Here is a 143,662-nt window from a genome sequence, read left to right as displayed (position 1 = left end):
TGTTCATTTTAGTTCTTCAATTATATTTTCGGAAAAATTTTAAAAATGGATTTTTTCATACATAATAAATTCCGTTCTGGAGAAATAATGCAAAGTGTACGTACAAAAATTTTGGCTCAATTGCACGGCATCTTTTATAAATAGTTCTATATATATGCTAATATTCTTCTAAAAAAAAAAATTATCATTACCTGTTTTTTATATTTTTCAGCATTCATTTTCAACTCTGATGATGACATATTTATTAATAGTAGTAAGATGTTAATTGCAAATTAGATAACCACAGCAATTTTATATATAATATTTCATTTAAATAATTTTTAAAATGAACAGAAATTTGAACACTAATAGAAATTTCGTACCATCATAGTTGATAAATTAATATGGACCGAATGTACGGCAGATTATGATCAAAATTAATACTGCACGATTATTTTTTAAATCTATAATAAACCGAAGCCATTATTACAGTTAAATATTTTCTCACGTGTAAATTAATCTTATCAGTACAAATGTTCGTAATCCTACATGATGTATGATATTAACATACGAACTGGACGTTAACGCTTTCACGTGCTGCATAACTCCTAAACTCATGTACGTTAAGGACGCCTTGTAAAATATAGCTACTTATGGCAATGCTACTATAATGTCTTCAAAAGCATAAAATTCACCTAAACAAAATTTTTTATTCAAATTGAAAAGATAATTGCAGCAAAAGGAGTTTCAAAGTGAACTCTTTTTGTTTTTATTTACTGATACTTTGATAATCTACATTACACGTGATTATTAGATTAAAACCAATAAGGAAAACTTCGTCATGATTTATGTAACGTGTGCGCAGATCAATAGCAACTTAATTCTTGCATTTATCGGTAAGACGAATACCAGTGGTGTAGGGTCGACCACTTGTGTGGTGTATGGTGATATTTAGCAGTGTGTAACAGTGTGTAAAATAAGGGGTGTGAACCATACACAGGTGATTAATAGCATTTCGGCCCACTCAAAATCACGTGTTTGGCCCGTCGTGTTATTTATCACCTGTGTAAACTGTCACATAGGGGACCATACACTACACATCTCCTTGGCCCTACACCACTCATCTCCGTAGCACTCTGCATTTATGTACGTAAAATTATTTTAACGCAGTACAGTGTAATGTAGACTGACTAATAAAAAAGCCATCTTTATTAAATAATTCATCTCATATGAATATATTTTTAAAGTTTCGAACGCAGTCAATGCAGGTTTCCCTTCGTTAAAATTTCCATTTTATCGTGATTCATAAAATGATTTTGCCGATCGAACATTCTTTATTTACATTAGCCACGTAATACTCAGCAAATTTTGCATTATTAATCATGTATATTATCACAATAAAAATTTTATCCATTATTTCTGTAAAAACTCCGTAAAATACGGATTCAGTCACAGAAAAGGTAAATAATACGTGATATAATAATATAAGGTTATTAATTCCGGAATTCCATAAATATGAGTCTTTTATGGAATAAAGACGGAATATAAAAAACGGATAGATTTTTTTACGAGTATATTTTACAGTACACTTATTTTCTTTAAACGTGCTCGGCAACAAAAATTTCCCTTTCCCGTGACTTAGGAAATTTTCTAAATAGAAGATCGGCAACTTACATAGTTTCAAACGCCTCAAAACTTGGCGAATCTACTATAATATTTTAGTTCTTTCGATAAGAGACTAGACAAAGACCTTTTGATATTTTTTTTTTATTTCTCAGTGCACAAATAATTCTTATTTTAGGTAATAATAAGCTGAAATCAATTATATATACTGTAGACCTTACACTTTTATCCTTATTCAGGCACATATTTTCAAAAGGAAAAAAAAATTGGTAATTTATAAATATTTTTTACTGATGGGTCAAAGTAAAAAAAATTTTTAGATTCTTATAGAATGAAATTTTAAAAATTGACACAAATTTACGGTAAACTAAATCAACACTGACTAGAATCTAAAAATTTTTTTTTTACATGCCAAATCTTTATTATAGATCGAACAAGTCCAAATAATAATCTGACATTTGCTTTTACAATATGAATCAGTACCATTCAATAAATTCCCTCTTACCAACACGCATATTTCTAGTTAAAATATCGCCAACCGTTTTTTAAGTGTTTTAATATAAGAAAACGTTTCGCAAAATTTCTTATATTATTATTGATGAAAAACGTTGTATAAAATATTGCTTGAGTTATCCTATGATCTAATAATTAGAAACTAATAATTAATATCCTTAAAAATGTGATATATCACGTGACCAATAATATGTAACATCTGGTGTAGAAATGGATGTAGCCGTGTAGAAATTCAATGATCATCCCTGGTAATGAGGATCCAGGGTAAATGTTCAATAATCCAGGATAGTTGGTCAAAAATCAGAAATATGTACACTCCCCGGTAAAAAGTCTCCGACCACCCTAAAATCAATAATGCCAGGGTTTTTTAATAAAAAATTTTTCATTTATATTAAACTTTATAGTGAAAAACCCTAATTTGAAGTGTTTATTTGCTTAATTGTTAGTAAAATTTCGTAGAAATATTTAATTTTCATGGTGGTAAAAAATTTGACTTTTTAACCAGGACAGATACAACAAAACTGACGCCAGAACTTGATTCTTTGACATAAAAATAGCTTATGGGCCAAAAATCAGGACGATTGGATCAGCAGTTAAGAAATCCACATCTGAAAATCATCAAAAATCGGTAAAAATGATGATTTACATATGAAATTCGTAAAAATTCATGGGTTTTAGAGGTGGATTTCTTAACAACTGCTGATCCAATCGTCCTGATTTTTGGCCCATAAGCTATTTTTATGTCAAAGAATCAAGTTCTGGCGTCAGTTTTGTTGTATCTGTCCTGGTTAAAAAGTCAAATTTTTTACCACCATGAAAATTAAATATTTCTACGAAATTTTACTAACAATTAAGCAAATAAACACTTCAAATTAGGGTTTTTCACTATAAAGTTTAATATAAATGAAAAATTTTTTATTAAAAAACCCTGGCATTATTGATTTTAGGGTGGTCGGAGACTTTTTACCGGGGAGTGTACATTCCCTACATGGATCTACGTATAATTTTGGGTATCAGGACATTTCGCCGAAGCCGTTTCGCCGTATGAACATTTCACCGAAGCAATTTCGTCGTATGGGCGTTTGCCGAAATATTATTTATTACATTTGTTTATTTTATTGTTTTTATACTAAATACGTGAAGAATCTTTTCTAGAAAAATTTTTGAATTAGCTAATTTTTATTATTTATTTAATTTGTCTTGTTGCTTATAATATATTGATCATTTTTTACTGAATAAATGTTTTCAGGAAAATAAAGTTATTTATTTATTGCTTAACAATTATATCAATTACTTGAACGTTAAAGTGATAATATTATAGAAGAAAAGACATTTGAAAATAAAAAAGAATTTTTTGTTTAAACGTTTGTTTAATTTTTATTTTTATTGCAAAGATAGGTGACGTGGAAAAAGAATGTAAAATAGAAACTAAAAAATGAAAAATATTGAAGTATTCAATCAAGAATCGAAGATATTATTCAACATCTAAGTTTATTTTATACATTTATCATTTGTAAATCAGAATGGGTTTTACCACAAATTCCTGACAACCATAATATCGACAGTCTACAATTCCAACATCAAAATCCTGATAAACTCAAATCCCGGTTGAAACAAAATCCCGATAGTCAAATTCTGACAGTTAAAATTCTTGATGGTCAAAATCCCAAAATTTTTTTTTTTAAAAAAAAAAATTATATAAATTTTATAAATTTCTAATTAAACAAATAATTTTAAAAATACGCGGCGCAGTATCGGGTCTTAATTTATCCAATATATAATTTGAATCATTTAATTAGTATTAACGAAAATATTTGTAAATTTTATCAATACCAATACAAATTGTTTACAAATTTTATTAATATTAATGCAATTTAACTAACGTTACTATATTATTAATGAAATTAAAAGGAAAAATTTTTTTATTTTAACTAAAAGGACTATGTACAGTATATCTCAAACTCATTCCAGTCAGGATTTTAGTTGTCGATCATCAGGATTCTGTGATCCCACACAATTTCATTTGAAATTAATTTAAAATGAAACTTATGGCATTGTTATCCCCTGTTTTTTTTGTGGGTTTTTGCTTTGTTGCACGTATTCTTCACAATAGGCCTTCTTCCTAGTATGTATCCACCTAGGGATTGGAATCGATTCCCATTATTAGAATCGATTCTAAAATCGATTAATCGCGATTAATCGTTTCGCAAATACCGATTTTTTTTTATACTATTTATAATAGGTGTGTTTAAACACATATCACGTGATTACAAAAAATTACAGTGATCGACGAACAAAGTTCCTTTTTTGGAAATTTGTACAACCTTGTGCGATGGAAACTTGAATTTTATTGGGAGATAAAATTTCCTTTTTAGGAAGTTTGTGTTTCGTCACGTGATTCGCGGGCGGAATTATGAATTTGGCCAAAATTAACTATTATGAACAAATAATAATTTACGGTCAAATTAACGAAACTGCGCCACAATAAGTAGATTCGATTTTTATTCGAGATTCGATTTAAAATCGATTCTTATCGATTTTCGATAGTTTCGATTTTAATCGAATCTTTTCCGATCCCTATATCCACCAGATTATTTTAGCGATAGTAGTTTAGTAGTATGTTTTCAATTTTGATCTTGTATGTAATATTCTACTTAAATTCGCGTCATGTTAGGTTCCTAACTGATACCCATTAATAAAAATAAAAATAAAAATTGTCCTCTGTTTTTTATTTCCATTTTTTTAATACAAGCCCCTGAAATATATTAATTTAGTTGTATTCCCAAATTTCTACACTCCCATATCCTTTTTTAAATTCTGGCGGCTGAAATTTCATCATTACTTCTTAAACTTATGTTATAAATAAAGCACAGCCGCTTTTTTATCTAAGGAAATAACGACCGAAGATGTCTAAAAGTTTTTTTTTAAAAAAAAACGAAATTAGTTAAGATATCCAACGTAGTAATACATAATTATTATTTTAGTATGATTTTCTTCCCAGCATCATGATTAACATGGTTGGTAGAGTAATGATGATAATCGATTCTAAGATTCTAGATTTGCAAATTAATAAAATTAATATGAAGAAAAATGAAGATGAAACAAAGTAAATCTTTTGGTTGTTGTTTTTTTCTCATAAAAGAAGTAACTGATTTAATCCGAAAAAAAAATAAATAAAAAACATTTATTTTAATAAAAATCTAACTACAAGAAAATTTAAGTAATCATGAGCCGAATTTTTATTTTGACATTCGTTTTATTTGCTACACTTTTTGCGGTCAATGCAGCACCACTTGCACTTGAAAAAAGAGATATTCAAATTCAACCATGTCCCGGTTTGCCACCAGATGTAGTGGGACTCGATGTAACAGTGACACCTGATCCTGTCGTTCCTGGAACAGAAGAAACGTTTGACATTAAAGGAACAATGAAAAAAGACATTGTCACTGGAGATTTTCTTAGTATTGCATTCATCGATAATGTCGTGAAACAACCCATAGGAGATCCCCTTGTTGTGGATATTTGTTCATTACCTGGAGCCACTTGTCCGACTAAAGCCGGAACTGCATTTTCTACAACGCAGAAATACACTGCACCAAAAGAATTGCCTACGTCATACGCTATTAAAATTGGAATTGGACATCATGTACAACCACCTAATGTTGAACTAATAGCCTGTGAAATTGCTCTTGTTCGTAGTTAATAGACCTGCAGATTTTGAAGTTTGGGATTTTTTATAAGTGCTAACTTGATGTACTTACTTTGCTAATATCACTAATTTTTTCTTAATATATTGTACAATACTTGAAACATTGCCTTGTACAAGGTATTTTGTATCTGAAAATATATAGTACGACACTTCTGACAATATGTGATTTAATATTAATTTTTTTTTTTTAACTAATTTTAAAATATGTAATTATAATACATTTTTCGATGAATCTTGTAATTTTTTATAATATTTTCACAATTTTTTATTTACATATATATTGTACAAAATATTGCACAATGAATTTCATAATTAACTAGTATTTATAAAATAAATTTTGCAATTAGTAAAAAAATTTGTATTACAATTAATATATACTATTAATAGTATGTAATATGTAATATCGGTAATAGTGTATAATGTGATAATTTTTTATATATAATTATATCAAAAAACCTTCCCCATATAGGTCAAAGAGAAGGGCTTTTCGTAAAGTCCTGATTTTCTTTCTAATAAATTAAATTTAGGTAAATGTATTTTTAAATGTTCATGCATCTGATCCTTTATATTAATGGTTAGTATATTTAAAAATCATTAAATTAAGAAAATGATCAAGACAAAAATATTGAATGCCCTTATTGTGGTGAAACTTTACCAAATCTATTACCATCAAAAGTTTCAGAGTATTTAAATGATATCTCAACGGGAACAAGTAAGTATTACAATATTTTAAATAAAATCCCTTTAATAAAATGATTAACTTAATTTATATAACAGAATCGGCTCGTACTATAGTTGAACAATATGAGTTTTGTCTAGTTCATAAGGTGAAGGAACAATCATTCCCTGTGGGATTGAAAAAGGATATCCATTATATATATAGATTTTGCAAAGTTATCTAATCGAATTACAGAATTGAAGTCAGATTTGCTAAAAATTATAAAAGGTCAACGTCATAGTGAATTTCGTGTAGATGCAGTTAAAAGAATTCAAGAAATAGGTAAATCAAAAGTGGGTCATCCATTACTATATCAAATCAATTATTTTGAATCTTTTCAAGTAAGTCTAAAATTATCATTTTTTCGTTTAATATTATTAATTTAATTTTAATAAATTTTATTCACAATTTTTAGCCTGGATATTATGGGCCTAAAGGTTTAGAAGTTACTTAAAGACTTTGATTGAAATGTTTGTTCAACCTAAAATATTTACCGAAAACCTTTGTGCCCCATAATTCTCATCACAGTATTTAGTCCAAGTTTTGGTACCTGAAACTGCGATTAGGCTTATTGCAGAGGATCTTGGAGGTATTCCTTTGGATATGGCAAAAAATGTTATGAACGATAGTGTTGAATTTGGATTTTATGTTCATAAAGATAGTAATACGTAATTTTACTTTAATATATTGTAATTATGTTTAATCGATGCATTATATTTTACCAAAATATATTTTCTTTATTTCAAATACATCAAGTAAATAATTAATATAAAAAAATACTCAAGAAAAAATAAAACACTTTTTGGAACCAACTCACAGCCCAAGAGGAGAGAATAAGTTAATTAAAAGTGTTATATCCCAAAAATTTACAACAGCACTAAGAAATTTAACGTATGTAAATAAATAGTATAATCCACAAATTCCTTTAATATTTATTTAAAATACCTCTTGAATATAAAAGAAAAATGTTCCATTAAGAATAAGCAGTATTCGTCTTCTTTTATTGTAAATATAGAGGCTCAAACAAATGTGCTTGTTAGTCATTGCTCTCAAAAAAAAAAAAACTTCGTCTTCTTTTATTGTAAATATAAAGGTTCAACAAATGTGCTTGTTAGTTATTGCTCTCAAAGAAAAAACTAAAAAAAATTCTACTCTCCTCTCGTTAACTTTTAAAAGAGTTCTGAAGAAACTAAAGAAATACCGTATCATTTTAAATTGGCATCTTTATGTTATAGCATCCTAAGTATAAATATAATAATATTTTATTTCGTCGGTAAGAAAAGTGTACAGTATTATACGTGATAAAAAAATGTTTATTTAAAAAAATAAGGTACAATTTTGGTAATTAATTTTTTACTAAAAAAAGAAGGAGGTCTAGCTTGCTTTATCTGAACCCCCGGGGTCTAGGATAATGATCCTGAACCGGGGTGTAGGTTAAGACGTTAACGCTTTCACGTGCTGCATAACTTCTAAACTCACGTACGTTTAAGGACGCCTCGTAAAATATAAAGACTTGAATTTATTGCTACTATAATGTCTTCAAAAGCATAAAATTCACCTAAACAAAATTTTTTATTCACTCTTTTTGTTGATCATATTTTTAGATATTTACCGACACTTTGGTAATCTATCATTACACGTGATTAGATTAAAATCAATAAGGAAAACGTTCGTGAGAGAATTTCTTGTGATTTGTGTAACGTGTGCGCAGATCAATAGCAACTTAATTCTTGCATTTATGTACCGTGAGCGTTATTGTAATCATATTATTTTATTGTTCCATAAATTCTATTCTTTTAACGCAGTATAGTATAATGCTGGCTGACTAATAAAAAAGCCATCTTTATTAAATAATTCATATGAATATGATTTTAAAGTTTCGAACGCAGTCAATGCAGGTTTCGCTTTGTTAAAATTTCCATTTTTATCGTGATTCATGAAATGATTTTGCCGATCGAACATTCTTTATTTACATTAGCCAGTTAGCCACAGAATATTCGGTAAATTTTGTTGCCGATTACGTAGACTTTAGTACTTTCTCAGCATTATTAATCATGTATATTATCACTATAAAAATTATTATCCGTTATTTCTGTAAAAACTCCGTAACTACGGATCCAGCCACAGAAAAGGTAAATAATTCGATAAATTCTATGATATAGGGTAATTAATTCCGGAAATATGAGCCTTTTATGGAAAAAAGATGGGAATATAAAAAATGGATAGATTTTTTTACACAATATAATAAGATACTGCGAAAGTACACTTATTTTCTTTAAACGTGCTCGGCAACAAAATTTTCCGTTTCTCGTGACTTAGAAAATTTTCTAAATAGAAGTTCGGCAACTTACGTGTTCAAACGCCTCAAAACTTGGAAAACTTATAAATTAAACCAGATCATCTATTCGAAATTACTAGAATATTTTAGTTCTTTCTACAGGAGACTAGACAAAGTACTTTTGAAATTTTTTTTTTTTATTTCTCAGTACACAAATAATTCTTATTTTAGGTAATGATAAGCTGAAATTAATTATATATAGACCTTACACTTTTATCCTTATTCAGGCACATATTTTCAAAAGGAAAAAAAAATTGGTAATTTATAAATATTTTACAAATGGGTCAAAGTACAAAAAAATTTTTAGATTCTTATAAAAAGAAATTTTAAAAATTGACACAAACTAACTAATTTCGTTATTAAAATATTTTTTTTTATAATAAACTAAAATCAACACTGAATAGAATCTAAAAATTTTTTTTTACATACCAAATCTTTATTATAAATCGAACAAGTCCAAATAATAATCTGACATTTACTTTTACAATATGAATCAGTACCATTCGATAAATTCCCTCTTACCAACGAACGGACCTGCATATTCTCGACGACGACGATGTCTCAAGATCGAGAGAATGTAATTTCCGATGTATCCCGTGATTCTTCCGAAATCAATGGACAATCTAGTACTACTACACAGCATCAACAATCTTTGCAACTCATAAAACTGAATTTTTTTCATAATCCACTAAATGATAACAATATTTATCACATTACATGTGATAGGATTCAAGCAAATTCATCGGACGCTCGTGATTATGATCACGCATTCTTTTACTCGTGTTTAACTGATTCGACAGCAAGTTTTCATATTAAATGCAGATTATTAACATATTCTCAGATTGTTGATTTATTGAATAAAGAAACATGTGAAGTTGAAATTTTAAATAATTCATCACGTAATGAGTCATCATTATTATCTTTACATCAAAAATTAAATCTTGAAACAAGTTTAAATCAAAAACTTGATTTATACTTTTTACAATGTCATCTTCTTGAAAATTATGGTTTTTGTTCAATAGTTGTTGATAATCAAAATAATAATAATTCGTCAACTTAAATATCTTTTAATCCTTTAAAATGTTTTTAACGTATTATTTATTAGAATAATTAGTATTATTATTGGACAATTTTCTAAAAAAAAAGGCACAACTAACAACATAAACAAATGTAATTAACAAATGTAATTATACAATAGCATCCCCTATCATCACTATATGATTTCATAAAATTATTTTTCGCATCTATTATTAGAAATCAAAAAATTTTATTATTATCATAACCTATCAATTTTATAGAGAAGTATGCAATAAACATTTCCAAATATCCATTATATCACTTCTAAATAGAGAACAACTTTCACTATGAAAACTTTACTGTGATTCCTAGTTTCGAAATAAATTTTTAATAAACAGGTATCCTCGTTTTGTTCATTAGATTTTCTTTTTTACAATAAAAATGACTGCATAAAGTCTCATCATAAGATTTAAAAATAATTTGCTATTTATTAATATACTTTTAATATATCATTAATTATTATGAATTACATTGATGACGGTATTAACTCTTGCACTATTTCGAAACTGGAATCTATAAAAAAGATACTAAAAGTGATTCAAGTGATTGTCTGGATAATTAATTTAACATCATGGTTTCATGAGGACCCAGAAATATATATATAGGGGTCAGGTGGCGAAAACGCCACATAATACTGCGCCCGTGACTTAGACGCATCGTAATAATTTTTGAAATTTGCGGGTGACAATTTTGAAGAAATTCATTGAATGTCGATACAATTTTTGGAATTTTACATGGATTAGGTAAAAAATAACGGGTGTGAATTTCACGGGAAAAAAATTCAAAAGGATTATTCGGTAAATTTTTTTACTATGAGCTGTACGCAGAGACTTTTTATATGAGTAGTACGCATAATTGACACCTGATATTGAAAATCCTACAAATAAAATTTCAGACATTAATTCTATATTATTTATAAAACCAAATACTAATGTGAAAAAATAGAATTTACCATTTTTTAATCATATAAGTACGTACAGTAAATATATTATATATATAAGATTAGCCAAATTTAGGCCAAAAATACGCAAACTAATTTTTTACATATAAAAATTTTGATGCAATCTTGATGACCTAACTATAGATGAAAAATTCTAAAATTTGTACACAAATCAAAACTTTACTCCGTCTAATTTCACTATGATGGCGACGCATCTGTGTACCTACCCCTGTATATATATTTCTGGGTCTATTTGCGTTAACAAAACCCTTAAAATGGAAATAAAATAATAATTAATTTTTTCGATGAATTTTTATTGATTTAATTTATAGAAGGCAGCTTACAAATATCCAATTTTTATTTGTAGTAATATTCTAATAAGTAAAATCTCGTAAGTTAAAAAAATTCATAAAAAGAAATTAAACCGCTTGAAGCTATTTATATTACTATCAGATACTATAATTTTATAAAAGTAAAATCAAAAAAAAGATAATTTATATTAATCCATAATTTAACTATGATTTGGTTAAATTGCAGCTTAAATTAATTACACCATGAGTTGCGCCTCGTTAATTGTCTCATAATATACTACTAACGATAGATACTGTAATTACGTTGATAATCTTAGCGGTAATTAATAATTATACGAGAATAAAAAAGTAAAAAAGATGAAATCACTCATTTGATATATCAATTAACTTATACCAATGTAGTATTTTACATTTCGTAAGCTACTGTATATATGATCAAGTATGCAAATTTACTAAATTAATTCAAATGTTGAAAATATTAATTGGTTCAATAACTTTACAATTTTACAATAAAAGTTTTAGAGACATGTCGAATTGTCGTGTGTGGTATGCTATTAATAGTAGCAATATATGTTAGATTATAGATTTTATTTGTCAAAATTTATAAATTATACAACGTACTATTATCATTAGTTTCCATTTCAACATCCTTGGCTTCAAGTAATTGAGTGAGTTGCTTGGAATAATCAAGTTGTTTACTGGTAAGCATATTCTGTGATTTTTTTAGAGAAAATGGTTTTGTAGCCAATTCTGCTAATCGTGCTTTCCATCTGTCCTCCCGTTCTCGGCTAAACTCTTTTTCAATTTCTTGCTTCATTGCCACCCGGGAATGACTAAGTTCATGTATAATATCACACCATATTGCAATTTTCTCACCCAACTCATAAACTGATGGACGATTGGTAGGAATAGGATCCCAGCAACGTTTCATCAAAGCAGCATATGGTTCAGGTGTATATTCTGGAATTGGTGGACGTTCTCCTTTGCAAATATCCAGTGCTAAATGCAAGTCATAATCTCTATCAATAAAAGGTGCTTCGCCACTGATCAATTCCGACATCAGCATTCCAAATCCATAAATGTCTGCTGCTTTGGTAAACTCTCCACCACGTAAAACTTCTGGAGCGACAAATGGTAAAACGCCATATAATGTCTTATCTACTGAATTTTGATTTGCAGGACAACACAAGCCAAAATCTGAAATCACTGAATAAATACGACCACCGTAAGTACTATTCAAAATGTTACCACTGTGGAAATCTCTATGGTGATAATTTTTACTATGAACAGCGCACAATCCATTACTGATTCCAATAAGTATAAAAACAATCAACTTCCAATTCAGGATACTGTGACTTTTTTTAACCAGTTCCCTAATATTGCCATCATTTTGGAATTCAATAACAATAGCAAATTCTCCATTTTGAGGATCACGAGTTACACCATAAATTAAATTACAATACCCGTAATTTAACTCCAAATTATTTCTGACCTGCAATATAATACTAGATTATGTGAATATTCATTTTATTCATAAAATAACTATTTAAATTGTATACCTCATTCAAAAATTCTGAGCTAATACTAGTCGCATTTCGGAATTTTTTTATTGCCACTTTCTTGTTGCAATTCCGATACACTTTAGATTTGTTGATATTCGAATAAGGTTCTTCTTCAATTGGATCACCTTTCCAAATAGCTTTATATACACTTCCAAACCCACCATGAGCAACAAATTCAATATTTTTAAGATTTGAATATTCAATCCACTTAATTAATTTATATCGATAATTTGCATTGGGCTGTGAATTTTGAATCAATTTATCAATTTTATTGAAATGTGCAAAGTTGCATGGCTTACAATAGTAGTAAAATTTATTACCACATTCTGGGCATCTAGAACTTGTACAACTATTTTCTATATCATCTTTCATATTTTCCATATTGTCTTCTATGTTTTCCATTTTGTCAATTTTTTTTTCCTGAAAATGTTTTTTAAATCAGTGAAGTAACGTTATCATTCCTTACTAGAAACTGTTATACGAATTAAAGAGAAAATTATAATTCTTATTTATTGAAACTGCTGAAGAATTGTTTGTAAAAATAATAATTTGACCGAATTAAATTGTGAAAACAAAATTAAAGAGATAACGAACAGTAACTAGTATAAATATTTTTTAATATGAAGACAGGAAAAACGAAGGAGTAACAAACAAATAGTAAATATAAACATATTTTTTTTATGTATAACCAATCAGTCAATCCAAAAAGTTCACGTTTCTGCATATCTTGTATATCAACAGGAGTGTTACAACATACTTTGGACCTCCAGACGAAATCCGCGGATTGTCAGATTTCGGCAATATTTCTGAAACCAATGAAATAATTTTAATGACTATTAATAGTGTTTGATAGGAATTTCCGATACACAAAAGTTTTATAACAAAAAAAAATCATCGACGATTATTGCTCTAAATATAATATTTAAATCAATGTAAACATTTGATGAAATTTTCTGAATTTCTCTAAAAAAAATTCTCCTAATCGACATAAATTACTAGGCGACACAAAGTAATAATATTAGTTCTCATATCCGGATCAGTATTTGCTACAGTTGTTTTCATAAGTTGCAGGACACTCGGGATTATTGTCTCTTGACGAAAGTAACTCAGTAGAGGTTACTTTAAAATTAGTGATCCGAATCTAACGATCCTTATTCTGAGTTTTATCGAATATTGCCGAATGTCCCGAGTGTCTCTAAGCATATGATTTTGCGTCCTCGCAACTTATGAAAACAGCTGTAAAAAAAAAATTTTTTTGTATATTATTTAATACTATACTGGTAAGAATTTTTTAAAATTAAAATTTTCATATGAATTTTAAATTTTTTGAAAAAAAAAAAATTAAAACCTGAAAATCAAAAAAATTAAGTATCATTACATGCTTTTTGAATTTTTTTTTTTAGATACTTGTAAAAAATAAAATACGAAATAAAATAGATTTATTATAAGCAAATTACATTTTATTTATTTTATTTTAAAAAAGTTTTTTTACCAAATTAAAGTTTAACAATAAAAATTTAATAATGTTAAAATTTTAAATACTTAAACCGACGAAAATATTGTTAAAAGCAAAAAAAGTATCAATCCTAAATGCATGAAGTAATAGGCGCAAAATATGTATCGGCTATAACTTGGAGTATAATCGGCCGATGATCCTGAAAACGGGGTTTGCCTGTCACGCCTCTATATTTCGAATCTTCTGTACGTTCAATTAAACTAAAAGTTTAATAGGACCAAATAAACGCCACTCTAAACTAGTGGTATATAAATGTTTATTTAAATATTTGGTAATTACTGTACATTAATACTATTTGAATTGTATTATTCCGAATTGAGAGATTACGCGGAATAAAAAAAACACATGAATATGCGGAATATGTCCGGTAATGTGGAATATCATGATTTTCACGGCGCAGCCGTGAAAATCATTGATGCCCGTGAAATAACTATTACATATCACAATATCACAGTTCATCTACTTCGTGGCAAATAATTTCAATAATTTCTATTATTAATTTCGAATTAGAATAGGATAGAAATTTTTTAATAACACATTCTAGAAATTCTATTTTCATAAAATAAGGAAATTAAAATGTTTGTTTATTTTTTTTTTTTCAGACACGGACAATTTATTAGTGGTACACTCCGATCATTTTTTTTATGTAACCGGGAAATTAATCTATTTTAAATTCTACTTGAAACTGATAAAAAATTTCTTCAAAAGAATTAGAATTAGAAGAACAATGATTATATGGTAACATTCTACCTTTTTTTTCTAAATTTATATTCTAGGATTGAAATGAACCGTACAGTACCAGTCCATGCGTTACTTCTAATCGGAAATTTAATAATGCATGCTCTTGCAGTATGAGGAATACAATAGCGAAAAACAGTAAAGATCGACATAAAGTGGCTTCATCAGTTTTTTTCTTTAATTTCCTAAAGAATTCTTAGGCCGACTTCTATTATTATTTTTTTTATTTAAACTCCGAAATTGGAATGGAATGGAAGTCCTAATATACAATATACTGACTAGATTGTACTTTGTGGATTTTCGTAGATTCCGTTCTCTTTAAAAAATTTTTTTTTCTTTTTCGTATATATACTTTATACAAGTTGTTCGTTTTTTTTTCTTTTTCGTATATATATACTTTATACAACAAGTTGTTCGTTTCTACTTCCAAAGTCTTAACTTATGAAATAAAGAATATACGTGTCAGAAATATCAATTAGATTAAATATACGAAAGACTTATATATATCCAGAATTCATACTCACATAAAAATCAACACGATCATTTTCAATTTAACAAAAAGAGAAAATGAGCAAATCTTGCTTAATAAAAATTATAATAATCTCTCTCGCGATATTTTTTGGCGTATTCTTTGGTGTTAATTATCCTGAAATTAAAAGATCTAAATATACTCCTACAATATGTCAAAGTCAATCTTCTAAAACTATCACTAAATATTGTTGCGATATAGACTGCACTTGTGAAAAAGCCCCATCAGGACTTCCAAAATGTGAAACATTAATACCTCAAACATTATCATTATCACCAATCGGATGTAGCCAGAATAGTAGTCTTTGTCCAAAATCGGGATCTGATGCACTTTGTTACGTAGCTTACGACGAATGTTATAATCACAAATGTCTTTATTGCAAGTATGTCAAACAACAAAAATGTCAAATGAATTGTGATACATGCTACGATATTATATTAAATGTAATGTATAATGTTGGTCAGCAAAATAAAAATTCAACATATACACAAAATTTCAAATCAATAGATGATGCAAATAAGTTTCTCAATGATCATGGACCAAATAACATTTTTTGGTGCTTTTATAATCCATCATCAATAACTGAGATCATTCTTAATCGATACTTTACTGGTTGGAGATGGGTCGTATTTGCGTTATCAGCATTACCGTTATTCGTTTGTTTGGTAACACTTACAAACCTTGCATTGTACAATTATATTAAGAATGACACGCGGAGATTTTCAGTAGTTTTTTTCATTTGGATTGGTATAATTATACCACTTGTAATTTTATTAAATGTTTGGAAATATGGTTTGGTCTCTAAGGGAAATTTAAAAGTCTTGATGGTTTTCATACTTATCCTCGTAGTGATCGGTACACTTCCAATTATGATAAAGTTTCTAATCGCTTGTGAATTTACACGACAACAAATAATTAGTCTAAGTTTCATAGGACTAATCATACCATTGATTGTATACGTACCAATCATTTTATATGTACCATCATCAAAAAAACCTCTTGTTTACATTTTGAATATTCAACTTTTACTAGTTATTCTAACAATAATTAGTAAACGAATAGGTTTAAAGGATTCAATTATAAAAAACATAATGTACTTGTAAAAAAAAAAAGAACGAAAGATTCAATATGATTTTTTAAGATTTTTATATAAGAACTTTTACGGGAATATAAGTTTTAAATTTTTTAAATTATTTTTTTCATTCAATCTTATAAATATCGCTTTAAATTGACATTATGCCTAAGGTTTATATTAAGATTACTAAATAATATCAATAAAGAATATTTTCAAATTTATACCGATAAGTAAGTAAATAGGAACTAACTTTGTATATTGCCACCATTTATGAAATTATTAATCTAAATTTAGTGTTAAATCATAGCTAAGGAAATTTTCAAATAATTTAGACAATCTAATATAACTATATTTAAACATGATATACATTATACGTCCTTCTAACTTTTTTTCTGGACTTTTGATCATGGGCGCTAATCATTTATGATTCATTATTATATTGTTATAAGATTAGTCTTACTATTCGCAGACATAATAAATACTTATTAGAGAATAAAATTAAATGTGTGTTACAGCGTCACATCTGTAAGATGAATAAATAAATTCTATAAATAGAAAAGTTCAATATAACTTATTTTTAGCCCAAGAATATTTTCCCACACAATACGGTTAATACTAACCACAAAATATTATGAGTTATAAATTCCAGGTTACTTTAGTAAAAAACCTGAATAACCGGTAACCGGTACCCATGTGGCTTGGATTTATGGTTGATTGATTGATAAACATTATAAAAACCTGTTAAACCTAATTCGGATCAAAATTAAATATTTGGCCTGAATTACCGAATTTTATATTATTAATTTTGGGAATTATTACAAATTTATGACCGGTTAATTAACCTGATAATTTTTTTTAATCGTAATCATATGGTTATCGCTTGATCGATTGACAAAGAATTAAGAATACCAGAACAAAATATAAATATCCGAGAAAAGAATAACAGGTTTTATATAAAATTCATCTAATTGAACTACCAGTTATGTAGTTATGTGATGGCGTCATTTGTCATCAGAAGTAATTTGAATTAACTTTATTTAACAGATAAGAAGAAAGTGGGGTTACTAAAAAGTGGGTTACTAGCGGGGTAAAAAACTTGTAAAAGTTCATAAATCAATAATTTAATGTTTACATTTTTTTTAATAGTACGAATAAATATACTTTAGAGGTTTATTGTGTAATAAAATAATAAAATAATACCCTTTTGTGTGATCAAATATGGTAATGCATAACGTGACAAGAATAACCAATCAAAAAATTATTAGATGAAATATTGATTTTTTTATTTTTTTTTTATTTATTATTTTTTTTAGGTTTAAAAATGAAAAGATTCTAACCTTAAAATATTGTCATTTTCAAATAAATAAAATTATTAATCAAAATCAAACTTGCATTTTTTTTGGTTTAGACTAATATAGTAAAAATAGAAGAAGAGATGTGGCTTAAAAGATTTTGATCAAATTAAAAGCGTTTTTATACTTATGACTTCTCCTATTTTAAAAATTTTATATCTTAAATGACGTAAAAGTACATGCAAAAATATCAAAAATATCAAAAATCATGTTAAAAATCTGGCAAAAAAATTTAATCATATGATAACATGATCGAACTTTCGAAGAGACTAAAATCTGATCGTCCAAAAAAAATCGAATAAATTATAAATCAAGAATAAATTATACAAGAAATAACAAGTTACAAAAAAATTATCCTATTAAAATCTAGATTTCTTAATAAAAACTTTTTCGGAAGGTTTTTAACTTGGCGTTGATTGCATTCTTAATTGAGAATTTTGGAATTATTTATCAGTAAAGAAGCCACGAGCCCACGACACCTTACATTTTATATAAATATGTTTGATTTTTTTAAAAAATTATTTTTTCTTTTTTTTTTTCTTATAAGAAATTCAAATTCCTATTTTACATTCCCTTTTTACATTTAAAATGTAATAATTTCGATAATTATGAATATTTCTGCTCTAATAAAGCATTTTTATTAATACTTCTTTCAATTAAGATAAATTAAGATACATTATGTTTTATGATTTATTTTGAACATACGATAATCATTTGATCGATGACTCCAAAAATTCTATTTCAAAAATTCCCAAAGTTTTGATAACAAATAACGTTCCTTATTAAATACAACCTTTCCTTTTTGGAGTAGTGCTTACCTTAAAGATTTACATATTTATTCCACAATGTCACTCTTGATAAATTCGAAATGGTTAAATATGTTGTATGGAGAATTCAAAGTCTCTATTCGGCTCTTTGGATGAAGAACCTAAGTTGGACATTGGATAATGTCACGTGTGAATGGACTCATGTCGGGCCAATGAACATTGTTTTAAAACTCCTTGATAATTCACCAAAACATTTCAAGCTCTTATTTATATCGTTAGAACGTACGGAACGTAATGATCTGTATATAAATTTTCCATCTTATCTTAAAAAATTTTATTAGTAGAATAGCTTTCATTTGCTGTATCACAAAAACACAAACAAAAATAACCTGATGGTTCGTTCTACCGTATGTTGATCTCATCTCATTTACAAAGATTTCCCGCTAATTCCCGCAAAGACATCACCATAGTGGATTCTTATGGACTTGTTCAAAAATTTTCAGACGAAAGCTCTGCTGTCAAAGATAAGCATATTCGTCCGAAAATACCTTCCAAAGAATATAGTGCCGCCAAAAGTCAAAGACGATCGAATAACAAAATACGAGGAGCGGCTTAAAGTTGTCAGCAGATCGCTTACATCATTCATTATCTCGTTACCGCTAATCGGAAATAGGCGAGACGGGTAAGAATTTTTTTTCCTAAATCATCATGAATAATATGTATACTATGTATGGTTTAATAATGATTTCTTCAACTTCAGGCGTAAATTGTTCAACCATAAAACGTCCTAACAAAAACATGTCGAAGGAATTAAATGTGGTAATTTGAAATACTTTGTGAATCATCAAGACGTTTCAAAGCAGTACGCATTGGCTACCTCGAGTCCATTCATGTGCGTCTTAATCCCAGATCCAACTAGGTCCTTCCATCCAAAGAGCTGAATAGATATCATCGAATCCACCATTTCAACATATTTAAATTTCAAGTGGAATAATCATGCCTGGTGGCGTTTACTTACTCTTAAATTTAAGAAATATACATTAAACTTTTTTAACATATGTTTGTAACGCGTGATTAATTCCGCGTCAATCTCCTCATTTAATTAGATTTCAACTATGATAAGAAGAAATAGAATATTTTTTATATTCTGGAAAAAAAAGACTTATAGTATTTTGTTCAGTATTTGTATCTTTATTTATTTCTATAAAATCTACAATATATAGCTTCACTTTAAGACTTATAAATCTATATGTACTTTGTAATATTTAAGAATCATATTATTTATTGTTCGACAATTTTACTTCTTATACCACTACATAAATAAGTGTCAATGTAAATAAAAAATAGTAATTCATACAAAAAAGGCAAAACTAAAATTTATAAATAATAAATATTATTTTCCAAACACATTTTTTTAGCTGTAGGATGATCATTATTAGCTGCTATTTTTAAATATTCAGCGCCTTGTACTTTATCTTGTTCAATATCATTACCACCATTCCAATAAGCTTTTCCAATAATATACATAGCAGCAGAATTTCCTTGATTAGCTGCCAACTTTAAATATTTAAGAGCTTCATGAGAATCTATAGCAACACCTTCACCTTTCCATAAACACATTCCATATCTTAATTGAGCCGAAGGATTTCCTTTATCAGCAGTTTCTTTAAATATATTTATAGCGATTCTAATTCTTTCTTCTTTACTAATACGTTGTAATTCAGGAATTTCTTCATGATAATAATAATATCCGTACCAATATTTTGCTTCAATATCAGTTTCTGAATGATAAGAAAAACTTTGCCACGCCAATCGTTTATTCCCATTTGGAGATTTATGTTCCCGAACTGCTTCTTCGACTGAAGGAATCGTAACAGCAGTAGGTGTAGGAGATAAAGGAGGCATAGAATTTTGACTTGAATATTTTTTATGTAATCTGTAAAGTTCAATACAAATATCCGATATCTTAATACGCCATTCTGGTTCATACTCCGTAGCTAGAAAAAAAGAAGAAATTTAATATTTAACGTTAAGAAAATAAAAAATGTGAATATTCTACTTTACCTCTTGATACTACTGATTTCCATTCAAAAGGCACATCACTTGAAAATGGTAACACATAATTTTCCTTGACACGTTTTCTAATACTAACGATTAATTCTGAGCTAATATCAGAATGAGGTTTTTTTAATTCAGCGATTTCCCACAATAATGCTCCAACACTATAAAGAAATCGAATTTAGTTATTTTACATTTAAAAAAAAGTTTTTACGTAAAAAAAATAAAAAATTTTACGTAAAAAAAACAAAGCAATTTTTTTTACCTGTAAATTTCACATTTAGGATCGTAAGGAACTTTCTTTTTTTTATTATCATTATTATTATTTTCGTTATTATCTAATAATAATTTTTCTGGAGCCATATATCTTATATTTTCCAAATTATGAGTAATATTTCTTGTGATATCGGAAAATTTTTTACTTAAACCAAAATTTGCTATTTTAACTTTACGAAGTTCATTAACTAGAATATTTGCTGATTGAATATCGTGATGAAGAATCTAATTCCAACGAAAAAAGATTAATTTTTGTTTTTCTTAAAAAATAAAAATTTCTTGTTTCTTTTAATGAAATTAATATCAACTTACTTTACATCCATGAAGATAAGCGACGCCACGACAAATATCCAAAGCAAATTTGATTTTAATCTCTAAATTAATACTATCTCTATAATTCGTATAATATTCATGTAAATTACCATATTCCATCCATTCAGTAACTAAATAATATTTTTTATCTTCTTTTGCCACACCATAAAATCTAATAATATGATCAGAATTTTTTAATTCTTTAAGAATATTAACTTGTCTTCTAATTTCAATTTGAGTTTGTTCATTACTAAATTTTCCTGAAGGTGAAGAACTATTTGAAAATTCTTTAAAACAAAATTCATCACAATTATCAAGTGAAGTACGTTTTCCAATTCTTTTTGATGGATAAACATTAGTTTTACGATATTGAGTACCATCAAGTAAAGGTTCACTTTCTTCTACTTCAGATGAATCTAATAATTTTCTTTGTTTATTTTGATTTTGAAATTCTTTATTTCTTTCAACAACTAAATCCATTCCATCAAAATAATTTTGTTGAGTTTGTTTATCATCAGAAACTCCATATACACAAAATAATAAATCTTTAATTTGTTTCATATCATATTTCATTGTTGCAAATTCATTTCTTGCTCTTAAAGCAAAAGAAAAATTTAAACTATTCATATAACCTTCAAATTCTTGTTCAAGTCTAGTACAATTCTCTTCTATACTATTTGCATATAAAAATTTTTTAAGTTTATTAAATTGACTAACATCTGCTATAAATTTTTTAATTTTTTTCATACAATCAATAAATCCTTTAAATAAACTTAAATTTTCTTGTTTTGAAAAAAAATCTGAATATTCAGTTTTTCTAATAACTAAATCTTGTACTTCCGCCATAGCAAAATTACATCTTTTTAATAAAAAACCACATAATTCTTTATTATGTTCAGCTTTTTCATATAATGCAATAATTTCTTTTCCTATATCAAGAAATGAATTAATAAATGGTGCAAAAGTTGCAAAATTTTTTGCAACACTAGAAGTTCCTTCTATTACTGTACGTGCTACATTTAATACTTGAACTTTATCAATTTCTAATCTATTTAAATCATTTGATAATTCATTTTCTTCTTGTGATGTTTTATAACTTAAAGAATTTCTTTCTTGTGAATAATATTGAGGATTTGCTAAAATATCATTATAATAAGAATTCGAATTATTATCTATAATCATTGTTGAATCTTCATCATTAATTTCAATACGAGGATTCTTTGATTCTCTTTCTTTTAATTCATCATCATTGGTTTGTCTTTTTTTACCTTTATTAAAATTAATATTAATCATATTTTTTATCTCTTTTTTTTTTTTTAGAAAAAAAAAGTTTTTTTTTTGGGGAAGCAAAAATGAAGTGAATAAAAAGTTATAAAACAAAAAAAAAGAAAAGAAAAAGAATTTTTTGGTTTTTTTTTTAAAAAAATTCTCGGAGTTTTAAAAATGCAATGCATTACATATTTACATTCATGTATTTCTTAATATGGATAAGTGTTTTTTTTTCTCTGCGTCTAATCTAGAAAAAATGATATTCCTGTATCCTCAAAAAGGAAAATGATCTAACGGATGGAACATTCTAGTATACATAATAACATTTCCGTATAGAAAATTAAATTTTCATTATGTTATTAAGAATTCTTTCATTCAATATATTCAATATATACAATATATGGTAATTAATTTCGTTTTATATAAGATGAAGATTTTTACTATATATTACAAAGGATAAAAGGAACGAAATTTTTTACAAAGATTCTTTGGATATTATATTATACCACGGGAAAATTTTTACGCATGTACAGTATGTTAAAAAGCACTTTTTTTAATTGGGTCTTCAATAGTCATATCGGACATTATTAAGCACGAAAAAATCTCCGCCTAAAAGGATATACTTAAAAAAGATTTATGATAAGATTTACAATATGTGCAAAATCCAGTTTTCCTTTTTTGAACACAAAAAAAATATTAATAGAAATGCGAAAATCGTGACGTTGATGGTTTTTTCTCTACAAAAATTTTTAAATTTTTTCCATATATTTATTTGTTAAATTTCAAGTGTTAGCATCATCCAACAAGAAAAATGTTCGGAATTAGATTCTTCGTTATACGGTCTTTTATATAACTTGGAAATGGTTAATTCTTTTACGACTCGACTTATTATAAAACATAATGAACATTTTAACATTTTAAACAGGAATTATTATAATTATTATTGATACAAAATAATAACTATGAAATTTAATTCGTTATGATCTCAACTTTTGGATAAAAATCATGATAGCGTATTTCAATATTTACACATAACAAAAAATAATAAAATGTTAAACAGTCAACTAAATTTACATATTATAAAGTTCAGATAGAATGGACATAAACTACATGGTGAATATACTGTATATTAAAACGTTTTGAAAGAGTATACTAATACAATTTCTTCAAGATAATACGTTGAATCTGTAGGAAATTCATAAAACAAAATATTTAAATATTTAATCAATTTAAAATATTTTTGAAAACACAAAATATAAGTAATTCTTACTTCGCGTGTGAATTTTAAATGGTGGTTGTCCCTAAAAATACAATAAAATTATTTTTTTTTACAATCACAGTAAATGGGTTTTTGATTTCATTATTTTCTTTATCGATTCATATCGGCCGATTTGCGTAATTAAGGGTTACGGCATCTAAATACTCAATCAACTATGGTCGTTATTCCGGTTTTCATTTTGTCGTAAAGCTCCTCTTATTATTCCAGTCGTTGAAGATTCCCCATACCGATGTTCTTCCTCAACATCGTAATTAAGCAAAAAATAATCATAATCACTGGCCGGTTGGCGCCAATTCAAGTCCTTTCATATCGATTCCAGTGTTGTTGACCTTACCATCATTCATTAATCTGCGCATAATTTCTGGTTCGATCTTTCGATAACTGTTTGGAGTTGAGCTCCGACTAGAACTTTCCGTCTGTTCTCCATTAATTAATATTAGGATCAAATCTCTTTTAAATAAAAGTGTCAATATTAAAAGAAAATTAATCTCATCAAAGTTTCTGCTACGAATGGATTCAGGTATAGCATTACTGACATAAAATTTGTTTCTTCTAATAGATCTATCCTAGAAAAATAAGAAAAATATAATAAAATTATTCTATTAGAAAAAAATCCATAATATTTAACGAAAAAAAAAATCAATAAGGATGTTTTGAATATTTGTATAATTTTCTCTCAGATTGCTAAAAAAAATTTCCAAAAAATAAAAAAAAGAGATATTGCCTGTATAATTACTATATACGCTTTCAAAAAGTTAACTTACCTATTGATGGAATATCTGCACCATATGATCATGTAACACAAACGTGATATTTATTTATTGTTTCTTGATTCTCGTTTTCTTAAACAAAAAAAAAAAATTTAATTTCTATAAAGTAAATTATAAAAGATAAACTCTACTCTTTACCTGAGACTTCATATTAATTGGTTTACAAAAATCACCGATAACAGTAATTTTAAATGTCTTCCTTTACTTTGCTATAAATTCGTTGGATTCATCTAGTGTACAAACCAACCCCAACTTTTAAAATGATATTTTGTAAAGACAATTTTATTAATTAAATAAGAAAATTTTAAATTTCGAACCTCTCATTCCTAACCATTACTCGATACTCAAATAATCAATTTCGTCAACTTAACGTGATTCTCCAGAATATTACAGCATGTTCATTCAGTGAATCCTTTTTTTAAAAGAAAAAAAATTTAGTACACAAAATAAAAAAATAGTTACGTAATATATGATCTTCAGGTGATAACAGATAAATCAACGGCAAAAAAAAAATAATACCACGAAAAAAGCCTCTCTGACCTCTAACCCGTTTACACTTATTGTAAGGTTAAACGTACAGTATGTCACATACGTATCTTAACATAACTTTTAAAAATAAATTATAGAAAAAATATAAAAAAAAAGAAAGAAAATTTATTTATAAAAAAGGGAAAAAAGCCCCCTTATTTATATTAAAATCGGGCATGTACATCTTGTGGTACAAAAACTTTTTAAAACTTTTTTTAGCTATTTTTTCCTCTTAATACATATATTATTGGAAATGACATTCTTCAATTTATTTGTCATAACGAAAAATAGAAGAAATTGATGAAGTAAGTTATGTACTTTATTTTACTTCGTAACTTTTTTTCATTAACAATGAACGCGTTTTTATATTATTTTTTGGATTTTTTGGCGATCTTGCCAGATTTTCTAATTCTCAATTTTTTTACATTTTTGGCCTTTATGTACCTATTGACTATTGTAACACATATTATAGTATACGTATTTCTGTCTGCTTTAAATTTTACTTAGTATACTAAAAGGGTTTATAATGCTGGTTTTGACTTTTATATGGTGCGATATATCGCAGGTGCGATAAAAATAAAACCCTTATTTTTTTACTATGGAATATTTATAGATTGACGAATTTATTAAATTTAACGGTCATTTAGTCATTTAAAATTTTCTAAGAATATAAAATCTCATTTAATTAATGATAGATTCACGTCATTGAAATTTTATTTCTCAAAAAATCTGTGTGCATGTTTATTAAGCATCTGATCCACCTGATCCTGTGTGTTTCAAGACAACCGGTCCTTGCGGAATAGTTGTTGAAGTTGTGGGTAATATTGGGCGTATTTTTGCTTGCTTTCATTAAGTTTCATAAGTTTACCAATTACTCCCTCATATAAAGTTACTAGGTAACGAATCAGGTTAATATTATATGTAATTTAAACTGTTCGAGGTGAAACTGGTGTAGTGGTATGTTTTTGATAATATTGATAGTTGATTAATTTCTGCGTCATCACGCCATTTGGTTATCTGCTAATTCTTTTACCTTTCATAGCTTTTTTTTTTAAAAGAATGAATTTCCGAATTAATTATCCGAATGAATTCAATTATGTATATTTTTAAAAATTTAAGAAAATGATGATCGATCTCACTATAATAATAAATTAAAGAATGTTACTTCATTAGATGAACTTAATAACCTATTAAAAAAAAATAATACTTTCTTAATTTTTTAAAAATCATGTTAAAAGAAAATTACAATCAAAATGAAATCAAATGATGATTCATTAAAATTTATTAAAGAATTTCGTTCACTCTGTCATAGCTTCTTTATCTAGTTGTAATAAAAATTATCAAATTCTTATTATAACGAATGTGGTTTGTACATACATTGTAAAGTTGAAGATGAAGAAATTGGCTTTGTTGCTAAAACTTTGTGTGTTAACTTTGTGTGATACCAAATAATTTACATAAAACATAATATACTTTAACTCTTCTTGACCGTGCAATGACCTTTTCACATAAAGGTTGGTAGGGTGAACTACAATACTGCATAACAGCCTATAGCTTATACACCCTCCATTATCCTGGATGAGGGTTAGCTTATGTCTGTACAGTACATGTTTGATATCCAAAAGGACCATGACAGCATCCCTTATTGTGCAAGATCTAGGGTACCGACGCTAATAAGGGCAGTATGGAGCATCGTATCCATCGATCCATAACTTATTATTATGATTCTTAGTTGACATTGCAGAGGGAAAATCTAGCAGTTAAAAAAAACATCATTAGTATGGTTGGAGAGAATTCTCAATCAACCACCACGAAAATTTGGATAAAATTTTTTGTGGGGATAATTACATTCGGTAGCATTTCAAAATAGTTTACTCACTATTGCTTTGGAAATGGTCTCGCTTTAGTGATATCCGGCAATCAAGAATCAAAAAGTTGCCTAGTTAATTTGTTAAATACAATTTCGAAAATTTTGAATTAATTTAAAATATAATTAAAAAATTATTAATCTACTTACTCACCTAGTAATAAATATTCTTTCGTTTCAATTCGTTCAATTGTTTCGTGTAAATAAAGCTATTGCGTCAAGTACTGTACATATGATGTTGCGGGTAAGATCGCGGACACTCTTTTTTCTCGTTAAATGCTTTGTAACTCCGTAAATCCGCAATAATAAATATGCATTTACCTAAGTAAATCGATATGTCTGATACCCGAAACTTATATTCGGATACTCATCGGATGGCCTGAGAACACCGACGAACATGATATAACGACTAGAAAAAGAAAAATATCGTTTCAAACATTCACTCAAAAATCTAAAAGAAGTAAAACTTATAACATGAACATGGATATAGATAATATTTCTACCCACCTACTATACTGTCAAATCTATCATAGCCGTAATTGGGACATATTGTTCGCAATATTTATATTAGTAAATTAGTTATAACAAAAATTTACATAGCTTTTTGGCTTTTTAAATAATTTAAGTGGAATAAATAAAACTTTTTGTATAATAAAAAAAAAAAATATTTATATTTACCAAACTTGATCAAATTAGAGATGTTGACAGGTGTTATGCGGAGTAGTCCAATAATCCTCTTGACTCTTAATTTTTTATCAGGATTTTTAATTAAGATTTCGTAATTTCGATAATTTATTGAGCTTTACAAAATAATTTTCGCTTAAATGATATTTTTTTTTCATCTGATAATTTTTGTCATGTTTTACCAATACTCAGTCGCTTGTGTAAAATAAAACCGTTCCAATAAAGAAAAAGGATTCAATAAAGAAACTCGTAACAATATTCAGGAATAGCGGCACTGTGCCATTAGATGGTGTGATAAAAGGGACTCAAAATCTATTTTATAAGAAGACTAGAATTGAGAGATTGGGAAATACCGTAAAATCATCGAAATAAAATTTTGGAAAAAAAAGAAAGAAAAATAATTATTTGCTGTGTCACAAATAAATTTATTTTTTAAAAGGAAAAAACCTGGCTAAACCTATGTATTGTTTGTTTAGAATATACCGTAATAATACTTTTTTTCAGCTGCAATACAGTATATGATGCACAAAAACAAGGTTTTTTGATACAATTGGTTCAGTTTAAAGTTACAATTATATTTTTTTTTCTTAAGTGATACATCCTTATCAATAGATAATTCAAATATGGTTCATAGGAAGAAAGCATCTAAATTAGCCAAATTTCTTTTATTACGCAATTCATTTTATTTCAAACTAGGAATCAATTATTTTTTGTCCAATCATATCTTTATTACTATGGATGATCGTGTATACAAATATCATTTTTCAATTTTTCATGCATTATCGTGCTTATCACATTCAGTTTATTAGCTATGAATTTTGAAACCACCCCCAATAATTGTGAAATGGACGCTTGTAAAATTTAAGGATCACTATTAACGATAAAATACTACTATTGATATAAATGGTTGATCATCCATCCGTTCATCCTATTCGTCTTTACGTTCGTGTTATAAATAAATTAAAAAAGCTGCTTTCAACACTTCATAAATTTAATTTGTAATCGGAATATCAAATAAAGTAAGATTCTTTACATTTCTGTTAGAAATTAAACAAACTTCTTTTCTCAATTTAAGGACCAATCAAATTCATTATAGTATGGATGATCATCTCATCTTTTATTGGTAAAAAATTACAATCGGAATAATCGGAATCCTTCGGATGATTCCTTACTTGAGAAACTTTCTATTTTAATTGTTAATATTATATTCGCATAAATTAGACGATATAACCTGTATATTTGTTTAATCATTATGATAACCGGTTTATTATATTTAGACTAGTCAAAATTATAAATGAATCCATAAAAGATTGTGTAACTTGCAAAAAACCGGAAGAAATATTTCTGATATAATTTGTTCCATCTTATCTTTAATAAAGTTATTTATTAATCTCGATAAATAGATAAGTTATTTTCACATCAAAAATTATCCGAAGGAAAAGAATGTATGAAGAAAAGGTTTTTAATATATTATTCATCGCAGTTTTCAAAATTCTGTGTACGTTATGATTCTGAGTGTTTATAATTACAGGACGATTACAGGACAACATTGTCCGGTAATCGTCCCGTAATCTAATAATTTTTTCATCAGATGATCTATAGGGGGGTAGCACAATTTTGAAAAGCGCAATAATTGTTATTAATTTTGTTATTAAACTCCTTTTTTATAAAATTCATATTATTGCAAATTTAGTTACATTCACTATAATATACTGTAAATGGTATTATCACTTCAATCATATTTTCATATGAAAAGATGAATCATCAATTCATCATCCATATACAGTATTTTCTTTGGTAAACAATGTGTAATATTCAGTTTCAGAAAATTTATACCGAATAATATAAACAAATCTCATATAATAAATTGTTGTATTCTTAAATTTGTTGAGCTTATTTAAACCCGAGATTATGTCTCTTCCAAATGATTATAAATAAGTCTCGAAATATAACTAAAAAAAAACCTTCTTTAAAAAATGTTATCATATTTATTTAATAAATTACTTTCAAACTTTCAAAGTACATAAAATACAATTATTTAAAAACAACATTTAAAGTCACCAAAATGTTTCCCCTAAATAAAATAAAAAAACTAAAATCTTTCCCTTTGATGATAAAATTTTATAAATATAAAAAATCATCAAAGGGATAAAAATATAAAATGATTTAATTTATTGGGCAAACAATTTGCATTCATATCCGGCCGGCCAATTGCGCGTTATGGCCGGTCGGAAAAGAAGAGTTGAGAGCCCCCGCCTACAGAATTCCGGACTCACTTAATGAAAAGTGAGTCCGGACTTTGGGCGGGGGCGAAATAATTTTCTATATGTGGGGATATATATATTTTATATAATTTCAATTTATATTTAAAAATCTTAAATTTAAATTTATTATTTTAAACAATTAATAATTATTAAATTTATCGATTCTTTAGTTTATTTTATATTTTAAAGAGTTAAAATCTATTAAATTTATATTATTTTATTATGTAGTTAAATATATTGTATATTAAATATTTAAATAAAATTCAAATAATAATAATTCTTAATACACAATTATTAACGTAATAAAAAATTTGTTAAACAAATAACCAGTATATTATGGACAAAATATTATATTATAGACTATTAAAATTATCATCTATTTAAAGTAGTTATCAATTTGTCTTTAAAAATAATTATTAACTATTAAAATTATTAATCTATTAAAAATTAAAAATCATTTGTCTTTAAAAATAATTATTAACTATTAAAATTACCATCTAATAAAATTATCATTTTATTATATCCATTAAAATTATCAATGATTTATGAATTGTTTTATTGTATCGATAAATTGTAACGAATAAATGTGATTTAACCAATACTTTGATTCAACATTATTGAACGTACTTTGATTTGTTTCCATATGAGATAATTTGAATCACGAAAAGTGAATATCTATTTTAATCGTTGAATTATTTCATCAGCTAAATGGAGACTTGTAACTTGCGCCTGATTATTTTCTTTTAATTTGTAAATTTATTTTTTGCTCCAACGCTATAATTAAAAAATTGTATTTATACCAGTGATTACTACCGAAATTATGCAGACATCAAGATCATGTGCCTCACTTTCATTTGATCTTCTAGCTACACAGTAATAGACATACAGTAAGAATATAAATTAATTAATTTTGTCATTATTTATTTTTAGGCATCATAGATCTGAATTCAAACATTAAGAAACTTTGTGTGGTTAAACCTCATAGGAATTTATCTAATATCATTTATTACCATCTCAAAATAAAATTTTGTAAAAATGATCTACAAGTATTTAAATATTAGAACAGTTTCGATTCATCAATGATTTTTATTTTGCTTCAGCTTTAATTATTAATGATGTGTAAAAGTATATTGTAAAATTACATAATAATCAATTTCTTTGAAATAGAAAATTAAAATTTCTAGTATATTCCAATATACAATCTCGTGTTAGTAAATTACGAAGTAAATATTACATTATAATGTGCTTACACCTTTTATCTGTTTCACTCCCATCTCCGTGACAAAAAACTTGGCATCCATCACCTAATAAAATTGTGTGACTGTAAAGTGGTTTATTAGTAATGGTGTGTAATCATTGACCGAATGACTCACGCTCTATTTGTTCAGAAATTGACGGTAAATTCAGCCTTACGCCCCTTACCTTGCTATATTGGGCTAAAATCAAATAGAAATATATACCTTCTCTACTATGATGGTCTCGGAAGTTTCGAGATTATTTATTGTATTTATCAGTTCACATTATAAAAATTTTTTAATAATTTAATTATGTGAATACGTGTATGGTACGCAATACACAGTCTACGCAGCATTATTTATATTTGTATTTCACTTTATTTTTTATAATCCAAATGTATCACAATATCATAATTAGCTTAGGATCAAGCCAAAATAATCAATGCAATAACGTAATCATCAATACTCAAACACTTACATATTATCCAATTTATCATATCCACTCTAATATATATTTTTTTTACGATAGTTGAATTTCTTGAATCAACATCTTTATTACCATTAGTCCAATTGATAAAATTTTGTTTAGAAATGCTCATTATTATATGCTTTACATCAAGCAAATCCGGTATTTTATTTCACATAAACTAAAAATACTCTCATCTTAATTAGCCGGATAATTTATATAGAGATCACGTGACAACCGATCGTTTTTTCCGATCTAATTTTTGCTGAACTCGTCAATAATGTAAATAATATTTATAAACAGGTTTATTTTAGATATTTCTTATTATTTATATTTACGAAATGTAATTACAGTCGGTAGTATATTAATTAAGAAAGTATAAATTAATATATCTTTTTTATTTAATATAGAAAATTAAAAAACTAGCTAATTGTTAACAGACATGGTGGTCGGTATAGCAATTAAATTTAAGAACAGGATTGCAATAGATTAATAAATATTCAATTTATGAAATGAATTAATTTCTAAATGCGTAATTTTTAACTTCATCACATAATTGGTTAAGATTTTTCTGGCTGGTTTTAACCTTTGTATAAAATTTAAATGAAAAAAAGTAAATATTTATCTAAAGCAAAATTTGTGTTGGAACCAATAAAAGAACAAGAGAAAATTTTGGGAATATTCTTTAACCCAATGTCCCAGTTTTTTACAAAATTATTATTTTCTTTAAAAAGTGGGTAATTATTAGTAAGCTAACTGCATGCAATAAATTAAAGGTATCAAATAATTTTATATATTACTAGAACTTGAAGAAGACGGAGGTTGAGGTCTATGAACACCTATTGGCTATTTATATTAGTAGTTACTTGAGTAATATTCCATTTGGCTATATGACTAACCAGGTGCATTAAATTGACTAAGATCCAGTGAGAAGAAGATACACGCCATATATCTATTCAACTTCTTCAGCTGGTGAATTTTTGTTAAAAGTTATTGTTTTAATTTTATGTACAGTTAATGAAAATGAGTCCTGAAGTATCTAATGCTACTTAAACTGTATTTTTTTTCTACCTTCTCTTTCACATTAGTTCCCAAATGTGCAATCTCTTTTAGGAAGCGTTTGTACCATACGCTTTGCACTAAGTTATCCCAATCATTACAAATATTATTTATCAAAATTATAATAATATTATCTTTTGATTGAACTCTTGATAAAGCTACATATAATTGGCCATGTGTAAATATAGGATTGCGATATATACTTTCAATTTGACAAAAAAATTCGAAATTATTGCACAAAGTGAAAGTTTTTGAAAAGGGTGGGGAGAATAGGAATTGCGTTCTTGAAGCATGTTGAGTTACTGCACCAATAGAACCATTACATATGCCATCTAACAATGAGTTGCTTAAGTACTACGTAACATGTGCACCTTATTCTTATAACAAACAGATTTAGGAATGAGCTATGAAACCTACATACTAGTATTTATTCGTATCTATTTTAGCAGTCATAAATTGGAATTCCAATATATATAAGTTGTTCTTCATAAGAAAATTAAAATATTCCTGCTGTAAATTTCTTATTCTACATTATGGCATTTTTAAATCATCTATTTGGTGGATAAGTTAATTTCACCATATGAGTTGAATTGGTCTGGTCTTTTGATAAATATTATAGTTTACTTGTATTTGTAAAGTATAACCTAATAGTTTCTAATAGTTGTGCATAGTCCAAGGGGTTTCCAAGAAAATGTATGGTAGATTCCATTACAGGAATATATTCTTTATCAGATGGATACACATATTTACTTGCTAATGTATTGGAGTTTTTTTCCTAAATTTGGATTTCAATTTTTTTTTTTAAAAAAAAAATTAAAATATATAAAAAATGAACATTTATCTTTATCAATAATATAAATTCATAAGCTAATCCAAATGGCATAACCAAGAATTCATAGAGTCCAAATGGCATAATAAAAGCAGTTTTTTCAATATCAGCTGTGTCCAAATGCTTCCCAATTCAGATCTGATGAACTTTCGATTTTTGCGATCAATATTTTTCAATGTACTCTTCAAATCTGTGGCTACTTGCCAATATCCACTAGCTAGTTCTAGGGTAGTGAACCAAGATGCATTGCCGAAAGAATTCTAACATATCATCAATCCTTGGTATTGATAATGATTAAATTAATTGAATTATATGGGTATCTTCCATATGATATAGATATTCTGTATATTCTTTTCTTTGAATAGTATTGTTCATTTTTTCCTTTTGTTATATTTTGAATTATTCTAAATTGTTGATGTTTTTGAATAAACCATGAGTTTCTCTTAGCCGTTTGGTATCATTTAGGAAAGGGATACTTACGTTCTGTCAGACAAAACTCGTTTGAAAGTTCCAACTCTTGAATTTCGAATTCCTTTAGATTTGTATTTATTATAGGAATAATGGGAAGATTAAATTTAAAGTCATAATTGAAGTTAAAATCAGGATCATTGGCATTAAAAAATTAGAATATTTGTATATTTGAAATCTTTCATCATCATCAATCTAAGAAATTGCTGTACCTTTTTGCAAAATAATAAAACAATAATTGTTATCAATTACTTATTATGATAATAACAAAAAAACTCACATAGGAAACATAAAAAAATAAAAGTAAACTGAAAATAAGGGAAAATAAATAAAATATGAAATATGAATGAAATTAGATGAAAGAAATTGATAAATAAAGGGAATAACTTCTATTAGATACAGAAAGCATAATATACTGTATATATAATAGTTGTAATATTTGCAATCATATTTATTGTTTAAATGTAATGGTGTGAATTATAAATGTCTCCACAACCTTTGAAATAATTTTATAAAAATTCAATGCATGAGAAATAGTAATTACTATTAATCTAAATGATAAAAAGGGTAAAAAGACTATTTCATATGGAAATTAAAGATAACCATGATATGAGTTGTAACTGTGTGATAGTTAAAGGATGGCAAATATTGGTATTAGCCTAAATTTTGGCCATATGCATATTTATCTAACCACATGTTTTTTTCATTCAAACAGCTAATTCCAACTGTCTAACATGAATTTGGTAGTCATATAGAATATAGAGTTTTTGAATTGCAGAACAGAATATAGCAAACTTCAATTCTGTTTTGTCACAGTATTATTGAAAGTTATCAGTACTAACTAAAAAATTCTGAAAGTTTATTTTACCAGATTGTTGGTTGCCTTACAAGTTTCATTTCTTGATGAAAGCAAAGATAATCATGATGCAATTTGTAATGATTCAAGATGGCAAGTGTTAGCATTGTGTTTTGAGATTCTGGTTATTGCATGATTATTTTTTTTCCAAAAAAAAAAAAATTTCTTTCCAAATGTAGAATGATGCATTGTCACAATAGGTTAGGTTTTTTTACCAGGTTGTTCACTATTTTATTGTCAAATTTTCCTTGATCATTATCCTCAATTTCATATTTTGATAATTGCAATATTAAACTTGGAAGAACTGCTGTTGAAGATATTGTTAATCGTATGCAGAGATTTCCATTACATGTAAAAAAAATGGTTGTGCGGAACACTGTAACTTTCTATGTGGTGAAATCCAAAAAGGACGGCGTTTTTGAGGGAGTTTTCATTTTTATAAATGCTACGTGATGCTAACCTAATCCTTAGCTCTGACGTGTCATCGCTTTTTTGGTATAATTTGACTTTGTGTTAAATATATAGCCAAAATCCACATAAACTAGTATTTTATTTTTTGGAATTATAATATTTGGTTTTATTTTATACTGTCAGGTAACTTTTGTATTCCATAGCAAATTGTATTTGATTGTTAAAAAGTATAATATGTATAAGATAAATTTTTGTTGTAAGGTAGTAATTATGTCTGTTAGGTAAGTTAGAATTAAAATTTTAATTCTATTCTTGTATAAAATATTTTTTAACTTATTGAGAGACAAAAAAAATTAAAGTATTATAAGTTTTATTGACATAAAAATAAATGTTTCCATCTTTATCAAAGCTGATTTATTTAATAATTATATTGTTTTCATAATTTTATTTAGACATTGTAACAAAGAAGAATTTTAAATTTTTAAAATGAAATGAATGAAATAAACCAGGTTTAAATAACATAAGATAATGTAGTCTATAATATCCTTATTTAAAAAATTTTGTGATGCTTAACTGTATTATAATACATAACAATAATATGATTGGTGCTATTAAATGTTACATAATAATATACTGTATATATATGTCTAATTATGGCTAGGGATGGCAACGGTCGGTTATAGTCGGTTATGGTCGGTTATAATCAGTTATAGAAATTTAAACAGTCGGTTATGGTCGGTTAAAAAATCGGTTAAACGGTCAGTTAAACGGTCGGTTATACCATTTTACTTAAATAATTAGTCAAATGGTCGGTTAAACGGTTAAAAATGGTCGGTCAAATGTTTAAATGGTCGGTCAAATGGTCAGTTAAATGTGGTTAAACGGTCAGTTAAACGGTTATGATTATAACCGTTGCCATCCCTAATTATGGCTAATAAGTTATTCTTGTATAATAAAATTTCATATGATTAGATTAACTGATAATATAATGTTGAGTACTTAAATTATTGACTATTAATAAATATCATTAAATAACAGAATGCATTAAAATCCAAACATGCTTAGTACCAATTTAATGTTTAATAGGAATGAAATTGTATGTAGAAGCAATATTCATTTACAAATAAAAAATTTATATATTGGAAACATGTTTATAAATTTAATAAATTTTAAAATAAGACAAATGAGACAAAGCCATATTTTAAACAAATAAAGTTATGTAGTCTCACTAATTGTGTAAAGAATATTCTTATTTAGAAATTTTTGTGTGAGGCTTATCTGTATAATGCACATTGATAATATGATTGGCTATTAAATATTATATGTATCCAATTATGACTGATAAGATATTCTAGTGTACTTAATGTTTAACAGAGAATTGTAAGAGCTTACAAATAAAAACTTGCTAATTATATATTAAAAGCATTTTGTAACACCAACTAAAATTTAGTTACAAATGTTAGTATAAAGGTTAATTAAATCTATGGATATTAGGTCATTTTCTGTGTATAATTATATATTATTATTTTCTACTTGATTGTTTTAAGTACCAATTTAATGTACTCTATTCTGCACAACCCTTTATTTAACCTTTTAAGGTCCATAAGGTCAATTACCTTTCTGTTCACCATTACTTAATATTCATTGATATTTGCCCTGTAAAAAAAAATCGATCCGTTTTTTATATTCCGTCTTTTTTCCGTAAGAGGCTCATATTTCCGTAATTAATAACCTAATATCCGGAATTTATCGAATTATTTACATTTTCCGTGAATGGATCCGTGAAAGGCTCATTTTTTATGGAGTTTTTACAGAAATAACGGATAAAAATTTTTTATAGAGTTGAAGCAATTTGCAATACAAAGTTAATAACTATTTACACATTCTATTACTGTATTCAAATCAAAAACATTTTAAAATGTTTATATAATATAGTGATAGGCTTATAAAAATAGTATATTGTGCACATACTGTAAGATATTTTTGTTTTTTCTGACAAATCTTCGTCTGATGAAATTAAAAATTTTTATCATTACCATTTATAGCACTAACAGTTCAAACAAATGACAAAAAAATTATTTATTTCATAATAATAATGTCGAAAAGCTTTAACCAATAACAAAGGCTTACATTTATAAAGATAAAAGCTAAATTTAACATCATGTTAGTTGGGTTAAAAAATTTGTCACGTGTCACACCCTTCCATTCTTCCATTCTTCATTTTCACCGCCTACTCTGGGAACTTTTCTTTTTTGCTATAAAAACGCTATTCACAATTGTCACATGGTATAAGGCAATTATATATATAAAAACATTTGTTTAAAATCACTAATTAATAAAATAAATATCCAAACTACTTTAAATTATAAACTATAATCTAATGATCCTTAATAGCAGGTTCATACTCATTATAAATAGCTAATTTTATATTTAATAGCTTTTCCAACATCATTGCCATCATAATGTAATTTTCCAGCATTATACATTGCTACCTTAAAACCATTATCTCGAAATATTTAAGGGCTTCCGGCAAATTCTTTTCAACACCTTTACCATTATAAGCGATATCTTTAATTTTACTTCTGGAAATTCATTTGCTTCATTCCTTTATATAATCCAGTAACAATTTTATCATGTCACTATTTCGTTATGACTATCAACCATTTTATGTTGATTTGCTGCTTTAGCGATTGCCATACATTTGAATGATTCGTAATCTGGTAAATTTTTAATAGCATACTCGTCTTGTTTTTATAATAATTTCTGGATTTGAAATGGGTTCAGACAGTAAAATATTAAAATTTGATGCCGATTTGGAGGTTTTTATTGTGTTATATTGGAAATAGAGACATGTATCTTCTATTTTTTTTTAATTAAAAGCAAAAAGAAAATTTTATGGAGAACGATATTCTCAATTTGACTTTTAAAATATCCACATATATTTTTTTAAAAAAAATTATTTCAAAGTATCAAAAAAAGTAAAATTTATAAATATTAGTATATTACTATGATGCATTATATCATTTTCATATGGACATATGATCTTTGACGTTTACAATATTTCGGTGATATTCTAATATCTTTAATCAATTACATAATTTATCTGACCTTATTTAGTAATTCGATAGTAAAAAATCAACATTTTCGCCTGTTCATTTCCGGTCGGATGCATTTTCGGTCGGATTTTGTTGTACAAAAATTATCCAATAAAATTTTTTTATTTTCGATCGCAAATTGAACTGCTTTAGAATGAAATTTAGTTCGAACTCCTTATATTGATATATATTTTTTTCTTAAATGTCACGTAAACAGAAATTATCTAATTTTGGTTGGTTATTTTTTGGCGTTCGACCAAAAAAACCCCAAAAAAAATTGGGTCAGAAAATGGTTGCGTTGTACAAACTGATCAGCCCAATCAAAATTCTTAAATCTGACCGAAAAATGCGACCGACCGGAAATGAACAGGGCTAATATTTTTATTTCATTGTTAAAAATTGTTAAAATTGTCTTAATCGTTTGGCTTGATAAATTATATAATAATAATCGGTGTATGAAAGAACAAATTATGATCGATGATCGATATAATATTAATCAAGTCACAAGTTCACATCCGTATTCATATAAAGTAGTTAAAAATATTTTTCAACAACTTGATCAATTGATCAAACACTGATTTTGGGTCATTATCTTAAATTTAACAATATTTTACGTTTCTTGTTTAAAATAATTTATTTAATATTTGTTGTACTTACAAACAGTATATATAATACAGAGTTTTCAATTGCCTTTTGATTAAATATAAAATAAAGTTATTTAATTTATCTTCTGATTAGTAAACGCACTTCATTCGCATTATTCATATTTATAAGTAATAAATTGTAATTTACCTATTTTAAATTACAGACAATCCATCAATTACAGACAATCCATAAGTTACAGCTCCACGTGCAACTGTTGCAGTGGGTAGAGTGAGAACTAAAATTTCATTTACTCGATGACCAAATTCTTCTTTAATCCTATTTTGTAAATATTTGTTTTCACTAAATTCTCCAATTAAACACACTGTCGAACGATTTTCTTGAATGTTTGAAATTTGTATATGTATCAAACGGATAATTTTATCAATAACAGGATCAAACATTTTTTTTATGTCATTATATTCAATGTCAATAATCCATTGATTATCTTCCATGATTTTCCTAGTTTCTTCACTGACGTATCTTATTAAATTTGGTGCAGTATCTTCAATATCAACCACATAAGAAAATTCGGGATCACCTCCTGTGAAGGGTTCTTTCGCATGTTGACAAAATTTTTGGACCATATATTGTAATTGACCATTATAGTTTTCTTTTAATTGATCTATGGCACAAGTTCCAAATCTTTCACGTAAAAATCTCATAAACTCTTTATCAATAAATGCACTTCCACAGTACTCTCCAATGCGTGCGGTAACTTCACCTAATCGATCATTTCCAATCAATGTACGAATAGTTATTTCTACAATATTTTTATCACAGTCAACGATCATTATTGTCCCTAAAAATATATTGTAAATGAAAATTAATAAATATTTCCTCTTTGAATAAAGTTACAAATAGTCAAACTTACCTCCCACATTAGGTGATATATTTTTCACCAAATATAATGCTGCGGCTTCAGCTGCAAATATAGAAAAATGAATTAAAATAATTAATGAAGGATATTGTTCTAAAACTCCACTTACATTCTGTAATAAATTGCAACTTTATTGAGTCTCTTTCTTTAACGAGATTTGCGTGAAATACACATTCTTCCATAATAGCCATTTCTTTTGGTGTATATTTTTTTGCAGGGACAGCAATAACTAATAATACATTTTCAAAATAATTAGCTGTAGGCCAGCAGCATTCAATTCTTTCTTTAATGACCTATAAAATTCAAATAATTAGTAAATAATTTAAAGATTAATAATAAAACAATATTATAATTTCGATACATACCTTTCCAATTTCTCTAAGAAAATCGGTAATAGCTTTTTTATAATCAATTGGAAGTATCGTCATTGAATCATCATGTTGGCCCAGACACAATTTAACTGGAGGATTTTCCTTACTATTTTGTCTTCGTTTTGGTTTTTTAGCCAAAGCTGGGGCACCCCAATAAACCACATTATTAAATTCTTCATCATATTGAAGAACTGTATTGGTTTTAAGTCGGATCGTATCCCCAGGCCACATATCATTTGAACATATCTCTTTACTATTAGCAACATGACAATAAGAGAATCCGGAGTATTTTATTCCAAAGTCTAGCCCAACCACGACTTTAATATTGGAATAAGATATTTTTGTATCTTTTTCCAAGCCTAAAATGTAAAAATGAAATTAATGCAACTTTTAATTAATATAAATAAATCTCTAAAACATTCGTTATCACATACCTTTATTACTGTTTATTGTAAAATTATTGTTAATATTATAACTTTCATTTTCTTTAAAAATATTTATATCATTTTCGTCTACTTCCAATATCATTAAATTTTTTTCCAAATTTTCTGAAATTATTTCAAGTCGTTGAATTTCTTCATTTTTTTGATTTTCTAAATTTAGAACATATTGTTGAAGTTTTTCAAATTCCTCAAGCTTTTCTTTTAAATCACAATTTATTCGTAAAATTTTTTTATTTTCTTCAATTAAACTTGAATTTTTACGTAAAACTTCTTGATGTTTTTCGTTTAAATCTGAATACATAAGTTTGATAATTTGAAATCGGTTTTCCAAATTTGAATTAATACGTAAGATTTCTTGTTTTTGATCTTTTAAGTCTGAATTAATTCCTAAGATTTTTTCTTTTTCCTTTCTTAAATTTAAATTAATAAGTAAGATTTCTTGATTTTGATCTTTTAAGTCTGAATTATTACGTAAGATTTCTTGATTTTTTTCTTTTAAATCTGAATTAATAAATAAGATTTCTTGATTTTTTTCTTGTAGAATTTTATATTGTTGTTTAATCTTTTGATGTTCTTCTAATAAATTAACAAATTTATTATTTAACTTATTAAACCCAATTTCAAGTTTTCCAACAACTTCATGATGCTTATCAGGGAGTAAAGTTTTAGAATTTGAGCGTTCATTAGTCATGGTGTCATTTTATTCAATTTAAAAATTTTGAAGTTGAAAATCCAAATTAGACTTTTTTAGCGTGAGCGACAATATTTATACCGAAAGTGGTTGCACAAATTTCCAAAATGTACAGTATAGTATCACATTATTATATTTAAACAAAACAGGTCGCATCACACATCAAAGATTTATTTTACTTATTTATGAAAAGTTAAACTAACAAATAAAAAAAAATAAAAAAAAATTTTAGTAAGTCTATATATATATAAAAAAAAAAAATCAGTCTTGTTGCGGAATCGGAAGACAATGTGGGTATCTTGCGAGTCGTGATCAGCTGTTTAAAGTTTTCTTTTTAGACGAATGTTCGTCTTCAAGAGCAGCTTCCAAGTGCATTAAACGTTTGGTAGTTGTAAAAATCGTTAATCCTGGTCGGAGATGGAAAATTCCATGTTCTTAGAAGTAGTAACCGTAACATTGTCGACGATGACTGAATACCGTAAAGTCCCGAATATAAGTAACCTTTTTTTGCCTATTTCAGCCAAAGTAGCCAAAGTCCTTATAAAAAAAACTATAATATCCCCTTAAAAAAATATTACAAACTGTATCTCCGCCATGGTCCTTTATAATGAAAAATGAATCTGGCCAAAATCATTATCATTCAGGCCAGGGTGTTCATTTTCCGGAGTTGGACTTTACGGTATTTGTATTTATTAGTGATATAATTATACCAGGAGCGTCGAGCGTCCACTTTATAGAGGTGGCCAACACTTGTATGTATAACGCTTTCATTACCAGATTGATATTATGAGTCTAAATAATAAAACCGAAGGTCACTTTTAATATCGGGTGATAAAGGAGGTAATTCCAATTTATATTTCTTTTCGTTTTTCTTAAACCTTCGTATATAATTTTTGAGCGCTTTTTTCTTTCATTTTTCTTCCGAAGAAATAGGTGATCGTAAATGTTGAGTAAATTTATAAGAAAAGGCAAATGTTGAATAACTTTAATGGACTGGTATGTGGGTTTTCAGTACCAGACTTATAGACATCTCCCGATTTTCGAAGTTGCATACGGGTAAGCATGTTCAATTTGTCGAGGTGATCTTACGATGCTTGTCAAACTTGAGTTTAGAGTATTCCTTGTAATAAATTTTATGATCTTGAGGAGTAGACGCAAGGCTGATTTATAAATGATCCAATATAGAACAAGATAAAATTTTTATTTTGGATCATTATACTAATGATTATGATGATAAAAAATAATAAGTGAAAACTTGGGCACGTACATTGCAATAATTAATAAATATTTTGTATAATCTAAAGAAAAAATCATTAACCACTTTTTTTATTTAGACAAATACATAATCAAAGATTTAGGAATAAACTAATAAATTTATTTAAAGGTATTGGCCAGTTTCAACAAAGAAATAATTAAACCAATTTTGAGGGCTTTAAGATATTCAGAATCAATATGTTTAATCAAAAACGATATTCTACATAAATTCATTTTTATTGACATAGTTTATTAGCAGATTATTTTCATCTCAAAATTATCCATTATACTGTATATAAAACCCTTCTTAATCGGTTATTCTTCACACACCTTAATTTCAGTTGAATATTAAGCAATCTATATATAACACTTTTTTTTTTGATCTTATTTTCATATAATTGTTTCGTTAATTTAAAAGTAAATACTTTTTTACTTTTTAGATCACGTTACTTCCGATCACGGCGCGATCCATAAAATCAATATTTTTTTAAAAAATCAAAAATCTTAATAATCAATCGAGTCCTGGGATTACTTGCAATTTTTTTTCTTTGTATAATTTATATAAATAATGAGATGAAATTCTATACTTAGCACTATAAATGAATTTACGATCTTTAATTAAAATAAAAACTAGGAACGGAAGTTTTTACAAGTTTCATTGTTATACATCGCCACGTGCCATACGAACGTGTAATTTTGTTTTATTCAATGTAACTAATATTCTATTTAAAAAATTAGAATAAATTCGAAGTGTATATTCCACATTTTCTCAAGCAGGAATTACATTTTATATTATACCTTTTGTTTTAGTTTTTATCTTACTTTATAGCTAAAATAATTTATTAGTCTATAATATTTTGCGTAGAAATATATAGTCCCTTCGTTACACTTCGGACTAATTACACTTTTAATCACGGCGAACATGAGAACTTTTTCGAGATTAAGTAATTTTGGACCTATAACGGATATCGGCAAGTGAGGTAAAAAAATAAGCAATGCTTTTTTTTCACTACGATTCATTTTTACAAAATCCAGTAAGAATTCGTCACGTAAAAATGCTTACATAAAGTTGACGTAGCCTCCTACGCCTGATCTAGGTAAATAATTAATACTTATTTTCCGTTATTTAGAAAATACAGCAAACATGAATAAGACATTATTGAACCAACAAAAATACCAAAACCTCTTTCAAGTGAAGAAGAAGTTGACTCAGGAAATCGAAAGACTAATGATAATACGGAAGAAAACTCAATTTTATAACTAATTATTTATTTATTGTATTCTGAAAAATCGCGATGATTTAGTTCGCATGATTTTAATTCAGCTTCTTTACGTTTATGAAAATAAAAAGGGTAGTTTTACTAAATTATTTCCCTCGCTAATGCAAGCAGTAAATATTTACACATCGCACAAACATATAATTTATGTCATTTTGATATTTCTACTCAAAATGGGCAAAATAATTAATCCAAACGTTAAAACTACTAAAATGACATTATTGATATTATTATTGACGGAATAATTTGAACCAATATTATGCGATATGAATTCTTTATTACTTGTATTAACAATAAAAAATCATGAATAGTAAACGATATATAAATAAAATATTCCAATCAAATATATCGTAAATTTTACTTCATTATTATTAAGAGATTTATCATTTATAATTTCTTTCTTCTAAAAAGTTTATAAAACGATTGATAGGTCATACGTAGCAATAGCTGAAGAATATTCATGATGATATTATTAAATAAACATAAATTTATTCACGACTAAATTCTATAAGAACTGATTTAAATGTAAACCACGCCGGTTATCTTCACGTTAATCACCACAATTTTTCCGACTTTAACAAAAGAACAAACAAAAGCCAAAATGAAATTAATTTAAGTATGTCAGAAATACAAATTTAGGTTTTATAATACTATAAAGCTATGTTTAAAGCTAAATGCACTCGATTTTAAGTAGAATTCATGGTTAAATAATTTTTTTGCAAAGAAAACCAATAAAATCTATATCGGAAACTTTAAATTACTAATTACTTTCCGAATAAATAAGTATTGTAGAGGACGACTTTATCTAATGATACTATTAATTTCGGGGCGCAGTATTATAATTGATTTGGGTGTTTTGTTTTAAATTTACTGCGGTACGGAATTGACCTTTAAACTACCACTTTAGTGACCTTTGAGGTCTGAAATGATGTTAAAATAGTATGATTAATTTTATTGGGCAATTGATTATATCAAGTTGGGGGAATGATCTGGGACACATGAGGGGAACGCCGGAACGATACATTTAGACTATGTAATCCGGAATAACCTTAGATCAATTAGAAAAATTAATTTTTATAATTTTAGAAGCTTTTGTTACCATATTTTTTTGAATTATTAATCACCCCATTTAGTTCGAAAAAGGAAACTTTTAATTTTATTGGTTATTTCATTTAGGATTTGAAAGTAATTCTAATTAACATAACTTAGGAATTATTTTCTATCTTGAATTTTTCATTTTATTATTAATTTTTATTATTTCATCTTTTGAACTTGGGAAAATATATTTTATCTACTAATAAATAAAATATTCCTATTACACACCTATTGGTGGCAGTGATTTAATAGATCATGCACGTAAAAGTGCGGGTAGGTCCCCACAGTATTATCGTTAATCGTTACGTGCTCTATTTATTTGCTGGCCAGCCAATACTATTACCTTTACGGCTTAGTTGATTATCTAGCATCGGGCAGGTATCAGACTCTATACATCCACGCTAATGCGGCACGAGTTCCATTCATTACATTCATTAGCCAAGGTTTTAGTTTTATACAGGTGATCAGTTTTTCCATTCAAGATTTCAAGATTGGAAGTGACGTAAAACTGAAGATATAGAGTTAAATTTCCCCCCTAAAGATTATTTAAACTTTAATTTATTGGAACGATAAAGCAACTGATGTCGGACGCGTAAAAGGATTTTTATTCTGGTACTTTACCGTTGCAGTATTTTCATAATGATCTAAGCGCAGATAAATTACATGAATTAATCAGGTACTGACGTGTATATATGGGCTAATCCGAAATATAAAGCGTAATCCTAAATTTGAACCAAAGAGGAAACACAAGATGAATGTTTCGTCGGGCGTTATGAATTATGATTAACAACTTATTTTATCAACTATATTTTGCCCGTTGACGAAGTAGAGAAGTAGAGAGTGAATTAGGGATATTTATAGAGATTGTATTGTGGAATATTTTTTAAAGAACTTAGAATAATTATTTTTTTTACGAAAACGTAAACTGTTAAAGTCTGTCGCAAATTTCAACTGTTGAATAACATAATTCAGGAGATCATTCAAAAGGTATTTATGTCTAGAGAGAAAAAGGAATCGTTAACAATTTGATTCACATCAGTCATTTTCGGGACTATACAGTATTAAAGTTATGAAAAGTGTAGTACTGTATAGCAGGTCAGTAGAACCGCAAAGAATTTCACGATTTTCAAAGTTACATTATCACTAATTTGTATATTTTAATGTATTAGTTCGTTATAAAAAAAATAAAATTAATTTTTGATAGCTGATACACGAGAATCACCCGTCAAATTTTAAATTCTAGGTGTTGTAAATAATTTATTTGAAAACAAAAAAAAAAATGTTCTAAATATTTAAAATATATACTAGTTATTATAACTGATGCAATTTTTGATACACATTTCTTTAGCCTTTGGATGATTATTTAAAGCGGCTTTCTTTAAATATTCGGCACCCTGTCTCTTATCTTTTTCTATACCATCACCACCATTCCAATAAGCTTTTCCAATAATATACATGGCAGCAGGATTTCCTTGATTAGCTGCCATCTTTAAATATTTAAAGGCTTCAATAGAATTTATAGCAACACCTTCACCTTTCCATAAACACATTCCATATCTTAATTGAGCTGAAGGATTTCCCTTATCAGCAGTTTCTTTAAATATATCTATAGCGATTCTAATTCTTTCTTCTTTACTAATTCGTTGTAATTCAGGAATTTCCTCATGATAATAATAATATCCTAACCAATATTTTGCTTCAATATCAGTTTCTGAATGATATGAAAAACTTTGCCACGCCAATTGTTTATTTCCTTTCTTGTGTTCATTAATAGCGTCATCAACAGAAAGAATTGTAATCGTGATAGGTGAATTTCTATTATTTTTCGTCGACTTTTTTTCATTCTCTATATATGTTAAAATCTCATCATCAAGAATGTTGGTACTTGCGCCTGAATATTTTTCACTCATCTTATAAAATTCACGACAAATTTCGGAAATATTGATACGCCACTTTGGATCATATTCCATGGCTAAAAAAAAGGAAAGGAATTTAAAAACAGAATTTCAGATGTTAAAAAAGGAGTGATATAAAGTTACCTTTTGTTACGACATGCTCCCATTCAGGTGGTACACTATTTGTAAACGGTAAGCAATATCTTTTCTTTACACGTTCTCTAATATTAATAATTGGTTCTGATTCAAGATCGGAATGAGGTTTTTTTAATTCAGCGATTTCCCATAACAATGCTCCAACGCTAATTTAAAAAAAAGGGCAAATTAAGATTTACAATGAACGATCCTGTGATTTTAAGCTTAAAAAAAAAAAAAACTTTTTATCTTACCTATAAATCTCACATTTAGAATCGTAAGAAATCTTCCTTTTCTTCGTATCTCCATTATTAGTTATTAATAATTTTTCCGGAGCCATATATCTTATGTTTTCTAGATTTTGCAAAATATTTCTTGTAATGTCAGAAAATTTTCTGCTTAGACCAAAATTTGCTATTTTAACTTTATTATGTCCGTTGACTAGAATATTGGCAGATTGAATATCTCGATGAAGAATCTATATTTTTTAAAAAAATTCATAATTAGACAATACTCTTTTATTAAAAATTATTTAAATTTAACTTACTTCGCATTCGTGAAGATATGCGACACCACGACAAATGTCCAGAGCAAATTTAATTTTGGTTTCCAAATTTATACTATCTTTACACTTCGTATAATATTCATGTAAATTCCCATGCTTCATCCATTCAGTGACCAAATAATATTTATTATCATCGTGAGCTACACCATAAAATCTTATAATATGCTCAGAATCTTTCAATAGTTTGAGAATATTAACTTGTCTTCGAATCTCGATTTGAGTTTCTTCCTGCTTAGTTAAAGTAGCGGAAGAATTATTTGAAAATTCTTTAAAACAAACATCATCACTGTTTTTATATGATGTGCGCTTTTCAATTCTTTTTGAAGGAGAAATACTTGTTTTAGAAAATTCATTACCATCAAGTAATGGTTCGTTTTCTTCCAATTTTGATGAATCAATAACCATTCTTTTTCTGCTTTGTTCTTGAAATTCTATATTTTTTTCAGTTACCAGATTCGTTACATCAAAAAAATTTTGTTGAGATTTTCTATCATCAGGAACGCCATAAGATAATAAAATTTCTTTAATTTGTTGAATTTCATTTTTAACTGTTAACAATTCATCTCTTGATTGTATAGTAAAAGAAAAATTTAGATTTTGCATATATCCATCAAATTCTGTTGCAAGATTAGTAAATTTTTCTTCGATACTATTAGTATATAAATATTTTTGTAGTGTTTTTAATTGACTAACTTCCGCAATAAAACTTTTAATTCCTTCCATACAATTAATAAATCCTAAGAATAAAGTTAAATTTTCTTGTTTAGAAAAAAATTCCACATTTTCCGTTTTCCTAAGATCTAAATCTTCTACGGCAGCCATAGCAAATTTACACCTCTTTAAAAGGAAACCACATAATTCTTTATGTTGTTTGGCTTTTTTATATAATTTTATAATTTCATTTCCTACATTAAGAAATGAACTTATAAGTGGTGCAAATTCCGAGAAATTTTTAGCAACACTGGATGCTCCTCCAACTACAGTTAACATTTTATCTGTTATATCTAACGTAGTATTACATACGTTAAACCCCATTTCCACATTATTCAAATTCATTTTCTTTAATTCATTTGATACACTATTATCATCATGATTTGTTATGCAATAAGTTGAATACGACGGTGAATGACAAGATGGTGAAGGCGAAGGTGAAGGCGAAGGTGATAAGGGTACGAGATAGGAACTTGAATAATCTACATCCTCTACATCCATCGTATCTATAGTCGAATCATCAATTTTAATACGAGGATACTTTGATTCTCTTAAATGGTCATCGTCGTCATCATTAGTTGGACTTTTTTTACTTGAAGTAAAGAAATATTTTCTTTTTGACATAATGTTTGTTCAATTGTAATTTGTAATTTATCTAGAAAAAGTTAAAAAAAAAAAATAATAAATAAAACCGGAAATTCGACTATTTATTAAGAATTTTCGGAGTCACTGAAATAACAGATATTCCTATAATTGGTTCTTTGTGATTGATTAATGATTTTTGTAACGTTTTAGAAGTATAGAAAATTTCCAAAATTTCCAGAAGAAAAATAATAAAAAATCTTTCTATCCTTAAAAGGAAATGATTTAATGAGAAGCACGCGGAGAACATATTCTCGAAGTTCCGAATAGAATACTTATATGGAACAATGATGATTTTCCGTTACCGATATGGTAAAACAAACAAAGCGAAAATTTGTTGTAACCTTTTTAATATTATTATTTATACACCCCGTCTTTTTTTTTTTTATTTCATTTTATTTTTTATTTAACAAATTCTATTGTAAAAAAAAAAATCGGAGAAATATATTTAATTTTTAATTCTCGGATTTAACATCCCGTAAAAAAACTAAGGCCACACACGCTTCGCATTTGAAGGTATATTAGACATACAGAATTTGGATAATTTAGGCCATTGCTAATATATTACGATAATTCTGGTCTTTGTGCGGCTTTTTTCACGGCTAGAATTATTTTTCGGCCAGTTTATGGGCATGATAAAAATACAGCGCATACTCAAGTAATTATAAGATTATAAAATGATTTATTCATAATTTAAATGAAAAAAAAAATTGTCCCAAATATATCAATTAGTTTTTAGTTATTAATACCCAATTCATTACACATTTCTTTAGCCTTTGGATGATTATTTGAAGCAGCTTTCTTTAAATATTCAGCACCTTGCTTCTTATCTTTTTCAATACCATTACCACCTTTCCAATAAGCCTTTCCAATAATATACATAGCTGCAGAATTTCCTTGATTAGCTGCCATCTTTAAATATTTAAGAGCTTCAAGAGTATTTATAACAACACCATTACCCTCCCATAAACACATTCCATATCTTAATTGAGCTGAAGGATTTCCTTTGTCAGCTGTTTCTTTAAATATATTTGCAGCGATTCTAATCTTTTCGTCCTTATTAATTTGTTGTAACTCAGGAATTTTCTCTTCATGATAATAATAATATCCTAACCAGTATTTTGCTTCAAGATTGGTGGGCGAATGATATTTGAAACTTTGCCATGCTAATTGTTTATTTCCATTCGTAGATCTATGCACGTTAATTGCTTCATCAACAGAGAGAGTACAAAAGTCATTGGAAGTTGACACTTCAGTGTTATCTTGTAAGGAATCGGAATGTATTTTATTGCTCAAGTTATAAAAATCACGACAAATATCGGTTATACTAATACGCCACATTGAATCATATTCCATGGCTATATATATGATATTAGAAAGATTAAAAACTCGATATTAATACCCTACTAAAAAAAATATTTGCTAAATTTATTGTAACAAACAATTACCTCTAGTTACTATAGTTCTCCATTCTGTAGGTACATCATTTGAAAATGGTAAGCAATACCTTTCACTAACACGCTTTCTAATGTTAACGAGCAAGACTGATTTATCAAGATCATAATGGGGTTTCTTTAATTCGGCAATTTCCCACAATAATGCTCCAACACTAAAATAATAAATACGTGGATTAGTAAAATAATATTCTTAATAATTCTTTTTTGAAAAAAAATTTTACCTTTATTACCTGTAAATTTCACATTTAGAATCGTAAGGAACTTTCTTTTTTTGAGCATCATTATTATTGTTTTCATCATTTTCTACCGCTAATTTTTCCGGAGCCATATATCTTATATTTTCTAAATTTTGCAAAATATTTCTTGTAATGTCGGAAAATTTTCTGCTTAAACCAAAATTTGCTATTTTAACTTTATGATTTCCATCAACTAAGACATTTGCAGACTGAATATCACGATGAAGAATCTATATTTCAAAAGGAAAATTCATAATTAGACCAAAAATATTTTCTTTTTAAAAATTATTTAAATTTAACTTACTTCGCATTCGTGAAGGTATGCGACGCCACGACAAATATCCAAAGCAAATTTAATTTTAGTTTTAAGATCTATATAATCTTTAAAATTCGTATAATATTCATGTAAATTCCCATATTTCATCCATTCAGTGACTAAATAATATTTAGTATCTTCCTGAGCAACACCATAAAAACTTATAATATGTTTAAAATTTTTCAATAATTTGAGAATATTAACTTCTCTTCTAATCTCAATTTGAATTTCTTTATTATTTGATTGATTTGATTGATCAGCTGAAGATGAGGTAGAAGTATTATTTGAAAATTCTTTGAAGCAATATTCCTCACAATTTCCGTATGATATACGTTTTTGAATTCGTTTTGAAGGACAATTTTCTTTAGAGTATTTACTACCGTCAAGTAATGGTTCGTTTTCTTCCACTTCAGATGTATTTTGTTTAACTTGTTTTTGAAAATTTTTGTTTTTCTTCGTTATTGAACATATGTCGTCTAAGACATTTTGTTGAGATTGTTTATCATCAGAAACACCCAAAATATGAGATAATATTTCCTTAATTCCTTTCAAATCAGATTTAACAGTCGCAAAATCGTCAGTAAATTGTACATTGATAGAAAAATTTAAACTACTCATATATCCATTAAATTCTTTTACAAGTTCGTTAAGTTCCTCTTCAATTTTCTTAGCATAAAAATATTTTTTAAGTTTATTTAATTGACTCACATTGGCAACAAATTTTTTGATTTTTTCCATACACTTAATAAATTCTTTAAATAATTTTAAATTTCCTTCTTTTGAAAAAAATCCTTTGCTTTCCGTTTTTCTCATATCTAAATCACGTACTGCTGCCATCGCACCATTACACCTTTTTAAAAGGAAACTACATAATTCTTTGTTATGTTTAGCTTTATCATATAATTTTTTAATTTCATCCCCTAATGCAAGGAATGTACCTATTAATGGTGCAAATTCATCAAAAGTTTGCGCAACATTTATTACTATTCCTATAACTTCTATAGTTGAATTTTTTTTTGTATCAATGTTTAAATCTGATGTTTCATCATAATTTTCATCAATACTATTATCAACGCTCATATTTCTCATCTTATTCGGTAATTCATCATCATTATTAGATTGACGGTTATCATTTTCCATGCTTTAAAAATAATTAAAAATGGTTTATTTAACGTGAATGTGATAATTTAAAGTGGAAAAAGAAAAAAGAAAATTAATTTTCCTAACAAGAAAACGAAAAAATTTCGAAGTTCATTAAATAAAAAAATTTCCCGGAGTCTCTTAACCGAAAGTACTATAAATATAAAAAAAAAAGTTTACGCACATTTATGCATTCTGCATAAAAAGTAAGTCAGTCCATTTTAGGAAAGAGAAACAATCTAACAAAAATTTACCGTTGAAGATAAAAATTCTCCGGTATCTTTCTGTTCGTGTAACATCAAATACTTAGTTTAATTGAGTAGTTAAATTATTTTATTTTCTTCTTTCATTACCCCATAAAAAAAATTATTCCGTGATTTGATCCCTTATTTTTTTTTTTTGTATATTCGGACGATTTGTCGTTATAATTATAAAAAAAGGAAAAACCCGAATTGTAAGACCAGTTATGACATAAAAGAGAAGGAAATGTTTCATTAGAGACGATTTTAGGACAAAGAATACAGCAGAAAACAAAAACAGAACAGATTCTTATCCTAGAAATCATCCGGCAATAATACTTTTTTATATGTCTATGTTGGGAATAATATTAGAATTAGTATTTTATTATTAGTCCCATGCAGAATTAAACTTTCAGAGCCAGAATTACGATAATATTTAATTAATTATGTAGTATTTTTATGTACGGTATATTTATTTACGTTTTTATATTATCTGCTATTTAAAATTTCGACAAATTTAATTAGAATAAATAATAGGGAATTATAATGAAATATTATTATCTTTACAAAATTTGATAGCTAGTTCATAATTATGATAATTAGCTAATCTCATATAATAAATAGCTTTGTCAACATTCTTTTCAACAACAACTTTTCCAATTTCACTAACTCCTTCATAGTACAGTTTTCCAGCATTATACATTGCTACCATATAACCATTTTCAGCAGCTTGTTCAAAATATTTGAGAGCTTTTGATAAATCCTTTTTAACGCCCTTACCATTATATAAACAAATTCCATATCTTAATTTCGCATCAGGAAATTCATTTGCTTCATCATCAGCAACTTCTTTAAATAGTTCAGCAACAATTTTTTCTTTATCCGGAGGACCTTCAACAAGTCCTTTTGAAATATAATACGCTTTATAATATTTTGCCATAATTTGATTACGGGTTGTCGTATTGGAGTTTGCGTACGCTTCGAAACACTTATATGCAGTCTTCACATCTCCGAGGGGTTTGCCTTGTCTATCAACCCTTTTATGTTGTTTTGCTGCTTCAGCGAGTGTCATGTAATTAAATGATTCGAAGTCTGGTAGCTTTGGAACATGCTTTGGTAATACGTTTTTTTTGTCTTGTAAAGGCATGTTTGAAGAGTTTTCAAAAGATTTGAAACAATTACTAAGAATTTCAAACATTGTCGTAATTTTTGGCCTAAATTCTGGGTCGTGATTAACAGCTAAATACAGATAAAAAAAAGAATGATTTATAATTATTTTTTGAGAAATTTAAATTATAAATTTTTATTTCACATACCATCAAGCGCTAGGTTTTTGAATTCATCCGGCATTTTTTGACTATTTTCAGAAAATGGTTCCCGATATTTATCAAGTACAAGTCTAGTTATTTCTACAAAATCATCATGATTTTCATACGGAGTTTTTTCTTCGGAAATTTCCCAAAGTAGAATTCCAAAGCTATAAACTTCACATTTATTATTGTATTTGAATCCTGGGATCCTCTCCAGCATTTCAGGAGCACAGTACCGAATTTGTTCTAAATTATGGTGTTGATTTAGCGTATCTGCGTTATATGAGCGACTTAATTTAAAATTTGTAAGTTTTGCTGTATTTTTTGTATTTTTAAGTGTGATTAATACATTCTCAGCTCTAATATCACGATGCAAAATCTAAAAAAAAAAAATTTCAAAAAAAAATTATTGAATAAGGTAACGACTAACGATCAATAAATTTTAAATTTAATATTTTACCTCTACAGTTCTTAAAAAATTCAATCCACGAGCAATATCGAGGGATACGCGTAATTTTAGCTTAGTATCAAATGAATTTTTATTATTTGTATAAAATTCACGTAAATTTCCATGTTCAGCCCATTCGGTTACTGAATACCATTTATTTCCATCATTAGTAAGACCGTAAAATTTTATTATATTCTGCCAATCGTGAAGTTCTCTAAGAATTGTAACTTGATTTTGCACGCTTCTTTTATCTCTTTCAGATATACTTTTAAATGCATACTCTTCATCCTCATTTTTAACATTAACCCACTTAGTCACATTCCCATCCTTACGTGGTTCCTTGTCAGTTTTTTTGTATTCAGAAAATATTAATTGATTTTCTTGAAAAATTTCATCATTTTTTGATTGATTTACTTTTGAGTTGTTTTCATTTTCCATTTGCTTATCCAAAAATTCTTCCATATCATTGTTCATTTTATTGACTTTTAGAAGCTTTTTCTTATTGTCTTCATTATCAACTCTAATTTCGGCAATTTCAAAATACTAAATTATATTGAATAATTTAATAATGTAATAATGTTAAATTGAACTTGCGAATAATATATAATATCGCTATAAACTTACATTATTTAATTCGTCTTGATCGGCTTTTAATGCTTCAGCTTCTTCTTTGGGATAAATTTTATTTTTAATCGTGGTATTAAATTTTGATGAAACACCTATTATACAATCGTCAAATTCTTTACATAATTCTTTGAAAGTTTTCTCAATATTTTTCGGTTGATTATAATTCGACTTTAACAAAGTTGTCATTTGAGAAATATCTACTACAAATTCTTTAATTTTCTTTATAACATCAACTAAATTTTGTAGAGATTGACGATTGTTTTCATTAAAACATTCTTTATCGTCTCCATGAACTTTAAGATCAAGTATAGCCAAATACATAACGTAAATTCGCTGTTTCAATGCTTTACAAATTCGCTTATTATGTTCAGCTGCTTGTACTATTTCACCGATTTTGTCGAGGAGATCTCTAATTTCAGTAATTAAACCGAATATTTCATGTTTTTTTGCTGCTTCAGCATGTGTCATGTATTTAGATGAAGATGTGTGCGAATCGAAAGATTCGATACAATCGCTAAGAACTATAAATATTGTTGTAAGTTTTGGCCTAGATTCTGGGTTGTGATCAACGGCTAAACAAAAAAAAAAGAATAATTAATATCTTACGTATCTTATGGAAATTTAAATATAATTTTTTGTTCCTCATACCATCAAGTGCTAGGTTTTTGAATTCGTCCGGAATTTGATTATTTTCAGAAAATGGTTCCCGATATTTTTCAAGCACAAGCCTAGTTATTTCTAAAAAATCGTCATGATTTTCATATGAAGTTTTTTCTTCTGAAATTTCCCAAAGTAAAATTCCAAAGCTATAAACTTCACATTTATTATTGTATTTGAAGCCTGGAGTCCTCTGTAATATTTCAGGAGCGCAGTACCGAATCTGTTCTAAATTATGGCTTTGATTCAGCGTATCTGCTTTATATGAACGACTTAATTTAAAATTCGTAAGTTTTGCTGTATTATTATTTGTGATCAATACATTCTCAGCTCTAATATCACGATGTAAAATCTAAAAAAAAAATTTCAAAAAAAAAAATAATTGAAATAACGACTAACATAAATTTAATATTTTACCTCTACAGTTCTTAAAAAATTCAATTCACGAGCAATATCGAGGGATACGCGTAATTTTAGCTTGGTATCAAATGAATTTTTATTATTTGTATAAAATTCACGTAAATTTCCATGTTCAGCCCATTCAGTTACTAAATACCATTTATTTTCATAATTAGTAAGACCGTAAAATTTTATTATATTCCGCCAATTGTGAAGTTCTCTAAGAATTATAACTTGATTTTGTACGCTAATTTTGTTTTCCTCAGATATGCTTTTAAATGCATATTCTTCTTCTTCATTTTTTGCACTAACCCATTTAGTCACAATCCCATCCTTATGTGGTTCCTTATCAGTTTTTTTGTAATCAGAAAATATTAATTGATGTGCTTGAAAAATATCATCAATTTTCGATTGATATTTTTTTTGGTTATATGTATTTTCCATTTTCTTATCCAAAAGTTTTTCCATTGTACTTTTCATTATACTGATTTTATTGATTTTTAAAATCATTTCTTCTTTGTCTTTGTCATCAACTCCAACTATTTGTCCAAAATACTAAAATTATAGAGATAGTTAATTATATGTTATACGCATAATGTAAAATAATGTTAAGCTTACTTTATTTAAATCTTCTTGATCGGCTTTTAAGTTTTGTTCATCTTCTTCGGGACGAATTTTATCCTTGATCGTAGTGGTAAAATTTGTTGCATCTATTTTGATTATACAAACGTCAAAATCTCCGCATAATTCTTTAAGAGCTTTCTCTATATTTTCTGGTAGTATATATTTTAATTTTAACAAAGTTATCATTTGAGAAATATTTTTCATAAATTTTTTAATATTTGTTATAATAGTAATTAAATTTTGCAAATGTAGATAATTATTTCCATTAAAATATTCTTGATTATTTCTTTGAACTTTAAGATCAAATACGGCAAAGTCTACAGCATAAACTCGTTGCATTAATGCATTACAAATTCTTCTATTATATTCAGCTACTTGCGCTATCTCAATGACTTCGTTAAGAATATATCTAATTTCATCAATTAAAGGAAGAAATTTCGTAAACGGAATAGTGAACGGAACAATTATCATCAGTTCTTAATTATTTTATTACGTTGTATAGCAATACAAGAAATTTCGATTAGATTTTTTGAAATTGAATCGTTGGAAATAAAATAATAATAATAATAAATTTATCGTACCTTTTACAAAATTTTCCTTAGTTAAATTGTATCCAATTAAATCGATAGGAACTTCATCCTCTTTTTCGTTATCAATTTTAAAGTTTTTGTAATTTGAAGATATACAAAGTATATCTATTTTATAATCATGACTATTAGAAATTACACTTGAAGCCGAATAAACTTTGTTTAATTCATTAACGTTAATAATTGGTTTAATTATTTCAATTTTAATAGAATTATAAGACCAATTTACTAATTTGATGCCATTATTAGGTTCAAAATTTGACAGATGTGAATTAAAAAAAACAGTGTTTCCTTGAGATAATGAGAAAGGAGTCACTATACGATATTCTAATCGACTAGGTTGTAATGTAATGGAAAAATAATCAACTTGACAATCTCGATTTTTTGGGCTAAATACTGATAAACTCGAAGGTTTTCCAATAATAATCCATAAAATATAACATTCTTTTATATTAGCATTTGTTTCCGATACTTTGTTTATTATTGCAGAAAATCCACTAAAGTCATACAATTCAAATGTAACAAAAAATTCATCTAATTTTTTATGACTTTTTTTTGAAATAATTGACCCAAAAACTTCATAATTTCCATCTTCTAATGTAGGATCTATATTTATTCTCTTTTCGTTCTCAGTGTCAATATCAAAATCTTTTAAATCTGCAAATCCCGTCATAATAATTTTGAAATTATCTTTTGTATTTAAAATATAATCTATTTTTCTCTGTTGTCCTGCTTCAAGGATTTCATATAAAGGGATTACATTGTCAAATTCGATAATTTCTAAATTATTATCTATATTTCGTATCCAGTCAGATAAATCACTTATTTTGACAAAAATTCCTTTTCTTAAGAACGATCTTAAAGATCTAAATGGTGGTGATCCTAAATCAACTTTTTCGAGATTCTCGAAATTCTCGAAATTAAAAGGTAAAGAGGAGTTTGGTAAAGTATTTTTAAGAGATTTTCCCAAGATAATACTTAACGGGAAAAAAAGTCCATATTCATCAAATAAATCTTTTAAAAATATAAGTGGTTTCATATCTTCGATTGCTTGTTCTATAGCTTGTTTAAATTCTTCCGAAGGTTCAATGTCATTCTTATTCAAACAAATCTTATATTTCATTGTATAATCTCCATAATTTGAATTATTATCACAGCGTTTACCGTCATTAGGTATTAAAAATTCTTTTAAATTTGTTGTTGGCTTCATAATGTTCAAACAAGATTCATCAATTGAATATATATCAGGAATATTGACGAGATCAATAGCAATTTTTTTCTTGATATTTGTTAATTCAAAATATTTATTTACTATAAATTCTTTCATCCATTTCATTATACTGACGTATATTGAATCAAAATTTTCTTTAGTCAAATTGTATCCAATTAAACCAAGAGAATATTCAACCTCTTTTTCATTATCAACTTTTGGGTTTTGGTAGTCCGAAGATACGTTAAAAATATCTATTGTGTAATCACCACTATAAGGAATTACATTTGAAACCGAATTAACTTTTTTCGATCCATTAACGTTAATAATTGGTTTAATTATTTCAATTTTGATAGAATTATAAGACCAATTAATTAATTTGATGCCATTTTTAGAACGTGAATTAAAAAAAATAGTATTTCCTTGAGATAATGAGAAAGGAGTCACAATACGATAATCTAATCGATTAGGTTGCAGTGTAATGGAAAAATGATCAACTTGACAATCTCGATTTTTTGGGCTAAACATTAATTTAAAATAACATTCCATATCATAAACTCGTCCTCTAAATAATTCACAAATTTGTTTATTATGTTCAGCTTCTCGTGCTATTTCATCGACTTCATCAAGAATATTTTCGAATTCGTTAATTAAAGCAAGAAATTTCTTATGAGAAACAACTGTAATTAAATTGAAAAATTTTATAATTACAAAATGATTTGGATTTATTGAAAAATAGCAAGGAAAAACAGTATTTATCATACCTTTTGAGAAATTATCTTGAAAATTTTGCAATTCTTCTAGTATTATTTCATTACTTAAACTCATTTTAGATGAAAGTTCATCAGTTGATGTTATAGGATCTATTTCGTTTGATTGCATTTTATCAAAATTTTGAATAATTTGAGATAATTCTCCATGTGATAAATTATCACTTAGTCCAGAAACTGATGATGCCGATGATGCCATAAGTTCTTGTTTATCTGATATTGATAATTGAAAATTTTCCGTCTGACAATTTTCTGTCATTATGTTTGGTTTTTTTATAGTTATTTCTAACCTTTCCATTACTTGATTGATAGTTGGACGATTATCTGGCTCACCATCCCAACATTCTAAATAAAATCAAATTTAAAATGGTTTTGATATAAAGTAATATATAAATTAATCAAAATATAGTATATTGTAATATTGTACTTACCAGTGTAAATTTTAACGTAATCTTCAGGCGTATCGGGCGTAGGTTCTTCTCTCACGCCTTTCAAAATATTTATAATCAAATGACAATCATATTTTTCAGAATAAAAAGGAGGCTGTCCGCTCGATATCTCCCATAATAACACACCAGTACTGTAAACGTCACTTTTTTCATTTAAAGAACACTTTTTTTCTCTAAATTTTACTGGATCAATATAAGGAATACTTCCATATAAATCTGATTGTTTAGACGATGCAGATGATGTACCGATTCTTTCTGACAAACCAAAATCAGTCAGCTTTATAGTATCTCGATGAACTAACACATTGCAAGAGTGCTATTAAATTATAAAAATATATTAAATAATGATCCATTCAAATTGAGTGAAATGAAAAAAAAATTACCAAATCATGATGCACTATTCCTTCATTGTGTAAGCATGATATACCACAGGACAATTGGTATGCCAAATTATATTTATCGTCCCAATTAAGATTTTTAAAGTTTTTCTTCAAATATTCTTTGAGAGTACCACCATTAGCGTATTCCATTACTAGCATATAATTTTTCACTAGACCATTTTGACCATTTTTGTTTTCTAATGAACAAGAAATATAATTTTTTACACTTTTGCTTACCAATAGATAATATATTCGATATTTTAATTATTATACCTGATTCAACTGTAATCCCACAAAATTTAATAATATTATCATGAAAATTTATTTCTTTTTGAAGTTTAAACTAAGCTATAAATTAAATAAGGAATATTATATAAAGAATACATATTATAAATATCGTTAAAATTGTGTTGTATTCTATAATTACCTCGCGAACAATATCTTTTACAGTGGCGCATTTTAATGCTAAACAATTTGAATTTCTCCAATTTGCACGGAACACTTTTCCGGATCTTCCAGATCCGATTTCTTGAATGTCACTGAAATATTTATAATCATAATATTTTAGATGATCTTTATTAACAGCTTCCTTAATCCAATTAATCCATTCATTTGTATTTATTTCGATATTATTAGACATAGTGAAGTAATGGTAAAAAAAAACCCGAAGTCCGAATTTTATTTTTAAATACTTTTGTGACAGTTACACGAGTTACACTTTACACTGCATATGAACACGTTGCTCTTGTACCCAAAAGTCAGAATCTTAAGTTTACCTATATCAAATTGTATTTATTCTTTAGGTTGTTTAAATTCAAGCTTCAGAAGGGAGTTACGGTCCGAATGAATTCGAAGGGGCACATTTTGGTAATTATACACGGATTTTAATTAATAAAGATTAAATTTTTTCTTATATATTATAAGACCTGCAACCCAATGCACAATCTAGTAGTTTAACAATTTGTTTTAATTTTCTCCCTACTTTTATTTTTTGAAGACAATTTTTTTTTTATTATATGATAAGATATCTAAAAAAAAAAATTCTTTTTATTGACTTAATATTCATGGATCGGAGTCTAAAATAAACATCTATTCAATGACGGAGCCTGATCGACACGTTTCTACTGGCCGTCTAGCCTATCTGAGATCAAATTTAGATTTTTTTGTCAATTACTCCACCGGCATAAAAAAAGTATAAAATCCATCGGTGTATAAAAACTTCATATACACTAATGCTCCCTCCGGTCCTCAAGGCATCGGTGAATATTTAGTAATTCATTGATATCCATGGAATAACAAGTATTTATTTGTTGAGGATTATATGGATCTTCAGTACGGTACGATTGTTGATTTCCAAAAATTCCATATAGACTATTTAATATTTAATATATTATAACTGCTTCCTTCAAATCCTTCGGATTATATCCAGTTTCTTTCGATATTCGGATTTAAATCCGAATATCGAATACTGGATCTAACCTTTATGTAAAAGTCGATATTTAAAATATTTATTACCTTCTAAGTTTATATTTCAGATGGACAAATTCGGCTATTTATTTTTAATTATTTGTTAGAACATTCTTTTTAATAATTAGGATTATATTATTACGATCTTTATTATATATTATATACAGGTACGGAATGATTAGCAAATAAATAAATTCGTACTAGTACTGAATAACCTTCTCAAATTTTGATCTTATAATACTATATTTGTAAAGGCTCAATTATAAGGTTATGGACTTTTTATATCTAATACAATGTATACTATATAATATACAAACTAACAATTTACAAATTTGTTAATTATAAATAATAGGAAATTATAATGAAATATTATTATCTTTACAAAATTTGATAGCTAGTCCATAATTATGATAATTAGCTAATCTCATATAATAAATAGCTTTGTCAACATTCTTTTCAACAACAACTTTTCCAATTTCACTAACTCCTTCATAGTACAGTTTTCCAGCATTATACATTGCTACCATATAACCATTTTCAGCAGCTTGTTCAAAATATTTGAGAGCTTCTGATAAATCCTTTTTAACGCCTTTACCATTATATAAACAAATTCCATATCTTAATTTCGCATCAGGAAATTCATTTGCTTCATCATCAGCAACTTCTTTAAATAGGTCAGCAACAATTTTTTCTTTATCCGGAGGACCTTCAACAAATCCTTTTGAAATATAATATGCTTTATAATATTTTGCCATAATTTGATTACGGGTTGTCGTATTGGAGTTTGCATACGCTTCGAAACACTTATATGCAGTCTTCACATCTCCGAGGGGTTTGCCTTGTTTATCAACCCTTTTATGTTGTTTTGCTGCTTCAGCGAGTGTCATGTAATTAAATGATTCGAAGTCTGGTAGCTTTGGAACATGCTTTGGTAATACGTTTTTTTTGTCTTGTAAAGGCATGTGTGAAGAGTTTTCAAAAGATTTGAAACAATTACTAAGAATTTCAAACATTGTCGTAATTTTTGGCCTAAATTCTGGGTCGTGATTAACAGCTAAATACAGATAAAAAAAAAGAATGATGATTTATACATTATTTTTTGAGAAATTTAAATTATAAATTTTTATTTCGCATACCATCAAGCACTAGGTTTTTGAATTCATCCGGCATTTTTTGACTATTTTCAGAAAATGGTTCCCGATATTTATCAAGTACAAGTTTAGTTATTTCTAAAAAATCATTATGATTTTCATACGGAGTTTTTTCTTCGGAAATTTCCCAAAGTAAAATTCCAAAACTATAAACTTCACATTTATTATTGTATTTGAAGCCTTTGGTCCTCTCCAGTATTTCAGGAGCACAATAACGAATCTGTTCTAAATTATGGTGTTGATTTAGCGTATCTGCGTTATATGAGCGACTTAATTTAAAATTTGTAAGTTTTGCTGTATTTTTTGTATTTTTAAGTGTGATTAATACATTCTCAGCTCTAATATCACGATGCAAAATCTAAAAAAAAAAAATTTCAAAAAAAAATTATTGAATAAGGTAACGACTAACGATCAATAAATTTTAAATTTAATATTTTACCTCTACAGTTCTTAAAAAATTCAATCCACGAGCAATATCGAGGGATACGCGTAATTTTAGCTTAGTATCAAATGAATTTTTATTATTTGTATAAAATTCACGTAAATTTCCATGTTCAGCCCATTCGGTTACTAAATACCATTTATTTCCATCATTAGTAAGACCGTAAAATTTTATTATATTCTGCCAATCGTGAAGTTCTCTAAGAATTGTAACTTGATTTTGCACGCTTCTTTTATCTTTTTCAGATATACTTTTAAATGCATACTCTTCATCCTCATTTTTAACATTAACCCACTTAGTTACATTCCCGTCCTTACGTGGTTCCTTGTCCGTTTTTTTGTAATCAGAAAATATTAATTGATTTTCTTGAAAAATTTCATCATTTTTCGATTGATTTATTTTTGAGTTGTTTTCATTTTCCATTTGCTTGTCCAAAAATTCTTCCATATCATTGTTCATTTTATTGACTTTTAGAAGCTTTTTCTTATTGTCCTCATTATCAACTCCAATTTCGGCAATTTCAAAATACTAAATAATTTAATAATGTTAATATTAAACTTGCGAATAATATATAAAATCACTATAGGCTTACGTTATTTAATTCGTCTTGATCGGATTTTAATGCTTCAGCTTCTTCTTCGGGATGAATTTCGTTTTTAATCGTAGTGTTAAATTTTGATAAATCTATGCATATTATACAATTGTCAAATTCTTTACATAATTCTTTGAAAGTTTTCTCAATATTTTTCGGTTGATTATAATTTGACTTTAACAAAGTTGTCATTTGAGAAATATCTGCTACAAATTCTCTAATTTTCTTTATAACATCAACTAAATTTTGTAGATATTGACGATTTTCATTAAAACACTCTTTATCGTCTCCATGAACTTTAAGATCAAGTATAGCTAAATACACAACATAAACTCGCTGTTTCAATGCTTTACAAATTCGCTTATTATGTTCAGCTGCTTGTACTGTTTCACCGATTTTGTCGAGAAGATCTCTAATTTCAGTAATTAAACCGATCATTTCATGTTTTTTTGCTGCTTCAGCATGTGTCATGTATTTAGATGAAGATGTGTGCGAATCGAAAGATTCGAGACAATCGCTAAGAACTATAAACATTGTTGTAAGTTTTGGCCTAGATTCTGGGTTGTGATCAACGGCTAAATAAAAAAATAATTAATTAATATATTATGTAGTATCTTAATGGAAATTTAAATATAATTTTTTGTTCCTCATACCATCAAGTGCTAGGTTTTTGAATTCGTCCGGCATTTGATTATTTTCAGAAAATGATTCCCGATATTTTTCAAGAACAAGCCTAGTTATTTCTAAAAAATCGTCATGATTTTCATATGGAGTTTTTTCTTCTGAAATTTCCCAAAGTAAAATTCCAAAGCTATAAACTTCACATTTATTATTGTATTTGAAGCCTGGAGTCCTCTGTAATATTTCAGGAGCACAGTACCGAATTTGTTCTAAATTATGGCTTTGATTCAGCGTATCTGCTTTATATGAACGACTTAATTTAAAATTCGTAAGTTTTGCTGTATTATTATTTGTGATCAATACATTCTCAGCTCTAATATCACGATGTAAAATCTAAAAAAAAAATTTCAAAAAAAAAATAATTGAAATAACGACTAACATAAATTTAATATTTTACCTCTACAGTTCTTAAAAAATTCAATCCACGAGCAATATCGAGGGATACGCGTAATTTTAGCTTGGTATCAAATGAATTTTTATTATTTGTATAAAATTCACGTAAATTTCCATGTTCAGCCCATTCAGTTACTAAATACCATTTATTTTCATAATTAGTAAGACCGTAAAATTTTATTATATTCTGCCAATTGTGAAGTTCCCTAAGAATTATAACTTGATTTTGTACGCTAATTTTGTTTTCCTCAGATATACTTTTAAATGCATATTCTTCTTCTTCATTTTTTGCACTAACCCATTTAGTCACAATCCCATCCTTACGTGGTTTCTTGTCAGTTTTTTTGTAATCAGAAAATATTAATTGATGTGCTTGAAAAATTTCATCAATTTTCATTTGATATTTTTTTTGGCTATATTCATTATCCATTTGCTTATCCAAAAAACTTTCCATCGTGGTTTTCATTATACTGATTTTATTGATTTTTGAAATCATTTCTTCTTTGTGTTTGTCGTCAACTCCAACTATTTGTCCAAAATACTAAAATTACAGAGATAGTTAATTATGTTATATGCATAATGTAAAAAATAATGTTAAGCTTACTTTATTTAAATCATCTTGATCGGCTTTTAAGTTTTGTTCATCTTCTTCAGGACGAATTTTATCCTTTATCGTAGTGGTAAAATTTGTTGCATCTATTTTGATTATACAAACGTCAAAATCTCCGCATAATTCTTTAAGAGCTTTCTCTATATTTTCTGGTAGTATATATTTTAATTTTAACAAAGTTATCATTTGAGAAATATTTTTCATAAATTTTTTAATATTTGTTATAATAGTAATTAAATTTTGCAAATGTAGATAATTATTTCCATTAAAATATTCTTGATTATTATTTCTTTGAACTTTAAGATCAAACACGGCTAAGTCTACGGCATGAACTCGTTGCTTTAGTGCATTACAAATTCTTTTATTATATTCAGCTGCTTGCGTTATCTCAATGACTTCATTAAGAATGTTTCTAATTTCGTCAATTAAAGGAAGGAATTTCGTAAACGGAATAGTGAATGGAACGATTATCATCAGTTCTTAATTATTTTATTACGTTGTATAGCAATAAAGAAATTTTCGATTAGATTTTTTGAAATGGATCGTTGGAAATAAATTATTAATAATATGAAATTTATCGTACCTTTTACAAAATTTTCTTTAGTTAAATTGTGTCCAATTGAATCGATAGAAATTTCATCCACTTTTTCATTGTCAACCTTTAAGTTTTTATAATTTGAAGATACACTAAAAATATCTATTTTGTAATCATGACTATTAGAAATTATACTCAAAGCCGAATAAGCTGATTCATCAACGTTAATAGTTGGTTTAATCATTTCAATTTTAATAGAATTATAGGACCAATTTATTAATTTGATGCCATTTTTAGGTTCAAAATTTGTAGAATGTGAATTAAAAAAAATAGTGTTTCCTTGAGATAATGAGAAAGGAGTCACAATACGATAATCTGGTTGATTAGGTTGTAATGTAATGGAAAAATGATCAACTTTACAATCTCGATTTTTTGGGCTAAATACTGATAAACTTGAAGGTTTTCCAATAATAATCCATACAATATAACATTCTTTTATATTAGCATTTGTTTCCGATAATTTGTTTATTATCGCAGAAAATCCACTAAAGTCATACAATTCAAATGTAACAAAAAATTCATCTAATTTTGAATGACTTTTTTTTGAAATAATTGACCCAAAAACTTCATAATTTCCATCTTCTAATGTAGGGTCAATATTTATTCTCTTTTCGTTCTCGGTGTCTATATCAAAATCTTTTAAATCAGCTAATCCCGTCATAATAATTTTGAAATTATCTTCCTTATTTAAAATACAATCTATTTTTTTCTGTTGTCCTGCTTCAAGGATTTCATATAAAGGGATTATCTTATCAAATTCAATAATTTCTAAATTATTATCTATATTCTGTATCCAGTCAGGTAAATCGCTTATTTTAACAATATTTCCTTTTTTCGGTAAAAAATAAGAAATATTCAATTTTCCTAGAGATTCAAATGGTGGTGATCCTAAATCAACCCTTTCGATATTTTCGAAATTAAAAGATAAGGAGGAGTTCGGTAGGGTATTTTTAAGGGATTTCCCCAAAATAATACTTAGCGGGAAGAAATGTCCATACTCATCAAATACATCTTTTAAAAATATAAGTGGTTTCATATCTTCAAGTGCTTTTTCTATAGCCTGTTTGAATTCTTCTGAAGGGTTAATATCATCCTTATTCAAACGAATCTTATATTTTTCATATTTCATTATAAAATGTGTATAATCTCCAAAATTTGAATTATTAGATCGAATAGCTCTTTTATTAATTGATAAAGAGTTACTTGAATATATATTAATAGGTATTAAAATTTCTTTTAAATTTGTCGTCAGGTATAGTGTTTTATCATCATAACGTTTACCGTCAGATTCAATAGTTTTATTAGATATATTATTATTTATCAAAAATTCTTCTAAATTTGTTGTTGGCTTCATAATTTTTAAATAAGATTCATCAATTGAATATATGTCAGGAATATTGACGAGATTAATAGAAATTTTTTTGCTATTTTCTAATTCAAAATATTTATTTACTATTAAGCCTTGAAGTAGACGAAACTCTTTGATCCATTTCGTTATATTGACGTATATTGAATCTCCAACCCACTTTTTTAAACTCAATCTTTCTTTAAAATTAACAATTCCAGGTTGTTTTTCGTCTGTTATTAATGTTGTAGTACTGGAACTTAATTCGGAAATAGGGATAAGATCATTATAAGAGATTATATCAGGCATGTCCTTTTGATATAAAACACTTATCCAATTAGCCAATTTATAAGGTGCGTCTAAATCATCTCCATCTAATGTTCTTATTTTTGGGAAAAAATTTAGAGAGGATAAATTATTAAACGGATTTTTTTTGTCGTATTTGGCTGAATCATATGCCACAGTTAAGAAAGATTTAAATATGTCAGCTTGCGTTGAAGTTTCTGGTTTAAAGTCGTCGATAAATATTTTGCCACCCATTAAAACTTTCTTTGCGAATAGATGACCATAGGTTTCATACAATGTTTCTCTATCATTGTCCAAAAAGTTCGAAATTGGTTTTGCGGTATAAGTAATTTCAACGATAGGAAAATTGATGCATATATCTGATGGTTGTAGAGTTTCGTTAAGTTCAATCTCATTATTATTAGAATTAAAACTTAATAAATTTACATTAGAGTCACGGTCATTTATAAAGGTATATACTATGGGTTGTCCTTCATATAAACTTATATTCAATATACCATCTTCAAAAAGTACGGCTCGCTTACTAGGTTCAATTTTATGCCCATTCAAAAACAATCCATGATTCAGCTTAAGATTTTGAATTATTTGTTGAGATACCATTGGGGTTAAAGTATCAACAATCTCTTGAATTGTTGGTCTTTTGTCCGGATCATGATCCCAACACTCTATATAAATTAGGAAACAATTAGTTTTATTTGTTGGTACGTTTTTTGATTCTTAGTACTTTTACGTTTTTTGGTTCATTGGTAATGGTGCATTCATTAGTACCAAATTTATCATAAAAGTCATTACTTACTTGAATAAAGAACAGAATATCCTTCAGGTGTCCCCTCTACTATTTTTTCTCTTAATCCTTTCGCAATTCTCTCGGCCAAAGATAAATCATACTTTATATCAGCAAAAGGCTTTTTGCCACTAGACAATTCCCAAAACAACACCCCAATACTATAAATATCACTTTTTTTCTGCTTTTTTATCTGCTTATTCTCTTCTGATGAATTTAAATACCGTGAATTTTCTCCTATAATACCAAATACTTCTGGATCAAGATAAGGAACAGTTTCAAATGAAATTTGACCGGCATCTTTAATACGTTTACTTAAACTAAAATCCGCCAGTTTAATTGAATTTTGGTGAATAAGTATATTATTTGAATGTAAATCTTTGTGTACGATTCCATTTTCATGTAAGCAATTTATTGCATTTGACAATTGAAGAGCTAATCCGTATTTATCTCCCCAATTTAATGAAAAAAATTTCGCTTCCAAATAATTACGAAGTGTACCTCCTTCTGCATATTCTTTTACCAATAAATATTCTTTATCTAAAAATTTCAAAGTAATCTTAATAATTAAAAAATAATATTAAGAATAATAATAAAATATTATCCGTCTGTTGAATAAGATTGACTATTATATAATGCACGATCCTTAATTAAACCGTGTTCCGTGGTAACTTCAAACATAAAAATTATCTACCTGAATCAGTTTTAGATATTCCGTAAAGTTTTATCATCACATCGTTAAAGTTAACTTCATGATATAATTTTATCTAAAACGGAACAATTATTCTTAGTACAGGCACACTTTGATTCATGTTTCTCTTTTCAGACACGGACACGTACCTCGGAAATAATTTCTTCAACATTGTCCAAATTAAACGACTTCAACACTAAGCATTTGCCATTTTGTTTCCAATTCGCTTTATACACTTTACCAACTAATCCACCACCTATCTCTTTTATTTGATCAAATTCATTATATTTATAATATTTTAAATGGTATTTCTTAACACATTGTTCTAGTGCATCAGTAGTCATGTTGATGAGAAATATAAGATGAAATCTTTTTTTTTGCGTGAAAGGAACAATAATGTTGTATCACCGCTGAACTTGTTATTCCGGAATTAAGCATCTTTCTTGATATTATACCTACATAATTCTGGTCAAAATTAGCATAATTCGGGCTGGAGAGCATTTTTTTCAGGGGGGGTGTTTAATTTAGGATATGAATATAACAATTTATAATTGTGTCCGAATTTATTTATTTATTTATTTATTTATTTATTTATTTTTTTTTTAAAAAAAAATTATATTATTTATTATCAGTCATGGCTTTTGCCTTTAGAAGTTATTTTTCTAAAAAAGTTAGTAATGTTGGAATAACGGTGGTACGTATAGACCAAAAAGCGTCGCAACCATGTAAATTTGTTCATTTTAATCTTTCGGATAACTTATCAAAAGTGCGACTACAACTCGAAAAAAGAGACATGATCGATTCTACATTATCATTTGCAAGAAAGTTTATTGAAAATGGTAATAGTAAATTTGCAGAAATAGAGTTTGAGGACGAAGAGGATATTCTTTTAGATAAAATCGTGCGTCAAAGTGAAGAAAGTGAAGATACTTTCATTTTAAATTTGATGACATGTTCAAAATTTAATTGGAAGATTCTGAACAAATTACATAAATTAGATTATGGACGTACCATGACTTCGGATGGAATTAAGAGAGCAGATAAGAGAGCGTTTGAAATGAAAAATTGTATATTGGAAATTGGTAATAAAGAATGCGAAACAGGAATATTCACATCTGAGTCAAGTGAAGATTTGATGATGGATAAAAATTTATTTTTTAATACTGATATTAATATACGGTATTTCGTGAAGTTGGGAATAGGGGTGTCAATCGGAACGTCAAAAAGTAAAGAATCTTGCGTTGAAACTAACTACTATTATCGTTTTATAAAGTATGGTAAAGCATCATTGAAATTGAAATATGAGCATTTAGAAGCAACGCCGGAATTTATTAAAGTAATTGAAAGTGCCATAAGTTCCGAAGATCCTGCCGAACAATTTAAGCAAATTCTTAAAGATTTCGGTCAATTTATTCCAACCAACGTTATTTTAGGTGGAAGAGTTCATTATGATGATTTTACGAAATCAGTTAAACACACTGTGGGAAAGTCCAACGAATTTAGTAAAAATATAAATATAGGAGATCTGAAAGGAGAATTAGGTAAAGGTTCTACTAATTCAGAAGAAAATTCAAATAATTATAGTCGTAGATATTCAAAAGTAATTGGAGGCGAGCAACCTGATAATATTGAAAATTTAGATATAGGAAATTGGGTTAGTTCATTAAATAAGAGTTATGAAAATTGGGATTGTATAGAATTTCGCGATCCGATTATTATTTTTCAGCTTCTACCTGAAGATTTACGTAAACGAATCATTAAGTCTGTTGGAATGAAAATCCATCATTTACATACTGAAAATCATAATTGTGTTTTAGAAGAGTTCAGAAAGCCGATCCAATTTAATTTGAGTATACCAAATGAAATCTCAAAAATTATTAAAAACAAAGATGTAGATTTTAAAATTTTTGCAACCGTTACGGATATAACGAAATCAAAGAATGACTTTTTTACTTGTCAAGTCCTTTGTCCATCAAATGGAAAACTACCGAGTCTTATAATTCATCGTGTACAAAACTCGTTTAAAATCTTTAAAAGGCGTGAATGCAAATTAAAAATTGGGTGGATGGTAATCGGGTACTATAGAGATTTCAATTTTGATTATAATACTCGACTAGACATCCTGCATTATGATTATGATTCTAATGCACAAGATACAGATAATCTAATCGAATATGATTCAAAAGTCCCAATTTGTTTAGGAATTCCTGTGGTACGTGAATATCCTAATAATGAATCTCTTGTTATCGGATATTATTATAGACAACATGAGAATAATAAAATTAAGGCATGTACTTTCGCTTATTGTTTAAAAGATAAGTGCCTTGTAAAATTGCCTAATTTTACATTTTACACACTTAAAATTACAAATTATCATAACCATGGTGCTTGTAGTACAATTACGCTTAGAAAAAAAGAATATAGTAATTTTAATACTGAATCTCCAAAATTTGTTAGCATATATTCTGCCGAAAAAACTGATTGTGTTTTTTTGAAACAAAGAAATGGGCAAGTTAAAATTAAAAAAATTGGTAACGACAACACAGTAATATTATCGGTTAAGTGTGCAATCTTTGATCCATATCTGGTACATCAGGTATTTGTTATAATATATATATATATTTTTTTTCATAAAAAAATTTTTTATATAATAATATTAATTAAAAGTATATTTTTTTTTTTTAAGGTAGAGACATTATAAGGAATTTAAAATTTCCCAGATTTTTCATTAAAGTTTACTAGTTAGAATAATATAAAAATTTTGACAATTGTAGGATTAGAATAAATTAGTTTTTTAGAAGTAAATTAATCGTTATTATAAAAGAGAATTTTTTCTACAATGTAATTGTAATGTTATTTATTATACTATATATATTAAAATAAATAAAATTTATAACCATTTGGGATCAATGGTTGTTAGATTAATATTAGCATATTAGATTTATACTGTAATACATTAAATCGCCGTAATTATATGGAAAAAAAATATATAATTATCTTTGGCTATATCTAATTGACAATTGGCAGCCGTAGCTAAGCCACCGAAATGGATCAACCGGTTACACATCTGTCAAGCAATATAACAACAGGGTGTGACGCGGGGTGACAAATATTTTGAGATCACGTGGGGAGGGTAGTTGTGGAAAATAAAACCCAAAGGATTGAGTTTTTAACAAAAACACGGTGGTTATCAGAACAATCACGTGATCTTCCAGTTTGACACAAACTTAGGCAGGAGCTGGTTTGTTCTATAGAAAATATCAAAACACGAAGTTGTAATAAAGTCGATATTGACAGTCAGAATTTAATCATAATGGTATGAATTAAAAGATGTGTAGTAAGGTCTACGTTTGGTCCAAATTCTCATTAAATCAAATTGTTTTGTTATTTGACCGAAGATTACAGTATACACTATACAGACATAATTTAAGTTACAATATACTGTATGTATTATAAATTTGAAATTCAAAGCCACAAATTTATAATATTTGACGGCAATAATTTCAAGAACACACTGACATATTATATCTTAATGTAGTTACGTTATTTGTAAGTTTTTATCATACCTTTAATAAAATAAATTCTTAACTCTCCTACTATATGCTACATAGAAAAATTTCATGTCAATTTTTATGTGTTTTCTTGTCAATTTTTGCGTAAAGTCGCAAATCAAAATTATTCATTTTTTTCGTTTGTTTGTTAGTTTGTTTTGTTCAGATTTTTTTTTTTTGATCGTTTGTTCATTACATTATAAAATTTTAAATTGTATTATCTATCTATTTGTTAATATGCACAAATAATTTTATTACTAAATAATTAAATCTCCTTTCTTATACTATATACAATGCTAACATAAATGCATTTCTCTGCATTCGAACCCTTCACGTTTCAACATTTTTTAATATTATCACTATTGTATTCATATTTATTTATATATATTTAGGTAGTATCGGTTCAGAACCGAATCGAACCGAGCGAGTCGTTCCCACCTATAGGTGCCGTCGACGGCTGCGAAGCAAATTACAGCTTATGCCGTATGCCTAATGCCGTAATTTTTTTACGGTTATGGCATTTAACAAATACCGTAACGCCGACGCCGTAATTGCTGTAATTCAAGAATTTCGACAGCACCTACTGTATATCCCTATGCATGAGGGCGAATTAGGTCTCATTACACAAATTCGGCGTAATACTATTTTAATATGAATCTTTGAACAAAAATTTGGCGTAATAAATTTCACCAATACGCCGCCTAAATGCCGAATTATCTAGAATAATTACGTCCCCATGTATACTATATTCTAACACGGTTCGCAACAACTAATTATTTTTGATAAAAACATTACAAACCATTTTTAGATGTGTTTTACAGCTGATTTCAAAAAGGTCGGGACACTTAGCAAATTTTAAAGAACTCAGAAATATTCGGTAAAGCTCAAAATAAGATAAAATTAAACCACCATTCTCGGAATAGTACTCCAAAATTAGCGTATAATTTTTATTTTATATCAAGCTTTACTGAATCTTTAAAATTTGCTAAGTGTCCCAACCTTTTTAAAATCAGCTGTAATATGAAATCATGGTTCGTAAAGGACCCAGAAATATATATGTAGGGGTATGGTGCATAATTGCGTCGCCAGCATAGAGAAATTTTACGGAGTTAGGTATTGATTTGCGTACAACCTGAGGATTTTTTAGCCACGGTCAGACGTATTTTTAGTAATTGTAATTTGGCTGATGAGATAAATAAAAATAACTAATAGTGCAAAAAAATATGTAGCACTTTATTTAGTACAAAAAAATGTGTAATGCGTGCACATTACATTATATAATTATGTGACATATAAAAAGTTATTAAAAATTTTTCTTCGATAAACGTTAAGGATAAACGTGAAGTTTGATCAACAAACAATAGGTAAATCACATGATCGGTGGTTAGGAAATTAATTTGCGTATTTTTTCCAATTATCCAAAGTAAGAGGTAATTTTGCGTACCGAACTTATAGAAAACCCTTGCGTATAGCTATTAGTAAAAAGTTTGAAGGCCACCTTACCTTTTTATATATATTTCGGGGTTCTGTTCGTAACATTTAATCATTTTGATAAAAACGTTTAGTTAGGTTCTTTGACCAACCGATACCTATTTTTGATACTGATCAGTCAAACGATCGGTCAAACGGTCAGCCATAGCGGTCAGTAAGAACGGTCGGTCAAACGGTCAGCCATAGCGGTCAGTAAGAACGGTCGGTCAAAGGTTCTTGACCGGTTAAGACCGACCGATGACTGACCATGACTGACCGTTGCCATCCATAATCATACTATAGCGTGTAACAAACATTTTAATTTCGAATGATTAAAGTTTAAAATTATGAAGTAAACTCAACATAAATCACAAAATTTTATAATACTATATTTGTAAAGGCTCAATTATAAGATTATGGACTTTTTTATGTCTAATACAATGTATACTGTATTTCTTTTATAATATACAAACTTACAATTTACAAATTTGTTCATTATTAGAATAAATAATAGGAAATTATAATGGAATGTTATTATCTTTACAAAATTTGATAGCTGGTTCATAATTATGATAATTAGCTAATTTCATATAATAAGTAGCTTTGTCAACATTCTTTTCAACAACAACTTTTCCAATTCCACTAACTCCTTCATAGTACAGTTTTCCAGCATTATACATTGCTACCATATAACCATGTTCAGCAGCTTGTTCAAAATATTTGAGAGCTTCTGTTAGATTCTTTTCAACGCCTTCACCTTTATATAAGCAAAATCCATATTTTAGTTTCGCATCAGGAAATTCATTTGCTTTATCATCAGCAACTTCTTTAAATAGTTCAGCAACAATTTTTTCTTTATCAGGAGGACCTTCAACATATTTTTTTGAAATATAATACGCTTTATAATATTTTGCCATAATTTGATTACGGGTTGTCGTATTGGAGTTTGCATACGCTTCGAAACACTTATATGCAGTCTTTATATCTCCGACGAGTTTGCCTTGTTTATCAACCCTTTTATGTTGTTTTGCTGCTTCAGCGAGTGTCATGTAATTAAATGATTCGAAGTCTGGTAGTTTTGGAACATGCTTTGGTAATACGTTTTTTTTGTCTTGTAAAGGTATGTGTGAAGAGTTTTCAAAAGATTTGAAACAATTACTAAGAATTTCAAACATTGTCGTAATTTTTGGCCTAAATTCTGGGTCGTGATTAACAGCTAAATACAGATAAAAAAAAAGAACGATTTATACATTATGTATTTTTTGAGAAAATTTAAATTATAAATTTTATTTCACATACCATCAAGCGCTAGGTTTTTGAATTCATCCGGCATTTTTTGACTATTTTCAGAAAATGGTTCCCGATATTTATCAAGTACAAGTTTAGTTATTTCTACAAAATCATTATGATTTTCATATGGAGTTTTTTCTTCGGAAATTTCCCAAAGTAAAATTCCAAAGCTATAAACTTCACATTTATTATTGTATTTGAAGCCTTTGGTCCTCTCCAGTATTTCAGGAGCACAATAACGAATCTGTTCTAAATTATGGTGTTGATTTAGCGTATCTGCATTATATGAGCGACTTAATTTAAAATTTGTAAGTTTTGCTGTATTTTTTGTATTTGTGATTAATACATTCTCAGCCCTAATATCACGATGAAAAATCTAAAAAAAAATTTCAAAAAAAAAAATTATTGATTAAGGTAACGACTAACGACCAATAAAATTTTTAAATCTAATATTTTACCTCTACAGTTCTTAAAAAATTCAATCCACGAGCAATATCGAGGGATACGCGTAATTTTAGCTTGGTATCGAATGAATTTTTATTATTTCTATAAAATTCACGTAAATTTCCATGTTCAGCCCATTCGGTTACTAAATACCATTTATTTCCATCATTAGTAAGACCGTAAAATTTTATTATATTCTGCCAATCGTGAAGTTCTCTAAGAATTGTAACTTGATTTTGCACGCTTCTTTTATCTTTTTCGGATATACTTTTAAATGCATACTCTTCATCCTCATTTTTAACATTAACCCACTTTGTCACATTCCCATCCTTACGTGGTTCTTTGTCAGTTTTTTTATAATCAGAAAATATTAATTGATTTTCTTGAAAAATTTCATCATTTTTCGATTGATGTACTTTTGAGTTGTTTTCATTTTCCATTTGCTTGTCCAAAAATTCTTCCATATCATTGTTCATTTTATTGACTTTTAGAAGCTTTTTCTTATTGTCCTCATTATCAACTCCAATTTCGGCAATTTCAAAATACTAAATAATTTAATAATGTTAATATTAAACTTGCGAATAATATATAAAATCACTATAGGCTTACGTTATTTAATTCGTCTTGATCGGATTTTAATGCTTCAGCTTCTTCTTCGGGATGAATTTCGTTTTTAATCGTAGTGTTAAATTTTGATAAATCTATGCCTATTATACAATTGTCAAATTCTTTACATAATTCTTTGAAAGTTTTCTCAATATTTTTCGGTTGATTATAATTTGACTTTAACAAAGTTGTCATTTGAGAAATATCTGCTACAAATTCTCTAATTTTCTTTATAACATCAACTAAATTTTGTAGATATTGACGATTTTCATTAAAACACTCTTTATCGTCTCCATGAACTTTAAGATCAAGTATAGCTAAATACACAACATAAACTCGCTGTTTCAATGCTTTACAAATTCGCTTATTATGTTCAGCTGCTTGTACTGTTTCACCGATTTTGTCGAGAAGATCTCTAATTTCAGTAATTAAACCGATCATTTCATGTTTTTTTGCTGCTTCAGCATGTGTCATGTATTTAGATGAAGATGTGTGCGAATCGAAAGATTCGAGACAATCGCTAAGAACTATAATCATTGTTGTAAGTTTTGGCCTAGATTCTGGGTTGTGATCAACGGCTAAATAAAAAAATTAATAATTAATACCTTACGTATCTTATGGAAATTTAAATATAATTTTTGTTCCTCATACCATCAAGTGCTAGGTTTTTGAATTCATCCGGCATTTTTTGACTATTTTCAGAAAATGGTTCCCGATATTTATCAAGTACAAGTTTAGTTATTTCTACAAAATCATCCAAATTTTCGTATGGAGTTTTTTCTTCTGAAATTTCCCAAAGTAAAATTCCAAAGCTATAAACTTCACATTTATTATTGTATTTGAAGCCTGAAGTCCTCTGTAATATTTCAGGAGCGCAGTACCGAATTTGTTCTAAATTATTGTCTTGATTCTGCGTATCTGCCTTATATGAGCGACTTAATTTAAAATTCGTTAGTTTTGCTGTATTATTATTTGTGATCAATACATTCTCAGCTCTAATATCACGATGAAAAATCTAAAAAAAAAAAATAATAATAAAAAATCAAATTAAACAATGAAGCGATCAAAAGGACTTAAGACTTTATACTTTACCTCTACAGTCCTTAAAAAATTTAACCCACGAGCAATATCAAGAGAAATACGTAATTTTAGTTTAGGATCAAATGAATTTTTATTATTTGTATAAAATTCACGTAAATTTCCATGTTCAGCCCATTCAGTTACTAAATACCATTTATTTTCATAATTAGTAAGACCGTAAAATTTTATTATATTCTGCCAATTGTGAAGTTCTCTAAGAATTATAACTTGATTTTGTACGCTAATTTTGTTTTCCTCAGATATGCTTTTAAATGCATATTCTTCTTCTTCATTTTTAACACTAACCCATTTAGTCACAATCCCATCCTTACGTGGTTTCTTGTCAGTTTTTTTGTAATCAGAAAATATTATTTGATGTGCTTGAAAAATTTCATCGATTTTTGATTGAGATTTTTTTTGGTTATATTCATTATCCATTTGCTTATCCAAAAGTTTTTCCATTGTACTTTTCATTATACTGATTTTATTGATTTTTGAAATCATTTCTTCTTTGTCTTTGTCGTCAACTCCAACTATTTGTCCAAAATACTAAAATTATAGGGATAGTTAATTATATGTTATACGCATAATGTAAAATAATGTTAACTTACTTTATTTAAATCATCTTGATCGGCTTTTAAGTTTTGTTCATCTTCTTCGGGACGAATTTGATCCTTGATCGTAGTGGTAAAATTTGTTGCATCTATTTTGATTATACAAACGTCAAAATCTCCGCATAATTCTTTAAGAGCTTTCTCTATATTTTCTGGTAGTATATATTTTAATTTTAACAAAGTTATCATTTGAGAAATATTTTTCATAAATTTTTTAATATTTGTTATAATAGTAATTAAATTTTGCAAATGTAGATAATTATTTCCATTAAAATATTCTTGATTATTATTTCTTTGAACTTTAAGATCAAACACGGCTAAGTCTACGGCATGAACTCGTTGCTTTAGTGCATTACAAATTCTTTTATTATATTCAGCTGCTTGTGTTATCTCAATGACTTCATTAAGAATGTTTCTAATTTCGTCAATTAAAGGAAGGAATTTAGTAAACGGAATAGTGAATGGAAAAATTATCATCAGTTCTTAATTATTTTATTATGTATAACAATAAAAAAAAACTTTCGATTAGATTTTTTGAAATGAATCGTTGGAAAAAAAATAATTATAATAATAATAAATCTATCGTACCTTTTACAAATTTCTCTTTGGTTAAATTGTGTCCAATTGACCCAATAGGAATTTCATCCACTTTTTCATTATCAACCTTTAAGTTTTTGTAATCTGAAGATACACTAAAAATGCCTATTTTATAATCATAACTATCAGAAATTACACTTCGAGCCGAATAAACTTTGTTTGATTCATTGACGTTAATAATTGGTTTAATCATTTCAATTCTAATAGAATTATAAGACCAATCTATTAATTTGATGCCTTTATTAGGTTCAAAATTTGTAGAATGTGAATTAAAAAAAATAGTATTTCCTTGAGATAGTGAGAAAGGAGTCACAATACGATAATCTAATAGATTAGGTTGTAATGTAATGGAAAAATAATCAACTTGACAATCCCGATTTTTTGGGCTAAATACTGATAAACTTGAAGGATTTCCAATAATAATCCATATAATATAACATTCTTTTACATTAATATTTGTTTCCGATAATTTGTTTATTATCGCAGAAAATCCGCTATAGTCGTATGATTCAAATGTAACAAAAAATTCATCTAATCTTGAATGACTTTTTTTTGAAATAATTGACCCAAAAACTTCATAATTTTCATCTTCTAACGTAGGATCTATATTTATTCTCTTTTCATTTTCAGTGTCGATATTAAAACCTTTTAAATCAACTAATCCCGTCATAATAATTTTGAAATTATCTTTCGTATTTAAGATATAATCTATTTTTTTCTGTTGTCCTGCTTCAAGGATTTTATATAAAGGGATTACTTTATCAAATTCAATAATTTCTAAATTATCATCCATATTTTGTATCCAGTCAGGTAAATCGCTTATTTTGACAATATTTCCTTTTTTCGGTAAAAAATAAGAAATATTCAATTTTCCTAAGAACGATCTTAAAGGTTCAAATGGTGGTGATCCTAAATCAACCTTTTCGATATTCTCGAAATTAGAAGATAAGGAGGAGTTTGGTAAAGTATTTTTAAGAGATTTCCCCAAGATAATACTTAACGGGAAAAAAAGTCCATACTCATCAAATACATCTTTTAAAAATATAAGTGGTTTCATATCTTCAAGTGCTTGCTCTATAGCTTGTTTAAATTCTTTTGAAGGATTAATGTCATCCTTATTCAATATAATCCTATATTTTTCATATTTCATTATAAAATGTGTATAATCTCCATAATTTGAATTATTAGATCGAATAGCTTTTTTATTAATTGATAAAGAGTTATCTAAAAATATGTTAATAGGTTTAAAGCTTTCTTTCAAATTTGTCGTCAAGTGTATCATTGTTCCATCCTCATGACTTTTACCATCAGATTCGATATTTTTACTAAAGGAGTATATATTATTATTTACAAAAAATTTTTCTAAATTTGTTGTCGGCTTAATAATTTTCAAATAAGATTCATCAATTGAATATATATCAGGAATATTGCCGATATCAATAGAAATTTTCTTGCTATTTTCTAATTCAGAAGAATATTTATTTACTATTAAACCTTGAAGTAGACGAAATTCTTTGATCCATTTCGTTATATTGGCGTATATTGAATCTCCAACCCACTCTTTTAAACTTAATCTTTCTTTAAAATTAGCAATTCCAGGTTGTTTTTCGTCTATTAATGATGTTGTAGTACCAAAACTTAATTTTTTTTCAGTAATAGGGATAAGGTCATTATAAGAAATTATATCAGGCTTATTCATTTGATATAAAGTATTCAACCAATTAGCCAATTTATGAGGTTCGCTTAAGTCCTCTCCATCTGATGTTCTTATTTTTGGGAAAAAATCCAGAGCGGATATATTATTAAACGGATTTTTTTTATCGTATTTGGCTGAATCATATGCTACAGTTAAGAAAGATTTAAACATTTCTTCTTCCGTTGAAGTGGCTCGTTTAAAGCCATCTATAAATATTTTACCACCAGTTAAAACTCTCTTCGCGAATAGATGACCATATGTTTTATACAATGTTCCTTCACCATCATCCATAAAGTTTGAAAATGATTCTGATAATGCAGCGGTATAAGTAATTTCAGCGATAGGAAAATTGATGCATATATCTGATGGTTGTAGAGCTTCGTTAAGTTCAGCCTCATTATCATTAGAATTAAAACTTAATAAATTGTCACAAGAGCTACGGTCATTTATAGAGGTATATACCATGGGTTGTCCTTCGTATAAACTCATATTCAATATACCATCTTCAAAGAGTACGGCTCGCTTACTAGGTTCTATTTTATGCCCATTCAAAAATAATCCATGATTCAGTTTAAGATTTTGAATTATTTGTTGTGATAACATTGGAGTTAAAGTATTAACAATCTCTTCAATTGTTGGTCTTTCGTCCGGATCAGGATTCCAACACTCTATATAAATTAAGAAATAATTAGTTTTATTATTTGGTACGTCCTTTGATTCTTAGTATTTTACGTTTTTTGGTTCATTCTTTGTACCAAATCTATCGTAAAAGTCATTACTTACTTGAATAAAGAACAGAATATCCTTCAGGTGTCCCCTCTACTATTTTTTCTCTTGATCCTTGCGCAATTCTCTCAGCCAAAGACAAATCATATTTTATATCAGCAAAAGGTTTTTTGCCGCTAGACAATTCCCAAAATATCACTCCAATACTATAAATATCACTTTTTTTCAGCTTTTCTATTTGCTTATCCTCTTCTGATGTATTTAAATACCGTGAATTTTCTCCTATAATACCAAATACTTCTGGGCCAATATAAGGAATTGTATCAAATTTATTTAATGAAATTTGACCAGCATCCCTAATACGTCTACTTAACCCAAAGTCCGCCAGTTTAATTGAATTTTGATGGACAAGTATATTATTTGAATGTAAATCTTTATGTGCTATTCCATTTTCATGTAAACAGTTTATTGCACTTGACAATTGAAAGGCTAATCCGTATTTACTTTCCCAATTTAGTGAAAGAAATTTCGCTTCCAAATAATTACGAAGTGTACCTCCTTCTGCATATTCCTTTACTAATAAATATTCTTTATCTAAAAATTTCAAAATCATCTTTTAATATTTTAAAAAATAAAATAAAATAGAATAAAAAAACATTCCGTTTGCAGAACACGCCAGTATGTTATAAGATTGATTTAACTAAATCGTGCTCCGTAGTAACTACAAAAATAAAAATTATCTACCTGAATCGGTTTTAGATATTCCGTAAAATTTTATCATTACATCGTTAATGTTAACTTTATGATATAACTTTATCTAAAAATAGAACAATTATTCTTAATAAGGCACACTTTGATTCATGTTTCTCTCTTCAGATACGTACCTCGTAGATAATTTCTTTAACGTTGTCTAAACTAAACGACTTCAACACTAAACATTTTCCATTTTGTTTCCAGTTCGCTTTATACACTTTACCAGCTAATCCACCGCCTATCTCTTCTATTTTATTAAATTCATCATATTTATAATATCTTAGATTATATTTCTTAACACATTGTTCTAGTGTATCTGTAGTCATGTTGAGTAGAGATATAAGAAAATCTTTTTTTTTTGCGTGAAAGGAACAGATAATTATGTAGTCGTCACCGAACTTGCAATTCCGAAATTAAGCATCTTTTTATATTTATAATTCTGCATAATTCTGGCCAGAAAGCATTTTTTTAGGGGTGTTTAATTCAGGAATGTTATTTATTGGTTTATTTATGGTAACGTAACGTAACAATAGAATCTTGTGCGTCGAATAACCTTTTTTTTTTTTTTTAAAAAAAAATAAAAATAAAAATAAAAATAAAATAAATAAAATAAAATAAAATAAATAAAAATAAACAAACAAAAAATTATTTACTGTCATGTCTTTTGGTTTTGGAGGTATTTTCAATAAAACTGCTAATAATGTAGGGATAACAGTAGAATATATAGACCAAAAAACATTGCAACCACCTCAATTTATTCAATTAAATCTTTCGGAAAACTTATCAAAAATTCGCCAACGACTCGATGATAGGGGTATTATCAATTCTACATTATCGTTTGTAAGGAAGTATGGTAATAGTAGATTTGCAGAAATAGCGTTTGAGGAAGAAGAGAATATTTCTTTAGTTGAAATTGTGCATAAAAGCGAAGACACTCGTATTCTAAGTTTGACGACATGTTCAAAATTTAATTGGAAGGTTCTGAACCAATTACGTAAATTAGATTATGGATGTACCATGGCTCCTGATGGAATTAAGAAAGCTGACAAAAGAGCATTTGAAATGAAAGATTGTATATTTGAAGAAATTGGTAATGAAGAATGCAAAGCGGGAGAATTTAATTCTAGTTCATGTGAGGAAGAAATGATGGATAAAAATTTATTTTTTAATGCTGATATTAATGTAAAATATTTTGTAAAGTTAGGAATAGGAAAATCATTTAAGACATCAAATAATAAAACATCTCAAGTTAAAACCGATTCCTCTTATAGTTTTATAAAGTATGGTAAAGCGTTATTGAAATTGAACTTTGAGCATTTGGAAGCAACACAGGAATTTATTGAAGTAGTTAAAAAAGCCATAAGTTCTGAAGATCCTGCTGAACAATTTAAGCAAATTGTTAAAGATTTCGGTCAATTTATTCCAACCGAAGTTATTTTAGGTGGAAGAATTCATTATGATGATTTTGCGAAATCAGTTAACCTCTCTACAGAAAAATCCGGTAAAATAAGTGGAAAATTAAGTATAGAAGACCTTAAAATAAAAATGGGAAGAACTTCTACTCATTTAAAAGAAAAATCAAATGATTATAGCTATAAATATACGAAAATTATTGGAGGGAAACAACCTGATGATATTAAAAATTTAGATATAGGAAATTGGGTTGGCTCTTTAAATAATTATAGGCGTTGGGATTGTATAGAATTTCGCAATCCGATTAGTATTTTTCAGTTTTTACCCAAAGATTTACATGAACAAATCATTAAGTCTGTTGGAATAACAATACATCACTCAACCATCGAAACATGTGATCTTGTTTTAGAAGAATATAGAAAACCAATACAATTTAAATTGGAGATACCGACTGACATCAAGAAAATTATTAAAAATGAAGACGTTGATTGTAAAATTCTTGCAACTGTTACGGATATAACGAAATCAAAGAATGATTTTTTTACTTGCCAAGTTCTCTGTCTATCTGATGGAAGGCTACCGAGTCTTATTATCCATCGTGTTCAAAACCCATTTAAAATCTTTAAAAAGCGTGAATGTAAATTAAATATTGGGTGGATGGTAATCGGATATTATAGAGATTTCAATTTTGATTTTAGTACTCGATTAAAGGTTCAGAAAAATGATTTTAAGGCACCAGATACAGATAATCTAATTGAATATGATTCAAAAGTCCCAATTTGTTTAGGAACTCCTGTGTTAAGCGAATATCCTAAAAATGAATCTCTTATTATCGGACATTATTATTATGTTCAAGAAGAGAATAATAAAATTAAGGCATGCCCATTCGCTTATTGTTTAAAGGAACGTCTAGTTGTAAATTTGCCTGAATTTACATTTTATACACTTATAATTACAAATTATCATACCATTAGTGCTTGTGATACAATTATTCTTAAAAAGAAGGAATATAATAGTTTTAAATCAGTTTCTCCAAAATTTGTTAGCATATATTCTACCGAAAAAACTAATTGTCTTTTTTTGAAACAAAGACATGGGCAAGTAAAAATTAAGAAAATTGGTAACGATAAAACAAGACCATTGGTTAAGTGTGCAATATTTGATCCATATACAGGTATTTGTTTTAATATTTTTTTTTTAGTTTTCATATAATTGTATTAATGATAAGTTTTTTTTTTTTGAAAAAAGGGAGACATTAGAGTTTAAATTTTCCAGGCAATGAATTAAGATTTACATATTAGTGTAGGATTAGGATAAGTTGGTAAGAATTAATCGTTATTTAAGGGCGTTTAGAGGATAATTTTTTTTTTTTTACGAATTATACCAATCAAGTTTTAATTTACAGTATGTATTTATATGTATTTATTTATTATTATAAATTTAGAATAAATAAAATTTATAACCAATTGGGATCATGGTTATATAGATTATTATTGGCGTACTAGCACAGTAGCACCTGTTGTGTAAATATAGTTGACGTCGGAATTACTTACGTAATAGTGACGGGCGGTAATACATCAAATCACCGTAATACCGTAATTATTTTGATGTCAAATACAAAAATTAAAAAGAATTAAAATTATTTTGGTTACGTCGTAGATAGATAATTTGTTAAATATCTAAATGCCAAATCAATATTCAATTGTAATTCAACTATTCCAACGGTACTATATGTGTTAGTATTATTTAGTTCATATTAATTTGCTTTTCATCATTACCTCTCTAAAAGATTGACGACCCTCTGAAAGCTGAATCAGTTGCCGATTACACGTAATTCTGGCCGGAATTATAAATTTTTTAAATAATTTATTTTGATTAAAAACGTAATGCTGGCCAGAATCACAGGACACATTAATCACGTGCAGTGATGGAGCAGTTGGCGCGGCGTACTTAGCTGTTAGTTTTAAATTTTCGACGCCTGTGCGATATTTCATAATGCGCTCCTATATATATAAAATAAATAAATAACAGTAAGCGCATATGACTTCATAGGTTGCGCACAAAACTTTATGAATAATGTGCGTATGAAAATAGTCTGAATTGCCAACATTGATGCCAATCGGCAAAGCAAGCTCTATGCTTACGAACGGAAAAAACAGTATCGATGTGGCAGTTTATCATAGCATCACTTGCAGACGGTCTAAATTTTCGGTAAGCATGTATATCACCAATCTACTATCATGTTTGGACTTATTGTTTGGTTACATTTATTTTTGTTATTTTATTTGTTTTATATTTGGTTCCACACTTTGTAATTTTGTATATAAAATCTGCAATTTGTTTTCATTTAATTACAATTAATTTATCCAACTATAAATTCTTGTGAAGAATGTTACCAAGGATATAAATGGTGTAATGTATGTAATGCAAAACATATTTTAAAAAATGGACTAGTGGTAATGATAATACAGTATTGATTATCCGGTATCACGTGATTTTTTATAATTGAAAATGATATTCAAATCACGTGATATCAATAAATCACTTATTCGGCGGCTACCTAAAGATATATATCTTAAAAAAATAAATTTTTTAGTATTAAATTTTAATTTATATTAAGTAAATTAATTAAATAAATTCCGTCTATCCCAATTAAATATATTCCCGTCAATCCAATTTATCTTATAAACCTTACCAAATCCGCCTTTTGCAATATATTTAATAGTTATTCGGCACGAAGTGCCGAATAACTGTTATATTGGGTAAATCAAATTTGATTCCCAATATAACAAGCAAAACAAACAATTACATGATTGTTTTAGATTATGCAGATTGTGGAAGTTTACGTAAACATTTAGATACATATTATGATAAATTTAAGTTGGGATAATAAAGTTTATATTTTATGGAATATTTCATATGTCTTAAAGAATTCATGAAAAGAATTTATTGATTTACATAAAAAAGCAAATTAAAGAAGCAGGTAAACAACAATATGACAATATTATAAGTATGAAATATTAAGGTAATTAATAGTATTGCTATATTAAAAATATTTTTATTAAATAGAATCTTTACAAATTGATATTTCTCAATTGAAGAAACAGTAAACGTAATAGAGGTGATGTAGGTAATTATAGCCGATGGAATCTACAGTTGATTAGGGACAACCGGACAAGCAAAGGTCATTAATTTCATTTTATAAAGAATTTGTTTGCTTTTACTATTTCTTTTTATTATTTTTAATAAAATATTATGTATTAGTATATTTCCTATAAAATAATTAAAAAAATAATTTTATGTCGTGATATAAATAAACCCTGCTATTTTTTATATTGGGTGAACTTATTGGTATATATAATAATTACTTTATGTATTTAAACACCCTATTATTTAAGCCCACGCGCAGGAGATAGGCCAAATAAAGTTTTCCCACCTCCTCAGATTGAATAATAAAATTTGCCTAATTATAAATTAGAAATCATAAGTTTTGCTTGTTATTATTTAAACTTCTTTATAATATGGTAAGATTACTACCATAAGAGGAATTTATTAGTCAAAATGCTGTAGATTTAACGCTGTATTATGTAAACCACTTTACCAGTGATGTTTTTAAACTAATGTTAAAGTAAAAGTTTATTTATTCCAATTTTTCCAGGTGTTATTTAGACGAACGATCAGTTTTTTTTTTTGATAATGATAATGAGAGACTGTATTCGGATACGATAAGAGTTCTTTAAAATTGTTTTTATAAGCAACTATTAATTTGATATTTCTTCATGATGCATGATCACAAGAAAATACATTACAATCGTTTAGATAAGTGATATTCTGTGACAGTAAAATCATGTGAAAATTTACTAATTAATAATTACAGATCGTAATTATTATCGTTCTGACTTCACAGTAAGATCATTTAGACTTTTATTGACACAATATTTTACAGATACTGTATATACGGTATATACATAAAAGAAAAAGAGCTTTATATAGAAAGCTACTAGTTAAATATAAGTTTATTTATCAGATTGATCGGTGAGGGCAGAACAATAATAGATTTATTATTTTCTCTACGTACCGCCGCGTACGGTGTCACGTACGGTGTCACGTATCAGGTGATTTTTGCATCGGTACATGTGACCGGAAATTTGCTGCGTCACGTTCGAAAAAATTCCAGGTTCACAGACTGCCGCTATTAGACTATTATATAGTTTAAATTATCCAATAATATATAAATATCATTTCAAATCAGCCTAAGATATTTTATTAAATTTGATATTTCACAAGCCAAGTCGCGATTGAATAATGAGAACTTTTTTCTCATCAGTTTTCCATTGGATTTTAAGTTAGGTAAATTGAGAATTTTTTTTTTTAACATTATGATAATTATTTTACTTAAATACACTTTTTCTTTTATTCTTTGAAGTAATATAGTACTCAGGATAGCATAACTCAATTTAATCTGGAACTTGTTATTTTATTTTTACATTTATTAACGAATAATTTAGAAGAAAAATTGTTTTTCATAAAAAAAGAAAAAATTTTAGAATGGATTTAACGTAATTATTTACTTAAAATTTTATCAAAAAAATTTATTTCAATTACTAAAAAAACATATTTAGTAAAAAGTAAATTTCGGTACCCCCACTTTTTGTTCCTGTTCCTATAATAATCACGTTAAACTTACTAAATTTTGCTGCGCCATTCGTTAAGCCAGTTTATAAAATTTCTCAAGGACGTGACCCCAGTGCTGCAACAGTTTCTAGCAGTTCCTCTGTAGTTGATGAGTAATTGGATGTCCTGATATGTTTTCTGAAAAGTTATAATTATAATTTGCATTGCGACTTCTAAGTGCCATAAATCATTTGTCTAGCAGCATACAATTCAAAAGGACAGTCAATTAATCGTGATTTTATATCTTTGGCGTGTTTCTTCAGTAAGACCCAAGGAGCTATTGTAAGTATCACCTCGATCGCAGTGTAAGGTCATATTTTTCAATTCACCATGTTGATCCTTACGAGTTCTTTACTAATGCGTAGCCCTGAGATTTTGCAAATGTTTGAACATTTTTGAAAAGTTCATCGGGACTTCTATATTCAGCAGGATGTGGTGGAAGTATCTTTCAAGAAATAATATTGAGTGGCGATGCAGTGGTGTTTAATGAAATTTATGAGACTATGTAAATTTTATAGTAATTACAGAAATTTTTTAACACATATATTGGCTAGGGTTTATGTATATTTTTTAACAATTATGGAATTAGATTTGAGCAAGTTTCGGATATTTAAGTAATTTTTTTTTTAGGTTTCAGAGATCACGGAAGTTTGAGCAGGTTTCGGAAGTTTGAGCCATTTGACCTCAAAAGGCGAAATGTTTCTCGCCTGCAACATTAGACGGAAATACATTTAATTAGAATATGATTGGATTGTGGCTCTGAAGAGTTTAAATAATTTAAAAAAAAATGTTACATGGGAATTTATCGGAGATATTACGTTATTACCGTATAGCACTGATTAAAATACCCATGTATAATAAATCAATTTACCCATTTAGAAAATTGAACTATATCCGGGGCGGCTCGGGGGTGTTTGTATCCGGGGTGCTTGTATGGAACATGAACAAATTGCCGAATTCTACCGGAATTTAAAATTTTTTAACCACATATCATACCCGGGTATATTATAATGGGGGTACGCTAAAAAGGGGATCTTTTAGTCAGTACTATACAGTAACTAACTTAATTTGATTAATAAAATTAAAATCAAAAAAAAACGTGTAGACTACATTACATCATACACATTAAAGTCATGAATAACTCAAGATCTAAAAACCAAAATTACATGATTGTTTAGATTATGCAGATTGGGGAAGTTTACGTATTTTATGGAGCATATGGTCTTTAAAAGAATTTATTCATCAAGATTTATTGCTTTTCGGTAATATATTATATTTTATCGAAAATACTTGTATAACTGAAATGCATAATTAATTAGAATATATACATAATGTTTTACCATAATATTGCTCCCGAAATTTTAAGAGGGAGCAAAATTAATAAAATTGTACTAAAGATGATAATTATGTATCATTATCATATAATGATATATGTAAATTTGTTTAGGATTTAGGCTAAGGTTTATTTAATATTGAAGTACTCGATTAATTGTTTATTTAATCAAGGAATGCGTAGACACCTTTGCAAAAACGAATCATATTATATCTCAGCAAAGGTTTTTTTTCAGCCGGAGCCTCTATAATAATTAGAATGTACCATTCTAATTATTCATTGATATTTGAAGCATATTCTGAAAGCAATTTCTCTGACTGTAACATTATCTAAACTAAGACAAAGTATATTCATATCAAGAATTAAAAATTTTATGAATTTGATATTAGATAACGTGATAACATCCAGACATTGGTTTTAATTTTTAGATCGTTAAAAGATTGGTAATGATCTTCATTTATACTATGTATTCTCATATTGTTGAGTGATGATGTACTGACAAGATTTCGGTCAATATTTATTCGATCGACCAATACATTCCACACCTATAACTAATACAATATAATAATTTATATAATACAAAAACTTACAATTTCAAATTTATTAAATTTATTAATTTATTAATAAGTACAATAAAGTAATTAAAACTATAATGGAATGTTATGTTCTTTACAAAATTCGATAGCATATTTATAATCATGATAAATAGCTAATCTCATATAACGAATAGCTTTTTCTTCATTCTTTTCAACACTAACGCCTTCATAATACATTTTTCCAGCATTATATATTGCTACCATATAACCATTTTCAGCAGCTTGTTCAAAATATTTGAGAGCTTCTGGCAGATTCTTTTCAACGCCTTTACCATTATATAAGCAAAATCCATATTTTAGTTTAGCTTCAGGGAATTCATTTGCTTTATCATCAGCAACTTCTTTAAATAATTCAGCAACAATTTTATCTTTATCCGGAGGACCTTCAACAAATCCTTTTGAAATATAATATGCTTTATAATACTTTGCCATAATTTGATTACGAATTGTCGTATTGGAGTTTGCATACGCTTCGAAACACTTATATGCAGTCTTCACATCTCCGAGGAGTATGCCTTGTTTATCCCTTTTATGTTGTTTTGCTGCTTCAGTGAGTGTCATGTAATTAAACGATTCGAAGTCTGGTAATTTTGGAACATGCTTTTGTGATACGTATTTTTTGTCTTGTAAAGGCGTGTGTGAAGGGGTTTCAAAAGATTCAAAACAATTACTAAGAATTTCTAACATTGTCGTAAGCTTTGGTCTAAATTCTGGATCGTGATTAATAGCTAGATAGATATAAAAAAAAAGAATGATTAATAATATATTATGAATTTTTATAAGAAATTTAAATTCAAATTATTTTTATACCATCAAGTGCTAAGTCCTTGAATTTATCCGGCATTTGATTATTTTCAGAAAATGGTTCTCGATATTTATTAAGCACAAGGTTATTTATTTTTATCAAATCATCTAGGTTTTCATATGGAGTTTTTTCCTCTGAAATTTCCCAAAGTAAAATTCCAAAGCTATAAACTTCACATTTATTATTGTATTTGAAGCCTGGGGTCCTCTCCAATATTTCAGGAGCACAATATCGAATCTGTTCTATATTTTGGATTTGATTCATCGTATTTGCCTTATATGAACGGCTTGATTTAAAATTTGTAAGTTTTGCTATGTGATTATGAGTAATCAATACATTCTCAGCCCTAATATCACGATGCAAAATCTAAAAAATAAAATTTCAAAAAAAAATAATTAATTGATAATGAAACGATCAATAAAAATTTATTTATATTTTACCTCTACATTTCTTAAAAAATTTAATCCACGAGCAATATCGAGAGACACGCGTAATTTCAATTTAAGATTAAATAAATCTTTACGGTTTATATAAAATTCACGTAAATTTCCATGTTCGGCCCATTCGGTTACCAAATACCATTTATTTCCATCATTAGTAAGACCGTAAAATTTTATTATATTCTGCCAATCGTGAAGTTCTCTAAGAATTGTAACTTGATTTTGTACGCCACTTTTATCTTTTTCAGATATATTTTTAAATGCATATTCTTCATTTTCATTATTAACATTAACCCACTTAGTCACTTTCAAATAAGTCCCATCCCTACGTGGTTCCTCGTCGGTTTTTATGTAATCAGAGAATACTAGTTGATGTGCTTGGAAAATCTCATCATACTTCAATTGATATGTTTCTAGGTTATTTTCATTTTCCATTTGCTTGTCTAAAAATTCTTCCATGTCGTTGTTCATTTTATTGACTTTTAGAAGCTTTTTCTTATTGTCCTCATTATCAACTCTAATTTCGGCAATTTCAAAATACTAAATAATTTAATAATGTTAGGATTGAACTTGCAAATAATATATAAAATCACTATAGGCTTACGTTATTTAATTCGTCTTGATCGGCCTTTAATGCTTCAGCTTCTTCTTCGGGATGAATTTTGTTTTTAATCGTAGTATTAAATTCTGATGAATTTACACCGATTATACAATTGTCAAAACCTTTACATAATTCTTTGAATATTTTCTCAATATTTTTCGGTTGATTATAATTTGACTTCAATAAAGTTGTCATTTGAGAAATATCTGCTACAAATTCTTCAATTTTCGTAATAACAGCAACTAAATTTTGTAGACATTGATGATTGTTTTCATTAAAATATTCTTTATCATCTCCATGAACTTTAAGATCAAGTATAGCTAAATACACAACATAAACTCGATATTTAAACACTTTACAAATTCGCTTATTATGTTCAGCTGCTTGTGTTATTTTATCAACTTTGTCGAGGAGATCTCTAATTTTAGTAATTAAATCGATCATTTCATGTTTTTTGGGTTTTTTTGCCGATTCATCATGCGTCATATAATTAAATGAAGGTGTATGTGGAGATCTTTCGATAGATTCTAAACAATTACTAAGAATTTCTAACATTGTCGTGAATTTTGGTCTAAATTCTGGGACGTGGTTAACGGCTAAAACAACAAGAAAAAAAGAATGAGCAATGTATTATATATTTTATGGGTAGTTAAAGTGTAAATTATTATTTGCATACCATCAAGTGCTAAATTTTTGAATTCGTCCGGCATTTGATTATTTTCAGAAAATGGTTCCCGATATTTATTAAGCACAAGATTAGTTATTTCTAACAAATCATCCAAATTTTCATATGGAGTTTTTTCCTCTGAAATTTCCCAAAGTAAAATTCCAAAGCTATAAACTTCACATTTATTATTGTATTTGAAGCCTGGGGTCCTCTTCAATATTTCAGGAGCACTATATCGAATCTGTCCTATATTTTGGATTTGATTCATCGTATCTGCCTTATATGAGCGACTTGATTTAAAATTCGTAAGTTTTGCTGTATTATTATGTGTGATCAATACATTCTCAGCTCTAATATCACGATGCAAAATCTAAAAAAAAAATTGAAAAAAACAATTAATTAATTAAATAATGAAACGACCAATAAATTCTTAAACTCCATATTTACCTCTACAGTTCTTAGAAAATTTAACCCACAAGCAATATCAAGAGAAAAACGTAATTTTAATTTAGGGTCAAATGAACCTTTATTGTTTATATAAAATTCGCGTAAATTTCCATGTTCAGCCCATTCAGTTACTAAATACCATTTTTTTCCATCATTAGTAAGACCGTAAAATTTTATTATATTCTGCCAATCGTGAAGTTCTCTAAGAATTGTAACTTGATTTTGTACGCTACTTTTATCTTTTTCAGATATACTTTTGAATGCATACTCTTCATCTTTATTTTTAATACTAACCCATTTAGTCACAGTCCCATCCTTACGTGGTTCCTTGTCAATTTTTATGTAATCAGAGAACATTAATTGATGTGCTTGAAAAATTTCATCAATTTTCGATTGATATTTTTTTTGGTTATATTCATTTTCCATTTGCTTGTCCAAAAGTTTTTCCATCGTACTTTTCATTATACTGATTTTATTGATTTTTAAAATCATTTCTTCTTTGTCTTTGTCATCAACTCCAAATATTTGTCCAAAATACTAAAATCACAGGATAGATTAGTTATAAAATATACGCATAATTTAAAATAATATCAAGCTTACTTTATTTAAATCTTCTTGATCAGCTTTTAAGTGTTGCTCTTCTTCTTCGGGGCGAATTTTATCTTTAATCGTAGTTGTAAAATTTGATGCATCTATTTTGACTATACAAACGTCAAAATCTTCGCATAATTCTTTAAGAGTTTTCTCGATATTTTCTGGTAGATTATATTTAAATTTCAACAAAGTTAACATTTGAGAAATATTTTTCATAAATTCTTTAATATGTGTTATAGTAGTAATTAAATCTTGTAAATATAAGTAATTATTTCCACTAAAATATTCTTGATTATTGTCTCTTTGAACTTTAAGATCAAGCACGGCTAAGTCTACAGCATAAACCCGTTGCTTTAATGCGTTACAAATTCTTTTGTTATATTCAGCTGCTTCCGCAATAATAATGACTTCGTTAAGAATATTTCTAGTTTCGTCAATTAAAGGAAGAAATTTCGCAAATGGGATAGTGAATGGAACAATTATCATCAGTTCTTAATTATTTTATAACGTTGTAATAAAAGATTAGATTTTTAAAATGAATTGTTGAAAAAAAAAATATTAAAGAAAATATATATGTATATATCATACCTTTTTTAAAATTATTTTTAGTTAATTCGAATCCAATTGAATCAAAAGAACATTCCATCTCTTCTTCATTATCAACCTTTAAGTTTCGGTAGTCTGAAGAAACGTTAAAAATATTTATTTTGTAATCATCACTATCAGAAATTACACTTGAAACCGAATTAACCTTTTTCGATTCATTTACGTTAATAATTGGATTAATCATTTCAATTTTAATAGAATTATAAGACCAATCTATTAATCTGATGCCATTTTTAGGTTCAAAATTTGTAGAATATGAATTAATAAATATAGTGTTTCCTTGAGATAATTTGAAAGGAGTTACGACGCGATTGTCTAATTGATAAGGTTGCAATGTAATGGAAAAATAATCAACCTGGCAATCTCGATTTTTTGGGCTAAATACTGATAAATTTGAAGGTTTTCCAATAATAATCCATATAATATAACACTCTTTTATATTAACATTTGTTTCCGATAATTTGTTTATTATTACAGAAAATCCGCTAAAGTCGTATGATTCAAATGTAACAAAAAACTCATCTAACCTTGAACGATTTTTTTTTGAAATAATTGATCCAAAAACTTCATAATTTTCATCTTCTAATGTAGGGTTTATATTTATTCTCTTTTCATTCTCAGCGTCAATATCAAACTCTTTTAAATCAACTAATCCCGTCATAATAACTTTGAAATTATCCTGTGTATTTAAAATATAATCTATTTTTCTCTGTTGTCCTGATTCAAGAATTTCATACAAATGGATTACCTTATCAAATTCAATGATTTCCAAATTATTATTTGTGTTTTGTATCCAGCTAGTTAAATCACTTATTTTAATAATATTCCCATTTTTTGGTAAAAGATACGAAATGTTCAATGTTTCCAAGCACGATATTAAAGATTCGAATGGTGGCGATCCTATATCAACCTTTTCAATATTTTCGAAAGTAAAAGATAAGGAGGAGCTTGGTAAAATATTTTTAAGAGATTTCCCCAAGATAATGTTTAATGGAACAAAATGCCCATACTCATCAAATACATTTTTTAGAAGTATAAGTGGTTTCATATCTTCGAGTGTATTTTCTATAGCTTGTCTAAATTCTTCTGAAGGTTTGATATTATCCTTATTCAATAAAATTTTAAATTTTTCACAATTTATTATAAAATATGTATTATCTCCGTAATTCGAATCATTAACTCGAATAGCTCTTTTGTTAATTGTAAAAGAGTACATATTACTAGGTATTAAAATTTTCTTTGAATTTGTCGTCAGGTTTATCATCATATCCTCAAAACTTTTACTATCAGATTCATCAGATTCGATAAGTTTACTAAGAGAGTACATATTATTAGTTATTAAAAATTCTTCTAAATCTGTTGTCGGCTTCATAATTTTCAAATAAGATTCATCATTTGAATGAACATCAGGAATATTGATGATATTAATTGCAATTTTATTGCTGCTTTCTAATTCAAAATATTTATTGACTATTAAACCTTGAAGCAGACGAAATTCTTTGATCCATTTCGTTAAATTTACGTATATTGAATCACGAACCCACTCTTTTAAACTATATCTCCCTTTAAAATTAGCAATTTCGGGTTGTTTTTCGTCTATTGATGATTGCGATGTAGTACTGGATCTTAATTCAGAAATAGGAATAAGATCATTATAAGAAATTATAACAGTCATATTCTTTTGATATAAGTTATCCATCCAATTAGTTAATTTGTCGAGAGTATTTAAATTTTCTTTATCTGATGTCCTTATATTTGGAAAAAAATCCGGGAAGGATATATTATCAAATGGAATTTTTTTATCATACTTAGATGAATCATACGCCCAAGTTATGAGAGATTTAAACATGTCAATTTGGTCTGAAGTGGCCGAGTTAAAATCATCAATAAATAATTTTCCACCAACTAAAACTTTACGTGCATATAGATGTCCATATGTTTCACACGATTTTCCTACATTATCATTAACATCAAAGTTTGAAAAAGATTCTAATAAATCAGCAATATAAGTAATTTCGGCAACAGGAAAATTAATACATATATCAGATGGTTGTAGAGATTCGTCGAGTTCAACTTCATTATCTTCGCAATTAAACCTCAATAAATTTTCGCGAGAATTGCTATCGTTTACAGAAGTATACACTAGAGGTTGTCCTTTATATAAACTTATATTCAATTCTCCATCTCCAGCAAGTACAGCTTGCTTACTGGGTTCTATTTTATGCCCATTCAAGAACAATCCATGATTCAACTTAAATTTTTGAATTATTTGTTGTGACATCATTGATTTTAAAGTTAAAACAACCTCTTTAATGGTTGGCCTTTTGTCTATGTCATAATCCCAACATCCTGTATAAATTAAAAAATATATATATTATTATTTTGTCGATACATCTTTTGTTCGTTTGTTAGTATTTAAGGTAATGCATTTTCATAAAATTTTTATTTACTTGAATAAAGATCAGAATATGCTTTAGGTGTCCCCTCTACTATTTCTTCTCTTAATCCTTGAGCAATTTTCTCGGCCAAAAATGAATCATATTTTGTATCGGCGAAAGGTTTTAATCCGCTAGACAATTCCCATAATAATACCCCAATACTATAAATATCACATCTTTTTAGCCTTTCTAACAGCTTATCCTCTCCTGATGAATTTATGCCTTCAAAATTTTCTTCTGTAATACCAAATAATTCTGGACCAATATAAGGGATTGTTTCAAATGAATTTAATGGAATATGACTATCATCCTTAATAAGTCTGCTTAATCCAAAATCCGCAAATTTAATTAAATTTTGATGAATAAGAATATTATTTGAATGCAAATCTTTATGTACTATACCGTTTTCATGTAACAACTTTATTGCACTTGACAATTGAAGGGCTAATTCGTATTTATTCCCCCAGTCTAACAAGTTAAAATTCTCTTTCAAATAATTACGAAGTGTACCTCCGTCTGCATATTCCTTTACCAAAAAATATTCTTTATCTAAATATTTCAAAAATTAATTTCAATAATCAGAAAATAATAATAATAAAAAAAAATTAACAGGCATATTGTATTATTGATTATAATTATAATGAAACATAATCATCGTGTAGTGTAGAAAAATATATATATTTACCTAAATCGGTTTTAGTTATTCCATAAAATTTTATCATCATATCGTCAAAGATAACTTTTTCATATAATTTTATCTTAAAAATAGATCAATTTTCTTAGTATAGAAAACTTTGATTCACATCTACCTCTTCAGACACGTACCTCGTAGATAATTTCTTTAACATTGTTTAAACTAAATGACTTTAATACTAAACATTTTCCATTTTGTTTCCAATTTGCTTTATACACTTTACCAACTAATCCACCACCTATCTCCTCTATATTATTAAATTCATCATATTTATAATATTTTAAATCGTGTTTCTTAATATATTGTTCTAGCGTATAAGTAGACATATTGAGTAGAATATGGGGGGAATTTTTTTTTTTTTTTTTGACCATTAAAAATTATTGTATCACGGGGTTCCTTAATGTATAACGTACGAACTGGCCGGAATTAACGTTAGCGCTATCACGTGCACCCTCCTAAACTCGGGCCAGTTCGTATGTTAATATCGGACGCCCATTGTCACATCCGAAGTTCTCGAGCGAATATAATTCTGGTCAAAATTTAACATAATTCTGGTCGGAGGGCGTTCTTAATTTAGAAAAAAAAAACTAGTTTATTTATGGTAAGATCATTACTTTGTGCTCTTTGTGTTCGCTTTTAATACGTAATACATGTAATACATAAAAGTTGTTTAAGGACAAAAATTTTTTTTTTTTATAAAAAAATTTGTCAGTCATGTCTATAAACCTTGGAGGTTTATTTTCTAAAAATGATAAGAATATAACATTAAAAATTATAAACTCACAAAAATCTGCATGTGAAGTTCATTTGAATCTTTATGATAATCTATTAGAAGTTCGTCAATACCTCGAAAATCATGATATTATCGACGATACATTGTCGTTTGTAAGGAATTATTCTGAAAATAATGATAGTAAGATTGAATTTTCCGAGATACCTGTAAAATTTGAAGAAAATTTTCGCTTACATCAAATTGTGCGTAAAAGTGAAGATGCTTATATTTTATATATGACATGTTCAAAAATTTGGAAGTTTATAAACGATTTACGTAAATTAGATTATGGGTGTACCATGACTTCCAACGGAATTAAGAAAGCTAGTAAAAGAGCATTTGAAGCGAAAAATTGTAAATTGGAAATTGGTAATGGAAAATGCGAAGAGGGAAAATTTAAATCTGAGTCAAGTGAGGATTTGATGATGGATAAAAATTTATTTTTTAATGCTGATATTAATGTGGAGTATTTTGTAAAGTTGGGAATAGGAATGTCAATGGGAGTATTAAAAAATAAAGAATCTCGTGTTGAAACCAACTACTCTTATCGTTTTACGAAGTATGGCAAAGCGTCATTGAAACTTGAGCATTTAGAAGCAACTCCGGAATTTATTAAAGTAGTAGAAAATGCCATAGAATCTGAAGATCCTGAAGAATTTAAGCAAATTATTGAAGATTACGGTCAATTTATCCCAACTGAGGTTATTTTAGGTGGAAGAGTTCATTATGATGATTTTGCGGAGTCGGTTAAACACACTGCAGGAAATTCTAATAAAATTATCGGAAAGATGAATATACAAATCCTGAAAGCAAAAATAGGAAAAGCTTCTACTACTTCACAAGGAAGGTCAAACAGTTGTAGCTACAAATATACCAAAGTAATTGGAGGGAAACAACCCGAGAATATTGGAAATCTAAATAGAGGGGATTGGGTTAGTTCTTTAGATAATTATGAATATTGGGATTGTATAGAATTTCGCAATCCAATTAGTATTTTTCAGCTTTTGTCTGAAAATTTACGTAAACGAATCATTAAGTCGGTTGGAATGAAAATTCATCATTTAGATACTGAAAATCATAATTGTGTTTTAGAAGGATTTAGAAAACCAATACGATTTAGTTTGAATATACCAAATAAAGTCGCAAAAATTATTAAAAACGAAGATATAGATTTTAAAATTATTGCAACCGTTACGGATACAACGAAATCAAAGAATGACTTTTTCACTTGTCAAGTTCTTTGTCCATCAAATGGAAGGCTACCGAGTCTTGTAATCCATTGTGTTCAAAAAACGTTCAAAAAGCGTTATAAGTTAGAAATCGGATGGATGGTAATCGGATATTATACAGATTTCAATTTTAATTTTAATACTCAAATAAATATTTTGGAAAATGATTTTAACACACCAGATAAAAGTAATCTAATTGAATATGACTCAAAAGTTCCAATTTGTTTGGGAATTCCCGTGTTAAGCGAATATCCTACAAATGAATCTATTATTATTGGATATTATTATTATGTTCAAGAAGAAAATAATGAGTATAATAAAATTAGAGCATGCACGTTCGCTTATTGCTTAGAAGGTAATCGCCTTGTAGAGTTGCCTAAATTTACATTTTATACACTCAAAATTACAAATTATCATATTCACAGTGCTTGCAATACAATTCCTCTTGAAGAAACCAAATATAATAATTTCAATACTAAATCTCCAAAATTTGTTAGCATATACTCTAAAGAACAAACTAATTGTGTTTTTTTAAAACAAAGAAATGGACAGATTAGAATTAAGAATATCGGTAACAGTATTGATAAAACGAAATTATCAGTTAAGTGTGCATTCTTTGATCCGTTTATCAGGTATTTGTTATATTATCTTTTTTTTAGTTTTCATTTTTTATATAATTATATTAATAATAAGTAATTTTTTTTATTTTAAAAAAAAGAAATGGAGACTTATGGTAAAGGGATCCAAAATTATCGGATATTTTATGATTAGTAATGTTGCTTTCTCTGTAAATAAAATTATTAATTAGAATGATATGAAAGTTCTAACAAGTGTAGAATTAAAAATAAGCTAAGTAGCTATAGGGATTGAATTATCGTTATTATAGTACGTTTAAGAGTATTAAAAAAAGATTTTCTTTTTTTTACGATAATTTATTGGTAAACAAGGTAACAAGGTTTTTGATTATAGTATTTATTTATTATTGTGTATTTAAGAAAATAAAATAAAAAATTTATATCCAATAAGTCTAAAAAATGGTTTGAATGCTTATAAATTATAATACTGTATAAATAATGGTCAATAAGCCTGATCGATCAGAGGTGGAGTTTTTTTACAAAGTAGCAGTGATTTTTTGTAATCAGTGATATTCTTCAGATTGGATGGTTCATATTAATTATTCATCACTTGTGGTAATATTTTGAATTCATCCTGATCAAGATTAAAGGATAATCGGATAAAAAGCGGTTAGAGTTGGATGTAAGTCTAATACGATCGCTTCATTTTTTAAACTGAGACCAGATCGGGTTTACGCATATATATTGCTTTATTGGACAGTAAAAAAGAATAATTAATCTTATGTATCTTACGGAAATTTAAATATAATTTTTCTATCAAGCACAAGTCTAGTTATTTCTACAAAATCATCCAGATTTCATATGGAGTTTTTTCTTCTGAAATTTTCCAAAGTAAAATTCCAAAGCTATAAACTTCACATTTGTTATTGTATTTGAAGCCTGGGGTCCTCTTCAATATTTCAGGAGCACTATATCGAATCTGTCCTATATTTTAGATTTGATTCACCGTGTCTGCCTTATATGAGCGACTAAATTTAAAATTCATAAGTTTTGCTATATTATCAAGTGTGATTAATACATTCTCAGCTCTGATATCACGATGCAAAATTTAGAATTAAAAGAATCAAAAAAAAATCAAACAATGAAGCGATCAAAAGAACTTAAAGACTTTATACTTTACAGTTATTGGGAAATTTAACCCACGAGCAATATCAAGAGAAATACGTAATTTTTGCTTAGGAACAAAAGAATTTTCATTATTTGTATAAAATTCACGTAAATTTCCATGTTTAGCCCATTCTACCATTTATTTTCATAATTAGTAAATTGTTACTATATTCTGCCAATCGTAAAGTTTTCTAAGAATTATTTGATTTTGTACGTTAATTTGTCTTCGCATATTCTTCTTTATTTTTTACACTAACCCATTTAATCACAATCTCATCCTTACGTGGTTTCTTGTCAGTTTTTTTGTAATCAAAAAATATTAATTGATGTGCTTGAAAAATTTCATCAATTTTCGATTGATGGTTATACTCATTTTATTCAAAAATTTTTCCATCGTACTTTTTAATTATATTAATTTTTATTGATTTTTAATTCACTTCTTCTTTGTCTTTGTCGTCAACTCCCACTATTTGTTCAAATACTAAAATTACAGGGATAATTAATTTTAAGTTATATTCATAATGTAAAATAATGTTAAGCTTACTTTATTTAAATCTTCTTTATCGGCTTTTAAGTGTTGTTGTTCTTCTTCGGGACGAATTTTATCCTTAATTCGATGTATCTATTTTGATTATACAAACTTCAAAATTTCCGCATAATTTTCTCTAAATTTTCTGGTAGTATATATCTTAATTTTAACAGATAATAGTAATTAAATCTTGCAAGTGTAGATAATTATTTCCGTTAAAAATATTCTTGATTATTTCTTTGAACTTTAAGATCAAACACGGCTGAGTCTACAGCATGAACTCGTTGCATTAATGCGTTACAAATTCTTCCATTATATTCAGCTGCTTGCGCTATCTCAATGACCTCATTAAAAATATTTCTAATTTCGTCAATTAAAGAAAGAAATTTCGTAAATGGGATAATTATCATCAGTTCTATTATGTTTAAGAAATTCATAATTAAATGTTGGAAATGAATCGTTGGAAATAAAATATTAATAATAAATTTATAGTACCTCACCTTTACAAATTTTTTTTTATTTCTCAAACTCTTCTTAGGTTCTTTTTCATTTGTATTCATTTATTATAATATATTTGATGAATCATCAATATTTAAGGTATCGTCATCATTTGGATTAAATTCTTGTTTATCTATTTTGATAATTGATTTTCCGCTTTCATTGACGATATTATGTGATTTCTTTTTCTTTTAATCTTTTCACTACTTCATCGATAGTTGGACGGTTATCTGGATCACCATCCCAACATACAAATATAAATCAATTTTGATAAATCAGATAAAATATTCATAAACAATATATCTTGTATTGGACTTACCGGTGTAAATTTTAACATAATCTTCAGATGTATCAGGCACAGGTTTTTCTCTGACCTTGCAAGATTTTTGCAACTAAAGAAATATCATATTCTCCACCTTCAGTACAAAAAGGAGGCTGTCCGCTAGATATCTTCCATAATAATACACCGGTGCTGTAAATGTCGCTTTTTTTATTTAAAGAGCTCTTCTTTTGACTATCGAATTTATTGGATAAATAACTCCAAATAATTTCGATTGTTTAGATGGAGCAGATAATGAATCTATTCTTTTTGACAAACCAAAATCAGCCAGCTTTATAGTATCTCGATGAACTAACACATTGCCAGAGTGCTAATATATCAAATAATGAATAATGTTTATTAAAATTGAGTAAATCAAGTCAAGAAAAAAAATTTACCAAATCACAATTCATTATGTAATCACGATATATCAAAGGATAATTGGTATTCCAATCTATATTTATCGTTCCAAGTAAGGTTTTCAAATAATTTTTAATAGTACCACTATCAGCATATATGATACCATAACTAGCATATAATTTTTCACAAGGCCATTTTGGTTCTATGATAATAAAAAGTATAAATTCTTTTACATTGTTGCCAGTCAAACAATATATTAATTGTTTTAACCATTATAGCCTTTCATTCCAGAAAAATTTGCTTTTACTATGCGACGTGGCGCCATTGAATTTCCACCCCGCATTCAACGTTGAACGAACTCATGCATATCCTCCTGCCCTTTATGAAATAAATCAAGCTTGAATTTGGTCATCTTTTTTACCATGTCAAATGCGAATGATGGCAATGTTATATAGTTCAAAGAGTCTAGTCCGGATACTTCCTTCATTATCGTTCGGAATCGCTGAATTGGGTCCGCTAATATTAAAACATTTGCTTCCTCCCATACTCTTTGCGCATGGTCATATTGCTTTTGACTAATGATGGTGTAAATTCTTTCGTGTTCACAATCATCAATTTCTTTTAAATCCTCTTCTTTACATTTTTCATTGCACTTTTTACTCTTTATTTCGTATTTACACATTGGTCGCAATAATTTAGTCTACCTAGCACTGTGTTAAATTCTTTTCTTGATGGGAGCTTTGCCCTAGAGAAGCGCTCTGGATCGTTTATTAATTCATAAGTGAACCCAGATATGCTTTGCGCCATAATCGGAAAACATTTAGCTAACTGCTCTGGTGTCTTTTCTTGTCTACGCAAGTTACTTGCTACTTTTTCTAGCGATGGGAACTGGAATCGACAGGAATCTATAGATTTGATCTGGTTAATTATTATCGTCTTATAGTTCTCCATGTTGCCCGCAATTATTTTGATTTTATCTTCACTAACTAGGCCTAATTCAAGTATTTCATGATGAAAGCCATAATGCTTTCCACCATGATATATCAATGGGATCTTAATTTCGTCTGGTTTTATCCGGAGCTGGAGATTACAACCACGATGCGGTCGATGCGCCGCGCCACGATATTTCCCGGTGAAATGGTCATGATCTCTAACCTTGTTTTTATTTGTTTCGGCTTGAAGTTTTCTTTTACGTATACAGCATTCGGACGCTGTTTTGAATGGTTTTTCCTCTTCTATACTTAAGCCTTCTTTCTGTACGATACATAGCCTCCGCTTCTGTGGCATCACATGGCATTTGATTTTAACACAGCCATAATGTTGCTGAACCTAGGAATTTTCTGACGGTATCGAAATATTTTACCTTATTAAATCGGGTTTCGTGTAGAAACCCTTCACATATATAGCATTTTCTGGCAGAGTTATGTGACCGCCAATCACATTATTTTTACCGGATTGCGCAACTTTGGCTTGATGATTTCCTCCAAATCTCGTTGCATACTTTCCCTTGACTCTGCAATTGAGCTTAGAGTTCGCCTAAAAATTACTTTTGCAAGCTCTCCGTCCGTTTGGGTCAAAGCATAACCGTAACTAAAAACCTGGACACGCGTGTCCGGGCGAAGTAATGTGGCGCAGCCTTTTTTTCTTCGTATAGCTCAAAAAAATATTCTACCATTAACGGGTTCAGAAAAAAAGGTTTGAAATATTACATTTAGCAGTGATCACTAACGCATGCAGAACACACTTTAAAATAAAACCCGGTGTGGAAAATGCTTTATTAATGTATGTTTTGCAATACACATGTAAGAAATACTATTTTTTTCTGGTGGTAGAATCTGGACACGCTGTCCGGGCTCGTCAAAATTGTGCAGAAGGATATATTAATCATATGACGCAGTAATAACACTAATCCCTCATCTTCTTCATGTTCTTCATCATTGTCTTCCACATCATCATCTTCATCATTTTCTGTTAATTGATTAAGGAGAACATTAAAGCCAATACGAACATCATATCCAATATCTAGATATTGATTCCAACTTATTTTGTACCAACGAACTGCATTGTAATTAACACGGGAAGGCCAGTAACCAATATACGGACCTCGATGTGGGCGAACATTTAATGGAGCTCCTACTGGTACGGAAGTTGCTTTAGGGTTTGTATTATCCGGATGAGGTGTTGTGCCAGGGGCAAGAGCTACTATAAGAAATTCGGTTCTTGCACAATGGGGTTTAGCGAGTCGAATATTTTTTTTTTTTTGATAAACGCATTTCTTTATTCAGTAAAGTGCAAAAACAAACAAACAAATTACATATTAAACAGCAGAAATGGTGATACTAAATACCACCCAATCTCTCCATACCGACCGAGCGTTCTTCGGCCTACCGCTTGGTCCACACACGAACACCTTTAACTACTAGCTACACAACTACAGAATAACACCCATACCATTGAACAAATATTCCTGTGTTTGCCTACACCTACTTCTACTACTTCTTTCTACCTCTACCTCTAGTTCCTCTACCCCTTACACAACCAGCTTTACCTTTACCTCTTCTATTACATGTCGTCCACTCTCCTTCGTCACTCTCTTCATCTTCTACTTTACTCCTATCACCTTGCTTACCGATAGTTCGCTTTTTACCCTCTTTTATACATTCTTCATCAGATTCTTCGATTGCGAATGGGTTAGGCGATAACCTTGTCGAGCAAGAAGCGTTCACGGTATTGTATTCGTATATCTCTACTAGAGTTACTTGTTTATACTTTTCGTCTCCCTTTTTGTTGTTTCTGTTGTTTTCCTTACTTCAGCCGTTTCCGACGCGCGTTCCTTAGCGAGTTGAATATTTGACATTGCATGTTCGCGATCCTTTTGTCGGTTGTACACTATCTAATGGGTTAAGATATATATCAATTACATCAAATTTATATTAACCTCAATCCAGATTGAAGGCGGTGGGTATGAGTAAAGAATAGGATAAGTTCGTTTGTTGGTTGGTTTTTTTCGCCATGCGCCTACATCAGTGAGATATTCACCACTGTTTACAACACGTCGCTTCATTTCGAACCCACCAGTTATCTGGGAGTTGATCTTTGAGATCATTCTTTAATTCTTCATGCACATCAACTTTCTTTCCACCATCGAGCTAAGAGATATAAATATAAATAACATAAATGAGACAGAATTACAGACCAGACGACAGTTACCTTAATAAACAATTTTTCCCCAATTCTTTCGACATGAAACTAATGCACTTCCAATATTCTCAAATAATGTTTGGAATTAATAGGAGGTAATGCGATCTCAATTACATCCACATCTTGACCATTTGCTTCCTCTTTTGCTTCTTCTATAATTATCTAAGAATCGATCATTAATAATTTCTATTAATTACATTTCACCATTACTGCTACATTTAAGGTTCAGAACTTCTAGTTTATGTAAAAAAAAAAATATGAAGACACACCTTTCCGCTATTCGGCAGGTTAATGTAGACCGGAGTGACAGTAGAAGCTTCCATTCTAGTCGAAGTGGTTTTTAAAAGTTGTTAAAGACAACATTTTTAATAATCACGGTGGAAAATTCTGGTAAGGATAATATTTCTAATGAAGTTGATTTTACTACTTACAAATGAAGTGGATTAATAGAAAGGCCAGAAATTACGTCACAGGATTTTTAACACTTATGTCATCATCCATTTTAGGAAATTAATTCAAAATTATAAACATAATTCTGTCCGGAATTATACTCCTTACCAATGTCCAAAAAAAGAAATGGATTATCTAGATATTATTTGAACCACATCACGTGATTTATTTGAACTTTACTGGGGTTTTAGACCTAATTTGGAAAAGATTGATTTCTATATACAGGGATACGTCAATTATTTGATTTAATTTTATAAGTAAAATAATCGTTTATTTGTCCGGAGCGAAGCGAGGGACTATAAGATTTAATAGAATATGGAAACTTTTAAGAGGTGTATACAATAGAAAATTGATGCGATATCGAAGGAAAAAGAATATAAGATTTTGATTAGGACTTGTGGAGATTTTGTTATAATAAATATAGAGTGAGAATTTTTTGTTAAAAGATGTGACGAAGTGGCTGAAATAGAAAAAGATAAGGGGTATAGATAGTAAGGATAAAAGAAAAAGAAAAAAAAAGAAAAGAGGATGATGATGATAGTGAAGATAATAAAAAATTAAGAAAAATTGGAAAAACAAATAAAAATAGTTTAAATGAAAAAAATATATAAAAATGATTTTAAAAATTAGTAACAAAAGCTAGTTTATTAGGTGACGTAACTAATGGTAGATCGATCAAAAATAATTGGGGAACGAAAGTTAAATTATACATTTAGATTAGTTTTTATTATGATTGAATATATAGTTACAATTTTAGTATAGTATTTAGATAGAATGGTTAGTTATAGAGGGTAATATAATATAGTTATATTATTTTCTAAGTGTTTGTGTAATTATGTATTTATATATATATAATCATAATTAATAAACGCGTTACTAATTTTTTTTTTTTTAAAAAAAAAAAAGGACTACGAAAAAAACGATCACGTGTCGTCCACGTGATCGTCACCCAATGAAATCGCAAATTTTAGTTTTTCGCTCCGGACTTACAACGGTTCCCGTTTCCTAGTTTATTGTACTTAGCTGCTATTTGATTTATTAAAAATACATCATAGTAGCAATTCTTTGCTAAAAACTTCTGATAAGCTGAGCTATTTTTTCCTAAGAGAGGAAGTTGCAATGAAATTTTATTCCAAAATTCATTCAATTTAGTAAATTCGATGAGATTTAAATTGATATTAACATATATTGACCGTTCTTGAATAAGAGATACGTTATCGGGGTAATTGCAATTATTTATCATGTGTCATAAAGAATTCAATTTTTTTAATTTCAGTAATCCATTTATCAAATAATAATCAATTACATATTAAACAACTTCATTACTATCAATCTCTGGTTTAATAAAACCACATACTGTAAATTAATAAACGTTGATTTTCCACTTACAATTTACTTATATTTAAATTGCAACCTCCGGTGAATTTTCATCATTATCTTCTGCTGTAGAATGTAGATATTAATTTTTACTTTGCGATTTTTTTTCTTACACGCTATAAAATTACTGTACATTATTATTATTATTCCAAGTTATCAATTCCTTTTATACCTTTTCATAGTTTTTCCTTTTATATATATCATAATTACAACTTTAATTTTCTTATACACAAAAGTTCTTCCCCTTTAATTTTGGTATCATTTTTTATGTACAAATACTTCCACTTTATAATAATCTTGTTATTTGTCTATCTCTATTATTTGTTTTAAAAATAAATATTCTTATTATTTAACACTTCTCTCATTTTACTATATACTGCGGGCCATCAATAAACAATTTGTCACCAATTAAAAATTTTGGAAAAAGATGACTTAATACTGTATATTAAACTTACTCGAAGAATTAGATGAAATAGTTAGATCATGAACTACTTTTGTCACTTCTGTTATCAATATCGTGTGGAGATTGTAGATCAAAGAAATCTTCAATATTACAATTTGACTTATAATTTCATATACTTCTTTAATATCGTGTCTTGATTTTGTTTCTTCATTCCAACATATTTGATAAAGATTTTGATATTTTTGGAAGTGTACTTTTAATTGGATCTTCTGTATCATCATTTTAAATGTAATAGTCATATTTATAAATATTAGTCTTGGTGCGAGGCAATGGATCACTGCTGGTATTTAACTAACGTGAATGTCATTTTTACAAAAGAATTTGCTTTTATATATTAAGCGAATTATTGTAAAATATTTATGTGATAAATCAATGTTTTAGTATATCTCGACTATAAAATAATTAGATAAATAATATCAGTAAGCCTTGCTATTTTTTTATTTTACCAAAGTTCATCAAATATCCCAAATAATAGTAAAATGGAAATGGGAGGTTGTAACAAATATTTTATAGGTGAATTTTTACTTTTGATTGGGTGAACTTATTAATATATTATTGATATATACAGTAATTACTTTATATATTTTAAGCATCCTTAAAACCACGCGCAGGTGATAGTTATATAAGGAGTTAAGAAGGCCAAATAAAGTTTTCCCACCTCCTCAGATTTTGAATAATAAAAATTTTCTAATTATAAATTAGAAATTATAAATTTTGTTATTATTTAAAATTCTTTATAATATGTTATAAATAAAATAAGATTACTATCATAGAGGATTTCATTAGTAATAATCATTTAGCCTTAATTTGAACTTGAGGTGTGATATTAGTGATTTGAAGCTGTGTTATAAACATTACACTATTGCAAATTAAATACTTCATGTCAAAACGCAATAGATTTAACGCTGTATTATGCAAACTTTTAATTACTAAAAGACCTTGCATAATGTGGATGGCTAAAATAGCTTTACACAAGAAATTTACACCAAAAATATCTTTGATAATCCAAAATTGGCTAGTTTTATAGTATTTTGATTTATTAATACATTATTAGAGTGTTACAATAGGAAGAAATTATAGAGTTACTTATTTTCGAGCACTAACAATCTGCGTCAAATATCATCTGAGCATCATCTGATTTGTTGTACATTTACGGCGATACGGCCGATACGTGAACCTGTTTTATTTTCAAGAACCAACAATACCACAAAGGTGTAGAAAATTGTTTCAGTGTTGTAGAATTAACGATTATATGTGCGCTTATGGCTATAGTAGTGTCTTAGTTTGTACAGAGAATTTGTCGGTTTACCAATTATGGATTAAAATTTTTTATGATAACAAAGGAAAGAAGGAATTCAAGGAAAATACGGAATATTCATAATAGCTTTTTATGGAAGAATGTATACTTATTTACAAGAATCAAATATCGTAGTTACAATAGCTAGTAAATGAAAGATAATGATGTGGAAACATGTTTAAATTATGAAAATTCTTGGGAAGTAGATTAATGGTAACTTGTCCACATGAATTTTATAAAACATTTAATCAATGTTATTATAAAGCGACATGGTCGGTCTTGATATTATAGACTCAAACTTCAAGATGTAGATATTGATTGGAACGCTTCGTACGATATAATAATTGTGAATGAATACAATCGAAAGATTTTCGGTCAAGAACAATGATATGGTAGCCTATAATATTAAAAATTTTTTGGAAATTTTACCTTCTATGGATATTTTAAATAAACGTAGTCCTGAAATTTATAAGTCTGGTAGATGTGTCCGTTGTGGTCATGCTATAGAGACCTGGACACATATGGATGAATCAAGTTACAATTGACCAAGTTATCAATTAAGCGTTATAAATAGTAAAAAATGAGGTAAATTCTAACAATATTAGAATTGAATTCAATTGGGCTGCTCGTTTATTTTTTCTTTATTTTTAATGGCAGAATTTTTCACGAAGCTATTAAAAAGGAATTGTTAATAACAATTTGTATTTGGGAAATTCAAATAAAAGATTTAAAAGCGTGATCAAATCTTTTATTTCAATTATTAAGAATTTAGGTAATTTAAGTAGAAAACATATTGGTTAATGCAATGTGATGAAGAAGTTAACATGGAAAAGTGGTCAAGGCATTACGCATCAAATGAAAAGGTTAAGAGCTCGTAATGAATGTATGAACAAATTTCAGTCTTCGGAAAGTTTGTCAGTATTTACGTCTATATGGTAAAGACGTGATGTATTTTCACATCTTTTGCTATATTAATAAAGATGGGTTAAATCACAAAGGCGTTGTTAGACGAACTTCATATTCTATTGAAGTTGTCAATTACGCAAAACAAGCGCGTCTTTCATTGAGAACGTTATTTCAACTTCGGGTACCGTACAAATATGTTGTAATAACATGCATTATTTTTTTATTAGAAATAGTACCTCCATAAAAATTAATAATGTTATTGTAGAAATTATAATTATAAGTTCTTTAATGGCACTTTTGTCGTACCAATTTCTCGAATATTTTTATAAAATGTTTATTCTCGTAAAATGTTTAATATTCTTTTTAGAAACAGCTTCTTCGATCCACTTAAACCATTCAATTATTTCATTTATAATATTATTTCGGAAAAGTTATATTTATTGGAATACGAAAAAAAAAGAATTAAAAAAATAAAAAATAAAAAAATATTAAACTGCCGCTTCTAACCATCAACCGCAACGGGGTGTAGTTACACAATAATATCGTGTCTTTAATCTTGTAATAAATAATGATGACGTAGTGGAAACTTAACTAACTAAATTGTAGTTTAGCTAATGGAAAATTGTTGTTTTGGCAAACCAAGTAACTTGACTACAAAAGAATTCCTGGTGTTTTCATCATATGATTCCACAAATGGATTTAAAAAGACAAATAATAATTCTTTACTATTAAAGCACTTTTCTAATAAATAAATAAATGAGATAAATAATAATTTCACTAATATCAGACAGAAATAAGCGCAAAATCTTATAGAATTACATCTAAAAAAGTACATTTATTAAATACATATAATGATAAATTGAAGAGTACTACATCAAGGAATAAAGTTGTATTTCTAATTTAGATTTAGTGATTTCTGACTGTTATCTAAAATTTCTTGAATTTTTCTTCAGTTAATTCATAAACATCAATTAATTTCCGTCTAATTTTCTCAAGTTCTTCAGTAGCAGAATTGTCATTGGTTAGAATAGAATTTCTTTGTTTTTCTAAATATTATCCATCAATTTTCTATTAAGATCATGTATCAAACTTATTTCCTTTTTACATTTTTCAATTGATTCATTTATAAGCTCCTCTTTAAGTTCACTTAAGTTGTTTTCCTGAATTTTATCACCAATTAAAATCCTTATTGGAAATAGATGACCAAGCGTTTCATATAATTTTCCTTCATCATTATTCATAAAGTTTGAAAAAGATTCTGGTAAATCAGCAGTAAAAGTAATTTCAGCGACTGGAAAATTAATGCATATATCTGATGGTCGAAGAGATTCGTCAAGTCTAACGTCGTTATCATCAGAATCTAAACTCGATAAATTTGCACGAGAGCTATGATCGCTTTGATCAGGTTGACCCTCACTAATATGTATATACTATAAATATTAAAACAATAATTAATTTTTATACCCATATAATGTATAATAAACCCCAATTTGTTAATCTTACCTTAGTTAAATCATCTTGATCGGCTTTTAATTGTTCAAGTTCATCAGCAATTTTAACGTCAATAGAAAAAGACAATAATTTAATACAACTATCAAATTCTTCACATAATTCCTTAAAAGTATCCTCAATATTTTTCTCTTTAATATATTTTATCAAAGATTCCATTTGAGAAATTTCTGATATAAATTTTTTAATTCGTGTTATAGTATCAAATAAATTTCGTAAGTATGAATAATTGTTACTATTAAATAATTCTTTTCTATCTTCTATATTTCTTTTAAGATCTCGTACGGCTAGTTCTGCAGCATTAACTCGCTTTTTTAATATTTTACAAGTTCGTTTATAATGTTCAGCAGCTTCTACTACTTTGTCGACTTCTTCAAAAATATTTGAAATATTTTCAATTACTTCAAGTGGAACTATTGAAATATTGATTGTTCAATTAAATTATTGTTAATAAAAATCATTATTATTAAATATATTAAGCTTACTTCTTGAATTTAGATCAGAATGAATATATAAATCGTCATCATCGTCAACTTTTGACTTACTTTTGTCATCAATATTGTTTATATTAGGTTGTGGAGATTGTAGATCAAAGGAATCTTCAGTACATAATTTACTTAGAATTTCACGTACTTTTTCAATATCGGGCCTTGATTCTGGGTTTTCATCCCAGCATTCTTGATAAAGTTGTTGGTACTTTAGAGGTGTACCTTCAATTGGATCTTCTCTATCACCCTTAGTAATGTAATGGGTAATTAAATTTCGTGAACTTTCAGAAAAAGGAGGACGTCCGCTTGAAATTTCCCATAATAAAACACCTAAACTATAGATATCAGACTTTTTATTTTTTTTATACTTCCTATCCTTAAAACATTGTGGATCAATATATTCATCCATCCCACAATGATTACCCATTGACTGAGTTGTTGTTTCTGCCAACTTTTTAGATAATCCAAGGTCTGCAATTAATAATTTTCTATCATTCACTAATATATTTTTTGAGTGCTACAAAATGATTGACAATATTTATTAAAATTATCATCAAAAACAAATCAAAAATACTTCTTTACCAAGTCTCTATGGATTATTCCTTTAGCATGTAAAAATTTCAATCCACTAGTAATATCCAATGCCATTTGAATTTTATCTGTCCATTTCAAAGAAGTAAAATTTTTTTTCAAATATGTTCTTAAATTTTCTTCATTAGCATATTCCAATACCAAAATATAATTCTTAGGATCTATTAATTTTAAATATGAATAATTTAGATTGACTGTACAAGTAAAATTTTTAAAAAATCTTAACATCATATACCTTTTGTTATTCCAAGACAACGATTGATTCTTGGATGATAATCAACCTCGCGAAGGAGTTCTAACTAAAAAAAAAAAAATGGTAAACCGAAATTAATTTATTTGTATGTATTTACCAAGCTAATATGATTTGTACCTCCTTGATTATATCATCATTAACCTCATCAGATTCATATTGACTTTTACTAATTATGATTTTTAGTGCGACCAATAATCCTGTATTAGCCAAATTTGCTCGAAACACTTCACCGAAACTTCCTTTACCAATGCCGACGATTTCGTCAAATTCATTATATTCAAAATGACGAATGTACCCATTCTTTATCTTTTCCTCAAACCATCCTTTTACAGAAGTCATTTTGACATTTCAGTGGTAATAGAGAAATTATATTTATTAAAAAAAAAAGAAAAAAGAAAAAAAAAGAAAAAAATTTTTTTTTAGCGCCATATTATGCATAATTGGAATTGTTGTAACTATGCATATTGCCAATCCACTTCAATTCTGCATTTGATCAACAGTGTACTCCCTACATAAGTTTAAATTCTTTAACTTTGAACCCAGTTTTTCTTATAAATATTTACCTCGCTTATATAATAAATCAATTGTAAGGCTAAAAGGAATTAAAATTTCTGGATATAACTTTTAATCTGTACGTGAGGTGTATTAAAATTTTTTTTATAAAAATTTTAAATAAGGTCACGTGATACTCCAAATGTACGTGTAAACTAGTAAGAAATTTTCTGATTTTTTAATAACGCTATTTTCAGCCAGGATTTTTTTTTAAAATCTATCAATTTCTTACTAGCTTTTCTTAGTTGGAATAACTCTTTTTTTGTAATAAAATGTCAACATTTAAGTATGTTGCTAATGTCGATCTCTAAGAACTTTACTCTTCAATACCAATTATTTATAAGTTGCACCACAAAGGTATTTTTACCCTCATGACACATTATTTTAAAATTAATATCGAAATATTGGCAACTGAAGTTTTATTATTTTACTGATTAAAATGTATTTTTATCATTATTATTTCATCAAAACGTAAGAGCAATTTATTATATTTTCATGGTAATGATCTACTACACGTAATAAAATGATGGAGTCAACATGCTCATCCGAAACCAGTAGAGAGAATTTTGCTGCAAAATATGAACGGCGCAATCATATGACAAGAACACTCGTACCAAACGTAAACTAACTTTTTGAATCATGAACTAAATAAGAGAATACTGACCAAATCAAATTTGAGGTTTAAATGCTTGTTCATTGATCATGTGAATGGTTTCAAATTTAAATCTTTAATTCATTGTCCAAGGAATTATGAGACTCCTGTATCGTCGTCTTACAAATTTTAAGTAAGTATTGCTGACCTGTACATTTATATATTCTGTGTAAAAATAGTCCTCCAGCAATATTCTGATTTAGGATACAATGGCATTTGTAGTTAATACTGCAAGAATAATAAGAATAATGAAATATTTATCATCATATTGAGTTTTGGGAAGAACCATTAGTTTCTGGTATTCTTTTTGAAATACTGGAAAAAAAATAATTTACTTTTTGTCTTTAACTTTATGATGGAGTTTTCATCTTTGGGAATTTTTGTCATTCGGATTTTATAATGACATCCATTTCCTAGTAATTATTTATTTATGTTGAATATTCTTAATGTAACATATCTGAATATATCTCGCTCATTATATAATCATATCATTTGTAATAATCATCAGAATTCATTAATTCTGGAAGATTATTAAAGTTGGCAACCTAGCTCTGAACATGTTTTATATAAACTTAAACCAATCAGATATTTTGTTGATTTAATTTCTTCTGCTTCAATTTTGCTTTTTTAAATTCTATTTGATTATAATTAAAACTACAAATATCGGCAGCTTTGGTATAATTTAAATTTCAGGAGTATTATAATATAGACACCATATACATATTTATGAATTCATTATAAACTGACAGGTTTATATAGTTATGAAATATGCCATAAATCGCAAAGACTTAGTATTCCAACTTAATTTATTATAATTTGTGTCTAAATAATTACGTGAATTCCATGTTCTGCAATCCTATCTAAAATTTTTTGTTTTTGGATCTTGTGTTATAGTAATAGTGACGGACAGGATTTCACTAATTTACCTGATTGTTTTGATTCATTGTATACCATACCAGTCACATCCCAATTATTTTTGGACTGAAAAAAAATCAAAAATAAAGTTTTTTACTTTATGATAGACTATTATTAATAGTAAACTTTAATTTAATAAACAAAACTGAAAGTTAAATTGGATTTGAAAATCAAGATAATGGATATAAATCTATTTCAAAATAAATTATGAGAAGTTATAAATTTGAATCAAAAAAAAAAGACGAATAGTAAAAACTCTTTTTATTTCATCTTTGAAAAATTGAAATTGCTTAGTAGAAAGTTTATAAAAGTATGATTGATTTTTTATTTTACTTATTATTTTTTTAGTAGAAACATTATACGCACTTGGAGATAAGGTTTAATATTCTTCAAGCTTCGCGAAAAATTTTAGAAAGGATAACTCTAGCTATTTAACCAAAGATATTCATTGAATGTTGTACCTTGATTTTATCAGTTGCAATGAATTATATTATAAGTAGAATTACCATAAAACAATTTGATTGTTGTTATAAATGTGTAGTAAGAAAAGAAAGACGAATTTTGATGTTTTATTTAACTCTGCAACAGAAGAAATTTCGGTCAATATAACTTAGGACATCGTTATCAACTGAAATAGAATAAGATTAAAAAAACCTTTCAATGACCGAAATTTGCGCAACAAAAGTGGCGGATGGTGCAAAAAAAAAATCAGAAAAAGCTTTGAAATCTATACAATTTGTAAATTTTAAAATAACTGGTATTTTTTATATAATTAATGAGAAATAGGAAATGTACTTGAGTTCAAGTGCGGGTTAAAAAACTTACCAAAAGGCTTAAGTGCTAGATGTAAATTTCTCAATTTGCACGAAACACTTTTCTTCCGAATCCGATTTCTTTATTATTACTGAAATATTTATAAACGCAATATTTATCAATCCAATCAATACTTTTATTGTATTTATTTCGATACTATTCATGAAGTTTAATGACAATATTGACAAAAAAAAAGTTAATTCCGAGTTTTATTTATAAACAAGAATTATTATCAAAGATCGCTGTACTGTAAAATTTACTTTTTTTCAATGTAATAAATTAGTAAATGTGCGATCTTTTTAAATTTGACTTTACCAAGAACAATATTAATATAGTAAGTTTTCAGCAGAATATTTCATTATTATATGGTTTTGCACATAACTAAATCAAAGATGAACAATTGCATATTATTGGCAAATTTTTCAGAATCAAAATTTGTTCGCTTCCAATCTGGTTACTAAAAACAATCATATAAATAATAAAAAAATCGCAAATAGTGTTTACGTGATATCCTTGAAAACATATTTAACTAAATTATAGATTGATTTATTTTATGTAAAAAGAAAAGATTTGTGTATACTCTATAATCAGTGTTGAGTAAAAACTTATAAATACACGGTAAATAATAAATAATAAAATACTATTGTTCAATAATACATACATATGATAATTTCATTGATTTAAACTGAACGCAATGAACGTTCAATCTTCCCAATCTCATTCAAATTCTCAATTTTTGATGTTTTAACTTTATTTTCCATTTCAATGCTGCCAACAGTATTGATGATATCGCCATCAGTATCATACGTTGTTGATTTTATTAGCTTTTTGAATTTGTTATTAAAGTCGTTGAGGTCATTAAAAGTTACTTCAAGATTGTGAGCCATCATAGGAAACTTTTGCAACGAAGTTTTCATATTTAGAGGGATTTTATGCCACCAATGAGTGATCTCATAACGTAATACCTGAGTAATAGTAATGCAAAATCCATGCATCCCATCTTTAACAAACCACTCGCCAGAATGTACTCCAGGAGCATAAGTACTATCTTTTTTATCAAGATTTTTGTTACGTTCATATAACCAATACTCTCCTTTATCAATAGGACCTTTGTAGTTAAATTCCCATTCGCGTGAAAAATATTTAGTATTATTATTCTTTTTATATCCACCTGTAATATCCGTTCTTGATATTCCAATGTTTCCATTAATATTCATTTCACTACCTACTAAAAATTCAACATTTTGATTCAATTGTGTTGGCTGTGAACATCTTTCTAAGTCAAACAAGTCACCTCCATCATTAGGTAATGGGGAAACTTGAACTTTAATAGATTGAAGTATATAACCAAAACCTATCTTATTAAGTGATGGACATTTATTATTTAGCAATTCTCCAATTCCGCAAGCATTCACATCAATATTATATTTTAGAGTATCTTCATAATTTGCCCAAAGCTTAACACCAATTCTAAAATCTTGACGAGGCTTTGGATCAACTTCTGCTATTACTCTAGATGAAATTCGGATACTCCTATTAATATCATTCCCATTACTACCACCACCACCATCACCTCCACCACCATTATTATTATTACTACCGTCACCACTATTATTATTACTACCGTCACCACTTTTACTATTATTACTATTATTACTATTGCTGCTATTATTATTGTTACCATTATTATTGTTACTATTATGATCATTATTACTACCACTGCCACTACTATTACCATAATTATTTTTATTACGATTTTCCTCTTCTAAATTTTCTTCATTATAGTAACTAGTCAAACTATTATCATCAAATTCTTTACTGTTATTTAAATTCTGGTTATTGTCCTCATTTAAAGGCGTTACTATTTTATATATAATATTAAACTGATTTTCAAATATAGTTTCAAGACATTCCAAAACTGTAATATCAAGTGGTTTAGCAACCTAACAGGCAATGCATGGTCTGGTAGAATTTTTTTGGAAGTCAATTCCTATGGTATACACGGGTTGCAATTCTAATATATGATCAATATCATCTTTTCGATTAATAAGTAATTTTTGCAACTTTTCTACTTCAATATATGAAGTATCAGAAATTCCGGGAGAAATGGTTGCTTTTACTGTAATAAATATTGAATCAATTTCACAGTTTGTATTGATGATAGGTTCATTAAATTGAATATTATTAAAAGGATTATCATTAGTAATATCATTAATTATAGTTTCTTTATTTTCTGCATTTATATTTTGTAATAATTCCTCATTTTTAACAAAAAATTTGTTATGTTGTCCAGCTAATTTTTTATACCATTTCTGTGCTTCAATTTCATCCTTTTCAATTCCCCATCCATATTGATAAAAATTACCTAAATTATATTGTGCAATCTTATTACCATTTATTGCTGATTTTTGATACCAAAAAAAAGATTTTTCTAAATCTTTTTGTATATTTATACCATTTTTATAAAGAAATCCTAAATAATTTTGTGCATCACTATTATCTTGTTTAGCTGATTTTTCATACCATATAAATGCCTTAATTTCATCCTTTTCAATTCCCCATCCATTTTGATAATACAAACCTAAATTATATTGTGCAAACTTATTACCATTTTCTGCTGATTTTAGATACCAATAAAATGATTTTTCTGAATCTTTCTTTATTTCATAAAAATACCCTAATATATATTGCATTTTATCATTTTCTTGTTTAACTAATTTTTCATCAATATTCCGTCCATTTAAATAATATGAAATTAGATTATAGTGTGCAAGTTTATTTCCATTTTCTGCTGATCTTTGATACCAATAAAAAGCTTTTTCTAAATCTTTTTGTACTCCTAAATCATTTTCATAAAAATATCCTAAATAATTTTGTGCGTCACTATCATCTTGTTTAGCTGATTTTTCATACCGTTTAAATGTCTCAATTTCATTTTCATTTTTTTCGATTTCTTGAGCAAAATTATCTTCATTTTCTGTTACTTTTTTATCTTTTAATTTGTTATTAAAGGATGTAAATTTATCCCGAAAAACTTGATACTTTCCGGTTTCTTCATTCAATTGTCTCTCTAGTTTCTCGGTTTGTTGCCGAAATTTATTAATATCTTTAGTTATTAATTGGTCATTGAGAGCGGTAAAATTTTCTATAGAATCTTGATGTTTTATTGTTTCTTCGTCTAACTCACTTTTTTCTTCGTTTAACTCACTTTTTTCTTCGTTTAACTCACTTTTTTCTTCGTTTAACTCACTTTTTTCTTCGTTTAACTCACTTTTTTTTTTTTTTTTTTTTTTTTTTTTTTTTTTTTTTTTTTTTTTTTTCTTTTTTCTTCGTTTAACTCACTTTTTTCTTCGTTTAACTCACTTTTTTCTTCGTTTAACTCACTTTTTTCTTCGTTTAACTTACTACTTTTTCCCACGTCTAACTTGTCTTGGGAAACTTGATACTTTCTGGTTTCTTCATTCAGTTTTCTCTCTAGTTTCTCAGTTTGTTGCTGGAGTTTATTAATAATATCATCTTTATCTTCCAACTGGTGGTTATCGAAGGCAGCAATTTTATCTAGAGAATCATATTTTGTGGTTCTTTTATCTAACTTACTTTGTTCATGAATCGAATCCTCCCTTTTTTTGAAAAAAATATACATATATATACTTAATATAATTTAATTATATGAAAAATTAAAACAAGAATAATAACAAATACCTGGTATATGGATCAAAGATTGCACACTTATATGATAAATTTGTTTTATCATTACCAATTTTCTTAATTTTAATTTGCCCATTTCTTTGTTTCAAAAAAACACAATCAGTTTGTTCTGCAGAATATATGCTAACAAATTTTGGTGATTCACTATTAAAATTACTATATCCTTTTTTTCTAAGCGTAATTAAATCACAAATACCATTGTTATGATAATTTGTAATTATAAGTGTATAAAATGTAAATTTAGGCAAATTTAAAAGTAGACGTCGTTCCTCTAAACAATAAGCGAATGTGCATGCCTTAATTTTATTCATCTCTTCTTGAACATAATAATAATATCCGATAATAAGAGATTCATTTTTAGGATATTCGTTTAATACAGGAGTTCCTAAACAAATTGGGACTTTTGAATTATATTCAATTAGATTATCTGTATCTGGTGCATTAAAATCATTTTTCTGGACCTTGAATCGAGTATTAAAATCAAAATTTAAATCTCTATAATATCCGATTACCATCCACCTAATTTTTAATTTACATTCACGCTTTTTAAAGATGTTAAACGAGCTTTGTACACGATGAATTATAAGACTCGGTGGTTTTCCATTTGATGGACAAAGGATTTGACAAGTAAAAAAGTCATTCTTTGATTTCATTATATCCGTAACGGTTGCAAAAATTTTACAATCTGTATCTTTGTCTTTAATAATATTTTTGACGTGAGATGGTATATTCAAATTATATTGTATTGGCTTTCTAACTTCTTCCAAAACACAATTATGATTTTCAGTAGTTAAATAATGAATCTTCATTCCAACAGACTTAATGATTCGTTTACGCAAATTTTCAGGTAAAAGCTGAAAAATAATAATCGGATCGCGAAATTCTATACAATCCCAATTTTCATAACTCTTATTTAATGAACTAACCCAATTTCCTATATCTAAATTTTCAATATTATCAGGTTGCTCGCCTCCAATTACTTTTGTATATCTACGACTATAATTATTTGAATTTTCTTCTGAATTAGTAGAACCTTTACCTAATTCTCCTTTCAGATCTCCTATATTTATATTTCTACTAAATTCGTTAACTGATTTCGTAAAATCATCATAATGAACTCTTCCACCTAAAATAACGTCGGTTGGAATAAATTGACCGAAATCTTTAAGAATTTGCTTAAATTGTTCGGCAGGATCTTCAGAACTTATGGCATTTTCAATTACTTTAATAAATTCCGGTGTTGGTTCTAAATGCTCATATTTCAATTTCAATGATGCTTTACCATACTTTATAAAACGATAATAGTAATTAGTTTCAACGCAAGATTCTTTACTTTTTGACGTTCCGAATGACACCCCTATTCCCAACTTCACGAAATACCGTATATTAATATCAGTATTAAAAAATAAATTTTTATCCATCATCAAATCTTCACTTGACTCAGATGTGAATATTCCTGTTTCGCATTCTTTATTACCAATTTCCAATATACAATTTTTCATTTCAAACGCTCTCTTATCTGCTCTCTTAATTCCATCAGAAGTCATGGTACGTCCGTAATCTAATTTATGTAATTTGTTCAGAATCTTCCAATTAAATCTTGAACATGTCATCAAATTTAAAATGAAAGTATCTTCACTTTCTTCACTTTGATGCACGATTTTATCTAAAAGAATATCCTCTTCATCCTCAAACTCTATTTCTGCAAATTTACTATTACCATTTTCAATAAACTTTCTTGCAAATGATAATGTAGAATCGATCATTTCTCTTTTTTCGAGTTGTAGTCGCACTTTTGATAAGTCATCCAAAAGATTAAAATGAACAATATTACATGGTTGCGACGCTTTTTGGTCTATACGTACCACCACAACATTACTAACCTTTTTAGAAAAATAACTAAAATAACTTCTAAAGGCAAAAGCCATGACTGACAATAATATATTTTTTTTTTAAAAAAAAAAACCAAGTAAATAAATAAATTCGGACACAAAATTTATAATTGTTACGCTGTAGCATACTAAAATGAACACCCCCTGAAAAAAATGCCCTCCAGCCCGAATTATGCTAATTTTGACCAGAATTATGTCGGTATAATATCAAGAAAGACCGGAACAACAAGTTCTGCGGTGATACAACATTTATTTATTGTTCCTTTCACGCCAAAAATAGATTTCATATATTTCTACATCATTACTGATGCACTAGAACAATGTGTTAAGAATTTAATAAAGTGGAAGAGATAGGCGGTGGGTTAGTTGGCAATGTGCATAGGACGAATTGAAAACAAATTGGAAATTGCTTAGTGTTGAAGCGAAGTTCGTGTCTGAAGAAGAAACGTGAATCAAATTTCGCCTGTACTAAAAAAATATTCTATTTTAGATAATACTATATAACGAAGTTAACTTTAACGATATGTTGATAAAAGTTTACGGAATAACTAAAAAACGATTCAGGTAGATATTTTTTTTTTATGTTTGAAGTTACTACGGAACGCGGCTTAGTTGAAGACCGTGTATTATATAATAGTCAATCTTATAGCATACTTGACGTGTTCCTGGGGTGTTGTGCAGACATTTTTTAAAATTATTAAAAAATGACTTTAAAATTTTTAGATAAAGAATATTTATTGATAAGCAGGAAACACACTTCGTAATTATTTGGAAGCGAATCTGGAAGATAAATACGGAAATTGTACACAAAGATTTCATTCAAATTTGTTCATCAAAATTCGATCAAACTATGCGGACTTTGGGTTAGGTAGACTAGGAATGCTGGCCAAATTTCATTGAATAAATTTAATACAATTCTTTGTATCGATCCAGAAATATTTGGTATTATAGGAAAAAATTTGGAAGGAATAAATTCATCAGGAAAGGATAAGCGATTGGAAAAGTTAAAGAAAAGCGATGTATACAGTATTAGAGCGTTACTTTGGTAATTGTTTATCGGGTCAAAACTTTTTGCCGGTATAAGGATTTGATTCATTTTTGGCCGAGAGAATTGCGCAAGGATTAACTGAAGTAATAGAAGGAGCACTTGATGGATATTCTGATCTTTATTCAAGTAAGTAATGACTACGTTTTTGATTCATTGGTAATGGTGATACCAATTTATATAGATGTACTACCCACAAAAAGTATCAACAGACGCGGCAATGAATAAAATAATATTTTTTACTTATTTATTTAGAGTGTTGGATACTCAAGAGATTGTTAATACTTTACTGGTATCACGACAAATAATTCAAAATCTTAAGCTAAATCACGGGAATGGTATAACCAGTAAGCGAGCGTACTTTTGGAGATGGTATATTGATTGTAAGTTTATATATAAGTGTATACTTTTTAAATGATTGGATCTCACAACAAAATTTATTAAGTTTTAATTCTAATAATAATGGGATTTAAATTAACGAAGCTTTAGAACCATCAGATATATGCATCAATTTTCCTGATGCTGAAATTACTTATACCGCTGATTTGTCAAAATCATTTCTGAACTGATGGAGGAACATTATGTAAAACAAATGGTCGTTTATTCATAGAAGAGTTTTAATTGGTGGTAGAACATTTATTGATGATTTAAACCAACCACTTCAACGCAAGCCGATATGTTTAAATCTTCTAACTGTGGCATATGATTCAGCCAAATTAATCGTTTATTCTATTAAGCGATAAACTTATTGATATCCGACTGAAGTGTATGTTAATTTCTATCTGTTGAACAACGCTGATCAAATTCACCAATCGACAATTGTTCAGCATTCTACCTGTGTTTTGTACGAAGAAACTACCTGCTTATGATATGGGTAATGATATTATTGAGAAAATTCATAAGTTCCCCTTCCCTCTTCTATATTTGCTTGATAAGGAGGCTTGTGCTATAATGGGTCAAATTGAAAAAGGTAAAAGTGCATCATGTTTATCCATCACTTCTGTTGCAAGATCAATGATATTTACTATCGTGCAGATATCTTTTGCGTTAAATTATTAACTATTGATATATGGAAATGTTTCAGGATGAAATACATGAAGATCGCGAATCAATAATAGAATTTGTACGGCCAATCCAACAAAAAGAAGCTGTTGTTCGAAGAATAACTGTGTGGAATTAACTGAAGGAGTCGCAATAGGTTTGTTGAAGTGATGTGTAAAGAGTGTTTTATATCTATGCTAAAAATTTCTTTACCATTTCGAAATTTGGTAATCAAATTAAAAATTATTTATTTAAATAAATGAAATTTTATTATTATATTTTTATTTTTTTTTGTTTTAAAACAATTTTTTTTTAAAAAAAAAATAATAAAATTTGTTTTTATACTATTTATCCTTTAAATTTATTCTATCATATACATTAAATTCATCACTTAAATTCATCACTTACGAATATTTTTAATATTTTTAACTCGCGATACGATTTACCTCTGACCAATTATGATTGATAGCCCAAATAGCGCTCTAAAGCTATAAGTAGTATCGCTTTTCTTATTCTATCAAATTTTTCTATTTGCCTTCAAGTGCATCCAGCGACTTTTCATTATACTGATTACTGATCCACGAGTTATCAAGATTAAAGAATTGTATCGAATTTAAAAAAGTTCGACGATATGTTTATACTTTAACCCAGAATCTGATAAATGATAATCTTACGGAATTCTGTTGTATAGGTATACTGTTTGATGTAAATCATTTCTCTTTCATGCAAATATTTGATAATTGAAGAGCTAATTCGTATCTATCCAGCTAACAATTGTGTGTACTGTAATATTTCCAAACTTTTTTTTAAAAATAATTTACCTGAATTATCTTAGTTATCCCGAACAATTTTATCATCAGATTATTATAGTCAATTTCCCGATGTAATTTTGTCTATAATGAATGTTATGTCAAATTATTCTTAATTTCGAATAAAATACAAATACTCTTAGTTACTTACCTCGTGTAGAATTTCTTTAGTAATAGCATCATCTTTTAAATTAAATAATTTCGACGCTACACATTTTTCGTTTCGCCCAATGCGCTTTATCACAAGCTTCACCCTCACATTTTTCTACCAATTCTGAAGTATTCAAATTAACTAGTTTAATTCAGAAAACTTGTCGAATCTTTTGATTATCTTTTAAAATTTTTAAAATTAATATTTAAATAAAAAGCAAAACAAACGTTAATCACAAAATAATAAAATATTTCATACTTGTATATTAATAATGTAATCAGCTGGTGTATCAAAATTGAAGTTTAACTTTTCCATTTAACATTAGTAATAATGTTAATACTACTTCATCATGAATATTATCGTAAGATTCAAATGGTTGTCGTCCAGATGACATTTCCCATAGGAGCACACCAACACTACACACATCTGATTTCTCATTTTCTATATAATTATTATTGTCGTTTATTGCTCTTAAAACGTCGCGAATCAATATAAAATACAATTCAAAAACACGTCCTTGACAGGATTTGATGAAAGACCAAAGACTGTTAATATGGCATTATTTTGATGGACCAATATATTATTAGAATGCTAGAAATATTAATTAAAGGTTAATATACTGAACTAATTAAAAAAAAATCAAAATAAATAAAATACTTTACGAGATTATTATGAGTAATATCTTTTTTGATGTATACATGAGACAGCATCAGCAATTTGAATTGCAAATTGTGGCTTAATATTAAAATCTAATTTGATATTTTCGTGAAAATTAATTCTATGCATTAATTTTATCTACAAAAAAATAAATATATATTTAGCTAACTATTAATAAGTGGTAATAATTAAAATGTAATAAAACAGCGTTCTGTGGGATAACAATAAATACCTCATTAACGACTTCATAATATTATCAAAGATTTTAATGCAACAACGGTATTTAAACATTTCCAGTTAGCTCGATAAACATTACCAAATCCTCCAACACCAAATATATTCTCGAAGCCAATTATTATTGGAATTGTGAAAATTTTTTAATTTATATCGATTAAACGCAATTGTGTGACAAATCATCTGACCTGAAATCGTTGATTGGCTGGCTCAAACTCAAGCCAAACCGTGAGGACGCTCAATTTTGGAGGCATCATTATCTCGAACTTTTCAGTTTTTTTTTTAAAAAAAAAACCCTAACCTACAGAATGTCTAACCTACAGATTACAACGTTATTATCAGATATAACTAAAATTATAATGCCTCATAGTCTGTTTAAATTACGGATAACTTATGAATCAATATGATAGTTCGTCAAGATAAATTTAAATTTACTGTTGAAACCCATTGTTTTCAAAAAAAATTATCATGAAAATAACATTAATGATAATATTGGCTATAATGGGTTTGCCGAAATAGTACTTAAAGAATTAACTTTAAATGAAATTATTGATGAAAATAATATATATTATATTTAAAACAATACTCAGTCTGATTGGAAATGATTGATTGCGATACCTTTCGTGTATGTGAATTAGTTGATATATAGAATTTTGATACAAGAATTTGGAGAGTGTTTTTAGGTTTATTTTCTTTTTTCATTTTAGATTTTAAATTTATGTTAATGTTCCACATTTGCCAGCGGATGGTCAATCTTGTATTGTCATTTTTGTAGGTTTACAAGTCACTTAATAAAGTCATTCAATAACTTAACAAAAAAAAAAGGAATAAATCACGTAATTAGATTATAGATGTCTTTAATACACGTAAAAGTCGAGCAGGGCTTTCTTTATTTTTCTTATACAACAATCCATCTATCGAAATATAATAATGGGACCATGACTTTTAATGGAATTAAGAAAGAAGTTAGTAATTGCAAATTGGACTGAAATTGCTGAGGAATGTTGATAAAAGTTGTTTGAACTTAAGTCAAATAATGATCGAATTATAAAAAAATCTTATTCTGTTAGTAGAAAGTTTAGGAAAATTAAAAATATCAGTTGGAAATTCTGAAAATATTTCTTATTATAATATGATCTGGATCAAATAATAAATTACTCAAAAAAAAAAAAAAATTTAAAAAAAAAATTTTTTGCGCGTCAGTAAAGTTCCCCCTTGTATAGGAATTCCTCTATTAACTAAATTGGACTTTTCAAAACAATTCTGGACATCACTTTTTTACTGCTAGATAAATAAAGTTATACGCCTTCTCATAATAATTCAAAAACAATAAACAGTTTTATTATATATTCTCTATTTGTAACACAATGATTTTTCGATAAATATAGTGAATAAAATGATTTTATGGTCTAAAGACCAAGTCAAAAATTTATTATTAATGGATTAGCCAAGTTCCTTCACGAACTCTGATCTGATTCGCATAATCGACTTACGCACAAGATACACGTGTTATTATATACTTTTCCTTCGTAGATAATCGCAAAAAAATAAGATCATTTGTTTGAATCGTATCCTTATCAAATAATAAAAGGATATTTTCCGATAAGTAGTAAACTATTAATTTTTCTCACCGTATTCAAATATCCAAAGCTCTTTTAATAAAAAAAAATGAATAAACTAGATTAAAGGTCTTAATTTACCATAAGAGTAAGTACTATGTCAAGTATGTCAACATCCGATTTCATATTCGCTTATAATTATGATTCATATTAATATTGTAGGTAATTATTCAATTATATTCTTGGGAGTATTGGATACTTCAGCCATCTTATGTGAAAGACCAAAATTTGTTTGTTTGACGAACTATCATACTATTAGAATGCTATATCATAAAATAATATATAATACAGTTTAGAATTTTATTTGCTTTATTGAAATTTAATAAGAATATATAATAATAATGATTTATTTATTTTTTTTAGGATGCTAGACAGCTCAGACACCAGATATGCATCATACTGTATTCATTAAATTATATATTAACCGAATACGTATTGTTATTATTTTACGAAGATGCTATACGAAAAGGAATTTCATTAAAATAACATACTATTTTATTTTTTGACAATAATAACACATAAATAAACTATTAAAATTTTTTATATATGAAATTAGGACTGAAAAAAATCAAAGCATTTGAATTATATAAAGGATAGCCAGAGAAGCTTTTGCTGAATCAAAATTTGATAAGATTGGTTATGGAATAAAGGTAAGAAAAGAGTTAGTAATTATGTATAAAGGAGATTAAGAGAATATTATGATATGCACACAAAAATATTTAAATCGAAGTATCGAAGGAGAACAGCCTTTGCAGAAACTCGTGAGATGTCGCCACCAAATCACAACGGTTCAGTATCTAACACGTGACAATGTAGTGTCAGATGATTTCGTGAAATCATTGACGATAACATGTTAAAAGATAGTAAATAGATGGTGAATAGCATCGGGAATTAGCAGCGAAAATTAATCCAAGATATTTATTAGATGCATTAAATATTATTTAACGATATTTATTTATTTATTTTTTAATTTAGTAACGCATTTCTTTATTTAAGTAAATCATGTTAACATAGATTGTCGAAATATAGAGGTAAATAATGAAAAATTGAATAACCCTATAACTAAACAGTCTAGACTCGAAACTATGCCTATATCGCCCAAATAAGAAAAATAAAATAAAATACAATTTGCTATAAGATACTAAAACTATTTGAAAAAGTTAATAAATTTTTGTCTTGAATGAGAATACTAATACTTTGTGTATTTTATATTAATTTTATCAACTAATAACTTGCAATCTAATTATTTTATACCAGTATTTTATTCCGATTCCACACTACCATGTGATTGTTCTTTCTTTTCTCTCATTTTTTCTTATTATTATCTAACTCCTCGTCCAAATCATCCAAACTTAGTTTGTCTTTCTTTGATATTGTTGATAGTAAAGGTTGTAACGGCAATCTTTTACTGAAATCTTCGTTTAAATTTGTAAATTCATCAATTTTCTCCTTACTTCCAGTTTTATTTGAAGATGATAGTGCAGGCGTGGGCGCTGGCATCTTCTTCTCCAACTCCATATAATCCGTCACGTCAAAAATATAACTCATCGCCATCCGAAATGTCAATCGACAGTTGTAATGACATGGTAATTGTTGACACTGCACAGTTTTTTTTCTTCAGTCCATTAAAAATGTATTTATTATTTTTTCCAAACAATTCTTTTTGGATCTTTATCTGTCCTATTTCTTCCATTGCTGATTTGTATATCACTCCTATCATCTTATTTTCATTATTAAAGTATAATAATATATACGAAGAACCATGTGGTCTTAATATCTTCCCGTACATGATGGCTTTGTAAATCTGCCAATTTATTTTATTAACGATAAATTTTTAACATCAGGAAAAATGGTCTTATGTATCATGTGATACACGTGATATTATAAATCGATTTAGTTAATATAAAAATAACTTTTTTTAAACCACTTCTCGTCTTCATTTTTTTCATTTTCTTTATTCTTATATTTCCTTTCTTTTCTCTTTTACCTTTCCTTTTTCTTTCATTTTTTTCTTTCTCCCTTCTCACTTTTTCATACTTTCTGTTGAAAAAATCCCTATTTTTTATTTTTTTTTTAAGTGGTTCTTTCAGTCCACTTGGACGCGAAATTTTGGTAAGTTTTTAAACTTTTTTCTTTAGTGATTTTATTTTAACGAACTTTACTAAGCTTTTTCTGGTTTTTCTTTTCTTTTAGAATTTTCTGATTCTTACCACCCTCGATCCAAGTTCTTTTGGGCGATAAGTTGAACATTTTTTTGTTTCACATCCTCCTATCTTGTTCCGCAAATAGGGTAAGTGTATATTGTTCACTAGAAATGGGTGTCCTTTTTTTATTTCCTTTGACTTTGTTATTAACATTTACCTTTTATTTTTTTGCATCTTAAATTTTGACAGCTCTTTTGGATTTTCTTTTTTAGGTTTCCGATTCTTTCAATAATAAAAGTAGGTCTTTTGATTTTATTTTTGTTTTATTGTTTCCTTTTGTCTTCATTATTAACAATTGTTTTCCTTTTCTATTTTAGATATCAATACTTCTTTTTTAGGTTTTAGCACCTTTTTTGCGAAATTAAGGTGATTTTTATTTGTTTTGTTCTTTTCTTTTTTCTTAGGCTTTGTCTTCGTTTTGACTTAAAAATGAATGGAATTTAAGTATTTCAATAGGTGCATTTTTCAATATATTTATTTTTTTAACAAAAGTAAAGTACGAAACAATACTAAACTAACATTTCTTTTTTTTTTTTTTTAGAATGACGGTTATTACTTCAGATCTATAGGGAACTAGCTCTGAAGTTTGAACACTGATCCCTTAGGTAATGTTTTTGAAAGACTTCAAAAGCTTTTTTAATAAATGCATCAATTAACTTTCAGTTAATTTTGTAGGAAATCTGGCCTCGCCTAGATACCAGAATCCAAGTGAGTTTCAAAAACAATTTTGAAACTAATTTTTACTCTTTTAAAAACGTGTTAATACCGTTTTTTTGTAGGAAACCTTCAAACCTGGATAGTTTTCAAAATTTTGTAAGAATCCGGCCCCTCATCCACTATTTTCGATGAGATATTTTTTACTCATTATATTAATTTAAATATTTTATTTGTTTTTTAGCTTAAACTTCAACGAGAAGTGGTTATTCATAATAATATTATTCATTTATATGGAATTATGAAGGACGAATGCGAGTTTTAAAATAAAATTTGAAGCTAAATTTGAAAAGATGTTTCAATAACATTTTTGTTCATAAGACACCAGCTCCGCCTTTGTTACCGGAACCGGAGTACTTTAAAAACTTTCTTTTAAAAAACATTTTAATAACCTTTATTTATTTATTTATTATTTTAGAGGAATGGATCCCTACATACATAAGAATACCAAAATTCTAGTAAGTTTCAAGAATTTTAAAACTTCTTTAAAAAATGTTATTAATAGTGTTAAAAGGGCATATTGAACAATTTAGTTTTATTTATAGATTAGAATAATGCGTATGATTAGACTTATAATAGAAATTTTAAGATTTATAAAATAAAGTTTATAGTACATTTTTCAACTTTTTAAAATAAATTTATTACAACTTTAATATTTATTTACTATAATTTAAATATACATTTACTATATGTTTTCGATTTCAATACTATTTTTGTACAAATCTGGTTAAATCAGGTGATGATTTCTTTAATATGCATCAACTATATACATATTGATCCGCGTAAACTTATAATCAAGATTTGGTCAACTAAATCTTTACGATAAGTTCTATGATAAAGTTTTGATATAGTCACGATATAGTTTCGATTTTAAAAGTTTCTGAAAAGTAATTCCTCAATAATATTCTCTTTATTTTTTAATTCGCTATTGAAGGAAGTAATAATCTCAATTTCTTCATTCAGCTTATTTTGCGATTCCTTAATAATTTTCTCTTTATTTTTTAATTCGCTATTGAGGGAAGTAATAATCTTCTGGAAAGCTTGATCTTTTTTGACTTCTTTATCCAATCTAATTTGTAATTCCTTAATAAATTCCTCATTATTTTTTAATTTGTCCAGAGAATCTTGATATTTTCTAATTTCTTCATTCAGCTTATTTTGCGATTTCTCAATAATTTTCTCTTTATTTTTTAATTCGTTATTTAGGGAAGTAATAATCTCTTGTGAAACTTGATATTTTCTGATTCCTTCATCCAATTTACTTTCTAATTCCTTATTAAGTTCCTCTTTATTTTTTAATTTGTCCAGAGAATCTTGATATTTTCTTGTTTCTTCATTCAGCTTATTTTGCGATTCCTTAATAATTTTCTCTTTATTTTTTAATTCGTCACTGAGGGAAGTAATAATCTCTTGTGAAAATTGATATTTTCTAATTTCTTCATCCAATTTACTTTCTAATTCCTTATTAAGTTCCTCTTTATTTTTTAATTTATCCAGAGAATCTTGATATTTTCTTGTTTCATCATTCAGCTTATTTTGCGATTCCTCAATAATTTTCTCTTTATTTTTTAATTCGTCATTGAGGAAAGTAATAATCTCTTGTGAAAATTGATATGTTCTAATTTCTTCATCCAATTTACTTTCTAATTCCTTATTAAGTTCCTCTTTATTTTTTAATTTATCCAGAGAATCTTGATATTTTCTTGTTTCTTCATTCAGCTTATTTTGCGATTCCTTAATAATTTTCTCTTTATTTTTTAATTCGTCATTGAGGGAAGTATTAATCTCTTGTGAAATTTGATATTTTCTAATTTCTTCATCCAATTTACTTTGTAATTCCTCAATTTGTTGACTACTTTGTTGCTCAAGATTATTAATAAAACCTACTTTATCTCTTAATTTGGTATCAAGGTTTTTAATATTATCTCGTAAAATTGTCTGTTCTTTCTGAAGATATTCCACAATGCTTTGTTGTTGAACTTTCTCATTTTGAAGTCTATTCTTGTTTCTCTTGACCTCTTCAAGTTCATTTTCTATTTCCCTAGCTTTTATTGCTTGACTTTGTAACGAATGTATTTCTCTTTTCAAATCATTCATTTGCTTTCTCAGTCCAGATGTACCAGATTTAGAAAAATTTTTTTTGTACTCTAATTTTTTTTTAAGATCATTTAATTTTTCTTTTTTATTTTTTATTTCAGTTAATGATGATTTAATATTATCTAATTTATTTCTCAAGTTGTCACATTCTTCCTCTTTAATTTTTAACTCCTTATTCATTTCTTCCAGATGTTTTTTCGATTGTTCTGTATCCCTCTCTTTGATCAATAGTTCATATTTTAAGACTTTTATTTCTTTATTCAATTCTTCTTTTACCATTAATTTTTCAGTAGTAAAATTTTCTAGCTTTTCCTCAGTGAAGGATTTTAGCATTTCTTCTTTTTCTTCTAATTGCTGCTTGGCTTGCTGATAATCAACCTCTTTCTGTTCCAATTTGGCATTTAGTTCCTTGACCAGCTGTTTCAAATCATCTGTTTCTTGCTCCAAATTTTTCCTTTCTTGCTCCAGAGACTTATTTTTTACTAACAAGTCCTCCTCTTCTGCGATCAAACTACTTTCTTCTTTTTCAAATTCTTTAAGTTTAGCGCTAGATGTTAACTCTTCAACTTGTTTAAACTGATTTTGGAGCGCTTCCTTTTCTTTAACTAATTTCCAATTTTTTCTCCATGCTTTCAAATTATATTTACCTTGAAAAGCTTCAATAGGACTCAATGTATATTCCTCAAGTTGTTCATATATTTTTTTCACTTTAGCTTCTGCTCTTTGATCTGCTAAGCATCGAAAATTTTTAATACTATCAGGTAAGAATTCCAAACCAAATTCTATATCAGTATTATTAATACTTAAACTCTCTAATTTAATTAAATTTTTTAAAGGTTTCAAACTACCATGAAATTGGTTATATATGCCTAGTTGAATTCTATCTCCATCAATATTTCCTATAAGTAATTCCTTTAAATTAAATAACTGGTTAAAACAATCTAAATTTTGAGAAAATGAATTATCAAGTAAATTTAAATATTCTAATTTTAAATCATTTGAAACAGGTAATTTCAATTCATTAAGTTGATTGCAATTAGCTGTGACTAATTTAATATTTAAACAATTACTTAAATCTAAACTAATTAATTTGTTTTGAGAACAATCAATCTCAGTTAACTGCTTATTTTTACTAATATCTAGACTAGTTAATTCATTTTCAGAACAATTTAATTTCTCTAAATTAACAAAGTCTGATAAATCCAAATGATATTCTAACTTTTTCTTATTAATAATTAACCTTGTTACTTTTTCTCTTTCTTTTTTTGTTGGATAAGTATTTCTTAAATATTTTTGTGCGTTTGATATAGAATCTAAATAATTTTTTTCAGTTAAAATATATCCCATAGAATACCTTTTTCCGCTAATATCAATCTTTGATTTTTCATGACCTGAATTTAAAACACAAATAGCTATTTCAACATTATCTATATCAGGTTTAACATTTCTATTATTCATCATTGTATTTGTAATATTCAAATAAACACAATTCTTTGACCATCCGGTTAGCTCAATATTTATAGGCTTAAAACAATTAAAAGAGATATCATATCCTTGAGATAACTGGTGAGAAGTTTTAATTGAATAGGAAGAATTGTTTCGTTGTAATTTAATAGATTCCTTGATACAATCAACTTGTACTTTTCGATTATTCGGACTAAATACTGATAATTTTGAAGGATTTCCAATCATCATCCATATGATATAACATTCCTTTATATTTATACTTGTATTCTTTGAAGTACTTATCGTCGCAGTAAATTTATTAATTTCATATGATCCAAATGTAACGAATATATCTTTCAATCTTGAGTTAGATTTTGAGATAATTGATCCAAAAACCTCGTAATTTTTATTTTCTAATGATGGTTCTATACTTACAATTATCTGCTTGGTAATATTTGTATCCTTTAAATCAATACTTCCGGTCATTATAATCTTAAAATTATTTTCTTTATTTAAAATTATATCTATTTTCTTCTTTTGATCTACTTCAAGAATATCATATAAAGGAATTATATTATTAAATTCAATAATTTCTAAGTCATTATTCATATTTTGAACCCATTCAGATAAACCATTTTCTTCAATAATATCATCTCCTTTTGGCGTTAAAAGACACGGAATACTGAAATCTGCTAAATGTGATTTTAAAGATTCGAATACTGGCGGTTCTAAATTAATCTTTGTCGAAATGTAGTGTGAATTTTCTATTGTATTTTTAAGAGATTTTCCTAATACGATATTTAATGGAATAAGATGACCATATTCGTCAAAAACTTCTTGCAAACGTATGAGTGGTTTCATATTTTCGAGTGCTTTTTCTACAGCTTGTTTAAATTTTTCTGAAGGTTTAATATTATCCATAGTTAACAGAACTTCATATTGTTCACACTTTACCAGAAAATGTGCATAATCTTCATGACTTAGACCATCCGATATTTTAATAAACGGAAAAGAGCTTATATCTTCATCGCTATTAGCTAAAAAGATGTTGTTATGTATTAAAACTTCTTCTAAGATAGTCGTCGGTTTCATTATTCTTAAATAAAATTTATCACTTGATTCCACATTAGGAATATTAATTAAATCAATAGCATTTTCCTTGCTAGTTCTTAATTCCAAATTTTGATTAATTATTAAACCTCGAAGTTGAAATTCTTCAACCCATCTTGCGTATTTTGAATTTTTAACCCAATTTTCTAAAGTTAATTTCTCTTTAAAATTAGCAACTCCAGGTTGTATTTCATCTACAAATGATATTTTATCGAATTTTAATTGAGAAATTGGAACGAGGTTATTATAAGAAATTATTTCAACCGTATCATTTTGGTATAAATTATTCATCCAATCGGATAATTTTTCATGAGTGTCCAAATTTGTTCCGTCTGGTGTTAATATTTTTGGAAAAAAATTCAAGGCGGATAAATTATCAAATGGAATTTCTTTTTTGGATTTTGTTAAATCATATGCCCAATTTAAGTAAGAGCTAAAAATGTCGATTTGTGTACAAGTAGCCGATTTAAGGTCACGGATAAATAATTTTCCACCAATTAAAATCTTTCTTGGAAGTAGATGACCGTATAATTTTCCTTCATCGTCATTTATAAAATTTGAAAAAGATTTTGATAAATCGGCAGTATAAGTAATTTCGATAACGGGAAAATTAATACATAAATCTGATGGTTGTAGAGATTCGTCAAGTTCAACGTCGTCATCGTCAGAATTAAAACTCAATAAATTTACATGAGAGGTGTGATCGTTTACGGAAGTATACACAAAAGGTTGACCCTCATATAAATTAATATTCCATTTGTCACCTTCAATTAATACAGCTTGTTTACTTGGTTCTATCCTACAACCATTCAAGAATAATCCATGATTTAACTTAAATTGTTGGAATAACGCTTGTTGGTTAGATAGTAATTCCGTTTCTTTCAATTTCTTCGATTTTAATATAGCTAAAAATTTTTGAATTGCAGCCCTCTCGACTGGATCCCTATTCCGGAATATATTAGCTTTTTTTATATGTTCCATATAAAATATTTTAGTATGTATTTATAAAATAGTTTTTAGGACGAGGAAAACAAACAAATATTATTTGTAAATAATGACGATAAATAAAATGAGATTCCAACAATTTTATTGTTTACATTAAAATTGCATCACCAGACGGTATCATTGTCGGCGGGAAATTATGTCAACAATGAATAATCTAACCATAATAAGAAGTGTGCCATGACTTCATGCGATTATTACGTACAATAATCTTTTGTGTAATAAATAATTCTAAGTAGATCTTACAACAATAGTAATCTAATAATGCTGCCATAATAGTATCATTGTTTTTTTTTATTGTCTAAATGTATTACAGATGCGACTATTGTGTACGATGATCATTGTACATTTACATTTTTGGATTTAAAAGAATAATAACAATTTTAATTAATTAAATTATGTAATCAATTTTTGAGGCTTATTTTTTGGGGGAAATTGCAGGTTGCGTATCGTAGCCTAATTGGGAATTGCCTGAATGGATTATGAATGTGACTTCATGAATGATAGGAAAGTAATTTAAAATCTGAAAAAAAAGGCTTAAAATTATCAATCTTGAAGGTTTTAATTTTTGGGGAAATTACAGATAATGTTTCATTACAATAATTATTAATTTAAAATGTCGCTATTATTTTTTTTTAAAAAGTTTGAGTTATATTATAAAACGAATGCAGGAGCAAAAGTCAGATAAAAAAAAGATAAAAAAAAAATTACTGCAAGATGTTTTTTTTTCTTTTTAAAAAAAAATTCTTTGTTCTTTTTTTTTTTCTTTTTAAAAAAATTCTTTATTGACTATTTGACCACCTCATATTACAAAAACGCCCTATCATTTACATATTATCTAGTGTTACATTAAAGCTAATACAGTACGTTTACGAACGCTATCATTTTTCTTCTCGATTAAAATTGTATATGTCACTATTACCGCTATTTTAAAAAAAGAATAAGTTTATTTATTTATTTTTATATATTAGATTACCCTTTGTATAAATAATTAATCGTATAACACGAAAACGCGTGATTTTTTGCGCCCGATCTATTCCATATTTATTATGGTGATTAGATGTCAGATCATGTGTTTCATGTGTTGATGATAGATATTTCATTTTCATCCAATCGGCTTTCTTTTTACCGGTTCTTATGATTTTTTTTTTTCTCAAGCCGAAAATCAATACCGAAAATAATTTTTTTAGTTTTTTTTTTATTTTTCAGTTCAAATCGAAGAATAAATTTTTTTTTTATAACATATCGGCTGATTGGAAAAATCAAGCCAATTAATATTTAAGCTCAGTTGATGGGTTCATTATATAACTGATGGGTTACTTATTGTCATTTAGCATATAAAATTATGGGAGGCTTTTCTGATCAGCCGATATGATTAGTTTTTTTATTTTCGGTTACCGAAAATAAAACTTGTTTTGATTGTATGATTTTTTTTTCTTATTGTTAAATAAATTTATACATTTTGTTGAACTTTTATTTATTAATTGTTAATAATTAATGCCAATAAAAAAAAAGGAGTTTTTGTTATTATTTTTTCTATTGTTCTAACGTATATAAGTATTATATAGGTCATAAAGGATGGGAGGATTTGAAAATATGTTTAATGATATTAGTGAACAAAAAGAAATGATAGAAATAGATAAAAGATTATGAGCGCTAGAAGAAACGTGATCGCCACTCAACAGGAGAAATTTAATAATTCCGGATCATCATCTCATCATGAGTGTTTTTTATCTTTAATAAAATTCATCTACACAGTGAAATTCGATAAACCAGATCTATCGGTTCCACTAAAAATATCCGGCTTATCGGGATATCCGGTATAACGAAAAAATTTCGACATATTGAAAATCTATTATACTGAATTTTTATAAAAATTTTTCATGCTAATAAAACTAATATACACTATATTTTAATTTTTTTATCTTAGTTTAAGTCATAGAGGTCATGAAAATGAATATAAAATATTTTTAATTGAATATATAAGTAATATATAACTTCAGCCAGAATTAAGATTTTTATAATTCAGGCCAAAATTAAGTTTTTACCGCATCACGTTACTTAAATTTTATTGGTTCATGATCACATATCCGGTTTATCGAATCGTTTTTACTATAGCTGGTTAGAAAATTTATTAATTATGGGGCGTAGTATTAATATGTTTAGAATTAGTGTATAAAATTATAATGATTAGAATTGTGTAATATTACAAATGTAACTTCCGAGATGACGTTAAAGAGAATAAGGGACTTGTGAAACAATATATAATTAGATTTGGGAGGAGGAACTAAAATCACATTTTAAGAAGGGAATTTGAAGATCAAAAGAAGGAAAAATTCGAAATTTCAAAATCATGAAAAGTCACTGGAAATGTCACATGCAGATCATTTTCATATTAAAATTATTTTGTGTAACATTGAGCAAATTATGTTATTTTATAGTTAAATGCTAAATTCCAATATACTATATTTATACAAGTTAAAAAATTAATAGATTATCATGTGTTCTATCAATTTCTATCCTTATTTTCCGATCTTTAATAACAATTTTTTTTTTTATAATTCACAAAAAACTCCCCTTAAAAACGCACTTTTTTCAAGATTGAAGTTGAAGTATAAAAAAATATGCAGTTTTAAAAGCAAAAATATATGCAATTTTATGAGTAGAAAAAGATTTTCTAAGCTTGTAATGGAGGTTATTTGGGTAGGTTTTACATAAAATACGAAAATATAGAAAAATTACATTATTTCTTAATATTATTAAACTTTTGGAGCATAATTTCTCCATTTTAGTTCTAAGTAAATCACCTTTGTAAATTAAGTGAATATTGTTCAGCAAGATCAAAACTACCTAAACCTCAAATTTTGTAAGTTTATTAATAATACTGGAGTAACTACTTTAATTTTTATAATTAAACTAACTTTAATTTCCATTCAGCAACTTCAGAGCGTATTTCGGCACTTTGGACCTAAGTAAATCGACTTTGTAAATTAAGTGAAAAATGTTCGGTAAGGTCGAAAATACTTGTATTTTAATTTTTATTAATACCCATGACGCAACTGTCATTATTCGTAACAGTACTAATTTTCGATCTTTAAATTTTTTTACACCTGATCAACAACTTCAGAGCGTATTTTTGGCACTTTTGATCTAAGTAAATCGTCTTAATAAATTAAGTGAAAATTGTTCAGCATTGTCGAATCTACTCACATCTTAATTATCATGAATTTTGATAGATGCTTATGGCGTAATTAGTGTTTATGTTTTATACACCTGAGCTAAACTTCAAAGCGTAATTTCGGCACTTTGGCTCTAAGCAAATCAACTTTGTAAATTAAGTATAAAATGTTCAGCAATGTCGAAAATATTTGTATTTTAAATTTTATGAATTTTTGATTAATACTCATGGCGCAATTGTCATTGTTCGTAATAGTACTAATTTTTGATCTTTGTTTTTTTTTATTTTTAATTGCCAATCCGCCACTCAAATTGATTAGTAGATCCGTCGCAAGTTCTTATATGAATGACGTTGATCGGCACATTTCAACTCCGATTTGTCCTACATAAGTCATGCTTAATGCAACCATAATTTACCAATCAATAATGACAAACGTGAATATGTCACAAAAAAAAAATTTTTTTCGTTTGCTATAAAATTTAAAGAGTTTACTTTGGGGGAAGTCACCATTCCAGCTCATATTTTAGGTAACTTTACACCAATTATTCGCGAATTTTGCAAATTTTACAAGGTTTTTTTGTACTATTATATAATATACATTATATTCTTGCTCAGATTAACAAAATAATATTTTTAAAAAAAAGAAAATAAAAATTTTTTTTTTTTGGCAATGTTTTAGTTTTACCAGTTTTATAAAACTATACCTAAGTAATGTAACACCTTTTATTAATGTATTTTTAGGGCATTTATATTACAACAAAACGTTTTCAAACTTGTGCAAACACCATTCAGAAGCAATAGTATTTAATATAAAAATGTCCAACAAGATTAATTATAGATTGCCGATCATTTTGTATCGCTGAGTGGCGAATCGGCAATTAATATAAAAAATACATTAACTTTAAATAAAGATTCAAGTTGAATAATAAAGATTATGTGAATATTTTTTAATTTTAATAAAATTGTAGAAGTGGTCAATAAGTTTAAAATTTTTTTTCAATTAATCTAATTATATTGTATAAATATGATGTGATATATAACCTAAATTTTTTCATTTTAACTAAATTTAGGCCGGCATTATGAATCTGGCCAGAATTAACAAAATTTTGGCCAGAATTATAAATTATCGATTTGCAAATTTATCCTGATTTAATTAATTTTGGCCAACTTTAATTATATACATATATTGTATACTTAAAGAGAATATTGTACCACAAATTTTTTTTACCAACTTTAGTGAAAAAAATTTGCCTTCTTTTTTTGTGACATTTCCAGTAACTGATATGTTTCAAAATGAGTGGTTTGATTGAGTATAAAATTTGAGGGATTTAAAATTATAAGGGTTTGACATTAAAAGAGATAAAATGTTGAAAATGATTCTTGGAGAAAGTATTTTTAGATTGTGGTAAATTTTGAGTTTGATAAAAATCAGGAATACTAATTTTGAGATTTTATTTTCGGTTATATTTATTTATTTTTAGTTATATTAAACCAAGCATATATTTGTATTTATTTAATATTTATATTATTAATAAAGCATTATTTTGTTAAGCCTAAGGTGGCAACGTGACTTATCGCGGGCTTAGGTCTTACATCGGTATATCGAAACTATTTTACAGCTGTTTTCATACTAAGACCTGGGACAAAATAAATTTTTGAACCTGACCGCTGACCCACCGATCCAGTATTTTTAGCTGGGCACGTGATCCAGATTTGATAGTTTGATTTGTAAAATAAATAACAACTGAACCAGATCGGCGGGTCAGCAGTCATTTTGTCCCAGGTCTTATGAAAACAGCTGTAATATACGTCCAGCAAAAAAGTCCGGTTTGGGCCCAAATCCGGTTTATCGAATTTCACTGTGTATTATTCTTTCTATTGGCGTTAGCCAGCTCATTCATGTCAAATTTTGCTAGAATCAAAACTCGTGCGCAATAAATTGAAAAAATTTATACTATCGTAAACAAATTTAAGTATTTTTTTTTTGTGATTTTTTTTTTCAGACTGAGCTTTTTGAACATATAGGATTTTGTTAATTTTTTTTCTTTTTAATTTCAATTTTTAATGATTTTAATGGACTTTTCTAATAATTCATTTTTCATATTTTTGACGGCTAATTTTTTAGGTCTTTGGACGCATAGAATTTTGGTGGAAGGATAAGTTTCTGCTTCTTTTTTTATTTTAAACATTTCATTTTTTTACTTTTTTTAGATTGTTACTTTTCAGAACTTATGGACTTATAGGATTTCATTGATCTTTGAATCTCTTTAGGACACTATATTTTGGTGAGTTTACTAATTTTTTTCTTGAATTTTATTTTAATGAACGGTTATTCATATCTCTCTTTTAAAGTAATTAGATGAAACAATTATACCTAATCAAACTATATATAAAGGTCTGGGCGCGGAATGAGTTCAGGTTTAATTTTACTACTTCTATTTCAGAGTTAATTCTATTCTATAAATTCTAATAAATTTGAGCACTTTATTCCCTTTATTTTTAAAAAGAAATTGAAAAATCAACCTAATTTCTCACGCGTCAAGAACCGGCCACCTAAAAAATAAAAAAAAATGAAATGTAAGTGAAGTTTCGTTAAAAGATAGAAATTAAAAAGAAAAAAACTCACCAAAAATTACGTTTATAGTCCTAAAACTAGAGAAAAGCGATATTTTCTTTTAACCAATAAATCATATAATTCAATACCAAAGAAAATTTTGAATTGAAAAGAATCAACCAAATTTCACAAATTTGCAGGACATTCCTATCAAAGAAAAGAACAAATTTTTCCAAGAAAGATAAGGCAATGGAAGAATTAATAAAGTATGAAAAAAATTGGCAGGAGTCCAAAATTTCCAAAAGATTTACAATAATGCCCAAAATAATAGTCCTAATACTGTCCCTAATGGCCTAATAAATCAAGACAAAGTTATACGACTAAAACTATTGTAAAGTTAGGTTTTAGGTGGTTTCGGGTGGGCAATAGAGATTGCAAGTTTCATAACAATATTCATACAAAATTAATATTCATTTATAATTTTGCATGTTTCCAATATAATATTGCATTTTTAATATAATAAATTACATTATTTATGACATATTAAACGTAATTTCGATATATAATAAAAATATCCCCATTATATTGTTTTATATTTTTTACATATTTTTGAAAGATGTCCAACATACTCTAAACATATTTTGACCTCGCATTTCCTAACATATGCTTGGCATATTGACACTATATACAGATCACGCTATATAGTTAACGATATCAGGTGATCTTCATTTTAATAGTGATAGTCCTTGTAATTGGTTGTTATGCTAATCGTGCTATCCTGGAAAGGAAGGAAAATTTTACTAATTTGGTTAGCTCTTATGCGCTAAGTATAGGGTACGTTTTTATATATTATTATATTATTGATATTGATATTGATATTGATATTGAGTTGATATTGAGTTCAATATTACGAACAATGGTCATTTATATAAAAAAAATTGATCATGATCTGACTACATACTATTAACATCAAGGAAATATTTTTTATTCGTATACATTGTTCAGGTAATTAACTATAATAGGAATTGAAGGAAATTAAATATAAAGCGAATAACATTCTTAAATGAACCTGATCAAATATAAAAAAAAAAATGTCTGAATTTTATTAAAATATCCAAATTATATAAAAAATATATATATCCAAAAATATATATATATATGAATTTTATTTTATTAAAAAATATATATCCGAATTTTATTTTATTAAAATATATATATATATATCAGAATTTTATTAAAAATAATATATAACCCCGAATTTATTAAATTTATTTATTAAAAAACATTATGAGTTTATTTATTAAAAAAAAGCATTATACAAATTTAGTAATTATTAAAAAACATTATACAAATTTAATTATTAAAATATATATTACATGGATTGATTTATTAAGAAAAATTATATATCCGAATTTATTAAATTTATTTATTAAAAAAATATTTATTAGTAAAAAATTATAATTAAAAAACATAATACAAACTTAATTATTAAAATGAATTTAATTATTAAAGAAAAATTATATGAATTTACTTATTAAAATATATACAGTATTACAGAATTAATTTATTAAAAAAAATTATATATTACATGAATTGATTTATTAAAAACATAATATGTGGACATAGAATCGTCCAAATTTGATTTGAAATATCCTACAATATTAAGTTTTTAATCATGTGAAATAAATTTATTGAATTATTATATTTTGGTTAGAACCGAAAAATTTTTTTTAAAAAAAATTGTTTTTTATAAATTCTTCTTTTAAGGCCAATTACAAGATTATTAAATCAAAACGTAAAAAACAAATTAAAATATTTTAGATGAAAAAAAAAATAAAATAAATTATTTATTTATTTCAAACAAAATTAAATTATATCTTACCAATACTTTTGTTTCTGCAAATAAGTGTTAAAATTTATGGTATATATCATACTCTAAGAAAGGGCCGGTCACCGGCCCTAGGGTATGACTCTAGTTGCTAATATATATCGAGTTAACAGTACATGCAATATGTTAATCATATTTTAAACATATGTTTCAAAATCAGCAAAGTATCTAAATATAAAACAAAAATTTAGTTATATTGATCTAAACTCATTTAATCCTGTTGCAACACAGCTAGCAGCTACTAATTTATGAAACAAATTTTATATTTTGGGCCAAAATTAG

The 143,662-nt window shown here is 27.4% G+C and overlaps 27 protein-coding genes across 28 annotated transcripts; 9 read left to right on the top strand and 18 right to left on the bottom strand.

Moving 5' to 3' along the window:
- Window positions 1-5,341: 5,341 nt before the first annotated feature.
- Window positions 5,342-5,818, top strand: OCT59_007002 (uncharacterized protein; the record flags this gene model as incomplete). The annotated part of the gene is made up of 1 exon (XM_066141717.1): window positions 5,342-5,818. One exon carries the CDS (start codon window positions 5,342-5,344, stop codon window positions 5,816-5,818), a length of 477 nt encoding a protein of 158 aa, XP_065998444.1.
- A 758-nt stretch (window positions 5,819-6,576) lies between these two features.
- OCT59_007001 (uncharacterized protein) lies at window positions 6,577-7,214 on the top strand (the record flags this gene model as incomplete). The annotated part of the gene is made up of 4 exons (XM_025331450.2): window positions 6,577-6,651; window positions 6,719-6,883; window positions 6,958-6,979; window positions 7,078-7,214. 4 exons carry the CDS (start codon window positions 6,577-6,579, stop codon window positions 7,212-7,214), a joined length of 399 nt encoding a protein of 132 aa, XP_025187710.2.
- A 2,222-nt stretch (window positions 7,215-9,436) lies between these two features.
- On the top strand, window positions 9,437-9,940 carry OCT59_007000 (uncharacterized protein; the record flags this gene model as incomplete). The annotated part of the gene is made up of 1 exon (XM_025324162.1): window positions 9,437-9,940. One exon carries the CDS (start codon window positions 9,437-9,439, stop codon window positions 9,938-9,940), a length of 504 nt encoding a protein of 167 aa, XP_025187709.1.
- Window positions 9,941-11,809: 1,869 nt separating this feature from the next.
- Window positions 11,810-13,172, bottom strand: OCT59_006999 (uncharacterized protein; the record flags this gene model as incomplete). Of its 2 annotated transcripts, none has more annotated exons than XM_025331449.2 (2): window positions 11,810-12,700; window positions 12,768-13,172. In XM_025331449.2, 2 exons carry the CDS (start codon window positions 13,170-13,172, stop codon window positions 11,810-11,812), a joined length of 1,296 nt encoding a protein of 431 aa, XP_025187708.2. The 2 variants fall into 2 exon arrangements, with proteins under 2 accessions (XP_025187708.2, XP_065998443.1); XM_066141527.1 differs by having other exon boundaries at window positions 12,896-12,934.
- Window positions 13,173-15,453: 2,281 nt separating this feature from the next.
- On the top strand, window positions 15,454-16,700 carry OCT59_006998 (uncharacterized protein). Its single transcript, XM_066141446.1, has one exon. The coding sequence runs from the start codon at window positions 15,592-15,594 to the stop codon at window positions 16,654-16,656; it is 1,065 nt and encodes a 354-aa protein (XP_065998442.1). The 5' UTR covers window positions 15,454-15,591; the 3' UTR covers window positions 16,657-16,700.
- Window positions 16,701-18,848: 2,148 nt separating this feature from the next.
- Window positions 18,849-19,575, top strand: OCT59_006997 (uncharacterized protein; the record flags this gene model as incomplete). Its single annotated transcript, XM_066141367.1, has 4 exons — window positions 18,849-19,048; window positions 19,183-19,322; window positions 19,421-19,429; window positions 19,508-19,575. The coding sequence occupies 4 exons, from the start codon at window positions 18,849-18,851 to the stop codon at window positions 19,573-19,575; spliced, it is 417 nt and encodes a 138-aa protein (XP_065998441.1).
- Window positions 19,576-20,124: 549 nt separating this feature from the next.
- On the bottom strand, window positions 20,125-22,686 carry OCT59_006996 (uncharacterized protein; the record flags this gene model as incomplete). Its single annotated transcript, XM_025308624.2, has 4 exons — window positions 20,125-20,744; window positions 20,812-20,969; window positions 21,071-21,306; window positions 21,394-22,686. 4 exons carry the CDS (start codon window positions 22,684-22,686, stop codon window positions 20,125-20,127), a joined length of 2,307 nt encoding a protein of 768 aa, XP_025187707.2.
- Window positions 22,687-23,814: 1,128 nt separating this feature from the next.
- OCT59_006995 (uncharacterized protein) lies at window positions 23,815-24,737 on the bottom strand (the record flags this gene model as incomplete). Its single annotated transcript, XM_066141249.1, has 5 exons — window positions 23,815-23,847; window positions 23,933-23,963; window positions 24,218-24,391; window positions 24,478-24,507; window positions 24,706-24,737. 5 exons carry the CDS (start codon window positions 24,735-24,737, stop codon window positions 23,815-23,817), a joined length of 300 nt encoding a protein of 99 aa, XP_065998440.1.
- Window positions 24,738-39,090: 14,353 nt separating this feature from the next.
- Window positions 39,091-41,543, bottom strand: OCT59_006994 (uncharacterized protein). Its single transcript, XM_025313307.2, has 6 exons — window positions 40,801-41,543; window positions 40,361-40,725; window positions 40,105-40,288; window positions 39,990-40,040; window positions 39,266-39,917; window positions 39,091-39,163 (listed from the first exon to the last, which is right to left on the bottom strand). The coding sequence occupies exons 1-5, from the start codon at window positions 41,498-41,500 to the stop codon at window positions 39,271-39,273; spliced, it is 1,947 nt and encodes a 648-aa protein (XP_025187706.2). The 5' UTR covers window positions 41,501-41,543; the 3' UTR covers window positions 39,091-39,163; window positions 39,266-39,270.
- A 4,887-nt stretch (window positions 41,544-46,430) lies between these two features.
- OCT59_006993 (uncharacterized protein) lies at window positions 46,431-49,056 on the bottom strand (the record flags this gene model as incomplete). The annotated part of the gene is made up of 4 exons (XM_025313306.2): window positions 46,431-47,098; window positions 47,166-47,323; window positions 47,411-47,634; window positions 47,704-49,056. 4 exons carry the CDS (start codon window positions 49,054-49,056, stop codon window positions 46,431-46,433), a joined length of 2,403 nt encoding a protein of 800 aa, XP_025187705.2.
- A 680-nt stretch (window positions 49,057-49,736) lies between these two features.
- Window positions 49,737-52,307, bottom strand: OCT59_006992 (uncharacterized protein). Its single transcript, XM_025313305.2, has 4 exons — window positions 51,072-52,307; window positions 50,762-50,997; window positions 50,523-50,683; window positions 49,737-50,432 (listed from the first exon to the last, which is right to left on the bottom strand). The coding sequence occupies exons 1-4, from the start codon at window positions 52,221-52,223 to the stop codon at window positions 49,810-49,812; spliced, it is 2,172 nt and encodes a 723-aa protein (XP_025187704.2). The 5' UTR covers window positions 52,224-52,307; the 3' UTR covers window positions 49,737-49,809.
- A 696-nt stretch (window positions 52,308-53,003) lies between these two features.
- Window positions 53,004-60,563, bottom strand: OCT59_006991 (uncharacterized protein; the record flags this gene model as incomplete). Its single annotated transcript, XM_066140988.1, has 13 exons — window positions 53,004-53,701; window positions 53,779-54,151; window positions 54,233-54,763; window positions 54,845-55,419; window positions 55,496-55,856; window positions 55,922-56,458; window positions 56,522-57,003; window positions 57,109-59,004; window positions 59,089-59,439; window positions 59,526-59,859; window positions 59,927-60,120; window positions 60,197-60,266; window positions 60,351-60,563. The coding sequence occupies 13 exons, from the start codon at window positions 60,561-60,563 to the stop codon at window positions 53,004-53,006; spliced, it is 6,615 nt and encodes a 2,204-aa protein (XP_065998439.1).
- Window positions 60,564-61,517: 954 nt separating this feature from the next.
- OCT59_006990 (uncharacterized protein) lies at window positions 61,518-69,324 on the bottom strand (the record flags this gene model as incomplete). Its single annotated transcript, XM_066140937.1, has 11 exons — window positions 61,518-62,444; window positions 62,527-62,899; window positions 62,981-63,511; window positions 63,576-64,150; window positions 64,229-64,589; window positions 64,654-65,190; window positions 65,254-65,738; window positions 65,843-68,170; window positions 68,302-68,829; window positions 68,984-69,056; window positions 69,130-69,324. The coding sequence occupies 11 exons, from the start codon at window positions 69,322-69,324 to the stop codon at window positions 61,747-61,749; spliced, it is 6,684 nt and encodes a 2,227-aa protein (XP_065998438.1). The 3' UTR covers window positions 61,518-61,746.
- A 262-nt stretch (window positions 69,325-69,586) lies between these two features.
- Window positions 69,587-71,903, top strand: OCT59_006989 (uncharacterized protein). Its single transcript, XM_025309974.2, has 2 exons — window positions 69,587-71,576; window positions 71,667-71,903. Exons 1-2 carry the CDS (start codon window positions 69,615-69,617, stop codon window positions 71,679-71,681), a joined length of 1,977 nt encoding a protein of 658 aa, XP_025187697.1. The 5' UTR covers window positions 69,587-69,614; the 3' UTR covers window positions 71,682-71,903.
- A 2,524-nt stretch (window positions 71,904-74,427) lies between these two features.
- OCT59_006988 (uncharacterized protein) lies at window positions 74,428-82,133 on the bottom strand (the record flags this gene model as incomplete). The annotated part of the gene is made up of 11 exons (XM_066140801.1): window positions 74,428-75,217; window positions 75,301-75,667; window positions 75,750-76,280; window positions 76,345-76,919; window positions 76,993-77,356; window positions 77,434-77,970; window positions 78,033-78,517; window positions 78,624-80,996; window positions 81,112-81,648; window positions 81,799-81,871; window positions 81,939-82,133. The coding sequence occupies 11 exons, from the start codon at window positions 82,131-82,133 to the stop codon at window positions 74,520-74,522; spliced, it is 6,735 nt and encodes a 2,244-aa protein (XP_065998437.1). The 3' UTR covers window positions 74,428-74,519.
- Window positions 82,134-82,378: 245 nt separating this feature from the next.
- Window positions 82,379-84,479, top strand: OCT59_006987 (uncharacterized protein; the record flags this gene model as incomplete). The annotated part of the gene is made up of 2 exons (XM_025309973.2): window positions 82,379-84,394; window positions 84,469-84,479. The coding sequence occupies exons 1-2, from the start codon at window positions 82,465-82,467 to the stop codon at window positions 84,477-84,479; spliced, it is 1,941 nt and encodes a 646-aa protein (XP_025187695.1). The 5' UTR covers window positions 82,379-82,464.
- A 5,330-nt stretch (window positions 84,480-89,809) lies between these two features.
- OCT59_006986 (uncharacterized protein) lies at window positions 89,810-97,441 on the bottom strand (the record flags this gene model as incomplete). Its single annotated transcript, XM_066140680.1, has 11 exons — window positions 89,810-90,551; window positions 90,634-90,994; window positions 91,069-91,608; window positions 91,673-92,265; window positions 92,346-92,706; window positions 92,784-93,320; window positions 93,384-93,868; window positions 93,966-96,332; window positions 96,434-96,970; window positions 97,107-97,179; window positions 97,247-97,441. 11 exons carry the CDS (start codon window positions 97,439-97,441, stop codon window positions 89,875-89,877), a joined length of 6,726 nt encoding a protein of 2,241 aa, XP_065998436.1. The 3' UTR covers window positions 89,810-89,874.
- A 388-nt stretch (window positions 97,442-97,829) lies between these two features.
- OCT59_006985 (uncharacterized protein) lies at window positions 97,830-100,110 on the top strand (the record flags this gene model as incomplete). Its single annotated transcript, XM_066140628.1, has 2 exons — window positions 97,830-99,748; window positions 99,835-100,110. 2 exons carry the CDS (start codon window positions 97,830-97,832, stop codon window positions 99,851-99,853), a joined length of 1,938 nt encoding a protein of 645 aa, XP_065998435.1. The 3' UTR covers window positions 99,854-100,110.
- A 572-nt stretch (window positions 100,111-100,682) lies between these two features.
- Window positions 100,683-100,997, bottom strand: OCT59_006984 (uncharacterized protein; the record flags this gene model as incomplete). The annotated part of the gene is made up of 2 exons (XM_066140568.1): window positions 100,683-100,779; window positions 100,867-100,997. 2 exons carry the CDS (start codon window positions 100,995-100,997, stop codon window positions 100,683-100,685), a joined length of 228 nt encoding a protein of 75 aa, XP_065998434.1.
- Window positions 100,998-101,602: 605 nt separating this feature from the next.
- OCT59_006983 (uncharacterized protein) lies at window positions 101,603-101,824 on the bottom strand (the record flags this gene model as incomplete). Its single annotated transcript, XM_066140499.1, has 1 exon — window positions 101,603-101,824. One exon carries the CDS (start codon window positions 101,822-101,824, stop codon window positions 101,603-101,605), a length of 222 nt encoding a protein of 73 aa, XP_065998433.1.
- Window positions 101,825-102,379: 555 nt separating this feature from the next.
- Window positions 102,380-106,266, bottom strand: OCT59_006982 (uncharacterized protein; the record flags this gene model as incomplete). Its single annotated transcript, XM_066140419.1, has 12 exons — window positions 102,380-102,535; window positions 102,603-102,766; window positions 102,913-103,197; window positions 103,269-103,893; window positions 104,016-104,154; window positions 104,469-104,766; window positions 105,077-105,267; window positions 105,324-105,457; window positions 105,636-105,713; window positions 105,823-105,927; window positions 106,035-106,089; window positions 106,232-106,266. The coding sequence occupies 12 exons, from the start codon at window positions 106,264-106,266 to the stop codon at window positions 102,380-102,382; spliced, it is 2,265 nt and encodes a 754-aa protein (XP_065998432.1).
- Window positions 106,267-111,304: 5,038 nt separating this feature from the next.
- Window positions 111,305-113,438, bottom strand: OCT59_006981 (uncharacterized protein; the record flags this gene model as incomplete). The annotated part of the gene is made up of 6 exons (XM_025324161.1): window positions 111,305-111,688; window positions 111,762-112,180; window positions 112,253-112,772; window positions 112,838-113,007; window positions 113,082-113,145; window positions 113,217-113,438. The coding sequence occupies 6 exons, from the start codon at window positions 113,436-113,438 to the stop codon at window positions 111,305-111,307; spliced, it is 1,779 nt and encodes a 592-aa protein (XP_025187687.1).
- Window positions 113,439-116,711: 3,273 nt separating this feature from the next.
- Window positions 116,712-121,667, bottom strand: OCT59_006980 (uncharacterized protein; the record flags this gene model as incomplete). Its single annotated transcript, XM_066140274.1, has 4 exons — window positions 116,712-117,892; window positions 117,980-119,287; window positions 119,374-119,651; window positions 119,734-121,667. The coding sequence occupies 4 exons, from the start codon at window positions 121,665-121,667 to the stop codon at window positions 116,712-116,714; spliced, it is 4,701 nt and encodes a 1,566-aa protein (XP_065998431.1).
- Window positions 121,668-122,212: 545 nt separating this feature from the next.
- On the top strand, window positions 122,213-123,245 carry OCT59_006979 (uncharacterized protein; the record flags this gene model as incomplete). The annotated part of the gene is made up of 2 exons (XM_066140199.1): window positions 122,213-122,303; window positions 123,160-123,245. The coding sequence occupies 2 exons, from the start codon at window positions 122,213-122,215 to the stop codon at window positions 123,243-123,245; spliced, it is 177 nt and encodes a 58-aa protein (XP_065998430.1).
- Window positions 123,246-124,587: 1,342 nt separating this feature from the next.
- Window positions 124,588-125,387, bottom strand: OCT59_006978 (uncharacterized protein; the record flags this gene model as incomplete). The annotated part of the gene is made up of 4 exons (XM_066140123.1): window positions 124,588-124,610; window positions 124,678-124,691; window positions 124,838-124,857; window positions 125,340-125,387. The coding sequence occupies 4 exons, from the start codon at window positions 125,385-125,387 to the stop codon at window positions 124,588-124,590; spliced, it is 105 nt and encodes a 34-aa protein (XP_065998429.1).
- A 3,105-nt stretch (window positions 125,388-128,492) lies between these two features.
- OCT59_006977 (uncharacterized protein) lies at window positions 128,493-128,741 on the bottom strand (the record flags this gene model as incomplete). Its single annotated transcript, XM_025309972.2, has 1 exon — window positions 128,493-128,741. One exon carries the CDS (start codon window positions 128,739-128,741, stop codon window positions 128,493-128,495), a length of 249 nt encoding a protein of 82 aa, XP_025187682.2.
- A 2,234-nt stretch (window positions 128,742-130,975) lies between these two features.
- On the bottom strand, window positions 130,976-135,739 carry OCT59_006976 (uncharacterized protein; the record flags this gene model as incomplete). Its single annotated transcript, XM_025329234.2, has 1 exon — window positions 130,976-135,739. The coding sequence occupies one exon, from the start codon at window positions 135,737-135,739 to the stop codon at window positions 130,976-130,978; it is 4,764 nt and encodes a 1,587-aa protein (XP_025187681.2).
- Between the last annotated feature and the right edge of the window lie 7,923 nt (window positions 135,740-143,662).

The sequence above is a fragment of the Rhizophagus irregularis genome, chromosome 15 (assembly GCF_026210795.1).
Source record: "Rhizophagus irregularis chromosome 15, complete sequence".
Classification (NCBI taxonomy): domain Eukaryota; kingdom Fungi; phylum Glomeromycota; class Glomeromycetes; order Glomerales; family Glomeraceae; genus Rhizophagus; species Rhizophagus irregularis.
The sequence above is the reverse complement of the archived record's forward strand: the minus strand, read 5'-3'. Positions and strand labels throughout refer to the sequence as shown.

Coding starts and splice junctions, on each gene's coding strand:
- OCT59_006998 (XM_066141446.1), top strand. CDS start 15,592: ATGAGCAAATCTTGCTTAATAAAAATTATAATAATCTCTCTCGCGATA.
- OCT59_006994 (XM_025313307.2), bottom strand. CDS start 41,500: ATGACTAATGAACGCTCAAATTCTAAAACTTTACTCCCTGATAAGCAT. Junction 40,726..40,800: donor TACAATAAACAGTAATAAAG/GTATGTGATAAC, acceptor TTTACATTTTAG/GCTTGGAAAAAGATACAAAA. Junction 40,041..40,104: donor GTTGCAATTTATTACAGAAT/GTAAGTGGAGTT, acceptor CTATATTTGCAG/CTGAAGCCGCAGCATTATAT.
- OCT59_006989 (XM_025309974.2), top strand. CDS start 69,615: ATGGCTTTTGCCTTTAGAAGTTATTTTTCTAAAAAAGTTAGTAATGTT.
- OCT59_006992 (XM_025313305.2), bottom strand. CDS start 52,223: ATGGAAAATGATAACCGTCAATCTAATAATGATGATGAATTACCGAAT. Junction 50,998..51,071: donor CATACCTTCACGAATGCGAA/GTAAGTTAAATT, acceptor TTTGAAATATAG/ATTCTTCATCGTGATATTCA. Junction 50,684..50,761: donor TCTAAATGTGAAATTTACAG/GTAATAAAGGTA, acceptor TTATTATTTTAG/TGTTGGAGCATTATTGTGGG.